Source organism: Limanda limanda, chromosome 20, assembly GCF_963576545.1.
Source record: "Limanda limanda chromosome 20, fLimLim1.1, whole genome shotgun sequence".
Classification (NCBI taxonomy): domain Eukaryota; kingdom Metazoa; phylum Chordata; class Actinopteri; order Pleuronectiformes; family Pleuronectidae; genus Limanda; species Limanda limanda.
In genome coordinates this window covers 11,574,553-11,718,731 of record NC_083655.1, presented here as the reverse complement: position 1 = coordinate 11,718,731, position 144,179 = coordinate 11,574,553, and the positions used below count along the sequence as shown (strand labels likewise).

Genomic DNA, 144,179 nt, shown 5'->3' with positions numbered 1-144,179 from the left:
CTGTCATCATCTCAGGCCTGGCATACCTTGGGTCATACACCTCAAACAGAGGCTCGGACACACTGGTACACAGTCATTTCATAAACATTAACTGTTAAAAGCTGTATGGTACGATCAGGATTCCTGCCCAGGCTCATCACTACTAAACTATTTATGCCGCCTTTCCTTTTTAAGGGTTGCACTCACTCTCACATTCAAACCTACGCTCAGTTAAGAGTCCCCAATTAACCTCGCACCAATCTGCATGTCTTTGGACTGTGGGAGGAAGACAGAGAACCCAGAGAAAACCGATATAACCACTAGGAGAGAGAAGTCAATGCAGAAAGGACATATATACAAATATATATACAGTAGCAGCTGGAATGAGCCGAGTGTATAAAAACATGGTCGGAGCAATTATTCCAAAAAAAGGTCACTGGCCAGGATTAGTTAAATCTTTAACTTGAGTTAATATGACTGCATATTGGATGTTCAGTGGTGCACCTAATAATGAGTGTACATGTTATGGTCCAGTGCTCATTGCTCCGAGGTTTTAATAACGCAAGTCTGGCTTGTTAAATTGCAGTTTTAAGCTTTGGTTGAGTAAATTAGCATTTTTTTTAAATATAGCTACAGCAAGGGAATGCATGGAAATTCAAAGTTGATTGTTTTGATACAGATTTTAATCAGCTGAACTAAGGTGAGCTAATCCAGAGAGGGTAAAAGGGGGCGACAGAGAAGCTGCATGACAGAAATGCTTAGGAAAGACATTTGTTGTTGGGTTTGCGGAGTCCTGGTTCAGTCACAGCACAACTGGGTCAGTTGCTCAGGGTCATTCCAGAGTTTCACATCAGCAATCCTCTGGTCACAAGCACATTTCTACAACCTTAAAACAACTGCTGGTCACATATATGTTGGAGTAAAGCTCATTATAAGCTCCATGCTCCAGTAATTCAGCTGTTTATGCTTTATACTCTGCTGCTGAGTCACTTGCAGTGTGACCCTGCATCTGCGGCTCTGAGGTGAATAAAAATCCTCAAATCAAATCCTCAAAGCCTGCCGGGGGAGTTATGATTGCTAAATTGGAATATTTAGAGTGACTAAGGAAAGCAAGAGATTTCTGCTCCTTCTATCCGCGTCACATGCTGGAGCTCCAGTGGTCTTGTGCTTCACATGTGTGTGTGTTACTGTGTGTGTTAGTGTTTGTGGATATTGAATCTGCTGTGACATTCAGTATTTGTGTGTGTTTGGAGAAAGATTACTACTCCTCAGCCTCCATGTTGGCATTTCAGGTTCCTCCTCTCAGCGGGCTTCACTGCACACTATATGATCCTGTCCTTCATACAAATGTCAGCTTTCAAAAAAACATTAAAATGGACAATGAATCCTAAGTGTACGTTAGCAGCCAGCGACAGTTTATTTATGGGTATATGAATAGTAAAAATTTGTACCTGTGAAGTTTATGGAAAGGGAAAAAAAATTACAATGTAACTATAACTTCCTACAGGCAGAAGAGAACAATCTGACAAGTGTGAACTCACTGGACAAAGAAATAGCAAACTACAGCCACCAGGGGGCCTCCAAAATATAACCTGCCATTTGTTGGTTCTTGTTGTGGATGGTGCTATACAGTAACAAGGAGGTTTGTGTCCAAAATGTGGTGTATTAAGAGGCACTATCGTATTTCTGCACATGGTAATATGTATTTCAACTAAAGTCAAAATTCTCAATTTATAAACACAGCATGTGAGAAGAATACAAATATATAGAGAAAAGCAGCAGCATGTTAAAACTGTTGCGTAAGTTGCAAGATATCACAATATGTGAATATGTGCTTTTTCTCTTTCTTCTTTCCGTTCAGTTTATTTGTATTTGAATAGAGACAAATGACAACATACATTATCTCAAGGCACTTAAGTAAGGTTGAGACCTTACTAAATTATATCACAATTATATTATCAAACGGAACTGTTTCAATTAAAAAAAGAAAACTGCCTTTAACAGAAGGAAACCGCAAACAGACCCAGACTCACTGTGGGGCGGCCATCTGCCTCGACTGGTTGGGGTGAGAGGAGGAAAATGTGGGAAAGAGGACAGGGAAGAAAGAGAGGAACAGATGTTTAACCGATATATTCAAGCACCGGTAGAGTAGTAATAATAATAATAATACAAAGTTCAGAGGTGTCAGATCTGGAACAAGCAGCTCTCGAGCCAGAGATACCTGTAGAATCAGGACACAGAGTTTGGGTGAGTGATGTGTGAGATGTTTTGCGAAATGATGAACTCACAGAAGAAAAAAGTGAGTTCTTTGGATTAATTGTAAGGATTGATCAGTTTAACAGCCGTTTATTTCTTTTTTTGATCCTGCCATGAGGGAGAAAATGTTTCAGTGCCTATTCATGCTATGGAGATAAAGTGAAACACCGTCTGTGATCAAGGAGGCAGCAGGTGCACTTAACACAAGAGAAACACTCAGTCACTCTCCTCAGTGATCCATGATCTTTATTGACCTACATACATGAGCCCGCCTCTCTGACCACAGCGGTAACAGTGGTAATATCTTCTCCTGTTGACTCCTGTTGGCTCTGATTTCAAGAGGAGGCAGCTGTTCAAGGCTGACTGAGCCTAATTCAAGTGCATGCACTGTATTTTCAGAAAACATTCAAGGGAAAAATGGATACATTTCCAATAGAGTTAGTCAGATGTTGAACCAGCTTAAATCATTCATTTGAATATAATTACTAAAATGCATGATTTGTCGTTATTTATTTATGTATCAAAGGATTAAGTACTACAGACCTGTGGGTCAGAGTATTGATTTTGGATTTAAATTCCTGCTTTTAATCCCACAATAATACGTGGTAAGCCCCCTGCTGTCTATTTCCTAAAGCTGAGATGAGCAACATGTGAGTCTCCCTCTGCGAATGTTGGCTTGTTCCGTCTGCTGTGGCTCAGCTTGTTCCATTTAAACATACATTGTCTTGTGTTTGTCATTGACGAGGTGGAGGTGAAGCCTCTGCCTACTCAGCATGACTAATTGCCCATAAGTGGCCATTGCAGTGTTGGAAACAAAGAATCACAAATATCGTAACAAACACAGTGAGTCACTCCCTGCATTGTGCTGTTAGGGGCGAGCAAGGATAAATGTCTATAAGTTTATAGAGACAGAAGGAAAAATGGAGCGTATTTCACATTTAATATTTTTTACATTCCATAAATATCTAGATGGATTTGTCGTTTTTACATTTGATTTTTTCAGAAATCCCCAGAGTGGATGAGAAGGTCCTGAAGCCATTTCCCCCGTTACTGCTCATAAACAAGTGCTAATTGTCCTGGGGTTGAGTCATTAGTTAAAGCAGCATCTGAAAAAAAAACCAATAACTTCAATCTCCTGGATTCACTATTCACAGCTGCAACAGCGGCTGTAAGTATGGGGGTGCAGTCAGGCAAAGATAGAAGGAAGCAGTTTGCTGATTTGCTGCAAATATACCCTCAGAGCAAATATCGATCCGGACTAATTTCATTAGAACATGAAGAAAATTGCACCACAACAACATTGCAGCGTTTGGAGAGTGGACATCTGGCCTTTAGCTTTAAAGCTCCACAGAGCATGAATGTTGTTCTATATTTTTGGGCCGGTTCTCATCCAGGGTTATTTTTTAACGTATTGCGCAGAGCGTTTTAGATTAACACTCATACTTTAAGATGTTCCTCTGAGCCTCTAGCAGCCCCTGACTAATTCTTCTCCCTTCCAGTGTTTAGAAACCACAGCATATTGACAGTCTGGTCAATCTCCTTGCAGACCATATTAGTCACACAGTGCACAGAGCCTGCTAACCCCCTCTGCTTTCAGAAATGTGGATGAGTGAGAGTAAATTTGCCAGCCACTCCACTTCCCGCTTTGCTTGCCAGCCGTTTTTTCTCCGGCCAAGTTTAGCCACAGCTGTTTACATCAGACGTGTTTTTGATGCAATACACTCTGCTCTGTTTATATATTTCAGGTCGGAGATGTAAGCATCACCTCTTGTTTTGGTCATACCTCCAGCGAGGACGCGCCCACAAATGTACCGAGTGAGGCTAAAACAACGTAAATAATTTAATTAAAACAGCTTGTTATATGTTTCGTCCTCCATCATTCTAGTTCAAAGATACACAACCACTTATTCCCACAAATCCATTTGCAAGTTCAAAACGTTGTCGTGTCAATTAAATGCAATCCATATTTTGTGAAATGGAAAAAAGGGTCAATCAGAATGACAAATCCACAGAGAATTATCACCTGACCAACCAAGCCTACTCTAAAGAGGATTTGAATATCTTCTAGCTTTTTTTGGTTTCATGGTGCACAACTCTCATTACTCTAATAAAGCCAGACAGCTGGTAAGCAAAATGAAATATTCAGCCAATACACAGCCACATATACTCAGGCGGTGGTGGTGGAGACCAAAAACACGTCTGTTCTGTTGTTAAATAGCTGGTAGTCCTGTGTTTTGTTAGTTTCAGAGCCAGAAATGTGAAGATGTCTTTATAATACCATGACATTTTGACACTGAGTTGTAAAATACGCACCAACCATTATGTATGCAATAATCTATCGTGGCAACATGGAAACAAGTATGCAGAAAAAAAATTTGCAATGTTTTCTCATATTAAAGGTCTATTGCTTCACTACTCTGGGGAGGCCGTTGGTTTGGTCCCCGGTTATCAAGACCAAGAGATTTATGGGACAAAAAGCCACCTCATCAGTTTTTATTTTTAAAAAGGGCTGATGTGGGCTGTCAAATAATAACATTTCAGCTTTAATTCATTCCACATGTTGACAAAGACAAAAGGGGAATTTCCTTCATCTCCCTCTGAACAACGTATAAATCCCTATTCGTATGATTACTGTGCTCTGAATGTGACATGTGGGGGATGATGCTTGTGTGGCTGCAGCCTGAGAAAACCGACCAACATTATCGCCGTGAGACCGAGCTTGTCCTCACCTTTTCTCTCCCGGCTGCAGATGTGGCCGGCTCTCCTCTATCGTTAAAGCCGTCAGCCCCTCTGTGGCATTGTTTGAATCCAACTCCTTGCTGCCATGGTAACCTGAGCAGAGCGAGGACGAGGATACAAGCGAGAGATAGCGAGAGGGCATGACCTGCACTACTTGTGACACTCTTTCATGATTTCGAGTTTAGTATTCTGGCTGAGTGGTGGTGTGGTGATAATGACTGGACAAATTTGATTTAATTTGCACTTTCCTACTTATCAAAGAAACTACACAATATCACTTAACTATTTGCAGTACGATGGGTATATTTTCAGACCTTATAAAAGACCCTATCATGTACATAGGAAATTGTAATACACATTGAATATGAAATCCATATTTCCACACTCTAACACAATAGATCAAGTAGGAATATGCTAACAACTCCACAACCACCTTTTCCTCTTCATGGTCTCATTTACATTATTCATCAAATTTTAAACCACTCCTGGTGCAGTGATACACTATGGAAGGCATTTGTGTATTTTTCACTCCCTTACTTCATTTTAACATTACATTTTCAATCATGTCAGCACTGAAGAAAAAAATCAATTCAAAAAGGACATTACTCATCCTGGCACAAATGTTACAGGTGCACAGCAGCAGTCAGAGAAAGAGATTGTCAGGCAGAGCAATCGAAAGAGTTGATGCTGTAAGAACTCAAAGAAATGCTGATCCGACCGCGCTCTGAGTGAGCTGAGCTGACACACTAAGTGAAATCTATTCAGCTTATGGGTTTTCATGACCTCACCTGCAAGAAAAATCTATTAAACCCAATGCAGTGGTGCCAAGTCAGACCGAGACACTCCTCTTCAGGCAAGAACACATTTAAAAGAATCAAAGAATTTAGTAAATTATATTATATGACTGAGAATACATTTTCACATCATGTAATATTTGCGTCATAGTGTGTATGGAGCTATGCCAATGAGTGAGTACCATTAGAACATAATTATGAAGGAGGAGTACCATGGTTTTGAGAAGCTATTATTAGTGCGTTTTGCAAATAGCTGCTGTTTACACTTATGAAATGTTTTTGGGTGGATCTCTCTGGCAACCATTACAAACCTTGCGACTATAAAAACAAACTTCACATCCCCAAAATGATATATGGCATCCATACTGAACATCCATGTGTATGTAACCATTTAAAAACCTTTTAAGAAACCATCTTTCATCGTAAAAATTTAGCTTAAATGCGACAAACCGTAATGTAAACAGGGACAGCAGAACAAAATGATTACAGCAATGTGCTAATTTCTTCATTTCATTTATTTTCTTGCTTTTATGTAGTTATATGGATTTTCCCACTATTTCATAAGCATGTTTGTGTGTGTGTGTGTTGATTCATTTGCGATGTCACTGAGCCCCCAGCTACACTGACTTATGATGTAATTGATTATCTACAGATTGGATGTTTTATCTTCCTGGGAGCTCTGATGTCTAAACTGATGGTAATTCGTTGACATAGAATAAAGCAGAATTTCCTCTGTATGGAATGGGAAGATGAGAGCCGTCATTGCTGAGTGCCGTTTTTTATACCGTGAAATACTGCGGCGGAATGAGGGGGTGGCAGAAGGGGTACAGATGTAAGATTAAAGACACGTTGCGCTGGTAAGTGGTGATGTATTTAAGTTTCACTTCAAGCCTAATGAGCAGTGTTCTGTGCGAGCATGCTAATGTTCAAACAGCCAAGGACACATAAACAGAAAGTGAAGCCAAGGAGGCCAGACAATAATCCCTCTTTGTTCAGTGACTAACACACAAATTGCAGCACAGCCAGGCTGTTTTCCCTCAGCCTTGTCCTCGGCGTCCTCCGTTGTTTCCACATGAGGGGACTGAGAGCCTCGCTGATTCTCTCCCCTTCGCACCTTTCACAAAGCTGTTGCCAGAGCAGCCGCATGGAGAAAGCTGAGGACAATATTGTCGAAGAATATCGATTTGCAATCAGACATAGGTGTGTCCAGTTGAACGGAGAGAGGCGAGGGGGGGTGTTTGAGTTCCAGTCTCTCTTTAGAGGTTATTATGTACATGACCTGACATTCCCTATACTCTGTGTGCAATAATAACACAAAGTCATGATTGAAAAACGTGGTATTTGAAGCGTGACTGAGTTTGGTTTGCCGAATGGAGGCCTGAGTGGATACAAGGATTACGAGTATAATTGACGGTTCTGGTCTTGATCTGGTTGCATTTTGGCCTCTGCGGGTGATGCAAATCTACACACATTAGCTGTTATTTAGTGCTACTTTATAGCGCTATAAAGTAGCTAATCTTTTTTAAATGTATATTTATTTATATTTAATTATTTATTGCCCTGTAAAGCACTACAGAGTTTGTTAGCAACAACATAAAAACAAACGTTACAATTATTTTGTGTTGTTGCCAACGTAAAGTCCCTCGGTAACTAAATTCCCCCCAACAGTACTGCTTCCAACGCTCACTGACATTAAGCTAGCTACCAACAATCATTTGATTTGTGTTGTTGCTAGCTAGCTTAGCTTATAGGTAACATAAAGTCTCTTGGATAAAGTTTTCCCCTAAAAGCACCTTAAACACTCTTTCACGTTAGCTGTTAGATAGCTAGCAACAATAATGTGCATTTTTGTGTTGTTATTATGGGTAACGTCCCCCTGTTACAAAATTAGCTTGAACAGCAACTCACTCACTAATTAAAATGTTATGTTTGTTCAGAGGTGTCAGTGGGCATATTTTAAGATGATTATTTTCATGGCTTCTAAACTCTATGCTAAGCTAACCACGCCTTACTGCACACAACCATAGAAGTGTATTTCACAGAACCATTCTTTAAACAGTCCAACAACTAATATTTTAGTGCAACCCTAGTTAATACACCAACAGCTTTCATAAGGAGAACTTACTATCAGAGAAATAGTTACAAAATGTCTGTGGGATTATAAATAGTAAGAGGCACATGCTTTTGGACAGACACTTTCCTGTAAGACTTTGTAAATGCATCACACCGCAAACCGAAATTCCATTTACCTCCACTGCATCAGGGTTTTTTTCAGGGAGGGATCATCTCAAAACCTGGGCAAGTTAAACCAAAACTATCTGCACGGTCCGATCCCACTGGAGTCAAGTCAAAAATCCTTGTTTTCCTGTATTTCGGGGGGAACCACCTCTAAAACAAATAGAGCATTAACAGAGCTGATGTTTCACTTGCATAATCCAAAACATCCATTACACTATGAGTCACGTCTCCCGATCCAGATGTTGTCTCCTAAAACACATTTCCTGTTTTCTCTCATGCTGTTTTACCCCTCGCTCGCACACACACTTATTCCCACAAGTATTTACGTGTTACAGATTACCTGTCTTCTCATTTGTGGTCAGAGCAGACGTGTTCAGTGGGGGGGGGGAAGTGAATATTTTCCCCCACTGGCTGGACGGCATCGTGCTCAGACACACTGACAGGAGCTCAAAAGCCGAGCGGCTGATTAACGACGCTCTCCACAGGGACGCAGGCGAGGGCGAGCACTGCACGCTGAGGGCTCTGCATAGCAATTTTGATACAGTGTACTCCGCGAGATGCCTTGCCAAAAGTTACTTTAAACTTGAAAGTGTGGAGTGAATAACAGGGATTTGAGTATGAAATAACTCTGCCCAGCTGAGATTACCGTCTCTTTACACAGCCACACTGTGGTTTGTGAGGTTAATGTTCGCTTGTAACCTTGGTAACGTGATTTCAACACGTCTGACAAGAAGCCGTGATGATGTTTTCCGAAACCGAAGCACAGACTCAGGAGGAATGACGCTGGAATGAATGGCCTGGTAAGTCTGGTGAACTGGCTGACATGTTTGTCCGCATGTACACTTGAGTCCATTTTGGATTGGCTGCCAATTGGAGCAGGGCTCGCTGTTTTAGGATCGTTTTTCACTCTTCCCTCCTCTTGTCTCCCGACTAAACTGCCCCTACATCAATTCACATCATCGGGCTGCGGCTGTCTACCCAGTGGTCTCGCCAAACCTCCGGGGACACGTTTGGAACAACAGCTCTTGATGTCAGAAAAAAAAAGAAAAAAGGGGGTGTTAGAATGAGGATGAAGATGCATAACCATGTTTCATTATCCCCACTCAAAATGTGACTCACAGGGAATTGACACAGACTTGCACTGATGTTTTTTTACAACCTTCTTCAGGTTTGTTGAGATAGACGCCACCATCGCTCACTGATATGCTGGAGGATAGGAAACTGGTATGTGGGCCGGAAATGAAACCCACTTATTTCCACAATTTTTCACAGCGGTGCATGTTTCCAGTCTTAGTGGTAGACGATTCCTCTGTGACCAGGAGCCTGCAGGCTTGACGATATTAGACTTGCTTCTCCTCCCTCCCTCTCACTCCCACTCATTTTTTCCATCCTGTAATACACCTTGAGACAGGGTGCCTATTCATGTACAACTTGCCGTATCAGGAGATGCATTCTTTATGGCGTACCACATTTTAAAGCCCATATAAACTCCCCACAGGGCACAGGGGTACACTAACCCCCCTCAACATGTGTCCCAGATAATGTAAAACATACGATACATTCCAAAAAATTAAGTGAATGAAAAAACAAACATTTAATCCCTGAAGGTTCATGGCTTGTCTCCCTAAACCACAATACTCTTGGGATTTTCATCCGCATCTGACAATTGTATTTTTATCTCCTTATCCAGAGTTGAATAAACAGTAGTCTTCTGTCTGAAAGATGAATTGACAGTCTTGATAGCTGCTGTATATTCCACTGAGGAGTAATTACGGTAAGTAACTGAAGTGTTTGGATCGCTGCAGAACTGTATAAACAATCACTCTACATAAACATTTTGAAAGCACAAGGAAATAGATTCATCAACACTGAGCCAGGAGACAAATTCACCGCATAATGCCGCATTTCTTCAAGTCATTACGAGAACCAAACCACCAATTTTTCATTTGTTATGTACGGAGGTTTGACAACACGTTTCCCCTTCTCTCCTCACTCCGTCCTAAACGCACACAACACACACTAACACACCGTTTGGCAGGAGATACAGTGCAGACATAAGTGGAAAATGGCTTGAATACTCCTCTTTGGGTTGGGGTAGTGGGCTCGGGTGGGAGGGGGGGGCTCAAGATGTCTGACATGTTTCTGCAGGACCGCAGGCCACTGGCTGGCGCGGAGCAGAGGGCTTGCGGTGGGCTGTTTGTCTGCGTGAAGCTGGCATGGCCTCCCTGTTCCCCTGCATCTGTTCCCCATTAGCAGAGCCGAGAGTATAAAGCAGGGAGCTGACAGGGGATGGGAACAGTCTCACTCTGGTCTGGATCATGGGGTTTACTATCTGGCTGTGCGTGCTCTGTCTGCAGGCGAGTCTGCTGTCACACGCTCTCGACTGCTCAGGGGCGACTCAGGGAGAGTCTTGTCTCGGCGGACAGACCGCAGACGCACAGGTAAGAGACCACACCTCTAATGGATGTGATAGTTAGAGAAGGACAAGGGTGTTCATTATGTATCAGTGGTCATCTGTCGTGACACTTGAGGGGTAAGTGCAGCCTGCCTGAGTCTATTTAAATGCTGTTTACTTGACCCAAACTATATTATAACTAGCACTTTAATGAAATGTGTGCCAAAAGAATCTGAATTTTTTAAGATTGTAATGCTAAGCAGAACCTTGTGGGATGTAATCAAGCTGTGAAATGTGCTTCATCTCTCATTCTAGATTAGTTGGATTTAAAGTTTTAAGGAAATCGTATGTTTCAATTTGTTTCAATTACCCTGAAAGAACAATATAGTTGAGAATTTTCTTCGGTCTCTTTCATAACTGCAATCTACATCTCCTCTGTCTCACACTTATCTTATTATTTTAATCCAAGAGTTCAATGTAGATTAAATCACAGAAATCCTGTGAGACTCTAAACTAAAAAAAAACGTTCAAAATCTTTCAACGTTTCTTTCAGTTGAAGTTTAACTTTCAGTTCACGTATTGATTTGGTCCGTTCTTTGCTCAGACACAGTGCGGTCAGTGTTTATAAACTAGCTCGGGTCAGAGGAAGCCAGTAACGCCACTGGAATTCAGTCTGACTTCTGTTGTGACGATAACAGTGGTCAAGTGTGCGCCAGGATGGCAGGAGACGTGTCCGGTCTAACCCTGACCTGGGGAGACAGACTGTATAATTTATTTGAAACAGAAACAAAGTCTTATTGTAATGGTTTCTACAGACATAATGCCTCAGCACCAAAAATACACCCTTCCGTGGAACAAAATCCTTCAACTGCCCTTTTTTTGGCTTTTCATGTGGCTACCAGCTGTTATACTTTAAACTTGTGGTTCGCGTCTTTCTGCGGACAGTCCTCATGTTCTGTCCAAAGTAATCACCCTCGGCCGGACAACTGATTCAACAGCTGCAGTGTGGGAGAGAGGAGGATTTTCACCCACAAACTAAAAGAGCTCGAGTTGGGACTTCTGTTCCATCTGAGGGAGTTTGTGCCACACATGCCTTTAGCAGTCCTTTACTGTGGCAGTTATTTCTAATCTAATTACAGCGCGCGCAATTATAAGTTTCGAATGTGGTGGTAACTAACTAATACCAGGAGGCAGCATCTCAAAGAGGGCTGGATTCTCTTGGGTTTGCCCGTTCTGCCAAGGTCACTTGTGTTTGTAATAGCACGGAACACATCAAATTAGAAAATTTATGGGGGTTGTCTTCAACCAAAACGAAAACCAAATGGACTGTGGTTGGTTTTGATGGATATCCCCACCACGCCCGCACACATACAAACCATACATCTTGATTTTTACGAGGTTGTCAAGACCCAGGGGATCGCACCTCTGTAACCCTTCCTCGGAAAACATGGAGTGCTTGTTGACCGGGGTCTTTGGCTGTTTGTGTGTGTGTGTGATATTTTGTTAAGCAGGTCAATATGTCTTGTTTGTCAGTGGAATGTTTTCACAACATAAAACTGAAAGAAGGAGGCAGTCAGATTTTTTTCTTTTCTCATAACCCAGCGTGAAAAGTACAAATTTACAAGCTACAGACTCTTTGACCCTCTTCTCTTTCTCTTTCTCTTCTCTTCTCAGTATGGTGATGAGAAGCAGCAGAGGGCAGTACCCTCATCTGAAGGACTGGTATGTTACCATCACTCCATTTAATCCATCACAAGGTTATTGCTCCAGTCTGAATCCTTAAACTCCTCTGCGAGAAGGAAACACTGGTGTTGGAAATTAAGTAACCTAGGATATTAAAGCCAGGGTTGGTAATCCTGGAAAAGAAAGCAAGAGCATGAGACCCAGTTTGAAAACGTGCGACCAGTACATCCCACCTCCTCCCATTAGCCCTCTCGACAAAGTTAGACCCCCAACAGCCTATAAAAGCACACTGCGTGACAACAGCTTGAAGAGTTGCTCGATAACCTCTGGCTACCATCTCTGCTGGAAGGCAGGTCAGTTAGTGACAGACAGGTAGGCAATCAATCATTTCATTCATGATTTTTTTTTTTTTTTTAAGTTTTCCCAATTACTTTGTTTATTGATGACTATCTGGACATGAAGAGTTTCCATAAACTAGTAATAGTAAAAAGTGCTTAAGAAACAATAAACCAACCCTTCCTTTAAGTGGTGTGGGTAGGGGGGGGAAACAAAATAGCTATGTAACTATGTTACCACTGGTGATGTGAGGAGATTGTGAAAAAGCTGGAAGAAACACAAGTCAACCCATTCTATTCAATGTATGAGGCCCGGCAGCAAACAGGACTTTCATATTGAGCTCCTAACACATTCAATCCCTCGGCACTGAAAACTACAACAATCACTGTAAGTACATCAGAAATGATTCAGAGGCAAATATGTTGTAGCTAATGTTGTTTACAACAGAATGGAAAAAGAACATGAGGAGGAAGTTATTATACTGGAAAATGATTTTTCAGAGTTTTGTTTCCACACTTTTGTAACATGGGGGGTTATTACATCACTGATGGAGTCAAGGGCCTGTATTGTTATAAATGTGCTGCAAAGTCCTAATTGGCGAACTGAAACCTGTTGTTTCTCAAAGTGACAGTCCATTTATGAGGGAAACGAGCGGATCAATAGCAGCGCTCCGTTTATGTGGGGATCAATGAGAAAAGCAGGTTGTGGGGGGGGGGGGGGGTGCTACGCTGGCTATACTAATATTTGCAGTTTCCTCCTCTCAATGCCGAAGTTTACCAATAAAACGAGGGAGAATGAGCGTGAGGAGGACGGGACAGAGGAAACCGAAAATGACGTGTTTGCTCGGTTCATCCACCACAGATTTCATGGCACAGAGCAGACGTGCAGTTGACGACTTGTTGTTTCCCTCTGTGGTTGTGACTGTGGTTGTGACTGTGGTTGTGACTGTGTCATCCCTGCAGGTTCTGTTCAGACGTAAGAGGCAGTTGGAACGCAGGGGTCCCACCCACCTGAGTCACTCCAGCCGGCCCGGGGCCATCTCTGTCAAAGGCTTCCCGAACACTCTCATCCAGGTAAACCACTGGTGTTAGTCACACAGGAGTCAGAGTGAGCAAGAGCCCAATGCTATGGGGGGGTCAGTCTAAAGCAGTGGCTGCTGTTCACCAAGATCCAGAGTTTAAATCATAGATTTAATCATGAAATCACAGAAGAATATGTATTATAAACATGCCACACTCCAGAGGCTGTGGGGGAAACGGTATACAGCTGTCGGAAGAGGTGTGTGTGTTTTCCAAATTGTGTGTTTAGTTTCTATTAATCCCTATTTCATGGTTTCTTAGGCTGACAGGTCCAGACGACACTTGATTCAAGCTTCAAATAAGAAAAAGAAGCGTATATCCCGCGTCGGCTCTTTGTCGCTCCTCAGCAATGACAAGAAATCCAACCCCTTACAGGTAAAGTCTCCATGGCAACCGTCGAGCAAAAGAAACAGCTGGCGCAAAGATGCTGGATGTGTTGGAGTTAAAAGGCCATCTCAGTCGGTTTTATTGGATCCGTTTGATGTACTCACCAATGTAATCTGTTTAAATGAATGTTTGGTAATAGGCAATGTATTTTTTGTCTTACCATGGAAGTGTAATGTGTCATAATGCTGAAATACACTGAGCTGATATCCACAATTTGGTAAAAATGTCCTTCACATTGCTGAGGATGGCTCTTTCCCTTCCAGGTGATCAGAGCGAGGAGACAGGTGATGCCCGACCCACCTAAGAAGGGGAAGACGGAACGTTCTGGGGCTTTCTCTGTCCTGGTGCGTCATTTTACAATATTTATTCTTCTATATGCAAATTTACCACATGCTCGATGCATTATTTATATTTACTTGTTGTGTTGTGTGTTCTCCAGGGAGACCCACTGACCGAAGAGAAGAACCAAGTCTAGAGAAGCATATAGGAGACGAGTGCTGGGAAATAAAAATGCTCCTGACAAAGACTGTGTCCACGTTTTAGCACAAAACACTTAAACTAAGATTTGTGTGAATGTGGATTAACAGCATTGATGTGTATTTAGATGTGTGTGTCCAGAATTACCATTTCTGTAGTTGACAATCATCAGCCAGATACTTTTTTATATGCTATTTTAAGTTTCTAATATATTCCTGCATGTTATCACAAAAAAGATCCAATATCAATATTCTCGTCCGGCACTTTGTTGTAACCTATTTAATCACAGATTCCTTAGAGATCGGGGGGTATATTTTTGCAGAAACATTTCTTGTGTTGTTGTATCAGTTTTCAGAAAAGAAACGTTTAGTAAAAACACATGCTGTAAAAGTCTTATGCACTTCTTTATGCTCCTTCTGGAGTCGTCCCTATAAAACGGGAGAACAGTTTTTACGCTCTGAGCTTCATTAAGAAATCAAATTGTATAACAGCTCAGTCTTTCCCTCGCTCATTTCCCAGAATAACAGGTTACATTTCCCACACAAGGGTCTGCAAAACTACCCATGACTAATTCATAAAAATGAAGTATGAAGAGATTGAAACACCGCTAAGTCCCTAATTACAGATGGCAAGTGCTACATGTACAGTGTCTGGTTGGCGAAGATGGCAGCAGAATAAACCACTTTTCTACAAGAGGGCCACTAATTCATTTACATTACAGCAGACAGGGGCAAATAGCCTGTGCGTGTGTGAGAGAGAGAAAAAAGCATCTAATTGTAGCCCAGAGCATCTGTTTCAGGAGTCAAACTTTGTCTATTTTAACATCTTGTGTCACTTCACTACATTTGGCCAGGAATGGAAAAGCAGTATGGTTTGAGTATTTCTGCAGGACGCTTAACATCAGCATACGCACAAAATCTGATCTCTGTGTGCTGCTCCTCATCTGGGTCTCTACCTATTTATTTACAACATGTCAGATTCAACAAATTACCTGGTTAGAACGCAGCACTTTGCTGTGATGATGACCTAAAATTGTGCTCAGGCCCACCCAAAGTGAAGCCACCAGAGAATCCCAACTCTGAGGCAATCTGACGAGGAAAATGAGCACGTGTAAAAGAGGAAAGGGAATCTAAGTGAATGGAATGACTCATCCTCATGCTCGTGTAGCGATCAAAGCCCTCCGCTCGTGACGTAGGTATACGCACAGCGCACCGTGTCATTTTTAGGGTTTTATAAACCCAAACATCAAGAGAACGTTATTTATAAACATGCCATTTTCCCTGAACCCCGTCACCGCTACTGAATATGCCTCGGTAGCTCGCTCGTGGGGGGAATATCAAGAAATGTGAGGTCCTGAGCTGCTCGCCCATCATCAGATAACCCTGATTAGCAGGTTATGAGCCGTCTCTGTGTCATCCGGTTGACAAACCCCAACAGGATGCCATTCGGATTTCTCCGAAAGAGGGACACACATCAAGACCAAGATCCTGTTGCTCCTATTTAGAAACAACAAGAAGGAGACAGCCCCAGCGTACTCCCCTGTCATCATCTCTCTCCCTTACACACACACACACCGCTCTGACGGCTGCCAGCAGGCTATCACTGACTGTACCCTTGGGCTGATGCATCCTGGGAAATTCCTGCTTAATGACCTGATGGAATAAGTGAATCCCGGTGTGTATCAGCTGTAGACCATGCACATGCAAACAAACACACACACACACACACGCGCACGCACACACACAGACACACACGTGCAAAGACACATCCCCCAAATGCAATATAACCACACACATAGATTATAAATAGAAATCAGCCATAAGACCCATTTATTCCAGTGACGTAAATGCTGAATCAAGATTGAGTCTGAGTGTGTGTGTCACCATATGTGTGGTCAACACAAAGGGAATCCTTATAGCTGCGTTACAGCCATTGCGGTTGTGTAATGGTGTGTGGTATTGTTTCCGCTCTGAGCTGGGTTCGTTCATCCTCAGGAGAACAAAGCCGGTGATAATCACTATACGAGTAAAATAACTTGGAAGCCTTCAATCTATAGGACTGTGGTAGGAAAAAGATGCAAGCCTAGTGATGTGTCAGACGCTCCCATAAAAAGCTCAGTCAGGTTAGTGAGCAGTTAGTGGCTTATCGTCAACATCCTTTTCAAGCAGAAGACAAACCACCACATAAGTATTAGTTTCTTGGTGAAAGGAGCATCTTTCCCCAAACAACATGCGATGTGGGAAAAGACAGTCACAAACAAGCTCTGCATTAGGAGCGGACAGAGGTTTGTTATTGAGGACACTATGTTCTACTCCGAGATAGGAACTTAACTTAATGTTTTTGTTTTAAAATATTAAGGATAAGTCGTGTTTATGCAGCGCAGGTCTTAGATTTCTGTGGTTTTTGCCGTTATCTGTTTTTACAATTATCTGTAATGATAAATTTGACTCATTAAGATAACAGCGTGTACAAGAACATTGTATAAACAGTAAGAAGAGGAAAAACGCTTTTCCCTTGTTAACAGTCTTTGTGAGGTAAGTTCCCTGAAACATTCCATTTATCACGGTGAAAAACATTACAGCATCTATCCAGATAAAAAGAGTTTGATGTTCAGGTCCAAACAGTTTTCTACTGTGTGATATTCAGAGACTGCATACAAAGATGGATGATGCGTCTTCACTTCCTCCCACTATCCACAAATGAAGCCCAAATATCCTGAAGATGAACACAATCACGTTTTTATAGCATCAGATAACACAATCAAAACACATTGGACAAAATACAGTTAGATACATCAATGTGATAACTATATAAAATGACAGAGAAATTAGTTTGACATGTATTTTGACTTGATAAATTTGGTCCATGTCCCATTACCTAACATTAAGGAGGCGGCGTTTCTGATCTATACTGCAGCCAGCCACCAGGGGGTTATCAAGATGCTTTTGGCCTCACTTTCTGGGAGCTGTCATATCATCCATCTTTATACACAGTTTATGGTGACACTAAAAAAAGTGTAATATGAATATTAATGACTCCTTTGTGATCACAATAAATTCAAGGTATTCCCTGCTCTAGTCCTGAAATGTATCTCCTCATCCCTTCTCTGTTTCCACTGACCTCAGCCTGTGACCATGCTTTCAGGCTGTCTTTGGCTCCTTCTCTTCATATCCTGCCACTTCCCATCAGTTCAGATACAGTTGGCTGTCTTCCTTCACCTCCTGTCACTTCTGTCTGGCCTGACATCACCTCGTCCAAACAGTCTTCCTAAGTCTGCCTGTCAAAAATTCTTCTAAGTGCTGTCACATCCCTCCGGCCCTAATGAAGAAAAGGCAGAAAGGGAAAGAAACAGAGATGCTTTCTGCATGTATGCAAGAAGCCATTGACTTTTCTAGGCCCTGTCCGCTTTTTATTATGAACAAAGCCTTCGTCTGCACATCCAACGGCAGTCTGCCACCTGTAATACCCTCATTTTGTCACTATAAACAAACGTCAACCAAATGTTTCACAGTCTCTGATGAGATCCAGGACACACGCCCTGTGTTTATGCCACAGTCATACAGTCTATGCTTTAGCTTGTAGGCTAATAATTAGTCTAAAAATGTATTACAGACCACATGATGGTAATTGTTAACACTGGAATACAAAATCTCATCATCATAAAATATCAGGAATTGAGAAACAGCTTAACATAGTTTATCTTGGCTTAAAATATGGGAACAAGTGGAAACTCTGCTCTTTCTCATTTGGCTACGACTGTTCGTGTGCAGGCAGAGTTCAATATGTACTTACTCCTGCAACTGGTGCATGAATTTCATTCGGGTTGTGTTGTCTGAAAACACGGCGGTTGTGCATTTAATGGAAAAGACAATTGCCACTGTTAGTTCACAGACTGCAAAATAAACATAGTAAACATATAATGGTGTCATTCCAACAACATCTGCGGTGCTCACCATGACAACCATTGCCAACAGTTGCAGCTCCTTTGGTAAATATGTTGGTTCTGTAGTCTTTAGGTATTCAGTGCCTTTCATGACGCCATAATTATCAGTGTGAAAGAAGACATGCCCCAGAAGTAAACAGTGTAGGTACAGAAGAACGTCAAATGAGATGATGCTAGAGTCTCAGCTGGCTACCTGGTGGTGACAAGACAAAAACTCACTGGTCCGGAAATACTTGACGAACTGACTTTAAAACCATAAATTTATGTTTTTACACTTTTTTACGGATTAAACAAATGAAACACAAGATAGTGTTTGTTTCAGAGATGCCTGTATTGTGTTGATTTACAGCGCTGACAATAATTGGAGAATAACCAATCATCTTAACATAATATCTGGCTTTGAAATTAACTACCATGTGTATTTTGAGTTCATACGATGTATCCGAATTTCCCATAAATGGGTTTTAGAAGGTGTCCAACATGCCGAAATTTGGCCCTGACAGCCCTGTAGCATCAGGGGCCCCCACCTCCCTACCCATTAGCAATTCACAGTTAATTTAAACCTCTCTGATTTAGCCACAGCAATTTTTAAAAATGACTTAAAGAGCTGATGAGCAAAGCTGAAAGAAGAAGGCAAGATTGAATCAGTTCTGTCTGCAATTCATCTGCGTGGCTCTCCCTGGAGAAGATGGATGCCTGCTGAGTCACAGCCATGGGCCAATCTCTGCCCCGCTCACAACATTAGAGCGGAAAATACTGCTGAGTTTGACCCGCTGCCCACTGTAGGTGCACAGAAAGCTGATTTATTAAGAAGGGAATACTTGCAGACAGGTTGAATCAATTTTACAGATATAGATTAGCAAGTCAGAGGGGGCTGACGATGAGCATTTCTAGAAAATATACTTTATCTCAAGGAAAAAGTCAAAGAAATTCTTTGCAACTTAGCTTAAGCAATCTCCATTCAATCAGAATTAAAGGCTTGGGATAATTATGTTGCATAAAAAGGGACAAAGGATTAAGAGAGAGAGAGAGAGATAGAGAGGGAAAAACGGTGAAATGGTGCAAGTCAAAGAGTCAAAGGAGTCCTCCCACTCCTTCTCCTTTCTCTTTGGTATGATAAAAACGTCGTTGCAAACTGTGAAGTGGACAGGCCTGTCAGTGGAGAGACGAGCTGCAGAGGCAGCACGGGAATCAGGCAGGCAAGAGAGGAATTCCAATCAGCCTGGGGCAAGATGGAGCTCCAAAGTTGAGAACTTCTTATAGAGGCCGTGACAAGCATGCGTCCCTGGACATGAGGCATCAGGAGGGAGGAAGGGAGGAGCAGGCTGGAGAAGGGTAATACAGGATCGGGTGGTGCAAGACTCTGGTTGGAAATAACACGCCACCTTCCAGCCACCACCTCATTGACTCTGTTACCATTCAGGAGAGTTACAAAGTCTCTGCACTGGTGTAAATATTGTCTGCAGATGAAAACAAGGGTAGAAGGAACAGCACATTCCTCTGTTACATTCCTCCGGGGCAGAAGAGTCACGGCATCTCTCAACCAGGAAATGTTATGAATTGGGCAAAAAGAGTAGTAAAGCACATCAGAGAAAAAAAGACAAAGTCTGGAAACATTTTCTGGCGTTTGCCTTTCACAAAACAACAACAGGAAAATGTCCATAGCATTCAGGCAAGGGTTGGCCTCTGGGAAAAGGAGGCTGGAGGCGGGACATGACGTATTAATCACAGTTTGTTTTGTTCACAGCACATGGATGTATTAGTCCTTTTCGTCAAAAGCTCTCGAATCTCATTGTGTTTCCAAGTGGACACCGTCATCAGCATCAACGTGTATTACGTGTGCTAGAAACACCATCAAAATGCCCACTCGCGCAATGTGAATCCTCATTGACATTTTCCGGCTGCGTTCTCACATGGATTCACTCAGACATTCTACCAGGGTGCTGGCAGGACAAGTTCCAGGAAATATCCTGAGCAAGTGATTTGGTCATTTGTGTTCTCAGTCTACAAACCACTTCAAGGCCTGTTGATGAAGAATAAGAAAAGAAGTACTTTTAACTTGTGGTCCAAAGAGACAACTGCTTCCAGTTTCCCAGCAAGACTCGCGTGTAGACTTCATTTTAAACAGCACAGAATTACTTCTGATTACTGGGAATGACTTTGTCTTGCAGGATAGAGCAAACTGCTGACAGAAATCCTTTATGCTTTTTCATTTCTACTTCATCACTCCGCCTCCATATCTGTATTCATCATCTCTCTGTTATCTGTTATTTCTAAAAGGGCTTTGCACAGTCAGTGCATCAAAATAAAATCGCCAGTCAGCGTCATAGATGTATGATGAAGAATAAAGTGCTCTGTGGGACAGATGTGAAAGAAAAAACAACTTTTTTGTGGCCCTTGTGCCCACAGCTTGTAAACTCCCTCAAAGTTCAACTCCAAGTGCATGAGGTCTCATGGGTGTCAGCCCGGGCAGAAGCGTTATTAATATTTCATTTTAAGGCTAAATCTCTCTTTGAACATTATAGAGGGAGGCGAGGTTGGTTGGCCCTGGAATTTGGCCTCACATTGAATTTTGAAGTCATAAATGGATGTTGCAAGACTGCAAAGCGGGTGGCACTTTAAAGGACCCGGGAGGACAATAAATCATTCGGTCACACGTCTGTGCCCGAGTGTCTCGGGATCAAAGCGCTCTCTCAGCATCTTTGAACCACTCAGCTGCTCAAGTGAGAAGTGTGAGGAGAGATAGAGAGAGAACTTCAGTGTGGGAATGTTTATCTACGTGCTGTATAATCCAGTTGTGATGCCTTTGAGGAATCTGAGAAAAAGGCTATGACAGTTCCGCCTCACTTAAATTGCAACAATTCATTCACCCTGGTAGAGTGAAAATACAAGAAACAGAAAAACAAAATATCTGTGCTAATATGTAGGAAAGCATTGTTGCATTCCTTTGCACTGTGCCAACATCTAGAGTTCTTGCTTCAAACCATCTATATGGGAATATTACAATATGTGCACAATAATATCTGCGTTTGCATGAGGCTCCTGTGATTTCAGTGCACGTAGCTCAAGTTAATAATGTTGATGCCAATATATTTATTGCATTAGTGATCTGCTGTCGATCTAGCTGTCAGTTAAAAAATAAATACACTCATGGTTTATCAATATGTGTATCTCCTCTTATCCCTCGTGTATTAACTGTTACTGATTATTTGTGGTAAATAAATCCAAAGCTTGCTAGAGATAGCCCTCTTGTGGTCATATTATATACTGCAACAAATCTGAACCTCAGCAGAGAAACGACAGATTGATTATGTCCACTTTTTCATCTTGATATGAGAAGAGATTGGAAATAAAGACATTTTATAAGACTTTAAAACTATCAACTGGATGCCAGCTCACATAACTGAGACTTATCTGACTATTGTCATGTTTACAAAGCCTGCTGTTCTCCTGTACGTTTGTTGTTGGTTGGTTTATTTGTTTATAAGAAAGATTACACAAAAACTACCGGAGGGATTACCAGTAAGCTTGGTGGAATAATGCAGTATGGGTCAGGAAAAGAATCCATTCAATTCTGGTGCAGATCCAGATTAGGGCCCGGATCCATTAATTTTGTTTCCACTTTCAAGTGGGTGTAATTTGGTTGAGATTGATTGAATTGAAAGGGACTATTGGCCCTTGGCGGAAGTATGCGCTCTACTGAGTGCCCTCCTGGTAACATCATATAGATGATTGGGGCATAAATTCTTTTTTTACTCACCTGAACTTGCCCAGGCAGATGGTCGGCCACATCGAGTCTGGTTCCACTTGAGGTTTCTTCCTGTTGAAAAAAGTCGTTTTCTCTCCACAGTCGCTAAGCACTGCTCATTATAGGATCTGTTGGGTTTCTCTATAGTTTAGCACCTTACTCTGTAAAGTGGCTTGAGATAATGTGTGTTATGATTTAGCACTATATCTCAAATCTCATTTAATATGCAAATATAGTTATGACATTAGTTGAATGGAGTGTTGAGCACAATATTTCGTTTTGTGGTAACAGTAAATCCATAAACTCTCAGGTTACTAAATACAATTACATTAAGAAAGTGTTAGTACTTAAAGGTTCAGTGTGTAGAATCTAGTGGTCAAGTTGCATTGTGCAGTTGAATACCCCTCACCTGACCGTCCCCTTCCAAACATGAAAGAGAACCTGTGATCGCCTTCAGTTGTTATAACAACTCAAAAGGTGTTTAGTTTGTCCAGTCTGAACAACTGTTAAAAAAACATGGCCGACCCACTCCGGATGTGAATATAATGTATTCAAATATAAAGGGGCATATTCATACAATTATGATGAAACACAATTATTTTATATTCAATTACTGCCAATAGATCCCTTTCAACTACATCTTACTCACTGGACCTGTGAGGGACCAGCATACATGAAAACAGTCACGAGATCTAACATGTATTTATTATTTATTAGAACATAGATGTGTTCAGTGGTTGGGCCTTAGTGGGACTTTTACAGGGGGGTGGTGGGAGGTGTGGGAGGCCAGGGCCGTGTGGTCACTGGGTGTGTGGTCACTTTGACCCCACGTGCTAAGCTGACTTCACCTTGTCCACTCTGTACAACTATTAAAAAAAACATGGCCAACCCACTCCAGATGTGAATATAATATATTTTAATATAAAGGGTCATATTCATACAATTAGGATGAAACACAATAGTGAAAAAATCACTAGGATTATTTTATATTCAATTACTGCCAATAGATCCCTTTCACCTACATCTTATCCACTGGACCTGTAAGGGACCAGCATACATGAAAACAGTCATGAGATCTAACATGTATTTATTATTTATTAGAACATAGATGTGTTCAGTTGTTGGGACTTATACAGGGGATGGTGAAGGTGTGGTCACTGGGTGTGGGGTCACTTTGACCCCATGTGCTAAGCTGACTTCACCTTGTCCCTCTGAAACCTCTTTAGAACCGCCTGGTATTTCTCTTTCATCTTCTGCAGCGCAGGCTCGTATCCTTCACACTGGACCTTGAGCCTCCTCGTGTCCGCTAGCAGCCGGTTCTTCTCCTGCAGGAGGCGGGTGAGCTGCAGCCGCTGGAGGTCCCTGGCTCTCTGGGCGGTCACCAGGGCCTGGGCCAGGGCCGTGGCCTCGCTCCGGTACTCGTCCCTCTCCCGCCGGGCGTGCTTCAGCTCCGAGTCCAGCCGCTGGTTGTCGGTGTAGACGTCGGGCACCGCGCCCACCCGCCCCACGTCCACCAGCCCCTTCATCTCCATCTCGTTCCACTCATTCTGGAAACACGCCAGGGTTTGGGTCATGCCCGCGTGAAGCAGGAAGTTGCGTAAGAAGTCATCCACGCCTTCCGGTCGCCGTGTGTTGCCAGTAGCAACGGGCCGAGCTTTCACCTCTGCCTTGGTTAGAATGGCTTTCAACGTCGCTTCTAGATCTTCTTCCCCCTCCGCCAGACTCCAGTCGTCTTCCAGAGACACTTCTTCATACTGGAAGTCCTCCTCGGTGTCGACGGGAGCTGCCCCGCCATCTTTCACAGTGTTTTTCTTAGCTGCGCTCATCGTTTCAGTGGGCAAGCTCCAATCGTGGCAGCTGGAGCTCGTGTAGGGACTTCCGGTGTCACCTGAAACTCCCACTGATGTGGCCAGACAGCTGCCTTTGTTGCCACAAGGTTTAAAGGCACTATTTGGCATATGCCTTTGTTGCCACATTGTTTCGAGGCAGCTGCCTTTTTTGCCACACTGTTTGGGGGCAGCTGTCACAGGTGGTAGCTGCCGCGGCAGGTGCCCTACGGCAGCCTGGAAGCAGAGTGATCTCAAGTTTCACTTAAAGACACAAAACATTGGCGAAGCATTAGCAGCATTTCAGCAGAATCGGTACAAATATGACAAATAAATCAGTTATAAACGAGCATTGAAGAGTTGTATTATCAAATGCACAACAATAACATTAAGCAGTCGCTGGCAATGAAATGCTTGAGTCACAGGCTCTCTTCTTCTAGCAATGCTCAAAGTAATTACAACAAAAAAAACAAAATAGTTTGAAATAGAATATAAAAAATTAAAAAAATAGAAAAAAAAAAAATATATATATATATATGTATATATATACAACTGAAGAAAAACAGTTGTGCAACTATTATTATTATATATACTGTTGCTGCTGCCATTATTACTATATACTGCTATTATATTGGTATAATTACTATCATATATAAATATATTATGTTATATTATATACTATATATACTGTACTATTTGTATATACTGTATAAAAATAACATTACCATCATATCATCAGTACTATTACCATCATCTTGCCACTGCACCTTATCTACCTATTTATCTTGTGTTTCTGTTTTTGTTCTTTCTACCACAATATTATTTTATTCTATTCTATTGTATTGTATTTTATTGTATCAAAATATACCGGCTGCTATGACGACTTAATTTCCCTTCGGGGATGAATAAAGTAATCTATCTATCTATCTATCTATCTATCTATCTATCTATCTATCTATCTATCTATCTATCTATCTATCTATCTATCTATCTATCTATCTATCTATCTATCTATCTATCTATCTATCTATCTATCTATCTATCTATCTATCTATCTATCTATCTATCTATCTATCTATCTATCTATCTATCTATCTATCTATCTATCTATCTATCTATTTATCTATCAATAGTGCAAATATACCACGGTGCTGGTTTAGTGGAGTTATTGCAGATCGGAGGAGTTTAAAAGTCTTGGCCTGGGAGAAATAAAGATCAGTTATTCCTGGTGCTTATAACAGTAACACGCTGATAAACATTCATAAACCACGAATACACCTCCCTGGAAAAGTCACAAACAGCGGTAGTTGCCCACAAACAGGGGGGGGGGGGGCAGCAGTGGCAACTGTAACAGCTGCCTTGACATATCAGTGGCAGTTTCTATTGCCACCGGAAGTGCCTCTCCATCCTTTCACGCGTTGACAACATCTAGAGAGTTTGGTGTTTCCATGGTGACGGTCCTCGCGAGATTTCACCACTTCCCGTTGCCTCTCGTTCGTCCTCAAACAAACATGGCGGACTACCGGGAGGCGCCCTTGGCCACTCGGCCCAGAACACTGGACCCCAACGAGTATTTCAACGTGTCCCCGGAGCAGAGACGGTCCGAGCAGCAGCGGGCGGTGCTGCGAGCCGACCTGAAGAGGCAGTACCAGACCCAGCTCAACAGCCCGCACCGGAAGGCCCTCATCGTGAGTAGCTAGCGGCGGTACCCTTGAGAAGAACACAGGCTAGTGGCTCCGAGGCTAACGCTAGCATGTCAGGGAAACAGTCGCTAAGAGCAAACACACACACGCTACAGTGGATGTGTTTGTTTCACTGCTTGAGTTTAATTCATGTGCGAGTGTTTGTGCAAACAATGACATCAGCAACCATCTTATTTAGACACAAACTGCGGACTGACGCTAGCTAACACTGATCAGACAGGACCACTGTGACACCTTTCATCAATGAAGATCTCAGGTCAACTTCTGAAAATAAGTCATATTATGTATAAAGTTATTGGCAGTTTAACTGTATTATACAGTGTATTATAAATGCCATTGACCTTTCCTTATCTGCATATTCTTCCGTACGTAGAACGTGCTGCAGTGTTACTAATACACGCTGGGAGAGTTAATGCACCATAAAGTACATTGCAGTATTTAAATGTAATGGAACATCACCGTCACCATTTGAAAGGCCACTGATATTTGTAAAGTTCTCACCTCCAGTCTCAGCAGGTTAATTTAACCTGTCCCCCCTCCCTGTCTGTTTTTCACCAGTATAATGCAAGTAATCAGCTGTTTGCAGTCTGACATGACATTCACATTGTGTAACTGTGCATCAAGCACTAACACAATTCCACTTTGCATGAAATATAGATCTTCTATTCGAGAACTACACACAGTGTAATTGTGCCTCTGAATGCTCTGACTATACTGTTGCATATCAGTAGTATAAGGTGGAGATTTTGACTTCTTTCAGTCATTTTCCGTAGTCAGCATAGAGAGATGTTTAAGTTTTCCTTTAAGTGTCAAATTCTTTTTATGTTGTATCTTGTCTGCAACTGTTTGACCTTTCTCTATTGCAAATAACTAGTTTATGCAGGTAAATCATTTCAATTTAAACTTCATTGCATTCCTTTGTCTCCACAGGAAGACCCCGCGCTGACCCGCTGGGTGTATGCACGCGCCAACCCCTACCTTCACTTCAAGCCCACGTACAAGACGTCTCTGATGGGTGCCATGTTCGGAGTTGTGCCTCTCTTCGTCCTCTACTTCGTCTTTAAGACCGACCGGGTATGAGACAAGATGCAGTGGTCTATCTTTGCTTGATTATCTGAGTTCATGTTTTCACAAACACACATTCACTAGCTCTGGGGATATAATTAAAATAGTGATAGTTAAGAGAATGATCTACTGAAAGTTTGGGTCCGGCTGGCTGTTTTTAGGCTGTGTAAAGAACAAGCGACAGAACAGAGCCAAATTTAGATGAAGACAAAAAAGAAGAAACATGTATTGTTCTCAGGGGCCACCATTGTGCTGCAAGCATCTTGGTTTGCAATCACTACTGGGTTCTTCATTTCATTGCATCTATCTGCTGTTAAATCGATATTACTCGGTAGCAAACTGGGTCATCAAAAATCTTACTTGATCTAATGCAGCGAACAACAGAGTTGGTACACGTTACAGCTGTTTCATGAGGGAGACTCAAACAATGATGTTACCATTTAGAAGAATATTTATCTCTAAGAGAATACCTCAAATGTGATACTTTGTCATGAATGGCATCATAGAGATGTGAAAAGCTTTTTTAGTTATGGATTGGGGACTCATTATTTCCTTGTAGGTGCACAGTTGATCTGCTTCTCTTTTTTTGTCACCGTTCCATTCGCAATAGAAATTAGTTTTTCATTTGAAATGGTGCCTGCTTTCGTTTTCCTCCCCATTGTCATGGAGATTCACCCGTCGCAATTCTCTCCAATAGAATCTCCAGCCAGAAAGTGGTGCAATTGTCACACTGCTGAGCGATCATGTTCATCTTCCCCTCTCCGCTGGGAAGAAGGGAAAAAAACTGCTTGAAAGTCATACAACGCTTGCTTATAAATGTGTGTTTGAGAAAATGTCAGGAAGGTGAAGAGGGTGATATAACTTTGTCACTATGGAAACTGAACTAACCCATCATCTGTTTGTCGTCTGGTTTACAGGATAAGAAGGAGAGGATGATTAAGGATGGGACCCTGGAGCGCAAGTTCAGTTTGTCATCGTGAGCTTCGATGTATAAAGACCTGTATGTTCTAGTGAGGATTTCAATGCTTGTAATTACTATTAACTAAATAAAACTATATTGTCAAAAATAAACATGGTGCTTTTTTTACTGAGGGGAAGAATTTGCTGCCGACATTCATGCGGTTCGTTTTTGCGGTTTTGGTGAAGTTTTTTATGATTAAGAGTTTTCTTCCAGTGGTCTTAAACAACTAAAACTGTGTTTCAGTTTGTGTTCAGTAGCCTCCTGATTCTTCTCCTTTCTCTCATCTATATAATGTCTAACAATCAATATCAAGTGGAGCTACCTGCAATATTATAATATATAATATAATATAATGTAATATAACATAACATAATTTAATGTAATTTAATTTTCTTTCTTGTTTTAAAATGTACATATTGATATTGTGCACTTAATAGGTGGTTGAAGTCCTGCCAATTTTAGGGGTTCAGTATCTTGCCAAGGACACTTCAGCATACAGAAGGGGAAGAGTGGGGACTGAACCGCCAACCTTATTGTTGGAGAACGACCATTCTACCACCTAGGCCATGGAGGTAAATGCTATAAATATTGTGGTTCAATATTAAAATGGATGGATGTGTGTTGATGTTTTTAAAAGGCACTGACTATAATTATTATCTGACCTCTTCTCAGTTAAATCATATGCTGATAATACTTGAGCCTGAGAGTGAAATGCTCCTTCCTAATACCCTCATGAAAGTGAGATTCAGAGCTGGTTATTATTATACTTGAATTCATTTGTTTTTATATTTACAAAATGTCATTAAGTTATACAGGAGTCATGATATTAGTATTGAATTGTAGTTTTTTAAAGATTTTAACATTTTTATTCGTAGGAAATCAGTTCGTATCAATAATTATCATGATAAATGTCACAGTATTATTTCTTTGTTGTTTAAAGGCTAATCAGCAGAGCAATAATCTGAGGCAGACTGATTATGTGTTATGTTATATGTTTGCATGAATTTATCTTTTTATTTTTAAGACGAATAATGTGTTCTGTCACAGCCTCTCTAATGTAAAATTCAGTTTTTCACTTTACAAAGGTTTTCATGATTTCTTTAAGCTCCAAACTGTTCAGGTAACTGAGAAACACAAAACACATTCATGCTCAGCATGGCTGACGCAGGCAGAAACAATTTAAACACCCCGCTTTTTCATCCAACATAACAAACAACAATTCGCACAGGTTTCATTTTTTATTGTGCAACCCCAATCATTGTTGTTTGTATAAAATAAATGTCTAAATTACATGGCATGGTTCTTCATTCCTCATGTATTTTCAATCAATACATCTGATCAAATAACACAAAGAAAGCCAAGGATTGCAGGTAGTTACATTACATTTTGCTTTAACAGCTGTTTTTGGTTACATTTCCCCCTGTCTACTTCTTGCTGGGCTTCCAGTTGGGGTCAAAGTGGCTGCAGAGATGTTCCCAGCATTGGTAGTAGCTCTTGTCGAGCCTCTGGCACGTCTGTAGACCCCACTTGGTCACAGCCATACTGAAGGATGACTCAAACATGAAAGCCTAAAGGAAGGAGAAGCCACATATTATCTCACAGCAGGGCCGGGTCTAGACAGGCATGTATGAGGGGGCAGCCACAAATCTTGAGGGGGCATTGTGCTTTATTATATTATTATTATAAATTGGGATTTAGTTTGAGGGGGCACAACATTTATTTGAGGGGGCCAGGCCCCCTCTTGCCCCTGCCTAGACCCGGCCCTGTCTCACAGGTTTTACAGACAAACAAAATTGAAACTTTATATATTTCTTTTTTACCATGGTGCCCTCAGCCACCCTCTCAGGCTTGAGTTCTGCAGTGCTGCTCTTCTCGAAGCACTCAGCGTCAGGGCCGTGTGGAGTCATGATGCTGTGCAGGCTCGCTCCACCTGGCTGGAAACCCTCCTCTTTGGCCTCATAGTGGCCTTCGATCAGACCCATGAATTCACTCATGCAGTTACCTGAAGTCACAAGAACACACGGCACTGAACTGGGAACAAGTGCTGACACATATCTCCACTAGGTGGCGTTATAGGTCTGTGGTGAAACCAGACCCACTGCACTGTGGTGGGGCCTCAGTTGGATAGAAGTCATGCAGCAGGAGTGCATCACCTAACATCTGGACACCGGTTGGGTAAATACAGATTTTAGCTTATGGTTCATTTAAAAATGAGCCACTATCGGTTAGAGTTTGAAAAACAATTCAAACCCTGTCACGTCCAAACAGCCCAGCTCTAAAAACGAATTGTTCTTCTCTCTGGAAAAATGGACACAAGCCAAGCCTGTTTAGAGTTGAAGCGATGCCTGTGTGTGTTTCTTACGGTGATAGTACGGTGGACGGAGGGTGTGGTCGGACACCCCCCACCGAGGGGGGAAGATGACAAAGTCAGCAATGGCCACACCCGGTCGTGTGGATTTGGCAGTCAGCACAGTAAAGATGGATGGATCCTGTAGGAAGATTGTAAAATACAAAATATGTGATGTTTTAAGAGAACACAGATTGTAGCGTCCATCATTAAAAGCAGGAAATGAAGCAACAAATCAACAGTATAGAATATGTTTGTACTAAAAAGCCCTGGTATGGTACTGGTGTCAGTGTCCTCACCGCGTGGTCGAACGCCACACAGTTGATCACCATGAAGTTCTTCAGGTCGTATTTGTAAGGCGTGTAGTTCCCGTGCCAGGCGACCACGTTGAAAGGAGAGAAATCCTACGTGAGGAGCGAAGAAACAAAACAAATAAGACGAGTCTGCCTGAGCGACAAACACAAAGGACTTCAAATTGAGCTTTTCACTGGGGAAAAAAAGGAACAATGAATAATTTCTTTGAAATCTTAAATTCCCAGAGAGTACTTCTTGACATAAAGAGAGAAAAGAAACGGTCATAATGAAAAGGGTTGATTGTGAAAAAGAGGGTGCGCTTATTTCATTCTTCGTTTTCTTTCATTCCCCCCGTTCCTTTGCGATACGCGGCTCCAGGTATTACGGGGTAATTGGCCTCACAATCAAACTTTCCCAAACTTTGAGCGTTTTGCTGTAACAGTGGGTGCAGAGATATTTCTTTATCTTGATTGTTAAAACCACAGCAATTTTATATAGTTTCTCTGTTCTGGTAATGTCACTGCGAAAGAAAAAGACATTCAACAGGAGCTCTAAAATCAATATAGTTCATTACAACTCAAGCTGCCTCGTGGCTGACCTCCGTGCTCCCTACACACACATGAGCAGCTGACACACACTGACAAAAAAAACACGTACACACATATTCATACATAGACTTAAGTAAATTCAAACATAACCAATAAACACACACACACAAACACACACACACGCGCACACACTCAATTTACAGCAGTTGCCATTACAGCAAAAAGGTCTTTGGGGGAACCCAGTGAAGGTAATTTCTTGGACATTCATCTGCGGTAACTCCACTACATTCGATTAAAATGACGGGGAAAATGGAGGCGAGCGAGCACTGGCACACACATGCACACAAAACACAAACATATTGGCCCAGTCAAGCAAATAATAAGTTAATTTGAGCAATTTCAGCGCGCTGCAGGGGAACAAAACAGCAGGAGCAGACGGGAGGAGCAGCAGCAGCAGCAGCATCTTCCCCCGAGATGAGGCTTGTGTCCTCCCTCCACCTTATTTTCACATCCCTGTGGCCCCACCATCCAGGCTCGGGGGCCGGTGGACTCCAGGAAGAGCGTGTGACCTCTGACCTCCAGCCCATAACGGGGTAGAAGCTCAACCAGAGATGAAAAGTGTTTGTTTTGCCACAGAAAAATCTGAATCTCACCCTTGTGTACTTCCAGCGATGAATAATAACAGTGTGGCTTGACACGGTTTCTACGGTTACAACCCCCCCCCCCAACCCTCCGCCCCTGACGAACCTCTCCTCCCACCTCCTCTTTGTTTCAAAAACCTCCTGGCAGACGTGTTGTGCCGTTCCAATTACGCGCCGAACATTTTCTGTTGAGGAAGAATCGCTCCCCGAAAGAAATATAGTGAAATTAAGGCTTAACTTGTAAAAGGTTTTTCCTACAAAGTGAAGCTTCACGGGGGGGACACTGTGTGTAACTCCAGAATGCCTTAACTAATTATCAGTGATTAAGTCTCATGCGGGAGTTGAGGCGGAAACCTGCCGAACAGATAACAGCCAACGCTCCCATATTAAATCATAAGGCACGGTAACATCGGCAGGAGCGGCTAATGGATTATATGCTTCACTTGGGCAGTTTCCTGTTAGTCCCTGTTGCGCCTCGATGGTGTTTGCTGAAGCAGATGCAAACTTAAATAGGGTAAATAGGGTAAATATGCCACATGTGTGGGCCACTGTCATACAGCCTCTGTGCGTATGTGTGAGTGCACTAACGCACAAAGTGAAATGTCAGTGAGAGGAAGCACCTGTTGGCAGGCAAAGAGCTTCCCCTGGTACTTGTTGATGACGGTGAAACCTGTGGCCACCGTGCGATCCTCATAGCAAGCGACTGGACACAGGAAGTCTCTGGGGTTGGCCAGACCATTGGCTCCTGCAAAACACACAAAGAGTTACACACAACGACATGCACACACAAAACTAAAACGTGTCTGAAATAACTCCTGCGCTACTATAGCATTTCATTTCAAAGGCCGAACACCAAATAGGAAATGAATGCATTACATGATGATGCCCTTCAAAATACCCAGAAAGCAGTTATGAGGCCACGTGCACTAACCCAAGAGCAACGTTTGACAGAAAAATGGATCCACTGCATAGCTGTCAGTGAATTTGCTGAATGATGATGATTATTAGTCTTTTTACTGCCGTCTATTGAGTACTATTATGGATGGTCTATTATATAGGGGGTAATGGATGAGCAAATGAGGAAGTGATTTCTGATACAGCCCTCATGCTAGCGGCTCTGTCAGGGTATAATTAGGCGTAGGAGCAAGCTAATATTATCACAGGTCTGTGGCTTACAGTGTTCACCAGTTCAATTTGCTTGCTAGCATATTAGCATGCTAACATTTGCTTATTAAGTACAGCTAAGACTGATGGTTCTGCAGGAGTTTGATCATAAATCTGAGATTTTGGCAAATAAATTAAACCTTTAACCTGATGATGGTGCTAAATAAAAAGTCTCAAGAATCACCAAGTTGAATATAATTCATTGTGAGTGCAACATGAATGTTTCACCAACATTTCAGAGCAGTTGGTCTGGTGGTTGCTGAAATATTTATAGTTTGCCCATATAAGTGACGGATCAACAGACCAGATAAGGGGAGGGACTAATCCAGACAATAGGATGTTGCAGGAGTGGTGGCGTACACTCACACACATCATACAAACACACACCTATAGGTCCCAGGTCAGGGAGTTCATAGTGGGCTCCATACACCTCCAGTATGTAACCTCTGGTTTCTCCAAACACGTCCACGCTGAAGCGCATCCCTTGCTAGAGAGGAAACATGAGAAGAGGAGGAGAGAGGACATTTAAATCTCTGTGCTGATGTCGCCAATCCTGAGGATCAGACTTTCTGCAGCTCAACACATATATAGAAAAAAAACAGATATAACATTCGCAGCACATGTAAATTATGTTTGTACATATAAAACAGAAACATATGATGAGAGAGTGGGAATATAAATAGAAATAAAAGCAGGGATACATACATTAACATTAAATATTGTATTGGATTTTAAGTAGAAAACAATGTCTTCCTAAATATTGTATATAATTTGGCGTGGGGGGAGACACAATGGTAGATTTCTATAAAAAACTGTATAAATGAAAAAAACATGGCGCTCACCTGAATGACACAGATCTCGTTCGGCTCCACCATCATCTTCCCAAACTCGGTAGTGATCAGGACCTCTCCCTGCTGCGGGACTGGAGACAAACAGACAAGGAGAGCGATGGAGAAAAGACAATCTGAGGCAGGAGAAGGACCGAGGATTGAGCTATCATTGTTCTTGTGATAAACAACAGTGAAAACATCAACAGCCCTTTTCCTCACCAATCAGAAAGTCTCCATCTGAGTTGTGGAAGCACCTGCAACAGGAGAAAAAAAATGATATTTGTGTTTTTGCCGATATGAAAAAATACATCTTTATCTCACACAATCGGCTTGTTTGTACACAAATACACACTCACCTGTCGACCATGGAAGCGTTGCAGGTGAACACGTGGATGCCAATGCCATTGCGAGATTTGGTATCTCCAGCACCACAGAGAGTGTGCAGACCCTGCAGGATACACACAGCCACAATCAACCAATCAACTGACAGTATTTAATGAGAGAATAATATTAGGAATAAAAAAAGATATGAACTTACAGCCACAAAGTCCACTTTCTTGTCTGTAGGTTTGGGAATGGTGAATGGAAGCCATCGCAGCTGGGAGAGAAACCTCGGAGTCAGAATCTACTTCTACAGTAAATACAGACATTTTAAACGAATACATCCTTTAAGCTAAAATATTAAAGGCCCTGGAAACACATTTCCCCAATTAGTTCAATTCAGTTTAGATTATTTAGGCCAACGAAGCATATTTTAAACAAAGGATATGTTACAAAAAAGCAAAGCAATACCTGGAATAAATCAATAAAGGAGATAAAGAATGTATTAGACTTATTAGACTCTTAACTGGATGTGTGAGTTCCCACATGAATACAGCGTTTGGGGGGAAATAAAAGCTATGGCATTTTGTAAAATGCACATATTCTCATCTTTCTTACTTAAAAGAGAGGATTGATACCATATTCCTATTTTTAGGGGACGATGTTATTAGCAGCAGGCAATTTGATTAGCATGTAGACATATAATAGGGGAATACAATCAGTATCTGTTAAAATAACAAAATCTGACTTTTAGTCATTAATTAACAATTTTTTTCGTTTTTTGTTTACTGCTCCGTAATTCTGAGCCAAGCCGTGTGTATCATGCTGTTTTCCTGTTTAAGAAGGACTCAGTGATCACGGCCTCCTCCTGTTCAGCCTTGATGTACCTGGTTAGGATCCGGCTCCACTTCATCCCAGTTCTCTGACAGATTCCCACAAGGCACTGCGGTAAAAGGCTTGTGTTTGACGGATGGGATGATGCGGTACAACCAGCTGGAGAAAGAAAACAGGACCAGTATTAAGTTATTTCACGTGCTCTGTCTATGTGCTTTTTTTCCTGTGGGAGACAGAGGGGTACCTCCTCTTATTGGCCGGCCGGGGGCAGGTGAAAGCAGAGCCAGAGAGCTGCTCAGCGTAGAGGCCGTAGGGACAAACCTGAGGATTGTTCTGTAGAGACACAACACACACACAACACACAGTGTATTCAGACACAATGTTAATGGTATAAACTGTGTGTTATGGATTGTGTAGTATTATCTGCAGTTCATGTGTGACGAAGGGAGGGTTTGCCCTTCTTTAATCTACTATACATCCACATAGGGTACATTTTTGACTTGCCTTATCATCTTCTACTGCAGTTCCATTGCAGTTATATAAGATAAATTATACTATATATCTTAGTATCACATTTTTATATTTTCCTGTGAAACGAGGAGGAATCACGAGGTTTCGGTTGGTGTCACCCCTCCTAACGCTTAAGGTGTTGCATAAAGTATTTGTGCAGTTCCCCTAAGCACAAAATCAATTAATAAACTATTGGATTAATAACTCAAATGAGCCCTGTGTGTTTGTGCGTGCATAAGCTATATACCTGTCCCTCGGGTAAGGATCCAGGACAGCGAGGGTCTTCAGATGAGAACTCGTTCCCGAAACCGCTCATGTACTGAAACAGACAGACAAACATTTAACACTCACGGCAAGTGACAATGAAAACTAAAAAAACTCACCATGCAGCCTCATTGTAATGCAGGATAAATGTGTTCATGCTGGTTATAATTAAATCTGAAGGCTTGTCATTAGGCCTTGTCTTTTTGTTAATTGTTGTCATATTGATTCACATTAGATCTTTGATAAAACAAACTGCAGTTACGCCAAATTTCTCCCCTTGTAGTCATCTATTACTTTTGTGCTATTGTGTTTCAGAAGCAGACTAATTATGCTAAAATCCTCCACAGCACAATTTGATCAATACTTCAATTATGACAAGATTATTATTCCGCTATTCTCCTCTGATGACACTGATCACCAGCCCCCTCAGTGGGTTCCCTGCCTCTGGGAAACATGAACTTGGCAAGAAGGTAAAGAAATCTTGCTGAGTCACTGTTAAACTGCAGATAGCTCTCACACATACACACACAGGCTACTTAATAGGTTCCATATGTGTGGGTTTTGAGTGTAGGGTGCCTGAAAACCTTTAGAAAGCTCCAGTGTTTAGAGAGTGGTGTGTAAAGGCGGATTTTGCTGAACTTGTGCTGTTAAATCGAATTCAGATCTCGTAAAAAGCTTTTTCCCACCTTATATACAGATATACAGTCATATTGTTTAATTAAGCTCCTTCTTCAAATCAACCTCATATTGACCCAATATTATAAATCTACGATATAAGCATGAATAACTTTAAGTACAACAGGTCACTCAGCTGCTTCAGAACTGGTTTCCAGTGTAAACAAAATTAAAAAAAACACACTGGAAACCAGTATTTAAATGACATGTATATACGTGGAAGCCAAAAGCAGAACCTAATGAGAATATAACGTTTTAAAGGGGTTTATATGTTTGTTCTACTGAAAAAGAAACCCACTAAAATAAGTTTGTGCTGCCTTTGAGGCATCCTGCACCACATCTGGGCAGCTGCTGAATGCAGCCCTCTGATTGGCCAGACTGAACACCTCCCTTCAGTCAGCCGGTATGTGTCTGTTTAGAAAGTATGTGTAAGTTATAACTGTTTAATTGTGCACGCCTGGTGCAAAGTATGCATCAGCAGTTTAAATACAACTTTTACTTTGTTTTCCAAACATTTAACCCCAGCATGTTTGCATGTTCATATAGTCAGATCCTTGGTTTGTGGGGTTTTAGGTCTAAACTCTGGAGAATGAACTTTTCTAAAGCTGCGAGTAGTTATCAACACACAAAATGCAGCCTTACCTTAAGTCCAGCCATTGTCGTGTCTGTTAAAGCTTCTTGGCAAGAGTAATTTAGCAATTTTGGTGTGACTCCGAATGCATCCCCCCTTGGACTAAAGTCCACTGCAGAAAGAGTGTATGCCGGTATGAAGAGAGCTCAAAAGGGGGCTGGGTTTATACTCTTTCCTCAGTCTGGTTGTAATTAAGGATTGACAGACTGGGTGACGCAGCAGCGGCGCAGGGAAGAGGACAGAGAGGATGGCCCAACTGTGAATAAACAAGTATCAGTGTCACTGCCAAAATAAACAATGATTTTTTTTTGTTTATTGAAAAAAGTTGTAGTTGCAATATAGGGTAACAAACATAGGACACAGGGAATAAATGAAGCAAAAATACTGAAGACATCTCATCGGTAATGGTGTCTGTCAATACAGGCAAACAGTCTGCTCTAGCTGCAGTGGTAGAAGAAGTATTCAGAAACTTTACTTTGGTAAAAATACTGCATTCAAGACCTTACTTAAGGAAAAGTGTGCAATATTATCAGCAAAATATACTTTTACTATGAAAAGTAAAATCCCAGTGCAGTGAAAGGTTTTACCAGTGGTATTTCTGTGTATGTTGCATTTTACTACAAGATTGAGCTCATTTGAGATACTTCATATACTGTGGAGTAATTTAATCCACAACAGTGCATCATATTTTGTATGATCATCATAAGTCTGTGAGAACAATGTATATCGAAAATATACAATGTATTCAGCCCTGTGACGATGCATTTTATAGTTAATCCAAGAGGTTTTTTAGGGAGTTGTACACATTTAGGACCAGTCCATCCTTCAGTTGATCCCAAACAGTCAACATCAACACATGTGGTTTACATTGTCATTTGAAAAGTAACTAAAGCTGTCAGACAAATGTAGTTGAGTAAAACGTATTTCCTTCTGAGATGTGGTGGAGTAGAAGTAGAAATAACACTCATGTAAATGTACCTAGTTAGAGTACTTGAGTATATGTTCTTTAGTTATTATTATTCACCACCAACAAAATAATAGATTATCATAAATAATGTATAGTATTTTCTCAGTGAAATATTAGTCGATAGTTCTATGAATGTTATAATGAGATAAAGAAAACCAGCAGATTATAAACTGGTAAAATGCCAGTCGACAGTATTTGTCTGCATTACAGTGACAGTCCCTCCGGTCAAACTGGGGTGGCCTCACATGCTCTGCTTGAGCAAACAACTGTGTCGTGCACGTCCTCACGTCCTTCAAAGAAAAAAACTCAGCAAAAGAGTAGCCATCAATTCCAAACTTTTGATAGCTTAAGTTTTATTCCATCATTTAATTTTTTTTATTATCCCAAATTGGCAGGGGCGGATCCAGATTTAGGGCCAGGGGGGCACTGACCCCAGCTGATAAACTACACTTTCCAACGATATATGAGAATTTCTTGATAATGCTATAGAGCAAAGAGGAATAACTGAAATATGCACCTTAGTCAATCAGAAATTGTGGATGGACATACAGTGTAATTGGCCCCAAATGGCCCCAGATTAAGAAAAATCGTTGATGCCACTGCAAATTTGTAATGGGAGTTTGAAGAATACGAGGTGTGCATGCCACCAACCGGCCGGCTGGGGACTTCATCTCTCTGGATTTAATGCACCACAGGTTGATCAGATTGTCCATAATCGCATCTCTTATGCTTCACATATGCTGCGTGACTGCTTTATTAGAAGCGAGTTATCATTCAGCTGCATTATTAATTGACTTCTATTTAAAAACCAGCACAATCCACAGACACAACCTCTGCATGCTGCAGTGAGCAATTCCCTCTTGGAATGAACAACAGCAAAGGCTTCCAAAGAGGCCCTATACATTACTTTAAGCACAATTTATTCAGCTCGTTTCTTGGAAATAGATGTCCAAAACGATGGGAACCTAATGTCCCCCATGCAGCATGTATCAAAAAGAATCAATTTCACCTTCTCTCAGTCTTGGCTCGCTTCCCCCTCTTGTCTATTTCTTTTCTTTTTGGGAGGTGTTGGGGAAGGGTAAATGATGGCAATTCTCATAGCGAGGCGCAAATAAACTCGCCGCAGCAGAAGTAACTGTTCTCCGGCGAGGCGTGCAGGCAGGCCCGGGCCCCCCGCTGACAGCCAGTCAAGGTGCTGTGCCAAAGACGAGAAAACCCAATGGCAGGGAAATATCACGTCCCGGTCTCCGGAAATTGATCTGCTCCTTGTATGGAGAAAGAAAATGAGCGATTTTAATTTCAATCCCCGAGTCTGATGATAGAATTCGAGAGTAGCCTATTTGGGTCCGATCTGGGCGGCGTCTGTGCGTTTTAGGAGAGGCAGGAATAGCTGGAGACGGTGGAGACAGTTATATATCTATGCATGCGTGAGTGGGCCGTAAATGCTTTGTTATTAGATGCCTGCTGAACTCAATGGCTTGATGGTAAATGGCACACTCACCTGGCAGAGTCTATCCCCCATATGCATAAACAGCAAATCTGTGTCTCCCTATGTGTCTCCCTCACACACACAGTAAACTGTTGTGGGATGACATCTTCAGCCTTTCATAGGAGATGGTGGACACAATTTCACATACACGAAACACACATAATGTTACAGTATGTGCTGTTTTTTGTGCCGTCTGACCTTTGCAGGTTTAGCATTGGGTGCGCCAGGCCTTCAACATTATCAACACTTTAGTAGTGAAGCTTCCAACAGGCACCATAGAATCTGCATTGCCATACAATACAGTGGTATGGAGGAACCTGCCAAAATTAAAATTAAAATAAAGAACGAAATATTCGAATGACAGAATAAAAGATAAATAAGCAAGTAAATGCAAAAAAAAAAAACACTTGAACAAATGTCCTCATGCACTGCCTGCAGAGTCCCAGGAAAGACGAAGCTGTAACCGATCCAGGTTTTAGAGTTGAGCCCAACTTCCTAATTAACATAAAGACACAGAAATACAGATCAAATAAAAAAATTAAATAAATACTAAAAACATAAATATACATATAAATATATTACTATTTAAATAAATTAATGAATAAATGTAGGAAAACACGTTTTACTTATTTATTTCAACATGTAATTATCGTTTTTTTTTTGTCATTTTTTTTATTTCTCTATTTATTTTGGTATATTCATTCCTCTATACAGCAGACTTTACAATAAAGAGAGAGTCACAGTGGCTAAACGACGCTTCAACTATAACCGGGCAGTGCATCGTATCTACACACACACACACACACAGTCACACACAAATACTGTATATCTCAAGTGTACTTCTGATTAAATTAATCAGGCAGTAGCAAGTAGCAACAACTAATTAGCGTGTTCTTACACACTCCTGCTTTTGTTTCTCCGCGGTTAATGAGATTCCGTTGGCTTCTCTTTACCCGTCGCTGAGCTGAGAGCAAAGCAGATATCAGACATTCTCTTATAGGCAGCAAACATCACATAATACAGTATAGATGGATGATGCACCGACACAAGACACGAGATTGAGCCTTTTGTTCGTCTACTCATATCAGATCAAATCAAACCACACATCGGCAATTCGAAAAAAATTGGCAGAAGTGCGATTTGTTCCCTTGAGCTGCACAATTTGATGAAGACAACAGACAACAACAAAAATATCCAAAACTTAACTTTGTGAAGGACATACAGCACATGACACCTGAATTGTAATCGCCTGCCCTCATCTTGTGTATCACTGGAGGCTAACTGCTGTATTTGGATGTCACATCTAACAGGAAATGGCTTGGATTCATGTATTTTGTAATTATAGCCCTGTTACCCACTGTCGCACTTTAATGTTAAATGACTCCTGACATGATCCATCCAGAGCCACACACACACAAACACACACACATACACACATACACACACACACACGTCTGACAGCTCCATTTACCGCTGATTAGATTTGCAAGGACATGTAGTATACCCTCACTATGTCTCCCTACTCTCTCCCTGTCTCCATCTGAGTAGGTTGGGTATCTCCTGAATCCCATGTCGCCGTAATGTTATGCAAATGGTTTAATATGAAGATAAAAGACTGCTGCAGCGTGTGGCGCTCTCCTGGTTCACAGCCTCGTGTTTCCAGGACGATAACTCTGGCGACGAGGGCACTATTTGGGAGTCATTAAATGATGGCCTTCCTGACATGCACCCGCTCACCACCGCCGCCACCCGCCCTGAGTTGGCCATTAAAGCAGCTCACACCCACACCAAGAACCACACACACACGCACACACTCAGACGCGCACACACACACAGTACAGACGCCTTTTAGCGCCAGCTCCCAGTTTCTTACACATCACAGTGTCACAGAATAGAAAATTACACTCTCCTCCCACAGAGAAAATTGCTTTGGAATTGCTTGGTTATAAAGATGTGCTTTAAAGAGAGGGGGTGCATGCAATAAAAAGAAAGGACACACACAAACACAATTACTTAAGCACTCTGAGGACAATTCTTACAAGTTAATCAGAGGATTTACCAATTATTGATGTCAAAAGGATTTTGCTGCATATCTCTTCTGTGGCCTATGTTTATGCATCTGTTTGTGATTTGCATTCAAGGTGTTTAGTATGCATTTGTCTCTGTTGTTGTGCTGAATAATGGCCGAGCAAAAACACATGGATGGCAATCTCAAAATTAGTTGTTTTCTGCACAGTCCCTGTACTGGTTAGCTTGGGTTGCAACTGTAGCTCTTTGGGAGTATGTCATGATGAGTTATTAAACAAAGCGAGACAAATCAGCACCATACATTAAGTCTGAGGAAGGTGAAATAATACCTCCATGCACCACAGGAGAGAGACAAGACGTATCAGCATCAAGAGACAAGAGAAGTGTGACTGAGAGGATAGTGATGAAATACAAAGTGGAAAATGGTAGAGAAGACAGAAAGAGGCAGAGCAAATATAGAAGATTAATATACATCAGGGAGGACAGTGGATGGATGAGGCACATTGAGTAGCTTCACGAAAGCAAAATGGCACCTATGGCAGAGACGTGGGAAGATGATGTTTGTACTGGAAAGCAGACAAAACCAAAACACGCTTTACTACACAGTTGGTTAAATTGTTGAACAAAACTTTAGCCTATTATGTCAAAGAAATGTCATTTTTTTCTATTTTCAGCTTTATTCAATTTGCAGTAAGTACAACACTAAGAAACATGTTGAAACAAGCCACTGCAGAACTGCAGTAACTTCATTCTTTATATTATTCTGTGGGCTCTGTAGCACTTATTGCACTCAGCTGAGGAGAGTTTGAGCTTATGGAGACAGTATTTAAAGATGGACGACATGACTGGCACCTAAAAGTGATGCCAAAGTGTTTGGATCGCCACCCGGTGGTTGGTTGCAGTACAGCTCATAAATCCTGCTTTTCTCCATGTTAGTGGGTTGGACACGGACTGAACTAAAAAGTCAAAGTACTCATCAAATAGGTTTTTCTCAAAGATGGCCTCTGTCTTTTTAGATTCATTCAAGCGTAAATGTTTCTGGTACGTGTGGTTTTGATTTGTTATTTGATGCTTTGAAAACAGGATGAAACGTCACGATTGACAGCTGAGACTGACTCGCGATTGGTCGAGCATGTGTGTCAGTGGGACCTTTAATCAGTACTGCAAAGATACAAATCTGCAAAATGGCAGCGTTTGTATCTGGGATATTTTGGCTTCATTTCTGTATAGTCATTTCTGGAGTCATTTAAAAACATTTGACATCAATGCTTAGTTCCTGCTCTGTCTTTGTAGGACAGTGTAGGTCATTCACGTTCCTTTCCAAATACAAAAACATAACAATGTATTTTGAAAGACTGGGCCTCTACTACGTGTAAGAAGTAAATTGCTGTAAAATTTTTGATAAAAAGTCGCTCATGCAGCTGCATTTATTGCACGTGGATTAAAGGGGAAGGTTTGAAAAGTAAAAGCAACAACATGGTTTCCACAAACTACGCGACTCCATCCGTTAGTTAATTAACAAATCACAGAGTTGTGAATATCTTTGTATTCATCCCTGCAGCCTGTTATTCTCTGGAGCTGGACGCTGTAGTGGCATGCGGTAGTTAACATAAAATGCCCGGTGAGCGGGTAATGAGTCATAGTGAGCCCCAATTCTCTGCTTATAGGATATTCTGTCCCACTGTCTCTGTCTGGACCCGGCCCAGCAACTCACCAGACACCTCATCACAAATAGAATTAGCCTCCCGGACAGAACCAAAATGAGATTGGCTGGATGTTTGGCTGGAAGCGTAATGGCATTGGGGTGCTGGTGGTGTTTTCCTCGCAGGGGACCCAAAGGGCAGGAGTGTGTATCGGTTCAGACACTTGGTATGGGGCCAGTTATACTATTCACCCCTCCCTATGAAGCATGTGGACAGGTGGTGAGGATGCCTCCTCTAAATCTGTAGTTTAGCTTGGTAGTTTTGAGGAGTAGTCTGAGATGTGAAGAGGGAAACTTGAGGTGAATGCTCTTTGGACGAGGAATGGGTGTGTTCAGCATCAGAGAGCCAGGAGGGTGGGTTTATATCTGTGTGGTTTTCTCATCCAAGTGTGTGTTTGCCTGGTGCAAGAGTGCGACTGATGCTATATCAATCTGGGCAATGATTGTGTGTGTATTTTGGCGTGTAGTTGCACATGTGTCGAGCTCCGTTGCTGTGTATGTGTGTGTCCGTCCCCAGCACCATCATTAGGTCGCAGGCAGTCCCAGTGTTGGGGGTGTAGCTCGGCTGCTCCTGCTCCTCTCAGGCCAATTTGGGGGGAGAAAAGCACTTCGATCCTGGCCTGCAAGTCTGAGGGTCCCCAGCGGGAGGCAGCGCAGCCCTGCAATCTATATTGGATTTATTCCTTTCCCATCTACAGGCCCCACACACCCCACCGAGAGGAAGTCTCAACTGCACTCTCTGTCCCCTAAGACAATATGTTATGGTACACACATGAGTACACATAATCGTGTAAACACACACATGCGGACTCACTTTGGGAGGCGCACACACCTGAGTCTATCTTCAGGGCACACTCCCCCCACAGCAAGGAAGTTACACAGGCACGCTTTCGGTCCCTGTGGTAGTTGCACTGGGGTCAAGATACTCTGAGGTCTGTGAGAGAGAGAGAGAGAGTGAGAGAGAGAGAGAGAGAGAGAGAGAGAGAGAGAGAGAGAGAGAGAGAGAGAGAGAGACAGAGAGAGAGAGAGACACACACACACACACACACACACAGACAGACAGACAGACAGACAGACAAACAGAAAGAAAAGGGGATCAACCGAGCTGTTGAGTTATTTGAAGCTGACCATTGTTCCTCTCTTCGAAAAATATTGTTGATTTCCAAAGGCCAAGGTACAAAATGCTTTTTTTTATCACATTAAAACAAGAAAAAAGAATTTACATAAAACTCAGACAAGGTCAGGGAGAAACAAGCTTCTTAATTTAGTCTAATCAACTGTCATTTGCATCGCGCCATTTGCGCAAGGTATTGCCACTAACTGAATAAATGGACTTCTTCAGACTCAAGGGGGGGCACTCCGGCTCTGATAAGCTGGCAACATAACTGATTTGCATATATTACTTTGATTATCTCATTACTGGGATGATTCTTGCGGAATTTTTGACACTCGCGCAATCGAATTAAAATGAAGCCACGCAATCAATAAAAGGGCAAACGCGGCTGAGACAACACACCGCGCCCCAGGTCTGCATGGTCAACTCGTGGTGATGATGATGAAGCTGGGGATGATGATGGTGAAGGCCATGATGATGATGATGATGATGATGATGATGATGATGACCTCTTCAGCTCACGAGCTCCCCGACGCCGCGGTGGGTTCACGAGAGCATCGGGCTCTCGATTCCTGCGATCAAAGCAGTAATCAGTGGAGACAATGGGGGCCGTGAAATTGCCGCCTTCGTTCGGGTGACCTCTGCACCTGCCATGAATCCAAGAGTGGCCTGCAGGCGGCTCATGACCCCCCCCCCCCCCCAACAATCGATAAAAGGGCTCCCATCTTTCGTCCGACTCAACCCATCTGAAAATGATGAAAGCATGCGTAAAAAGCGTGCACGCCTCTGATAATCTTGCAGTGCAGTCGCCACAATAACCTGATAGCACTGTTGGTGAGCGGGTGAGGGCATGAGGGCCATCACTCCCATCACTCCCATCACTCCCATCACTCCCATCACTCCGGCTGCAGCCCCAAGGTGTGATCAGGGTATCATGTGTCTCCAAAACCATCACCTGGAATCAAGAGTGACACTAAGTAGCCCATGAGATATATGTCATTTGGCGTAATACAGTTCTCTGTGTTCTACAATCTTCGAAGCCTCCAATGAATTATGACAAGAGGCTCGATTGTGGCCACACACAATTTGCTTGAGGGATTTCGGCTGCAGCTCCCAGGTGTGATCAGGTATCATCTGCCGCCCAAAACCTTCAAACCTGGACTCACGAGTGACACGAAATAGCCTTTAGGGAATGCATCCTTTGGTTTATTTGACTTCTTCCGAAATTATGCCTAATGTCCTTTGTGTTCTAATCTTCAAAACCCTCCAATACATTATGACAAGTGGCTCATTTGTTGCCACACACGATTTGCTCTCAGGGAAGAAGATTTGGAGGCTCGTAATAGACTCTAACCGGAGCCGAGGCACACGTCCACGTTTTTAAATCCGTGGTGCAAATAATTACAGGCCTTGGAAATTGATTTCCCTGCGACCTTCTCCGGCACACGAGGCCCCCCGAGTCCCCCTGGTAAGCTACTTCTGCTGAAGCATTAAGTCATTAATTATTTTCCCTTACATAAGGACAAATTATCGAGTCAGTTGAACGAAATTAGAACCCTTTGTTTCTGATCAGACCGCATTACCGCTGGAAATTACGGATGATGGCTGCGTGCGCGCTCGGCTTTGTTGTTTCGATCATCGCCTGTCGCTCTGAACCCGCGCTAACAAAGTCATTAAATTGACTCCCTCTCGCTCTCATTATGCGGGCTGTTAATAACCGCTAATTAACTTTGCTTACGTGCGCCTTAAAAGCCTCCCCCCACCCCCTCTCCCCAACACACACACACACTCTCCCCCCCCCCCCCTCTCTCTCCTTCCCGTCTTTCTCCTGCTCGGCCTCTCAAGCTGAGAGCAAGTGTCCAATTATGTCAGAGCGCCGCGACGGATGGAGGATGAGTCGTCGAGCCGGTTGATGCGTGAGAGGTGGCAGATATTTACACGTGTTGCGTTTGGGACCCAGTTGCATGAACACATTTATTATTCCTGCATGTACAAATGCACTAAATCTGGTATATACACGTGGATGGGGTGCGTTCGTTTCAAGGACTTCTCCAAAACGAACGTGCGTAAAAGAGCATCCGATTAAGCAAGAGGCCTTGGTTGGCGAAGGTGACCCCCTCGTCCTGTGATGCGTTCAGGTGCATGGTTCTATGCGTTTTAATCACTCGGCCTCACCTGTTGAAGCAGTGTGCTGTTTCCACCAGGAGATGGCGCCAATGGAATGACCTGCACGGTGAAAGGAACCTGCTGGTCATAAATCAAGTGGAACTCCGTGGCCTTGGACCTGAGAGCAGAGACACGGAGCCGGAAGTGAGAAGAGAGGAAGTTACACGACCTGTGGAAAACTAGAGATGTGATCACACTGGGACTTTTCAATGCACAAACACACACAAATGGCGAGCATGGCACAAAAAAAGGGACTTCGAGGGTATGGAAATGCACGGTGGCTCAGTGTAAGAATTGCGCATTAGAGGATATCAGGTCTGTGCAGTTAGGATGTTATGAAAACACAGGGGGGGGGGCGGCGGGGGGGTGAGTCATCTCCTCACCTGCGCGTCAAATAGACGGCAAATTGAAAATGTGAAAATTGCGCCGGAGGCTATTCCAGCCCCCACTAATGTATGCGCGTAATTAGTGCGTTTAAACAAAGCGCTCGCGGGTGTCCTGCTGGCTGAAATGGCTGCTGACATCTCCTCTTCCACAGGGTTAATAACAGTGTGCGGATAAATGAATCAAATCGTGCCCCCCCAAATTACAGAGCGTCTCTAAATACTCGTCTGTATTACGCACGTCTGTTTGCGAGCGCGCAGGGGGAGAAGAAGAAAGGCATAACATTTTGTATTGTTATTACACTCATTACGTTGATTTGCGCGCAAGTAAACAAGCTCGGAAGTTTGTGACACGACTGGAAAAAAAGTTGCAGATGCACTTATCCTACGAGTCCTGCTCATTATATATAAATACATAAGGAAAAACAATATTATTGGTGTATTGTCTTGCAACAACTCAGGCCTCATGATGGAGCCAATCTGCAAAATATTCATTCATAAACATGAGTATCGTATTTAATGTTATTTTATGATACGTCTAAAGTGTATTTTCTAACATTTTGAATGTTATTAAATAGAAAAAATAGAAATAATAATTAAAACAAGAGCTAAACTGTTGGATCTACCTCCACTGGATTACCAAGCGGCCTGTGCCTTTACTAAACCTTACAGATCTGCTGCACTCGTGTCCCAGAATAAAAGTTTCTGCGTCAGACAACCCAAAGAAAATAAAAGAATAACTTTCTGGACACATATATTTTATTGTTATTTTTCGTTTGCCGCATGTGGCCCGGGCGGATACATGGCGGAGGGGAGGAAGAGGGGAAAAAGGGAGTGCGGAGAGGAGACAGAAGGAGAGAGTAAATTGCAGCTTGCTGAAGTTTTTGGATTGAATTCTGAAAATGATCCTTTTAACAGTGATGGGCTCTGAGGCGAGGATAGGGGTCACGCCATTCACAGCGGGTTAAATAGACTTTCATTTAAAATTACATTCTCGATCCATCTCTCCATCTCTCTCCCTCTCTGTCTGTCTCTTTCTCTACAGCAAGGCGGAGTCCCCCTGCGTGCGTGCGTGCGTGCGTGCGTGTCATGCCCCCGGCTCCGCGCGTCTCATCACCGCAGCGCCAGCCTCACTTTTTAAGTCAATCCGAAACTCCAGCAGAGAGCAGGCGACTGATAGGAGAGGAGGGGAGACAGACACATACAAAATCCCACATTAACCGTATTAATGCTTTATTTTGTGTCTCTAATTGAAATGCTGCAGCTTGAAACTGTTAAAAAAAAAAAGTCCTCATCCTAATTTGGATATTTCTGTTTCTGTGTGACTCGGTGTGTGACAGGTGCTCTCTGGGGTTGAGCACAAACTCCGAGCCAGATTTCTTTTATTTTCCATCTCGCCACAAGGATTCAACACAGTGTTAATAACCTGACAGACATTATTTTAACCTGACAAGAATAGATGTTTTATCCTGGTAGGAAGAAAAACACCATAATTTATTATTATTATTATTATTATTATTATTGTTAAATAATCACTAAAAGCATTGGCCTGTTCTTTTTATTTGCCTGGGACGGATTGTTATTATTATTACTACAGGTAGTAGTAAAACTGATTTAAAACAAAGTAATACAAATAACATGATATAAAATAGTGGCAGCAGAAAGGGTGGAAAAAATGTGGAATTGATTAATTGTTTTTAAGCAATATAAGCAGTTATTAGCCTATTGTCAATGCTACTGTATTATGTTAGGCTATAATATTGTGTGACACTGACATGAAGGCCCATGGGCATGAATACATGTTTTCCTTTCCTCAAACTGACATAGAAATAGACACAAAATGGCTCTGTTTAGTCCCTGGAAGACATGGAAGGGACAACCAGAAACTGAAGCAGATAAATTTAATTTAACCATTATTTATTGTAATATATACAACACCATGTTAAAATGTTCTTTATATTATAAAATTGTATATTATTATTGTATACCTCCTTTAAAAAAAGGAATCTGTGCTGTTTATTTTATTTGTACTTTTGGGGCATATTTATCCATTTGCACCTGTACTGGTCTGACTGTGTTGCCACTTCTGCCAAAACCCTGTTTATATTATTTAATAATTTCACTCAAGTGGAGAAGATTTTCAATGGATCCTTTAAACATTTAAATGTTACAAATAACAAAAAATAAAATATGAATCAAACTAACAGACAGCGAGTTGCTTGGCTTGAACAACTTTATTTCCTGGAGTTCGTTCCAAGAGGCAAAGGGAGAGATAGTCCATGTCACGTTTTGTTGTCCTTCCCTCAAATTAACTTTAATGTAAAATATATATAAAGCCGCCTCTCGCTGCCTCTCTGCCCGCATACACACACACGAGCCAATCAGGAGCGCGCTGACAGCCTCCACGTTCACGCACACCGGAGTCAGCTGTCTGTCATCAGCTGGGAGAGAGAGGGGGAGAGAGAGAAGAGAGGAGAAGAAAAGAGAAGAGAGGAGAAGAGAGGACAGGAGGGAGGAGTAAAGGCTCCGGGTTCAAACTGACACACCGGCCTGACAGAGGAGAAGACCAGAAGGATAAGGGACTGCAGACGAGCGCAAGAAAGAGAGAGAGAGAGAGAGAGAGAGAGAAAGAGAGAGAAAGAGAGCGAGAGAGAGAAGGGGAGAGAAAGTGACAGGCGTTACCGAAAGCAGACGAACCAAAGCGTCGACATGAACGGACAGTTCGAGGAAGACATCTACGACCGGGGAGAGAGGAAGAGCAGCAAGTCCCCGACGCTGCTGTCGTCTTACTGCATCGAGAGCATTCTGGGCCGCCGCAGCCCCTGTAAGGTCCGGCTGGTCGGAGCGCAGAGTTTGACGGGTCTGCCCGGCAGAGGAGAGCTGGACAAGACGGCGGACGGTAAGTTTCCCTCTGCCCTGGTTCATTGGAAACTCTGTGGAAGGGGAACGTGTAGCCGGAACCAGGAGCTTCCGTGCGTAAATCCATGCGTAAAAGTGTGTGGTTAGCCTTCTGTTTCCAGAGGAGTTTGTTTTGCATTGCCAGAAAGTCAAGAGAATAATCTCATTAGTTTCATGAACGTTGCCTCACAGGCCTGAGTGGTGTCTTATGGTATTTGTTAAGTGTGAAGAAAATATTTAAAAGCATATGGAAGTTGCGAGTTTAAAGGATTTGCTCTGCTCTTCTCAGCCATGTTGTTGTTCGGTGTTTTTATATCCCTGCCATGCTTCTCTCTCTCAGGGCCAACTAAAGACCCCCCCCTGTCTCTCAGCGCGGACATCCACCTGCCACCGAAGCTCCGCCGGCTCTACGGGCCCGGGGGCAAGTACCTGCACGACCAGGCGGCCAAGCTGGACCGGGAGCGGCTGCTGCTGGAGCAGGCCAGCGACAGCCTCAAGATCAGCCAGGCGCCCCAGGTGAGCATCAGCCGCAGCAAGTCCTACCGGGAGAACGCGTCCCTGAGCCGGGGAGAGGGCGAGCACAGCCCCGCGGAGGGCTCGGAGGACGGCAGCCTGGTGGAGCTCGGCCCGCTGAAGTTCGAGGAGGACGCGGCGGGGAAGGAGGAGGAGAGCTGCGCGGACGCGGCCAGGCTGTCCCCGAAGGACGAGGAGAGGGAGAGCTTGAACGCCGGGGATGGGGACGTGAGGGACGGGGAGGACAGCGTGTGTCTGTCGGCGGGCAGCGACTCGGAGGAGGGGATGCTGAAACGGAAGCAGAGAAGATACAGGACTACGTTCACCAGTTACCAGCTGGAGGAGCTGGAGAGAGCTTTCCAGAAGACACACTACCCCGACGTGTTCACCAGGTAAGAGCAACTAAGATAGTAAAATATAGTCACATTGTTATTATCATTATTATTATTTTAATGTTTATTATATTGTTATAATTATTGTATGTATTAATGTTGTTATTAGTATGGCTATACAGTTGAATGTGCATATAAAACACAGGAAGGCTTTACATTTTTCAAAATAAAATAGTCTACAATATTAATTTTCCATGCCATCCCATTTATTATTATTATTATTATTATTAGAATTACAACAAGGTTTGGCTTTAAAGAAAAACTCCCCAAAATGCTAAAAGAAAAACATGCTATTTATCCTCTGATATTTTCCGTAATGTAAGGTGATAATTAATTGCATTTATTTTTAAATTAACACCTCCCAGGCCAATAACTCCCCCCCCCCCCCCCCCCCAGTAATTCCACAAGTGTGTAACAGGACACTGCGCCGATCCCACCTCATAAAATGCCCCAACAGAAAAAACCCGTGTCTAGCACAAGTGAGCACAATGGGCCTGGAAGTGCTCACACAATGGAAGATCTTTTTTTTTTTATGCTACACCTGAATGATGCATGACAGCGGTATTATTCTCAGGGAGGATAATTAACCGGTGCAGCTCAGGTTAGCTGATTCCGGACATGATACTGAATACAAGCTGGGGGAAAAAAATGTCAGGGCCCAACTTCAAACCCAAGGGCAGGTGTCAACACACACACACACACACCTACACGAACACACACACAGTGAACTACAAGGCTCCCTTTAATATATTTCAGAAAATTATTATTATCACTATTAATAGAATTTGTATATTTATAGAACATAAAAACAAAATAAATAAAATCCACTTGTAAATTAATAACGTGTAGATTTGTGGCTCCTCTTTACGCACAAATAATAATAAAAAAAGGCTTCTCTAAATCTACAGGACACAAGTACCTACATTTTCTTTTTCTTTCTCTTTTTTTAACCTTTGGGATTATTCATATTTTCCAATTGATTTACTTTAAGACGACTCGCGGCTGTAATTTTGCACCGCAAGCCCATCTCTGCAGCTGAAGGCAGCGCCAATTGCTTTGTGGCAGGCTAGTTTGGATGTCATTATTTCAAACCATTATGTTGTTACAGTGACAGGCCCGGGCTAAGGGAGGAAAAAAAAAAAATCCAACAATCACTAAGGCCTATTTCTACCCATCCGTGACAGGGGAAAATAGAATATGGCCATGGCGTCTTCCTGCAGTTCATGCCAGGGAGGAGAGGGAGGGAAAGAAAATCAAGCCTATTTTGGTCGTCTGTTGACAGTGAACAATAGGAGAGGACAAAACAGCAATTCTTCCAAACGTTGGCCTGTAACCTTGAATCTTTTCTTCCCATGCCTTTTCTTTTCTTCTCCTCTTTAAATGTGTTTTTTTGTTTTTTTGACAATTCTTTTCAGAGAGGAGCTCGCAATGCGCCTGGATCTCACCGAGGCCCGCGTCCAAGTAAGTGTCTTGTTTATCTTGTACCCGAACAGAGATGCCTTGTAAATCAAACAGAAGGGAGGAGGATGGAGGAAGGATAAATAAAAAATTATAAAAAAAATGCAGCATCCTTTAAGTGTTTTATACGCGGAGGAAAATGTCCCTGGCGCACTTTGGCGCTGCGTAATAGCCGGTGATATGCGTCACTGATTGGGGATCAGCGATTACGGGCCAATTCGAGGCGGTAATTTATTACCGTAAAAACGTGTTAAATGGCTCCAGCCGCCGCGTACAGGGGAGGATCCTTTCCTGTTATTGGATGTTATTACGCGCGGCCGAGGGAACGTTTTAGTGGCAATTAAGCGGATTCATAAAAAGCTCACTTAGCGCACGGAGCAAACACTGTCCATGTTCCCTGGGACGTTTGGATTCCCATCAGAGGGGACAGAGTGTGTGTCTGTGTGTGTGTGTGTGTGTGTGAGAGGGTGAGACAGAGTAAAAGGATGTGTGAGAGCGGGAGAGGGGAGGGATAATGCTATTTGATTTCCCATTATGTGATTGCAATAGACCTGCATTGATCCGATGCTTTGCACTTGGGAGCGAATGAGAGACCATTAAAGGTGTTTGCTCCCCTCCCTCCCTCGCCACCCTCCCTCCATCCCTCCCTCCCTCCCTCGCCTCCCTGGCACTGAAAGCGTGGCCCTGCATGTCGAAAGCCCGGGCTCATAACCAGAGAGACAAGTCAAACACGGCGAGGGAAAAGGCTCCGGGGAGGTTATGGCCGACGGTAAAACAACAGATGTCTCTTTAAGGGGCCGTAGGTGAACAAATCACTTAACGGGCGCCATCAGGAGGTGATAAAAACTCATAAATTCCCGAGGGGCTGTGTAATGCTAAACAGCCCTCTGGGAATAATGTGTGTGGAGTGTGTGTCTGTGTGTGTGTGTGTGTGTGTGTGTGTGCGCGGTCCCTGTCGCTCAAGCTGGCTCCGTTCAATCACTTCCCCTGGTGTTGACACTTTGCTCATTGTGCGCGCCCCCGAGCTTCAGCAGAGCAAACTGTCCCGCGGCGGATGCGTGGGAAAGTTAAATAGTCCCTCTGGTTTCAAGTCGCTCGTTCTGCCGGCGTCTCCAAGAAGAATTTTTTTCATTTAAAGCGCATTAATTGTTATTGGAGCCAAATGTTCTGCGGATCTTTTGTTAACACAGCTCTTAATTATCTCCCCCCCCCTCCACACACACCCACCCACCCAGAGGACAACCCACCACCACCACCACCCCATCCTTTAATTAGACAGATTTAAAGGACTTACCTTCACAAGTCATTACCGTTGACTTTCCGCCTGTTGGCCACCACCTGAACTACACGGTTATTAACAAGTGCAGTGACACAGCATCCAAAGTCTGATCAGTCTGCTCCTGTGAATTTCAATGAAACACTGCTGGAGAATAATGGCAAAAAATTTTTCAAGATTAAAAATAAAACATAGATTATTATCACATTAAATGATCGGCCATTTATTTCGATGATGATAAATATCGTGACTTTATCAATTTTTTAGGTTTTTCATCACCCCACATAGTAGAGGTTTAATGACTAAGGATGTCACACCATGTAGGGCTGTGAAATACAATTTGATTGAAATGTCACATGATTATTTCCCTAAAATGTTTTGCTCTGTAGTGAAGTTTTTTTTTTTAAACTCTTCTTTATGAGCAGAGAATGATACACACTTGATAAACAGCAAAACATTTGACAAATCTATAGAACGATTGTGTGTTCTCTGTTTTTGCACGATGCATCAGAAATAAATCAATATATATTGAACCTTTCTTATATTGCTTTTTATAATTATTGATATTGTTTTATTGCCCAGTCCAATAGTGAGCAGGACAGGGGGTTACAGCTTAGTTTTTTTCTACCCGTCCTTTCTTTTTTATCTTCTTCACATTATTGGGGAAAAGTAATAATTTGCCCGTATTTTTTTCCCTCCACTTTGTATTTATTTGGCAAAGTTGAACATACATTTTTTATTTGGATATTGCTTCCATGTCCCTTTCCTCCACTTTACAACCCCCCTCTATGCACCTGCATGGTCAAACTCTACAACACACTGCTCATATTAACCTTCACTATCATCTCTGTGTGTTCCTCAAGGTGTGGTTCCAGAACCGCAGGGCCAAGTGGAGGAAACGTGAGAAGGCCGGGGTGCAGGCCCACCCGTCGGGCCTGCCCTTCCCAGGCTCCCTGACTGGGGGTCACCCTCTCAGCCACTACCTGGACGGAGGCCCCTTTCCCCCCCATCCCCACCCGGCCCTGGAGTCCGCCTGGACGGCTGCTGCAGCAGCGGCCGCGGCTTTCCCGGGCCTGGCCCCCCCGCCACACAATGGCGCCGCCCCACCCCTGGCCACCCAGCTCGGCCTGGGCACTTTCCTGGGCACGGCTGCAATGTTTCGCCACCCTGCCTTCATCGGACCCACTTTTGGCAGGTGAGCTGCACCACAGGACCTCATATCTGATGTATATATTTACATCCCGACTGCACCGATCTGGACTTGCCAGACACATTTATCCCTGTGTTTTCAGTTAAATCACTACAATTTTGTAGTCAAGCACATGTGCAGAACAATGCACGGCAGTAACCGAGCTCCAAATATACTCCCAACACATCTATACACTACAATGACTGATGGTAATCTTCATTCCCACTGAATTAGACTCCTGTTTCTCTCAGTGTCTGATTATAAATATGCTATAGTGTTAAGCGTTCCCAGTGGTGTGTAATCACTCTGTCAGACGCCTTAGTAAATTAACAAAACGTCTGATCCTGCCAGACAAGCTGTGAGGAAGGGTGGCACCGCACACTGCATGTGCCACAATTAGCTTCTCATTTGCTTCCCTCTGTTATGCAGCATTATTAACCTTGTCGTCTCTGCGTTATCTTTTATATTGAGTAGTCGACATGTAATTGATTCCTTCAATCTAGTTCGGGAGAATTTAAAAAGAAGCAGATGAACTTAAGAGCAAATAAAACGCATCAAGGGACAGTGGAAATCATACCCATCAGTTAATTGGTTTCTCCTCCGACTGCAGATAGTATTTTTGCTCACTAACGAGTCTGTGTTATCTTTGGCCTGAATTATTTAACCCTGAATGTTAGGAAATACGTGTGTTATATTCCAGGCTCTTCTCCAGTATGGGTCCCCTGACCAGTGCTTCCACCGCTGCAGCCCTCCTCCGCCAGCCCGCCCCTCCCGTGGAGAACCCCTCCCACGCCGGGCCCGTCCTCCCCGACCCTTCCACTTCCTCCTCTTCATCCTCCTCCTCTTCCTCAGCGGACCGCCGGGCCTCCAGTATCGCTGCGCTGCGCCTCAAGGCCAAGGAACACTCGGCTCAGCTCACCCAGCTTAACATCCTGCCCGCCGGAGCCTCGGGGAAGGAGGTGTGCTGAGAACTCCCAATGCCAGCCCTAGGCCCCCCCCCCCGGCCCCCCTCCAAACCCCCCCCGTCCCGGGCTTGCGTCCCATTCCGTGACACCCCTGCTACGTCCCCCTTGTCAAAGAACCCCTTCATACCTCTGGAGGAAGCTGTGTCCATGTCCCCTGTGTTCAACCGTCCCTGTTACCTCATGTGTCCCCAACAAAATAGCATGACCAAATTCAAAAGAGCACCGGCTGAGAAAAGTGTCTGTGTGTGTGTGTGTGTGTGTGTGTGTAGTTCAAGGTTGGTTAACACATAGCACGAGAATACGAATATTTTAAGCATTACAAAAATATTTCTATTAATTATTCTTTCACACAAACTGAAATTAGCTCCTCTGTCATTTCACTTGAGCGAGTACACCGTCGTTAAGTTTGAATTTAAAGTACTTTTTTGATCTTTATCTTTCACAATAGTTCAGTGGAAAATGATTGAAATTCCACTACATTATTTTACAAATTATTAACTTTAAATTGATATTTACAAACAAAATATATATCTGATGAGCTTATGAAAGGTCGGGCCTTGTTATAGCTAGAATGAACAGTTCACGCTATTCCTAAATGAATGCCTCAGTAATTACAATAACTCAGTATTGTATTGCTGTAAAATTGAAACTATTTAATAGTTAATACTAAATAATAACAAGTGAATTTTGCCCATGACATGTGTGTACATCCACTTTAAGGAACATTCTAAAATCAGGAACTTTTGGTATTTTACTGTGTAATCTGACTACTTTTACTTCAGGATCTGTCATCACACACAAAAACACACACACAAACACACAAACAAACACACCCGGAGCTGAAGATCCACCAGGGAAAGCCGAGACTTTATATATAAAAAAGGATTCTTCTCGTGCCACTTCACACGTGCACATTAAACATTGCTCTGCCTACTCGGTATGCATGGACGTGGGCTGAGCCGGTCTGCGTCTGTAATAAAGGTGAGTTGGAGGAAGTGTCCCCCCCCCCACCACCCCCCCGAGCCAAAGGAAACCTGTCCATAGACCTTCCATAGCCTTCTCTCGACGAGCCTGACTCCTCGACGCTCTGCACGCCAGTCCCACAGTGACACTCGACAATACATATACACACACACACACACACACACATATATATATATATAAGATGTGTGCAGCTCTTTGACTGCAGCAGCGGTGATGTTTCCTGCTGAGTCAGGACGTGTGAGCAGAACTGAGGCCGACGCGTCTCTACTGACGTGACTGTACATATTGTGTAAAGAAGAAGAAAAAAACAGAGGGAGGAAAAGTACACGGAGGAAAAAAAAAATGGATGATTTTCAAAACAAGGTCGTGTATATTTGAGGGAGGCCGCGTTTTGATAATTTGCACTCGGTGTAGTGTTTTAATGAATGTTGCCCTGTGTAGAATTTCACCTGTGTTTATGAATTATTATTATTATTATTATTAGGTTTTTAGAGAATTATTTATGTCAACTCCCCCCCCGCCCCAACTTGAGGAACTGAGTGAAGGACAGTTTTTCCTGTTTTCTTTCTAAGTGATTGTAAGTTTCCTGGTTTATTAATGCTAATTTGAAAATAAATAACATTGGTAAAATGAGTTATCTTTTAATTATTTCAAATTCCTTTAGGACTGACATGTAGGCCCTGAACCAGGAAAAAAATAAACAATGTGAAATACAATATTATAGAACTATTAATAAAAGGTGTTATGAAGAAAATGTGCTTTTTTTTGGCTTTATGTTTTTCCAAATACAAAAGAGCTTAATTCAAGGGACTTCCTATGAATGAAATATAAATAATCTCTAACTACAGGAATGTGAAGTATCTATATGTTCTTCCAGCTTCAGTAACAGGTTGTGTTGCTGCGGACTCCTGCAGAGCAGCTTACATGCATCATTTTGTCACCGGCCCCCCCTGAACAAGAGAGAACATGCAGAACAGCTGCATGAGCCGGTGCACTGCATGCGTCTATATCCTCCTCAGCGGAGTTGACAAAATACTGACCATATATTCATGAGCTTAATCCCCCCCAACATGAGAAACGTACGACAAAGGGAGAGGGGTTTTCAATTAGATCGCCCACTTTATCTGTGGGTGAGGGCTGGTGGGGGGGGGTTGAAGCAGGGGGGGGCGTCACAAAAGTTTCCCTTAAGACCCTTTAAAGGCGCTAAATTGGTCTTAACATCTGTAATGCAGTGTCGGTGGAAGCGAATCCCCCCCTTTGTTATTAATGAAGTAACAAACCACTTCATCAGACGGCACACACACTCTCTCTCTCTCCCTCTCTCTCACACTCACAGAGTTAATTCCCTCATCATCCCCTCCCGCCCCCCTCTCCCCATCCTCCTCCTTTCTCTCTCTCCATTGGGTCTCACCACTGATGCAGCACCATTACAGCAATCAATGGTTATTCTCCTGCGTTTGACCCGTCCATGGTGCCCGGGCAAATCGCGTGAAATTACCCCTTCGGATTAAACTAGTCCCCTCCCTTTTTATATTGTCTGCATCTGTGAAAACGGCCTTCTCCTCTTCCTCTTAATTCCCTCAGATCCCTCTTTTTTGTCTTACATGTGTGAATCCACAGGTCTCATACCTGCTAATCATTTCATTTACTGCAGAAATGACGAGGGGACAGATGGAGAGATACATGAAATTAATCCTGACGCACACACGGAAAACACACTCGCTCTCAGGAAGCCACAGAGCTGCTCTTCGGAGCATAATGCGAAGATAAAATGAGGAGGAAAAAAAAGGGAAAAAGATAAAAACCAATTTTCTCCTGTGTGCACAGACCACCATCCACCATGTTTAAAAAAACCCTATTCTTTAGCTCAAGCTCAGTGGAGCGTGCACGTATGTTTTTCTGTGTATAGGGTTTTTTCTCCTCCTGTATGGGGTTTTGATGAGATTGTCTGGGCCCGGGGAGTTTTAATCTTATTGTGAATATAACTAATGAATGGCAAACCAATTTGTCCCTAATATCTGGGGAATGCCTGGAGGCGGATGACCTGCTGGGAGCGAGGCTTAAACTTTCTTTTGCGGCGCAAAAAGGCGAGAAGATTGAAATGCGGTGGCAGGAGGGGTGGAGGTGGAGGGGGGGGGGGCTGGCTCCCGGGATTTGCAGCCACACTTGATGATGGTGCATGCTCTTTCATTCAGGACAGGGCCTGCACTTTGCGTATCCAGGCTCCATGAATGACCATCATAATGAGTGTTGATATTAGGGTCAACGCCGTCCAATCACTTCCCTGCAGATTGGTTCCAAAAAGAAGAAGAACAAGAAATCCACATGATTTGTTGAACAGTGTCAACACGCTAGTTTCTCACGACTTAATCCAGGTGTCCAGGATAAAATAAAATAAAAAAGTCCTCTTACTGACTTGTGGCCGTTTTCATTCCCCACATTTACATCCCTGCTCCTTCCCCCCCCCCCGCTGCTGGGTGTGATTTGGCCCCTGATTTGCTACCTGGCCTCCTTTCTCTCTCTCTCCACCACGTCCCTGCCAGGGAGAGAATAGGCCCAATCACTCCACAGCCTCGGTCGGGATCAGTTCTCACTCAGTCCCCGGGAGAGGAGCTCTAAAAAAGCCGCTTTGATGAACACCTCCCCTCCCCTCCCTTGTCCCCCCCCCACCTCACCAGGCACTGAATAGCGGGGGCCGTGGCACTCCGCTCCCCCCTCTCTCGGATCGCCCCTTAATTCCCCGTCTCTCTTGCTCTCATCCAATTAGCTCAGTGTATTAAGCGGTTTATCGTCTCATAACCGCCTATTCAGCTCCAACAAGGGAGACACTTTGCAATGGGCCCGGCTTTCCTTTGGACGCCCCTCTCCGGTGCCTGTATGTTCCGCCGCGCCATGAATAACAGGGACAGAATAGGGGCCTAATTCCCTCATCAAAGCCTACCTTGTCCATCGCTGGTCAAAACGACAAGCAATAAAGCTTAACGCCACAATACAAAGAGACTTGTTCGACCTTATTAGCTTAGCAGGGTCGAATTAATGCAAGGGACTCAATTTGACTGGGTCTGCTCCAAGCTGAGAGGACAAAATAGGGACCCTCACTTTCAAAAAAACACAGCCTGGGTGCAGTGGGAATAGCAGGCCTCCGTGTGCACTTCCTCCGTGGTTTCCGAGGTTGATTATGTCTCGAGGAAAACAGAGCAAAAAAAATAAATAAAAAAGGAAACTAAGCAACTGTGGGGAGAAGTAGTGGAGCTGATATGATTTAATAAATATGTAAAGTTATAAGCAATTGGCTGTAAATGCGCCGAGACGCTTCCTCCCTCACACAGCCCTGTTCTATCTATTGCATAGTGAATCATGGTTTAAGTGTTCAGCCCACTTAAGGTTGCCTTCACAAGTCACAGCGGTTTGAAGTGATTTGTGAGGCGTGCAGTGTTTATGGAAATGCTCACCGCAGGACGGAGTTAAAAAAAAAAAAAAAAAAAAACTGGCTTTTTGCTGTATTAACACAAAGGAGAATTCTAGGAGAAAGATGGCGAAACACGTCAGGAGGCAGGAAGGAAACTTTACCTGCGTACAGTATTTAGAAAGTATGGAGGAATATGACATTTCTACGTGACATAAACTGAGATTATTTGGCGATATCGACATTTTAATATCTGTGTCGGGAAATATGAGTGAGCCCTGCTGGTTATTGGATATCTATATAATCTGAAGCATCTTGATTTGAAAGTAAATTTCTAATTATATTTCCCACAGAATGAACTATAGCATGTGTGACTTAAAATGACCTACACTATAACACAGGACTGTTTCTAAACCATTCACTCCTATTGACAAATAACTAAAATCTCTCATTAGAAACATCAAGTAGAAACAAAGCAAAAGCCACAAAGTTCACACCAGTGTTTTTAAGGGACAAAACGTGATGGACGGTGTTTTTATATCCAGCAAAGCAGCAACTGAGACCAAAGGTCCGTGAGCAACAGTCACTACTACAAAAGTCGTAAATCTTTAAAAACAAATATACCTCAGTCTTTAAATCTTAAAAAAAATGCTCTCATCTCTCAGGGAACTGCAGTTGTGCTGCATTAGCCAGAAATTACATCAGCAGGTCACCTTAATAAACTTGAGTATTTATGTTAATGGTAAATAAAAGAACAGGTCATGTTTCATAGGTTATGGACAATGAAATTATCTGTAACACATAAGAATGAGCTGTATCAGGCTTTACACATGTGATTGGAATCAATTCACTGAAACTTTTGCTTTGTTGACGATAAGAAATGTTCTTCTTTTTAAAAATATGGTTATAAATAAAGCTCAAGGATTCCTGATGTACCGACCGAGATGCACCAATTCTAAATAATCAGTTATTTGTTTGATTTTCCTAATAGATTTCACTTTTATGGCACGTTAAGTGTATTACAGTGAGAAGTCGTAACACAGGAAACACGAATACATCCCATCTGTCAGCGTTGCAAAAAAAAACCAAGATTAACACTTTATCCATTTAGCTTTTTTATTGAAGTTTCAGTATCAAAAAGATTTTCATCAATATCAAAAACACCCAACATGGAATATTCTAGTTATTACAGAAAAAAAAAAAAATCATTACACAAACCCTACTGAGCAATAGGAACTGGACACACGGAAAATTACACACATTAAAACACAATCTGCACAGAGAGGAGGGGGCCGGGGGGGGGGGGGGGTCGAAGTGAGGAGTGAAATGGATGAAATGACATCGGTTAAACAGAGGCAGCGGAGGATAAGGAGATGAGCTGTTCGATACGGAGACAAAAGAGCGAGGGAGCAGCGCGTGTGGCCTCCTTCACCTCCTCGCTCCCTGCATCCTCCGCGCTTCTTCCTTTCATCTTCTGATCCGACACACGGGAAACGTGCACGCCCGCTCGCACGTGCACGCTCGGGGATGAATGGTGGTAATCAGACCGAGTGTCCGATCGCCGCAGGCATCCAGTGGTCTTGCTGGCCAGAGTCACTATCATTGGCTAATTAGCTGCTTTTGGAGGACGCTGGCTGCTCCGAGAATAAGGCATTTTTTTACGCGCACTCGCATTCACACACACATCTGGACACAGCCAGCCTCCACACACACACACACACAATAGACTGTCATTTAAGTATGATTGCTGCTCCCCGTTTAGCGGCAGAGCGATGGGGTCAAGTCACAAGAGCGTGTGTGTGTGTGTGTGCGTGTACCGAGTGCCTATGTGTGGTGGAAGAGAAAGGTGTGATTTGATTTTAACCCATACAACAAGCCCATTAGGTCCAGGGAGGGCGATATGAAGGTCAGAGCTCAAAATCGTTCATACCTGCTATCATCAACCCCCCCCAAAAACCCCGTAGAGAACACACGTGGCTGAAGGTGTGAATGTCCAGCTCCGAGTCAGACGTCAAGGCCTCCTGGTGGTGGTGGTCTTTGGCAGATGTGTGTGTGTACTGTTTTACTTGAGGGTGGAGAAGGCCTGGAAGAGTTTGGCCAGGTTAATCTCCGAGTAGCCGCTGGTGGCCAAGGCTTTGTCCGACACTTCCTTCAGCCTGAGATACACTTCCTTCTCCCTTTTCCACCGGGTAACGAGAGCTGCAGGAGAAGAGAGGAAAGAAGAGTTACCACTGGCGGAGCTCAACAGAAGATCAACAAGCTCCTCAGACGTGGCGACATCCATAGGACTTCGTTTTCATTTTGAAAAATGCATCAACCCTGCTCCGGAATTTAAGAGAAGTTTGAAAATGCTGCCGGCTCCGTTTGAGTTTGGAGCAATCGGGCGTGTTGATGTTGTTTCTAACAAATGAAGGAGTGAAGCTACTTTATCCTTCTCTCTGCTTTCCTGTACATCACTTTTTGCTTTTGTTGAATTCGTTGATATCGACCTCTCGCCTCTTGAAATGTTCCTGTTGATGGGAACGTGTCTGACCTGGAAAATGAATTTCATCGGACATCTTCCTGAGTTCATGTCTGAAAATAGTACATAATTGTGTCCAGCGTTAAGTGGAGCATCATGCCCACCATCTTTGTCTCCTCATTAACAAGCACTGAGCGTTTCTCACTGAACTGGAGAGCTAACAGATCTTATGCTATCTGCCAGTATTCCTATCACTCTGAGCGCCTGGAGATGTCGCACAGAATTGGACTGATGGGTCGATGACGGCATGTGCGCACACACGCGAGCGCGGGATCATGAGATCGATAGAAAAGCCCAACGAGCGCATGGAGTCAATATCTCGTCCCTGTTATCCCTTCAGGTGGGCCGTAATAAAGCCAGAGAGAAGACTGAGAGCTGACTGTCGTGGGCTGGGTGGCCGCCGAAATCAAATCTTTTCAACATTATACTGAGCGTCAAGTGTAGATGAAGTATTATGAAACCAAGTAATAACACACTATCAAACCAAAAGCATGCGGCAAAGCAGCCACAACTGGAATGATAGTGAGCTGACGGGAGGTGAAGAATAACAGGAAAGTGGAAATAAGAAAGAGAAAGTTTGGTTTGGAAGTGATTTGATTTCGCAGCTAATTCGTTCTCATGTATATTTATCATGAACAGGATTTTCTCTTTTACTTTTTTACTTAAAATTAATTCAAAAAAGAGGGTTTGTCAGTAAAACTAAATAGTTTCATACAAGATGGAACCAGTGAATGACTAAATAATCAAGTGATCAGTTCATTGTTTCGGAAGTGAAAGCAACAGTCGTCCTTAAAAGACAAAATTCTTATATTTCTAGATTAACTGATTCTATTTGGATGCATGTCTTTGATTTATTGAGATGACACACTGTATATAAACACATGAGAGCGCACGCAATCATACACACACGCACGCGCACACACACACACACTCGGACACACACAGTCCATATGGCCAGTTGTCATGTCCTCGCCATCTCCGCAGCCCTATCTCCTGTCTTCCTGTCCATTACATTAGTGGCTGCTGGATAAATACCAACCCACCGACTGTCCAAGGGAACAAAGGTTAGATACACAAAGATCAACAGTGTCTCTCTCTCTCTCTCTCTCTCTCACACACGCACGCACGCACACACACGCACGCACGCACACACACGCACGCACACACACGCACGCACACACACGCACACACACACGCGCATGCTCACGCACACACACAGTCAACTGATGGCAGTTAAACACTTATAAAAGCACACTAAACCAAAGTCATGGCGACTAAAAAACAGCCACGTGACAAACCAATCACACACGCATGCACTTGTACTCACTCACACACACACACAGGAGATGGTGTGGTTGACTTAAACGTCAGCAGCAACTATTACCCGATAATCCCCATGTTAGCGAGCACGGGGATGGAGGGAGAGAAGGTGGGAGAGGAGAGGCAGCAGAAGACAAACTAGTCTATTTATCTGGGGAATAGAAGGGAGTGATGATGCATGATCAAGCGAAAGCAATCATGTCATCATTTCTGAAAGGTAGGAGAAAATAATTCTCCCCCTCCTCTCCTCTTCCTCACTCCTTTCTCTTTTTCCACCTCAATCACTGTGTGGCGAACAGATAAAAGAATGATTTAAGAGTCATAGAGAGGAAAAGAAAGCGGGAGAGACCTCGCGGCGAGTCGGAGCACAGTGGGGAGTGCAGTTCAAATAAATAGCCTCCCTTAAAAAAGCGAGTAAGAGGCAGGAGGAGAGAAGAGAGGGGAGACAGCGAGCGTTGTTGGGGAAAAGGCCGAGACGCGGAAGAAACGGGAGGAGCGGAAACGGCGAGAAAGAGATGCTGATGAAAATGAAAAGATGGAAAACGCCCGTGCTGATAGAAAGCATACTGTGGAGGAAAATGCAGCTTTAATGGGGAAAAACTTTGCGTGATTAGCAGCACGGGACAGAAAACCGGTGGTGCGGATTCCACGTTCCTCACCGTCTCACACGCACATCTCACAAAGACTCACAACGCACATGTGCACAGCGAGTGCATCGGGGGTTATCTCTCCTCTAACTAGGTGTTGCCACACACTCGTGCACACTGGCGACGCTGGGCACGAGTAGATCGGGGCTCTGCACGCTCTAACTAGGTGTAAATACAATAACAAGCCTGTAATTAAGTGAGCATGATGAAGTTAATGGAGATCGGCCATTCCGTTGGCCGCCTCCATGAATATTCTATTAGGCTGGTGGCGACGGGCAGCTGGAATAGCAGTTAATTTAATCACCACTCGGAGCACGGGGGAAACTTCTTTGTGTGAGTGTAATTGCACAGAATGAATAATTGATTTGACAATCGCACCCGCAGATTTTGCCACCCCGCTTTGTATCGCTCGGAGAAAAGGGAGGGTGGAAGATGAGGAGAGAGAGAGAGAGAAGAAAATGGAGAGTACAGCGAGGGAAAGGAGGAGAAGAGAGAGAAGAGAGAGAGAGAGGAGTGGGAGGGTAGTAGACAAGGACCAAAAGCGGAACGCTGAGAGGTGGCAGGGAAGCTGTCGGTAAATGGATCATTAGAAAAAGCGCGGCTCAAGGACAATTTATATTTTATCAATGCGGCGAAATTACGTTATTGCTCACACATGCAATCATACTGCCCACACTCAAGACGGAGACCTGGAGGGGAGGAGTGACGGAGGGAAGAGAAAAGGCAACAGATAGAGCGAGGAAAGGAGAGGGGGGGGGGGGGAGATGAAAAGGGAGAGCAGGGGGGAGACGGAGAGAAGAAAGGTGGCATGAAATGATTTGAAAGTCATTGATACGGGATGCTCCCAGCAAAGGGACGGACAGCATCTTTATTTCATAGCGTGTGTGTGTGTGTGTGTGTGTGTGTGTGTGTGTGTGTGTGTGTGTGTGTGTGTGTGTGTGTGTGTGTGTGTGTGTGTGTATAATCTATTAGAGATCTCCTGGAGCGGGTGAAATTACCTCCATGTTTTACTCAGTCGCAGCAATCAGGCACAAAAATGCAATGTACATGTAGATAAGACAGACACACAAACACGCTGTCGCACTGCATACACACGCACACACACACACACACGCACACACACACACACACACACGCACACACTCAAGCTGATCAAATCACATTCAGCTTTGCCTGACAGCTATTCTGTGTAAAGCTATTTCACTTTAATGTGCTTTATTGTGTATGTTCTGAAAACATGTAAACACACACATGCTCCGAGTGGCTCTGAGATACATAAATAACCAGATATGATCGAGACTAAATGACGGCACGAGTGTTCCGGTATAGCATGGAGCTCCTTTACCTGAGGCTTTGGTAAACAACAGTAACTGTGAACATTAAAGGATGAGGCTGGCTTGTTTCTTTGTTAATAAATCCTCTCAAAGAACGAACACGTTTAGTTTGTATCTCAATTCTCTTCAATCTTCTTCTCCTCCGAGTCATTCTCAGCTTTAGGCCTATGAGGATGCATGTTTAGATAAAGTAACATCAGAGCAAATCCAATTTTTATAGCGACTAAAACACACGTACAGTCAACAGGTCCTGTTTTGTAGTTTTCATTGTCCACATGAAATATATAAAATATGCAATGTACTCTGGACACTGATTGTTTAGGTATTTTCATGGGGTTTGTTGGCAGAGGGAAAAACTGTTTAATTTAGATACCGTTCTTTTTTTATTCCAGAATTCAAAAACTCATAAACCAAGACCTCTGATTGCATGCATCCACTTCTAATGATCTCAAATGCTTCCAATTTAAACTTATATCCACTCGCACCTCGTCCACCAGTCTCCTCTCGTGGACACGGCTGCAGCTTGGTCTTTCACTTCACAACATTATCACCACGTACAGTAAGTCAAATCCGATTGCAAATCACAATAGGCCCCAAAGAGCTACTGGTCTGTGCACCGACACACAACAGAGTCAAGTCAGGTGTATAGGATTGTATGTCTCCTCCCTGTAATCGGAGCCGTGTGGCCCCTGGGTGTGTAATGCAGTAATATGGGGTATTACTGCCCCAGGACTGAGGGATAACACCGTAAACCTATATTTTATAGCAGCATGAGAATGTGTATACATGCATTCTCCTCTGCCCGATGAATCCATCCGTGTGTGTGTGTGTTGGATAAACCATTTGCTGTAGACAGTGTTGCAGCACTGGGCTTACAGATATCAATGTGAAGCATTATGAGTGACACAGTGACCTACACCTGCCCTATAAGCTCACATGCTTTGTTCAGGGCTGGAAACATGCCTCTAGTCCTCCATGAACTGACAAACTACTTTGGGACTCAAATATCTCACTCTCAGTTTTGCAAATTGCGCAATCAAACCAGCGAATCTCTGTATCAGCCATATTTATGTAAATAAAACAATCAAAACGAGAGTTATGAATGTTTAAGTTGACTCTGATGAGCTACAATTGCATGTTTCCATTTACAGTAATTATAAAACCAAATTGTAACATTTCAATTATGTCCATATGATAGATGAGCTCATGAATCTTAAAGGTTTCAGTCAAAGGGTTGTTGTTGTTGTTGATGATACGGACCTGTTGCTCTGGGAAGCAACAGCAACCTTTTCTCTATTTTCTTTGTGTGAAATAATAAGTTTCACCCTTTAAAGGCCAATGTAGGTTGTTCTGAATGAAACAATAAATAGAAGCAGGTAAAGTCTGCTGGGATTTGCACTTTTAAATTGGTCAATCAACCAATCAGAGTTCAGAGTATCTTGTCAGCTGCACTGCACCAAACTAAGAGATATGCAAACTGTAACATACCAATCTAACAATTCCAAAATCTACATCTTTGTGTGTGTGTAGAATGAGTCCTTCAGCCGATCTTTACATGTTCTGGCTCAACCATTGCAGATCACTTCTACAGTTTCAGAAAGAAAAGCTGCAACAAGCGTCACCACAGGCCAGATAAACAGCCCATTCCAAACAGGCAGGTTTAAAATGTCCACTGCACTTGTCTCTCATTTATTTTGAGAGCTCTCTAACCCAAAAAGTTGGCGAACCTACATGTGAGGTGTGTTTTGTTTCAGCCTGTCGTCAGTGGACCAGTGATTTGCCTGCTGCCACAAACCTAAACTTCTCCACAACCGTCAACCATGTGTGTCCGCTGTGCATTCTACATGTCCAGTAAACTGTGAACACACACGTCCGGGGCTGCAAGACCAAGTGGAGATTGCATTGTGTATTGTACTGTATCGTTTTGAAGGCAACAGATGAGCCAGACACTCAAGAAGAGAAAGTGCAGACTGGATCACAAACACTGCAAAAGCAAAGGAACATAAAGAAAGGAGAGTGGAGAATTGATTGGGGATGATTTCTCAAATCTTGGAAAAGGCAGAAATAAAAGAAGGCAAAAATGGAGGCTATAATCATGTTAGTACCCCTTCCCTTCCCTCCTCCACAACCGGCCAATCCCTCTATTTCAGCTCCCTCCATCTTCTGAGTGGTCATCTGTTGATTACACAATGTATTTACCTCTGCTGTCTTACTCTTTCGCTGCCTCGTTCAGGTCCAGCCCAGCGCGCACACTTTGCAGCATTCAGGCATACATACATAAATAACATACATACATAAATATTTAATCAAATAAATAAATCACTCGGCCTAGCGGCCCTTTCTAATCAAGTGACATCAATCAGCGAGAACTATGGGTAAAGAGGCCTTGTAGCTGACGCCTACCGAGCGCGCCCAGAGCGCTGGAGTAGCGTCTATTTGAGTCCAAGGGGGGAAATATACGCTCCATGTCCCATTATAGGAGAAGGGCTATCCTTTCGTCAGCGCGCCCATTACTCCCCCTATCATTTCCCCAAATCTAAAACCTGTTTTCAATCAACACAGCCAAACGAGTGCCTGTCCAAGAGAGGGAGAGAGAGAGAAATGAGAGCGGGAGCAAAGGAGCGAAAGCGGCAGAGATGGACAGTGAGGGTCGGGGTAGAGGGAGAGCAATGGAGGGCTCTCTCCTTCTTTCTTCCAGTGATTGGAGCGTTTTGCATTCTGTATGTGTGTGTGATTGAATCCGTCTCCTAAATTAGGGCTGTCGACTCGAGGAGCTGAATGTCCTTAACCCCCTCCCCGTACCCAACGGCCATACTCTGTTACTTGTGTGCTGAGCATGTCACATCATCGGCGAATATTGTAAGTGCAGCCTGGGTAAAAGGTTTACGTTGAGCCATTGATTGCTAATGCTATGTTGTATGCCTATTTGCGAGGAAGCATTGTTAAGGCATCAAAATTCGAACTTCCGACAGTCACCCTGGTAACTTGATATTAATTCCAAAGGAGGAATCATAAGGAAATGGCAGGAAAAGAATAACCTATAATCTAATTTTAAAATATAGGCCTGGTTCTACAGCGACTACAGTGAAAAATGGCAAAAAAAGAAATCCTGCTAAGAAAGTAAAATACTGAAAGTTTGAGACAGAACACAACAGTACAGTGGCATGTATGATGTGTGTGTGTGTGTGTGTGTGTGTGTGTGTGTGTGTGTGTGTGTGTGTGTGTGTGTGTGTGTGTGTGTGTGTGTGTGTGTGTGGTCTTACCTTTCTCATCACCCTGCAGGACTTTGGTAACGGCATAGTCCCAGTCGAAGATGAATCTGTAGAAGCAGAGCTGGTTGTAAAGGGCCTTCTCGGAGTACTGTAGAGAAAACACACACAAAAACAGTGTTATTTCAATGACAAGACGGAACCAAGGAGCCACATGAGCTGATGAATACAAAGGTAAAACATTCTCCATGTTCTAATCATCCATCTTGACATTATCTCCATTCTTTCCATAATTGCGTTGAGTTAATTTACCAGTGACCAAGCTCAAAACAATTGTTGGACCGGGGTTAGTAACATGTAGTGAAAATCTGACGTTTACTCCGTATCGTGAAGACCAGAAATTCAAGCATCTAAAAGATGGGAAATGAATGTTGGTGTGAACCTTGTATCTCCAAGTCAAAGCTGATATATTCATGACATCTTTACCACATTGCATGAAATCCATCTGAATGATCTCGATGGGAGGTAATGCAAGGCCTGATCTGACGGAGTGCAATTCACTGAGAGCAGATAAACTTATTTTTATAACATTATTTTAACTGTGGATTGGTCACATGGCCAGAGCCCAAGCTCTGTGGGGAATGGGAGGTATCATCCTAATGGAATAAGTCATGTAGAGCTACATTTATCTGTCAGTTAATTAAATGAATCTTAATTTAGAACTGCAAATGTTGTGTTCTGGACAATTGATTGAAACATGAAACACCTGCAGATGTCATCTTAGGCCTTTCTCACATACTATAGAAAAAATTAATATATTTACTCATTAATTGAATAATGAAAACTTGGAATCATAATGAAAAAGCAGTTTTTGTTCCCGATTCTGGCGACAATGTAAATACAGCATCTGTATCGCGTCTACTCTCTGATCATGTTCAACAGAAACACAGGATGTGAGAACTGTTTCCAACAAGTGGTGACACACCAACACTTCTACCATCCCTTTATTTCCTGTTTGTATAAGAAGGTTATTAGTTTCTATTATGATCATTTGTGAGCGGAGTCAGGATCGTGAGGGGGGTGTAAAAGCATCCAAAACAGATGAATAAACCCGGTTTACCACTTGAAGGAACATGCTGATTGAGCGTGACTCCGTGAACGTGCACCCTGCTCGTAGGACTCTACCTCCCTGAAAACATTTCCTTTCCTCTGTGTGACACGCTGAAGCAAGAAAACAAATTTGCTTGCTTTGTTAATCTCCACTGCAATTAACTGGAGCCACACGACAGCCTGCCAGAGGGAGAGAGAGAGAGAGAGAGAGAGAGAGAGAGAGAGAGAGAGAGAGAGAGAGAGAGAGAGAGAGAGAGAGAGAGAGAGAGAGAGAGAGAGAGAGAGAGAGAGAGAGAGAGAGAGAGAGAGAGAGAGAGAGAGAGAGAGAGAGAGAGAGAGAGAGAGAGAGAGAGAGAGATGAGGAGGAGGAGGATGAGCGAGACAGAGAGGTGGGAGGGAGAAAAAACGAGAAGAATAAAAAGAGAGAAAATGGTAAAGCTACAGAAAGAAGGGAGAGATGAAGAGAGTCAGACAGTGAGAAGGAGAGAGAGAGCGAAAAGAGGGGATCGGGCCTGAAATACCCTCCCTCATAATAGTTTGTTGTGATAAGCCATTGTGAGAGAGGTATGCGAACAGCCGAGGCTGTCAATTTGATTAGCCATTATACTGCATGTTTAATTGCAGTTATTGGCTCGTCATTTCCCCGCTATGCTGGAGAGGGCACGCTAAGCCCCGACCCCACACTGCCATCAGGTGTGCGCCGAGTGCTTTATTATTACCACCAGGAAGAATCCCCCCCAACTCGTGTGTGTGTGTGTGCGACAGTGTGTGTGTGAGTGAAGTGAATTTGTGTTCGCCCATTATACCTGCCAATCGGCAATGTGGGTAATTGTAATTTCAGTTTTTACCACTGCGGCATAATCAAGTGGCTAGAGCATCTAATGCAACTAAATGGAAACTATGTGATGTGCGAACACGAGTGAGTGAGTTAATGTGTGTGTGTGTGTTAAATGGCGCACTATGGCTGCCCACATGGCACACACAGCTGTTGACCATTGATGCACTGCCTAGTCAACAAACCAAACCATGCGCATCCCATAATGGAGCCTCGGTTACGGTTGCCAAGGTTGAACAAGCCCAGTCGGCACAGACACCGCAACAGTGCTTCTTCCTCTTGGAAATAACAACACACGGAGAGAGCACACATGCAAGTGCACACGCTCGCACTCGGCGCACGGGCACATTCAAACAATATAAAGCTGATTGTGGGCGGGCCCGTCGCTGCCAACTGATTGACAGGTGTCAGAAAGGCGTGGCTAAAATTTTGCAGGGTTGTTATTGAATTTAGAGCCCCTCAACCCCACCTCTCTCCCTCACACACGCACACTCGCACGCACACTCTCTCTCTCCCTCCCTCACACACACACACAACGTACACATACACACGCCTACCTCGTCATTCAGCTCGGTGCTTTGTTCCTGCACTGACACCATTTCAATTTGCTCCACAAATCTGCAGCATTTTCAGCCTGACTGCCTAAGGAGCAAACCAGCTGTGAAATTGCCTCTCTCTCGGGAGCGTAGGAGCCCCACCCCCCCCTTTGCACCCCCACCTTGTGCCCCCTTGCTCCTTTGCCTCCCTGCTCCCCGACTGACTCCCCCCTACGGGCACGGGCACGCACGCACACACACACACACACAATCCTGTTGCATGAACACAGTTAAGCTAAAAGGAAGAGGGAGATTTGTGCACGTGTGTGAGAGGAGAAAGACGCCGTGGAGAGAGGATGTATAGAATAAAAGGGAAAGTAAAGCATAAGAAAAGGCGGCTAAATCATACAAATTGATCCAAATCACAGAGCAACAGAGTCTAAAACGGCTCGCACAATAACACGAGCACTCAAGTCTTCCTCCCGAGTCTTAAAAACACCTGCCTCGATCTTTTAGGAAGACGCACACAAAGACACACATCCAGCCGCCTGCGAAGTTTGCCGCACTATACTGTCACTCGGGGTATATCACTGCAGCAGTTAAAGAAAAGCCAGACACACAATATGTCTGCGAGAACGCAAGAAAAGTGCAGGAGGCCAAACAGAGTTTATGGAGGATGGAAAGTGTGACGCTGCTGACAGCCTGCAACCATTCAATCCCTTGACATAGATACGACTTAGAGGAAAATATCAGCGCGGGTGACACAAACAAGGCCTCCGCGTTGCGCACTTTCCCCTAAATACTGTTCTCCAGCGAGGATGCAAACACGCGCCGTAAATACCGAAAGCCACAATATCCCGAGCCCTCGCACAACTGCAGCTGCAGACGGAGAGAGGGTGTGAGAAAGGAGAGGGAGCCGGAGAAACAAACATACATTTTGCCTCAGCTGTGAGGCCACGAGGCTTTGAAACTCTTGAGCTTTTTAGATGCGATGAGCATTATTGCCGGTTGTGGTAGTCACGCCGATCAGCTTCACAAGACACCATAATGAGTCAATATATGTAAATCTTTACTAGGCAAACACGGCAGGAAACAAAGGCATTTAACTGGTGCTCTCGCCCGCAAGCCTCCAACGATTCAGCACCGGTAATTTCTCCCCATTGAAAGGCATAATTGCCTGCTATTTGAAGATATTCATGCTCAATTTTTGAAATTAATTTCAATTGGGGGGAAATGTAGAAATGTCAGCTCCAGTGAAAGGGATTTGATTTCAATTATCCTCACTCAAAGGACTGTGATTTCCAAATACACTTAAGCAAAATTATGACAAGAATTTTTGTTCGGCAAAATTCAGTGTTTAAAGAGCGATTAGGCGATAATGGGGCAGCTTTGAGCTGGCAGTGAATGCAGCCGTCTCCCTCTGAAAGGCACTCAATTATCTCTGATTGCTCCCGCTATAATGTATCAAATAGAGATACCTGCTATTGCCGTAATTTGTGTGAAAATTAACATGCTGCAATTTCCACTAGAGGGAAAAAGGGAGCTCTAATGGGCGCCTGAGCGTACATCAATAAAACGAGAAGAGAAAAAGAGAGAGACACAGAAAGGGAGGGTGAGAGGAGGAGAGAGAGAGCGAGCGAGCGAGCCAGGAGAAGAGAGAATGAGTGGAAGAGCTAAGGAGGAGGGGAGGGTGGGGAAAGAGAATGAAAAGAAAGGAGCAGGGGAAGAAAGCATTGAATAAAAAGGGGGAAAGAAAAGGAAAGTTGGGACAAAGATTTGAGACAGGGTGAGAAAAAATATATATGTCGTCCATTTGAGCCAAGCGCTGTGGAGGGAGGGAGAGACGGAGAGCGAGAGAGAGAAAGAAATTTAATTTACTGAAAATATTACAAATTGCACCTGTGCATAACTCCCCAAAATTACCAACCAATCAAGGCAGAGTGCCTATTACTCTCCCCATTACATGGAGATCAGATCACGCTCGGAATCTGTGTCCAGAGAGAAAGGGAAGGAGGGAGGGAGGGAGCGAGCGAGCGAGGGAGGAAAAAGAGAGAGGCAGAGAGGGAGAGACGGATGGAAGAGGAGAGAGGCAGCACCCACAGAGATGGTAAATGTAGCATGATGCGCGAGAGGGAAAAGGAAAGCGTAGTTAAACAAGAAGAAGTGCCTTCACAGAGGCTCTGGCACAAACAAGCAAATTTAAAAGACCAAACCCTGAATGCCTCTCTGGCTACGGCTGATATTAACTCCATAATCTGCAAAGAAAGGGAAAGCTGCCAAAACCGAGCCTGTGGCTGGATGCACAGAAACCTCATGGAAGTTCTAACAAACCCAAAAAAACTATAATAAATGTATCTATAAAAAGAAAGACAACCTCTCAGCAGGGGCGTGTGGAAGCATCATCATCGTCTCGACTTGTTTGAGTCACAGTCGATCTACCACCAGCTCCAAAACCCATGAATGGCCTCTTGAGTACTTTGCATAATTGGCAGCAATTTAACATGTAAGCTGCAGGGCTATTAATCTCCATTCAATAGCTTGATTCAGACAACAGTGTTACCTAACACTAAAAAAATGAAAGTTATGTTAATACTGATTTCATTAAAATACTCAAAGGCATTTACATTTAACTTTTTCTTCATATTTATCCTATCCCACATTTCATTAATTGACTGCTACTTTTGAAATTGTATATTATATTCAATATTTAAGCAAATCTTTTTCTTTAACAATAAACATTTACATTTTAACACCAGGTCTGTGGCTGCACAGTTTGACACCAGCAGATATTAGGTGTTGTTTCTGTCAACACTGATGGACAACTTTGGAAAATCTGGAAACCCCAGAAGAAACATTATTCTGCATTCCTGCCCCAAATCATCACTTTCAAATCTCGCTCTGTGGTTAAATGTCCCATGAGTGGAATTTCTGAAACAAGCATCACAGAAAGAAATTCAGTGGATGAACACGATGCTGTTTTTGCTAACTTCTCATACCATCTGTAAAAGTCAGTATATTGTCATGTACTGAGATGCCAGATGGTACGACCGCCCCACAAGAAGAGACACAAGAAAGAAGGGGCTGAGCCGGACCACTGCACACGTACTGGTACCGTTGATTGTCTTGGATACTTAAGCTGTTTTCAGACATATACTTCGGAAAATAATGGGGAAAATGGGTCCAGAGATTCTCTGGAATTTTTCCTTTCAGGAATGAGGAACGCAGCAGGAGATCGTATGAGTCGTTCCCATCCACAGGAAAATGTCCGGAACATGCCCATTCCCTTGCTGTGAATGTTTTTAAAGGTTCCGGACATTTTCTGGACATTTTGCTCAGGGTCTGGCAGGAAATGTTCCAGAAAATCGACTCAAACTTTCATGTTCTCACATACAAGCAGCTTATTTGACACCAACCCCACCCTTTTGAGGGAGATACTTGTATTTGTGTGTTTAATTACTTCGTAAAACCATTTATATTGAATTTAGATGATTAAATTTGTCCTATTTTCTAGCTTTATGCAAAATACCTAGTGGCCTTTGTTTGGTAAGTCTTGTGTCATAATCGTTACCTAAGTTCAATAGATGTATATAAAAGACTGTATAATGATAGAGCAGGGAGTCGAGCAGGGTGGCAGAGACCAGGTAAAATAAGGACAGGCTACAGGTTTTTAGAGTAGAGAAAGGGTGCATGAGTGAGCACAGAGAGTTAAATGTTTTATACAGCCCGCAGGTTGAAAGTGCCACGGCCCTCAGACACAGCAATGGCTGCGTAAGTGGCTGCAGAGACAGCAGAAATTGGCCTTCTGGTTTACAACATGTCGCCACAGAGCCCGACACAGCAAAGCAGCCAGTGGGGACAGACGGGAGCAGAGCACGCAGGGTAAAAAAAACCCTGACAAGAGTGAGTTAAGGCCGGGATTTAGACAGAACAGTACGAGAGAACCAAAAAAAGAGAAAAGAAACGTCATTCTCAAATTGAAAGGGAGAGTGTTTCTCTTAAATCCAGTGGTCAAGCTAACAAAGTGTTCATAAGGCAGAGGCTGGACAGACAGATGCTTTTAATGGTTCGACTACCATTCAGCTCTTAGTGCCTTCGCACATGTGAGGGGAACGTGTGTGTGCACGGACGCACAATCACACACACACATACACACGGAAGACAAAGAGAAGATCAATGTTATTGGTGCGTATACGTTCTGTAATCTGATCCTAATGAGCAGAGATGTACAGAGACCATATGACAGAGACTTCAGCTCTATAGCACCATCACCTGGTCAAATCATACAGAATGCAGTGTTTGTCGGTCTTAAACAAGAGTTTTGTGGGGTGAGTTTCTTAAGTCCAATAAGAAGATGCATAGCTATGCAAGTGTGTGTCTGTGTGATTACCTCAGGTCTGAGTGTCGCCCGGGTGCAGGCGGGGCAGATGGGTCCGTGGCGGGAGAAGGCGATGGGTAAACGTCTGGTCCTGTTCTGACAGGTCAGGTCCTCACACACCAACCAGCCCTGTCAGAGACATATGATGACATATGATTCTATTAACTGGGACACATCTAACATTAAACAATAGAAACATAAATGGCAACTGATTTCATGGATATATTTCCAATGAAAACTGTAAACATTCTCTGTGTTACAGGGTTTTCTCACATTCTACAAACCATTAACAAGGACAGATAAGTTACTGCATGTGTCCACCAAGGCTGAATGGCCATTACATCATCACATTGCCTCAACTTTTTGAGATCAGATACATATATCATGAACAAACAAGTTTTCTGCAAACTACATTAACTTCAGGCAATTCATATACTTGTGAGAGACAAACCAAAAGATTAGAACCTTAATATCAATAGGAAGCACTTGAAAATTGAAATCTAAAGAGACATAGTGGAAAAGTTTCCTCAATGTAGAGTAACAGAATAAAGATCACGCCCTAAAAATATTTTTTTTGATTCACAAAATCGGGATCATTAACCAGATTTGCACCAACTTACGCCTGTTAACAGGAATTTCAACACATTTAATGAAAAATTCGCAAAATGTTCACTCGTTTTTTAAAGAAAGGGAAATTATTTTACTGGATCCACTCCCTTTATCGAATATGCTCCATATCGAACATTAATGACGTTTATCTTGGCACAGAACCCACCATTCCACCAAGTTTCAAGAAAATCTGTTTAGTAATTTTGCGTAATCCTGGTAAAGGTCAGACAAACAGACCTTTAACACATCCTTGACCTAAAAGGCTCCATTCTCACTTATTAAGTCCCGAGCATTCTGGTCTCTATTGAGGTTTCGGCTGCTCTGAAGAAAATATATAACACAGACAATATCTTTAAGTTTTTAAAATACTCTCTGACCCACTCGTCAAGTTCCAGTCTACGATTCTCGCAGCACTTTGAAATAACTTTGAATTCCAGCTGTTTCCTTTCCAAAGGGACCTCTGATGTAAATATCTCACAACACGCGTCAGAAGAAGACGTTCACAGCAGCTTTTACTCCCCTGCATGATTGCTTAGTTATAACACGTGTTCATGTGGGTGTTTATATTGTCAATAAGGTGCTCTTAAAAATTGACAAAATGAAAAACAACTTTTGATGCCTCGGAGACACTTTAAAAACTGTTTCTGGTAATGAAAAAATGTGACTGAAAATTGTTGCTTCCATTTAGCTGCTATAATTCTGCACAACACAGTGACAGGAAAAGTACTCGGCAGAAAGAAAAACAGGAGCCGTAAAACAAAAACAAGTGCGAGCGGCGGGCAAAGAGAGAGGGATAAGAACAGAGGTTAACATCGGACTTCACATCGCAGCGGCCTCACTCAATCACTCTTTACGTTTCAATGTAACTTCAGCTGCCGAGCGTCGCCCGCCCTGCTCTGGGAGCGCTTGTCAGACGGGCAGAGCAGCGGACAGCCAAAACGGCAGTAGTTAGGACCCCCTGGGGTGAGGTAGTGACCCTGGGCAGGTGCTGTGGTATAACCCTCTCAATCTCCCTGTATTCTCCCAGAGCCCTCCTCCCTCCTGCTTCTTATGCCCTGTCATTACTAAGGGGGGTTTAAAGGGGAGGGGGGTTAATGCCCAACTAATGACAGAGGATAAGACCCAGCGCTATCAAAGCTTTTGAGTCCATCCTCTATCCATCTTTCCTTCCTTCCTTCCATTCACTGCACCTGTCCCTCCATCCACGTCCCCCTCACACGCAACGTTTCTCCGATTGATTTTTACGTTTTGCCTTTGTCTCGTCTCGGGATTAGTTTTGAGCAGCAGCTAAAAAAATAAAAAAAATAAACGATGAAGATCATTTCTTTCTTTTCAACGCACTCTACAGTGTGTAAATTGTTTTCCGCCGTGAAAGAACCTGCAAAGAACCTTTGATAGTAAGAACCACCTTGGACAAAGTGTAGCTGGTTACATGAGGAATCTGTTTACACTGTATGAGGCTTTTTCAAAATCAGTAGGTTTTTAAAACGCAGGTAAAGCCGCTGCTAGTAGAGTCGTTTCCAATGATGAAACCAACAGGAAACCAACATGTTGGAAACTGGAAACACAACAAACAAAACACCAGACACCAGTGACAATGCTACAGTGGTTACATCTTTCAAATCAGGCACATTGATGAATCTTGCTGCTCTCACTCATGGGGACAGTGAGTGAGCAGCAATTTTTAAATCCCGCCACTGAATCTAAAATGGAATGAGGTCTGTTGTCTCTCAATAATAAAACAATAATTGTATTAAATTGATGTAAATAGTCGCTTCGGACTTTACGTTGGGGCTTTTTGTTTTCATGCATAATATATTTATTCTACTTTCATACCTATAAGAGCAGCTTTGCTCCATTTATCTGGATCTTTCGGGATTTGTTCAACACATCTTCCACAGTCCCAAGAGTTTTAATGATCTTTAATGATCCAATATGTCTAGTCTATTAAGCGTAAAGTGTTTTATTATGTATAAAACACAATTTAAAGACAACCCTCATGTCTTATAATGACATTTTGTGTTTTTACCAAACTAAAACAAGAGGTGTAGGAGTAGGCAGGAAGAGGAGTGCTTCATTTATTTTACAGGTTCACACACACACACACACACAAATGCACGCTGCCAATCCCTTCCAAATGAAAACCAAACACACATGTATGTCCCAAATCAATTAGAAAGTCCCAGAGTTCACAGTAATACCCACAAATCTGAGCTCGGGGACTAATTATCTAAACACCTACACCGAGCTTGTGCAAAGAGCTGAGCTTCATGGGAAATGAGACCGCTCCACTGTCTCTGATAAAGACACGTCCGGGACAATGGCTCGTAGTGGTGACAGATAAGGAGTCCGAGAGATGCTGTTTGATCTCCATCTTTTTTTATGCGTGTATTTCTTGTGACACAAGCCTTGGTACACGCGGCTGTTCCCATGACACACCGCAAGCACACACACCATTCACTGTGGACACAAAAATATTAATCGCTTCCTATTCTTGTGCATTAAGATGAATTAATGACACAAATCAAAGACTCAACTGGAAAATACACACACAACTGAGAAGGCTTAAAGCAGGAAAATCTACCCACAATGCCACCCTGCTCTGCGACTGTTACCCAAAACCCACCCACACACACAAAAAATAAAAAAATAAGTTAGGCTTAAGTGCAGCAGATGTGTGTGAACCGCAGAGAAAGGATTAAAAGCAAGTAGCACACATGAGGAGCGAGTCAGAAAGAACAACAAAAAAAAGAGAAACCTAATTGAGGCATTTCGCTGGAGCAAGGGTGGGGGTGTACAGTTGGACGCGAGAGAATAAAGGCTCATAATTACATAATTATAGCAGTGGATATCTGACACATTGAATGTAGACGTCAAATGAGTTCCACATAATTTAACCAAACAGAGGCAAGACGAGGCCACGACAGAGCCCACCGGGAAATAAACCTTCTTTCCCTGCATGGTCTGTTCTTTTTTATTAACCCTCGTCTTTTCCAAAGTCTTCCTGCTGTTGTATTCAAACAGTTTCGGCTCTTAAACCTTAAACTATAAACCTCTTATTTCTGTAGTTCTATCAGGAAACTACAGAGGTGTATTTTCAAATGTTGATTCCTTGGACTTGGTGCTGTGGTTTTTAGACACCTGAACTCCTTTTTCTGTACCATTGGGTCATACTTATTTAATGAATCATGGCAAGGTATTGTTTATAAGGGGTGCAACCATAATAAAGATGATCATAAAGGTGAACATTTCTCCACTTACCAACTACTCTGTAATGAAGCCAAATATTCTAGTTGAACATTTGGAGCAGAGTCGAAGGAGCCACGGTATTGAGGTCCCGCAGATACACACGCATTTGACCAATAGACTTTTTACTTTAAAGAATGACAAAATAACTGATTCATGAAGTCATTATTTCAGCACCATTTTTAAAACAATGGAGAAGCCTCTCTGACGCGAGTCCTGTTCCAGAGGAATCCACCTGCACCACACACACACACTACAACTGGTTTCATCAGTCAACACTTCCAGCTCTAAAGTGAATGGACCTAAAATCGGTCTACTTCACAAACACTCTCTAACACTCTCTCACACGCACACACGCACACACACACACACACACACACACACACACACACACACACACACACACTCACGGAGTGAATAAAGCTCAAACGGTTCCACTTTGTACCTCCTCCGCTTAATCAAAGCTTCTCTATTCAACAATTTGACCTTTTGTTCAAAACAGGATTATCACCTTCTCTGGTCTTCATTCACCCTTTCTCTCTCTCCCTCCCCCTTTCTTCTCTTGCCCCTCAGACCGTTTCCAGGGGCGACCCACATGACGAGGGTAATTGCAATAATTTGTTAAATGCCATGGCAACGGTGGTTAGACGGGAGGAGTTTAAAAAAGAAAAAAGAAGAATTGGGTGGTTCACGAAACAAGCAAATCTCTCATTTTGCCCAAGACAGTGGGATGAGAGGATGAAAGGATGACAACAGTGTGTTTATGATAAAGAGAGAGAGACACACACACGCAGGGGGGGGCGAGAGAGCTAGAGAGAGAGTAAGTGAACAAGTGTTTGCCCATTCTCAGGGTGCTGGTTTATTGATAATGGTGGGGATGGGGAGGACATTACTAATGATTAATGTCTCTGTGGTCCAAGCTTAGGACGCCAACACACATGCACATATATTCTTGTACACACACACACACACACAGAGAGAGAGAGAGAGGTGCAGAGCTTTCACTCTATCTGGCCAGACAAACAGCTCTATTTGAACTCTCCCTCGGCCTGAAAGGAATCCTTAATTACACAATATTACCCCTCTTCATTGCCCTGCTGTGTGTGCGCTGTGTCCACTGCTGTTCAGCCTCCAGCGGTGTGTGTGTGAGTGTGTGTGTTGCTGTGTGAGGTGTAAGTATTCAGCGGTAGCAGCTGTTTCACACATCGTGACAAAGGGGTTGAGGGGGACTCGCTCCCCACACATTCACCGCACTAATTGATTTCTGTTCAGCACTGTGGGAGAGTAACCCTGACACACACACACACACACACACACACTTTTACAGACAGTGCATTCCACTCACAAGACCAAGGTGTTAGAAGCTACCAGGAGGGAGAGAGTGCTCGACAGACAACACAGGAATCCAGTTGAATTCACTCTCGAGCTGCTCGTCAGGAGCAGTGACAACACGTCCTCTACTTCTGCATCACATCCTCTCTTTCTACTTTCAACAACATACAGATAGTTCTGTCAGTGGATATCAAACACTGTACCTACATAAATCAAAGTAGCTACACATGGCGACTCCTAAAGGAAATGAAGATGGAAAACTAGAAGCAGGAAGCTTATATCAATCAAATAACTTCATTTATAGTCTTATGAATACGGACTAAGAATGTTAACAGTCAATCGGCCATATGCTAACAACAGCTTCCTGAAACTCAAACTCCTCTTGAGGAGCATGAAGGAGGTATGCACTTTCTGGGCGCCCTTTCAGTTTCAGAGTGTGACGATAGCTTGGGACCAAGTATTTCATCACAAGATGGGATGCATCAGAAAAAAACATAGAGAAAAACACACACACACAGCCGGTCTCCGCAATAACCTGCTGAACTCGCATCCATGTTCCTGGATCAACATTGAGGACATGCGGCAAGGTAAGACAGCACGGTACAAAGACACCAGACATGCACTGTGTTCCTGCCCAGAAGCAGAAGCTCTGTGGTTGTGTATGGTTAAATCTTCAAGCCAAGATCAACTCACACACTATTGACACACAATTCTACTTGATCTTTTAAGTCAACTATGCTAAATTTGCTGTATTTTTAGCTTTCGCTGATTCTCTACTAACCCAGTTTCCCAGGACGTGATTTAATCATTTAATTTTATACCATCTACTGAAAGAGCACACGTGAAGCTTGGTATTCAAAGAAAAAAACAAAACATTTAAGTGTTTTCCTGGATCATGCTGCTACAAATCTGTCAGTTTTTTTCCTTAATGTTTTAAAAGCATAATGTGCTCTTTGGTGGAAATGTCAGTGCAGTTTCCTGCTGAGATTTCCTTCATTTTCCGTCCCAAATCTTTTTCATAGCTTCTCTTAGCGTCACTGCATCCGTTGCATCCCCCATTGTGTTAAATACAGTCCAACACTTTCATAAACACTTAGCGAAAGGTCAATTTTCACAAGTGCTAAATATTTCATTACATACGGCTCAGTTTGTCTGAACACTTGAATTAATCTATTTAATAATGTGTTGATAGACACCGATATGCAAACAACCTCAACGTTTGATCGAGCACAAATAAAGCACTTTTTGGAAGGACTCATATGTACCTTGAGAAAGGAGAAAGAAACGAAGAGACTCTGGCCAGCTGCACTATTCTTGTATATCAAGTTGCAGTATTAGATACCAGATGAAAACTAAACAAAGTGGCCCTGCAGGTGGTGAGAGCTCATACATGCAACCTGCCACAAGAACAGAGGAATACTCACAGAATAATATTTTTTGATGTAGCGACGGATGTCTAGCAGCAGTTTGTTGCTAATGTTGACGGGGAAGTCGATGGGGCAGCTCCCACAGGGGTTGTGACAACATCGCATTAAGCCGGGCTCCAAATTTGAACCCTGCAAAAGAGAAAAGTGCACATGTCACATCTGAGAAAAGCAACAGAACGATCCACATGTACTTAACATGTCAGCATCTTTAGTCAAATTCAAAATACAGATCCAGAATAGAATACATATTCCTGCAGCGGTAAACAGTACACTTAGACAGCCTATCCAAATTATTCTTTTATTTACTTGTTTATATTTCTTCACTTTGTCATGTTACAGTCTTATATGTTCAAATCATCAATAAGTAATTTTTTCCATTATCTTAGCTCCATATCCCCAAATAAAAAAGTGAAAACAGAACATTTTTGAATTCCTTGCAAATCTACGAAAAATTTGAAGTACATTGACACAAGTATTCAGACACTTTGCTACGAGACTTGAAGTGAATCTCAGGTGCCGCCCTTTTCTACTGATCATCCGTATGTTCCACACTCTGATGTCAGCAGGTGGTAAATTCAGTTGACTGGACATATTTTGGACAGGCAAACGTGACCGGAGCAGCATCAAGCTGTGAGGATGTTTTTCAGCCGCAGTGACAGGGAGACCGGTCAGGTTTAGACAGAGCAGAGCGCAGAGATATTCTTGTCCAGAGCGCTGAGGACCCCCGACTGGGCCAAAGGTTCAACTTCCAACAGGTTAATGACCCTAGGAGCAGCTAAGGACCCTGACATGTATCCAATTGAATGTCTCTGGGAAGACGTGGAAATGTCTGTCCAGTGTCCCCCAGTGGTTTCCTCAGAGTTTGAGAGGATCTGCAGACAGAAATTGCAGAAAATCCCCAAATCTAGTTGTACAAAGTCCATGGCTTCACACCCATGAAGAGGTGAGGACTTGTGTTTTTGCTTGGTCATTATTGGGTAGCGAGAGTAGATAAGGTTAGGGTGAAATAAAAGATGAAGGGGTAAACTCTTTACTCTGAATGCGCTGTATGAAAAAGCCTGCACACGATGGAGTCTGTGTAGCAGGAGGCATTTACTACAGTCTCAGTACAGTAATTAAAATCTGTCTCCCATCAGTGCTGCATCCTGTGCATAAACATTACTGTATCTGCATAGGGATTCATCACAGCTGCATTTTTAACTCTATGATGAGAAAAAGCAGTTATGCAACATAAGAAACGTCACCATTCATTTTAAACCTGCACAAAAAGCGTGTCAAGCGGAAGGTGTAAAGGCTTAAAACACCTCTGGGTGCAGTAATATTGCAGCCTGAAGCCAACGGGTCAACGTGAACTCACTCCTCCTGAATTGTCCACTTGACAGCCAGACTTACAGTTCATGCAATCAGGGGGAAAAAGTAACCAGAGTACAAAACAATTACACTAAATACAACTGCTTTAAACACTTGCTCCCTTCAACCTGAGCTCCATTTAACTGTCGCATTGATAGAAGCAAAAAAAGAAAAACTAAAGACTAAAGACTAAAAAGACTAGTTTGACTCCTTGAGTAAATTCACACATTAAACACCATTACAGGCTACATCCTAAAAACAGTCTTGTGTGTCTACATCATCGTTTCCAAACATCTCAGTTTCTGCCCGTCCAGACTAAGCCGCAGCCGCAGGGTTTTCAAACTAAAACGGGGGCCAGCAGCATTTCCAAACTTCTCTAAACCTCCAGAGAAGAGTGGATGTCAGAGGCATCCACAGCACAGTGCATGTGTTTTCAAAATGAAACCTTAGTGTGTGCATGAAGCCTCTGTCTCTTCTCCACTTCTTCATGTTTTATTTTCTTTCCGGTCTGGAACAGCCTCCCTTCTTCCCTCTCCATGGTATCCTCCCTTTCCACTCCTTTATCTCGCTCGTTTCATTCCAAACTTGAATTTGACAAATGCACTCCCCCTCCTAAGCAAGTTGCAACCGTCACTTACTCAGCCAGTTGTTTTGCTATTTAAGTTATTTTAATTAAATGCAACATTTAATAAAGACACCCTACGTGGTTTCTTCCTGTCAGGAGAGACGAGCTCAAAACAATCCAGGGAAGTATCTTTTGAAATGCTTCACTTCTCTACCAATCCAGCTGTCATCTTAACACACCCCTCTGTAAAACAATTTGAAAAGGTTGACAGTGTCAGCTGTCCACCTGAACTGTTCCCATCCCCGTCTTTGCTCTGATAATGTGTAGCTTTCATGTGGGACACCCAACGCTCTGTTAAAACTGAACCTAGGGAAATCCCTGGAGTTCCAGACAAATTTCTTACTCTCCCTCCTCCTTAGTTAATCTTTTCATACCCCCATCAAACAACTTTCCTCCTCTGTCTGTCCTCCATCATCCATCACCACCTCCTCTAACCATCTCTGGCTTTGTGTCAGTGCTGGAGTCAAGGCCCATCTGTCCTCCCCTCTCATTGAGCTGTTAGACCATGTTCACAACCCTAATTAACTTACTGTCTTATCAGTTGCTGTGTGTGTTTGTGCGTGTGCATCTTTGCGTGCATACCAGCCTCGGACGCACAGTGGAGAATTAACACCAGTAATCAGTCAAATCCCGGTAAGTTTAGTCTCAAAATTTAAAAAAATGTAAACAACACTAACCTATCTGACGGATAACAAGTCATTTGTTTCCTTGCTGACAAGAATTTGATTATTAACTGAATCAAATAAGAAACATTTCTGTATGGTTCTTGCACAAGTTTCTGCTGAAGTATATCATGATATCATCCTTTTATGGAAAGTGTGTGTGTAAAACTCCTTTTTCTAATTTAATGCAAGTTCTCCGGGCCAGCAGAGGACAGAGGGTTGTCAGTTTTATTAGTGTCTTCCAGACGAGAAAAAGCTGCATGCCTTGCTCCTCATTAGAAGCTGATAACACACACACACGACCTTGGCCTGACAAATGGTCGGAGATCAGTGTGTGTGTGTGTGTGTGTGTGTGTGAGAGAGAGTCCATAGAACAGCAGGGGTTAAAGGAAAGGCTTTTCAAGTTGTGGAGTCCAAACAATGCCAATGAAAACAGAGTCGGTATTGGAGCCAGGCAGCTGTCTAAAAATACAGACACAGACACAATATGGAGGATGACTACGGCATGAATCCTTCACCGGAAGTTTGAGTGAAATGCCTTCGGAAACACTGTTCTTCCACTCTCATACTTTCTATCTGTGTCTCTAGTGACTAATCCATTGCAATGCATTAGTGATAGAAGCAATATTTTCTTTTTTCATTTTGGTCTTACTCTGCATCTGTGAGATTCTTTTGCTTCTGCACATCTCTGACTTTAATGAGATTCTCAGATCTACAGAAGATTCTAATGGTGTAAATCATCTGGAACTTATTTTCCCCTATTTGGTTGTTAGGTCATGACGTGTTGGGTCCGTTTCCGTGTCCAAGCTCTGGTATTTGCAAACTGCCGCCGTGCTGTATCACTGGCTGTAATTCAGGGTCTCAGGTGGTAGAAAAGAGTTGGTTGAGACGGAAATGAGGTAGATTAAATCACCTAAGGTGTTCTCTTTCTCATCTGGAAATTTTTTAAAAGTGAATTCATGCCTCAATTATGCCTCACTTCAAATGTTCAAATGTTATGGCAAATTAATCCACAGGTTCTAACATTGTTTTTAGCTAGGTTTGGACCCAGATGTGGATATCAAATTAAGCGCAACATCAAACTTAAAAATGAGATGGGATGATATAAAATCGTACCTCAGTACTTCTTTCCTAGTCTGGGCTTTTGGTGTTTGAGATAAAGCAAAAAGATGACGTTGGATGCAACTTTTCAAAACTTTCGGAAGGTACAAAAGAGAGTTTTGAAATTCATAGTTTAGGAATCACGGAATAAAATGGGACAGGTTGAACTGTTGGGGGACTTGCGTAATGTCTGTTTACTTACAGCTCCTTCAAAGACGTTGTCGTAGATGTTGTCAGTGCCACACTGTGGGCAGGTGAAAGTGAACCTCTCACAGTCTTTGTAGCGCTCCTCATCAGTCAGCTGGACCGGAGCTCCCAGCATGCCGTCAGCCTCCTCCTCTCTCTGGTGCTGCTGCTGAGCCCGGAACTGGCTGGGGTCAAGACCTGACGGGGACAACGCCATTTATAAATCTACAGTAATTTGAACAAATGTTTATGGACAGACTGGGCTGATGAGACACAAGGAAAATAGTACCGACATCTGAGCCAAACCACTTTTATGACCATTAAACAACAATGAGACATCTATTTTGTACTTTTATTGGACCATTGCGAAATCGGGCATGACATCGTTCCTATGTTTGGATGTCTCAGCTGTCAATGGACCATTAAAAATCGGAATTAGAATTCTAATGCGAACGTATAAAGAGAGATTAGTAGACACACACTGAAGTATCTGTACCGCACAAATACGTCAAGGACAGAGTGTATTTATAAAAGAGCAAGAGAAATGAATTGTGTTTAAACTATAAATGTAAATTCAGTTATGTCAATTATACCGTTGCTTTTTGCAAGTTGAGGTCAAGACTTCTCACTCAAAACTTTCGCCCCCGTGTTCTTATAGACATAAAGAAAACTTTGAATCATGATCTAGCACCTGAGTGATGACGGGCCGCCCACTCTCAATACAATTAAAGCCTTTTACAGTTTCTCATAACCTGTAATTAACCTACCCAGCCACGTGGCTATGAGCACGCTGTCAATGCCCTCAATGGGGTCACAGATGCGAGACACCACGGGGTGGATCTGCTGGGCCAGGTAGTACTGAGTGTCCAGACTGAGACCCTCCTGCTTCTGGAGTTGCTCCAAAGCGTAGGCTCTCTGACTGGCTGCGAGTGTGGAGCCATCCTGGGGGATAAAAACAAGATATGCAGTGGTTTCAGTGGTAGATTGTAAATCACACTGTAGGTTCGTACACACAGAAGTATCCGTGGAACCTCAAACATAGGTGTTCATGATCAGGCAAGTGATAAAACCCCTATAACGAATTCTGTAATCCAGACAGTCACGTCTTTTGTATGCACACACCTTACAGATGATGTAAGAGACTGTGTCTCCAGCTTTGACCCGTCCGCCCTGAGAGTTCATCCATAGAGCCACATGGACGTGAGGGAGGCTCTTCTTGTCTGGATAGTCCTGAGGATCTTTAGTCAGTGCCTGAAAGAGGAGGAGAAAAGACAAAAATGACCATCAAGAGGAGAAAATACAGTAAGGATGGCTCCCTATAGGCAGAGCCTCACTTGAGTTGTGTTGATTTGAGTTGTGTTTTTAGTATACATTTTTTTAGAAAGTCCTCACCTTGTTTATCTCATACTGGTTCAGAGGTATGGTTCCATCTGCTACCTTCTCTCCCGTCTCCACCAGGTGTTTCTGGATGTTCTCCACGATGACGTCACGACTCAGGTCCGACAAGATCTGACCAATCACATAGCTGGGATAGGAGAAAGGAGGATTTTACCATGCGGGAGTATTTCTGCTGTAATGTTTATTAAATAGATCATCCAATGGCAACTGGGATTGGCTCCAGCTCCCGCCCCGACCCTCAAAGGATAAGTGATATAGACAATGGATGTATTGATGTCTATTAAAGGCCAATAGAAACCTTTAACATCCCGTGTACTGCCCTGTCAACATGCGTACAGGACACAAGCTTTATGTGCCGAAACAAGCATTGGGGAAAGAAAATCCAAAGTTCAGTTTGGTATATCCAACGTACTTGCCACATTCCTTGGCCAGGTCACACCAATCTCTGCGGACAATATCCAGCCCTTTGAGCTCCTGCTTGACGGTGTACTGTCCGTCGCCGTGATTCTCCACAACCAAGGCTGCGTATTTCTTCTTCTTCAGCAGTAAGAGGGACTTAAAGACGCCGTCAATGTCAATCTCAAGCAGCTTGTAGAGCTTGTTCACTTCAGCTTTTACCTGGAAGTAATGAACATAAGAGATATAAGAGGTAAATATGTGGCGAAAACATTGAGTCACAGTCAAAGACGTTCACAAACGGACCTTATTGCCGAGTTTGAAGACCTCCTCCAAGGACCGGCTGTTGGTGTTGATCATAATTGAGTCCGTGTCTCCGTAGATGACTTCCAGATTCATCTAGGTCACAAGCGATTAAAGGTTTTAGGTCATATCGTTTCAAAACCCTTTTTCAGTGAACAACAACTGAAGGCTTGTTGATATCTCACCTTCTGAACCAGGTCTTTTGTGTTCATCAGAATCTGAAGAGAGAAAAAAGGCAAGCACGACAGCATGAATGGATTTAAATGTCAACTACGAAACGCATTGCAGCACAAACACTGTAAACAAACAAACAAAGATTATGTTTCTATCTTATTTTGTCGGGTGATTGTGTGTGTGTGAGTGGTGTGTATGCATGAATTTGTGTGGACATGAGAGCAGAGCAGGTGACTTGCTTTTAAATGGGGGATAATTGGCCAAGAGGGCAATTATGAGAGTGTGCTGTGACAGGAGTCTTTTCAACCCCCCCCCCACACACACACACACACACACACACTTCTTAATGACTCGTAATGGCCTCTATCACCCGCAGAGAGAGTGACAGACAAATAAGAGAATTCTGTTAACGCAGGTTGTCCACCGCTTGTGTGTGTGTGTGTGTGTGTGTGTGTGTGTGTGTGTGTGTGTGTGTGTGTGTGTGTGTGTGAAAGAGGGAGAGATCTGAGCAGCAGAGGGATCCTAACAGGTGGGGGCCCAGAGGAGTGGAGAGTTGGGTGGGGGCTCTGGGTCGCTAATCTGGGGGGTCGGAGGGACGGAACGCAGTGTGACCTGTCAGCAGCAATCTGCTCCTCAATCAACCGCAGCCGGATATACACACACCCCCGACTCGCACTGTGCTCAGCGCCGGGACAAGGACGCGGCTATTTCAGAGTGTCAGGAGGGGGCGGGGCTAGGCAGCAATGGAATTGTGGAGGGGGGGACGGACGGTGTTCCACTCCCTGAAACCAGAGTGGGACTTCAGCATGCTTTATGAGCTTCTCGATACTGTTGTACGGCAGGGGGGGTTGACTCATTCACAGAACAGCCATCTCCATTAGGGACTGCAGTCAAGGTCAAGGTCTCACCACAAACACACACACACACAGATTTTGGCCTGAGCACATACACCCTGAAATGTGCTGCTAAGCTTTTATGCAGACGAATCGACCAAACTGAATCACACTGGTTTAGAAGAGGAAGACGAGGAGGGAAAGAAGGATATGAAATCATTCTCAGGACTTAGTAAGATTGAGGGTACGTGTCCATAAATCTCAAATCCAGAAGCGATTCTAACGCTGTAATTTGTGGCGTCTAATATGATGGTTTTACCGACATTTTCAGTGAAAAGATTACTACATTTTAGTGGATAAAAGCTTTCAAATCATGAATGAAAATGCTTTTTCCTTTCAGGTTAAAATGTAGATCATGGCCACATCTAGTATTTTATTCAACATTTAGAAATAAGAAGAAGAGGTAGATAAATAGAAGGGACTGAGCAAAAATGCAGAATCCTTCACTTTTCCATACTTTGTTATGCTGCATCCTTTTTTTCTCCTTAACTTTATAATAAAATGTCTTTTCATTAAACTACACTGAATATCAGATGACAAGGGTAAAACAGAATTTAAGAATTGTTTGCTAACTTATTGACAAGGACTAGTATTCAGACACTTTGATAGGAGACTTGAAATTAAGCTTAGGTGCCTTTCGTTTCTCAAGATTCACTTTAACTCTCTTTAACCTGCAGTAAACATCTGTGTCAGGTGCATGATCAAAAGTGGACGACTCTAAATAGAGGTGTGAGGGTACCAGAGATGTTTTGTAGTCTGTGGCTACATTCTGAGCTGAATGCAAATGCTTTGTGGACCACCTACCTATCTGACATCCTCCGACCCTAATTGATTTTCGACCGGTTGCCAAACTAAGGCCAGGGGGTTGAAAGAGCTAATTTGAGCAAGAGGGGGAGAAAGGTCTTTGTAGCAGAGGTGACCAAGAACCAGATGGCCGCTCTGACTGAGCCCCTGTGTGGAGATGGTAGAAACATCCAGCCTGTAGCAGACTCATTCAACAATATATTGAATTTGAAAATCTATGTTCAAATTTATTAGGAGTAATCTCTCTTCAGTATTTCTTTTCACGTTGATGCAGCAAGAGAGAAGTGGTTTAAGGAGAGCGAGACAGAAGAGGAGGATCAAAAGAAAAACAAAAGACGGAGAAACAAAAGCAAAGTGCCGAGAAGTGATGGATAGAGAGATGTAGAGAAGACAGAGTGCGAGCAAAGTGCGGTGCGAGGGGAAGATGAGTGAGGTGAGAAGGTGTTGATGTAATTGATGTGTGGACTCATTTAGACAGGTTTTCCATATGCTGTCACTTCCAGCAGGACAAACTGCATCAAGGAATGAACCATGTGAAAGACAAGTCATTTGACCATGACGCTGGAATGTGTGCAACTGCTGGGGTGTGCGCTCATTTCTATACACATACCAACACACAGATATTACATGGACCAATGCAAACACATATCCCCAGGGGGTAGACAGAGTGTGTGTGTGTGTGTTTTCCCTCTGATGACTGCACCAGTCACCACAGTGAATTCCTCTCATACCGAAAAAAAACCCTCTTAAGGCCTGAGAGAGGACTTGTATTGTCCTCTCTCTAATAGTGTGATTGTCTTCTGTAAAAGAGCAACTTGTTTCATATTCGCGTTAGTCAATTAACCAATTAGTTGCCTGATAGTAAATGAAACTGCGAGGGGTGGCCAATTTATATTTCAGACTTATCAGTGCTTCTGTTTGCCAACATGCACAAATATGAAAACCTCATGTTCAGTGTTTATTCCTTAAATGTAAGATATGAAGTTAATCACTTTTAATGTTAACTTGTTTTTGTCCATGTCAAGGTAACATTTAACTACATTTCTTTTTCAAACATGTTTGCTCTGTATCTGAGGTATCTTACAGAAATGTATGTTTTTGAAGAACTGAAACTGAACAATAAAGAAATGTAAGACAAGGAGGGAGAACAGGAAGGTGTCTTTTCTCTAGCATACACCATTCTACTAATGAAAAACAAGCCTGTCGTTATATTTATTTAGGTTTGTTTCGATAACTACTTCATTAAAACTAATTGCGTCAAGAAAACGATAAACAATTAGGGAGCTGCTGTACCTGTAGTTTGGTTAATTTGGTGTGGACAGAAGAGAAGAATTATCCTGGTTTGACATCCTCCCTCGTAATATCAACATGGAACCATGTGGGTTTGTTAAAATCATTGCTTCCTTGACAATCAAATATCAATTTGGTAGTAGTTGAGGGTTTGAATTTTCTGTATTATCACACATTCACCATGATTAAATATTGTGGTCCGTTTTGCTTTCACACCACAAAGAGCAATACAAGAGAATGCTTGGAAGAATAAACCTTTTTCTGGTCTGCAACAGCCTGCCTCACGCCAACCAGGAGGAAAGAATCCTTACATGCACTTTGTCCCTTCAGATTATATATTATATTAACGCTAGTTTTGGGCCTAACACACAAGTGTGGTGGATTTAAACCGATTTGCATTGTCTTACGGTTGACATTAATAATCCCCATTTAGAAAAAACAGTATGCACCCAACAATCCACCCTCTTTTCTTGGGGAAACCAAATTTAGGGCACCTGCTCCTGACAATGTTGGAAAAATATGTAGTTGGGCACAGGTCAATGATATAAAACAGATCTCTTCCAGTCTTTGCATAAACCCAAATCTAGATTTTCAGGAGAGATTAGCGAAACGGATTCGATTTGATATTTTCCAGAGCCATTAAGCAGCTTGCAAATTTGTGCTTTTAACCATGTCTCATGTCTTTGCATGTGCACCTGTGTGCCCATTAGCCGAGAGTTATTGCGCCCTGTCATTCTAATTGATAAGTGGTTCAGCCTCGTTGTGATATCCGCCTTTTCACAGCTGTTGTTCAGCGATTCGTTGGCCTTACCTATTAGGCATCTACGTGTTTTGTTGTCATGTCGCTCTCGTATATTCGTTTATTTCAATCCACTTCCAACGCCTCTGCAACAAAATCTCTTTTCTTTTGCCAAGTTGACATTTCAAATAATATTAGTCGTAATTGACCTGTTTGGTTGAGTGACAAATTGTTTAAATAGGGAGAGGAAGCAATAAAGATGATAGACAAAATGATAAGAGGAGAAAAGGGCATCCACGTCCACCCTCGATCTCCCATTCTGACCTGCTACACACACACACACACACACACACACTGCTCTGCTGATCAGCAGATCAGAGGCGGCATGTTAAACCTCAGTGTGGCAGAGGGCCCTTGTAAAAAGAGCCTGGGGGCACCAGTGACGATTGTTTTGAAAAGCACTCAGCTGAAAAGCATTTTGGGATGACAGTCGGCCGACTGAAATAGCACCTGTGGAGGAACACACCACTGTCAGAGCTCGGGAGCCGTTGTACGCACAACACGTACACGACGCGCACGAGCAAATCACTCTCTCGCTAACACAAAATTTAAAAAAAAGATGCACAATATTTAAAGCTTCTTCTGTGTAAGTGTGAGCTCTCGTGTGCGCAGACCCAGAGAACAAATGTAAAAATGCACGATTGCAAACACGCACACACACACCTGTCCTGGCAGATGCCATGGCCGTGTCCTCATGGCTGCTGCAGGGAGGGTCAATCTGATTTAAAGCTGTGTCTGATTTAATACAACCGGTGCAGATTCAAAACGCTGGCATTCATCAAAAATGACTAGACAGTGACAACAATCCAATTAAAAATATGATACTTTAATATTTTCAGTTTTAAATGTCCTAGAATGCTGGTATTTTTGCCATTGACAAATTACGGAAATTAATTTGTCATTTGTCAGTACCATAATTGGAAGCGTTCTGGACACTTTTCATAATCAATTTACATCGATGGACACGTTTAGCTTCCACAGATCGAAGTTCTTCTCCAGTTTGGAATAATCAAGTTCTGAGTCGTGGACTCTCTCATCCGTGTTTTTGCCTCTTTGCCGTGTGGAAGAAAGGCTCAAAGTGCCATTAATGACGAAAGCTTTACCCAGCACAACAAAATAGAATATTCTTTGAAACGATAGATGTTATAAAATACATAATCATATCACGTAGACTTATGAATAGACCTTAAAGGGCTAAATCGGTCAAAAGAGGCATTTTTCTTAACGTTTATAATCAGTTTTGAAATTACATTTAAATATGCATCAGTGGCTTTAAAATATAGTAATTAAGGCTTTAACGTCGAGCCGAATAAAAAAATGATTGCGAAACTTGCAGCTCAACGCTGTGACTTTTATATGATGCGTTTACCATCCATGCAATGCAGTGAAGATCAGAGCATCAAGTCTCTCAGGTCATAAATCAGGAAACTCAAAGGTTTCAATAGAACTGTACATGTGCACCACTTCTGTGCCAAGTCAGGCTAAACCATTTACTAATTATCCGCTTATGCAGCCCTATCAGTAGCCCTGATAAAGACAGCAGATGTCAGATCAATCCATTATCAATTATAATCCCTGTCATTAGCCCGGTCTCACATGGCCTCATTAGTAGGTGTTACCAACGTCGCAGTTTGGATTCTGAAACCCTGTCCTGTCCAGTGTCAGCCCTCACAGACAAGCTAATGCAGCCAAAATAGCAGCGACGCTCCCATGTGACTATTTGTTAAGTCCCCGCCTATCAAGAGCAAAGCCAGCTCTTTAAGCCGACTGCAGGACCATGGAAACATGCAGCCCTCATTTCCCCAGACACGAGCGCGTACACATGCATGTGCAGACACACCATTGTAAGGGAGGGGGGTTATGTATTCTTACGTCTAATTTAGGAAAACGTAAATGTGACCCCAGTGATTCTGTGACAGCAGCGGCGATTGGAACCCTGCATTAAAGAAACAAGGGCAACAATATTTCCGTGCACAACCATCGCAGCCTGTAGTCGAGATATTCCTGTGTCCGAGACGGGCGAAATGATTTGTGATTCTTGGGACAAGGAGAATGAAACGCTCCCTAAACAGGGGGGACAACAATATTTACTCAGACTTCATTACACCCGCATACACACGTACAAATAGAGGTTTAACCTAAACCAAACTTTGACCTCTCCGCACCCTCTGCTCTGTCACCCAAGCCCACTTCTATTCTTCACTCTGCATGCCGTCCAATAATGTCAACTACGAGCTCCTGTCAGGCTGTTTTTAAACACAAGGACAGAGACTCAATTACAGGAGAATGGCCGTCGGGAGGCATCCTCCATCCACACACACCTGCTAATGGTTGTCAGGTTTGCTGGCAAAAGGGTCAAAAGTCAAACCAATCTGCGTTCCGCAACAATCAGCGGCTTCCACCAGCCTGTTGTTAACATCACTCGTTTAGAGGACATAAACACCAACACACACACACATTTTGTTTGTGGTGACAAGGGAAGGTTCCTGATTTTTTAAAACAAAATCATGGTGGTGTGGCAGCTGTTGTGGTGCCCTTGACTGGTAACAGACACCCCGGTTTGCTGTGACAAGTAATATTAGGCACCAGGCATGAAATGAACACAGATAACCTGCCAATAACCACAAATAACCAGGCAATAACCAGCTAAATGCAGTAGAGTTTTTCCTGCATGATTCCTTATCAAGCAGCAATTTAACTTATCTCTATAAAAAGATTCTACAACTGAATACGAAGAATCTGGAGACAGGGAGTCTTGTGGTTTCTGATTAGACCAATTATGTTTAAGAAGATTTTGGCTGAGCGTAGGTAAACAGTCCATGTGGAGAGCAAAAGAGGTGGAACACATCCAGTGAACATTGGTTATTATAATTTATGCAGCTAGAGATTAGCCCCAAAATATTGTCTGGATTTAAACAAATCTGCAAAAAGTGTTGTGTTTTGTGTAGAGAAAGTTTGACTTGTGTGATAAAACAAACTACTCAATGTATGGAGCCCTAACCCGGATATCCGACCTCTACCCCAGAAGCCCCAAAATAATAACCGATTCGTAATCGGACAATAGACGATAGGCTCCATTATTAGACACTTACAGAAAACCCTCTCTATCCTGTGTCATGTGAAACCGTGGGATAATGTCAGGGATTCAGCAGCCACTCTTCACTGGACAGTGAGTCTTACTGGTGTGACAAATGCATCTTTCAGCTTATTTAACATACACATGTGTGCGAGTTGACTGAGTCATAGATCTGTTCCTCTGCACCCGACCGCTCTCTGGCCAACATACAAAAGAACCCAAAATAACGCAGAGGGGTTGAGGGGGACATCAATCTGTGGTGAACCCTCGCCTGTGTAATCCTAAACCTTCACCTTCCTCTTAATACCCATCATCCCCCCCCTTAATACCCACACATACCAGGACAGAGGAGGGCCACAACAAATGGTCTCCCCGACAAAGGGCAGAGTTCGGCCAGTAGCACTTGTGCACATTCACAGATTGGCATTAACACACAGTCAAAGACACACACACACACATCCACACCCACACACACACACAGATGAAAGACATACTCAAGGAACTTGTATATGAGTCGTGGGGAAGGGGGTAAGTGGGGGTTTTCCGCTCTTAACTTGGCAAATCTGACCAGAAGAGCCACAGCCAAGGGTCTGTCATCCCCCTTCTGAGCCTTCTCGTCTAAAACCCGCCGCGGGCGGACAAACCGCTGTGGTCCCTGGCCTGACCCGTTGTGCCACAGGGGGTTAAGGCCTCAATTTAAAATGAGAGTGAGAGAAAGGTGAGAGCTAAGCCAAGAACACACGCGCATTCAGCCGAACACTCGTCCGCACAGATGAAGGGAACGCGGCATGGGGCGGGGAGGGTGGATTTATGTTCCGCTACCGAGTAGTGGTTAGTGCGCGTGTTACAATTATAAATATAAAAGGCCTCTTAAATCATGATATGAAAGTTGAGTGCAAATGTGACGATTAAAATGGGGGCGGGGGTGCAAATGGCAATACCCACAAATACACTAGAAACCCGGCTATAAATGCCAGCTGGCCTCTCTGGCTCGCCGCAGTCGGAAACTACCAAGAACCACTTGGCTGGCGGTCATTAAACTTCAGCGCCCGATGCAGAGTCAATAAAAACAGCTCGGTTTGGTTCAAAGTGTTGAACCAAACCAGCGCCAGTGTACGTGTGCTAAGTGATGACTCCTGTACTGTGGGCACTTCACGTTTTAAATCTACATTCTAAAAAGATATATTTAGTTTTGTCCGTCCAGATCAGAAAAACAATGACGTCAAAGCCTCATGAAACTATAAACCATTGAACATTGAATCATGTAAATGTAATTCAATGTTAAAACATTAATAGATGTCTTTAATTTGAACAGTTGAATCACAGATATCTACAAATTTAACTTAATTTCTAGGTTTTTATTTATTAATTGTCTTAAACATCAACAACACATACTATTTAGAGACTCCTGTACTGGGGGCACTTCACGTTTTAAATCTACATTCTAAAAAGATATATTTAGTTTTGTCCGTCCAGATCAGAAAAACAATGACGTCAAAGCCTCATGAAACTATAAACCATTGAACATTGAATCATGTAAATGTAATTCAATGTTAAAACATTAATAGATGTCTTTAATTTGAACAGTTGAATCACAGATATCTACAAATTTAACTTAATTTCTAGGTTTTTATTTATTAATTGTCTTAAACATCAACAACACATACTATTTAGAGAGGCTATGATCTTCATACAGCCAGAGGTAAAAATAGATGCATCATAGATACAAAGTAAACAAAACTCTAACATTGTGCAAAGTGGAATCTCCTGCTAGCTCAGCAAGTCTGAGCTGTGAACCGTGTGCACACCGTGAGCACACCGTGACTTCAGATGTGACTGATAACCTTACGATGCACGTGTCTCCAATCATGTCAATTCACTCGCCACCGTGTGCAACTAACCAGGGAAGTGAAGTCCTAAGGGAATACAGTTAGTGTACAGAGGCCTCAGCACACTGGGAAAGTTATTTCTAATAAAAACTCAAAAGACTGGTGGAGTTTAATATCACACAATTACCTCCTTAAGAACTCAGAGCGGAAATATTCCACAAAAAGTTCCCGTTTCAGTTAAATTTCTTCAAATTTTCTTCAGTTATTCATCTTTTTTAATTTAAGAAGTGAAACAGCAAGGGTCGTGGACTGAGTTAGTTGTTGTTGTTCTCGTTGGATTTGTTGAAAAAAATAAAAATCCAGAAAGTTGCCAACTTTATCTTTTAACAAATAACTTTCCTGGTGAAAGTCTTTACACGTTTCATTATTTGATGCCAAACGTTTACCACTTACAAACCTTTACTTTATTTTAAAAGCCAATTATTATTTTGCTTGAAGTTTTACAAAAGATTATTTCAGCAATTTATATCTTGAGTATTGGGAAAAATCACTACATATTTGTTGAGTCCTTAATCTTAAGGGAGTTTTTTAACTGACATGATAATTAAATTACATTTTCTTTTGCGCCATTTACAAACAAGGAATTCACATTTAAATTATGTTTCCAAATTATTTGGTTTAACACAACTGCACAAAAAATGTGCAAAAAACCCACCATTTCAGATGATGAGAGCGAACCTGACTTCCTGTTTATGCTTTTTGGAGCAAATTAAGCAAGAAGGAGGTGAAGTGTAATTAACACATGCACCTCTGGCAGTCTGGGGTGAGAGAAACTCCCACCTGTACCAGCATATAAAAAACACACCTTTTACAATGTAGCTCTGTCAGCCTAACAAGCATGACTGCAGGCACAAACCGACTGACAAAACAACACACACACACACACACACACACAGTTACTGCCCTGCCCTCCATTAGGGAACACAATGAGTGTGTAAGGGGATCTTAATGAAGGAGTCCCCTGAGGCAAAGCCTGACGCCTCTGCTGAGGATGTGTACTGTTAGAGCTCATTAAAAGAACATGAGTACAACCACTGACGAGGTGGGAGAGAGAGTGTGAGCGTGGTGCTCGGTTACAATACCAGGTTTAGCCGTTTATGTCATGCAGCACACACGCCGCTTCGCACCAGTTTATTGAGCGCGCACGCCCACGTTGTTCCATTCGTGCGTGTTGACCGGAGTCATTACACAAACAGACTTTACATGGGGAGAGTGAGTGTTCAGAGTGTGTGTGTATGTGTGTGTGGGGGGGATTTTGTTACTGGAAAACACTCACCCAGGACTATTGATATCACAGACACGAGAGCAGGCCTCTTATTCTGACAAAATGAACTTGAAGGATTAATCATATTTAGAGGGAAGGGCGAGCGAGGAAGACATTATTTAGTGGAGAGAGAGAGAGTGCGCCTGACAAATGTGAGACAGGAGAAAAAGAAAAAAGAAACAGGAGATGAGGAAGAAAAAGTCTGGAGCAAAATGGAACAGAGGAGGGAGCGTGGATTCTGATGTAGCAGTGCCACCTTGTGGATAAGAATTGAACTGTTTCGACTCTCCTGTTGATTAACTGTGAAGACCAGAGATTTACACTCACAGTCTGAGTGTATGTGCTTTTGTATGATCTACTCTGTGTTTAACCATAAGCTTATGTACTTATACAACAGACATATTGCACTTTTATAGAATTAGTATATATGTTATTGTATATCCTTCTGTTTATCGTATGTATTTTGGATTCTGTTTCTATTCCTATTTTATTTCTTAGCATGTTTACCCTTAAACTACTACTTTTTGTGCTGCTGTTTCAAATTGAATTTCTCCTACAGGGATCGATACCTAAATGTCTTATCTTCTTTTAGTTCAGCTTGTTTGGATGTGTATCAGCTTTCAGAGGCATGACAATTAAAGATTTTGGCATCTGTAATGGCCACAGTCATTGATCAAAGTGCATGTGTGTGTGTGTCTGTGTTGGACTCACCTCTCGACCCTTGTGTGTGACCAGGGCAGCGAGTGGCTTGGCGTAGAAACGGCTGAAGCTGAATCCCAGGCAGCCGTACATGCTGTTAGCCGTCAGCTTCAGAGCCTTCTGACGGATGTCGTACTGTGGAACCATTAACCAGAGTTAAGTTCGGTAAAATACAGTCGGCTTATATCTGGCTTGGCCAAAGTCATAATCAAGAATTCTTAGTAATGACTGTTTTACAGGGCTTAATTCTATTCATCCAAGAGAATGACGCCATCGAACATTTATCAACTAACGGACAAACCTTGTTCTATACCTCCCATACTCATTTGTTCTGCTTTAGCAAGATAATCACACATGCTCTGTCTAGAAAACAGAGAGAGTGACACCGTCATGTGTACCTGCAGGTAAAGGTCTGGGTGGATGTCTTGCTGCTTCATCAGCTGTTTCACTTGTTTTCTCCGCTCAACCAGCTTCCTGATTTCCTTTGGCAGGATTCCCATTTCCAGGGCGGAATCAGGAACCTCCGGAATCTCCTCTGGCTCGTTCACCTATAATCACGACAACAGGAATTAAAAACAGAGAATGGAAAGTGATGCTGGTGACCTGGATTTTGAGCCACCCTAGTGTTTGCATGAATAAATCACGTGTAGTAAACATGTGAAGAAGCAACTGACAGACCTCATTCTTCTTCAGAGTGTTTTGAGCTTCCCTCTGCACAGTGGTGAAGCAGATGTTGAACTCCTGGATGATTGAGGGATACAGGCTGTTGAAGTCGAGCAGCAGCACAAACTTATCATAGAAACCTAAAGAAAAGAGATGGAGGGCGGTTACAGAAAACACACAGATACATAAGACCAACACAAATTGCAACGATTTCCAGCGTGTTCTTACCAACTTTAGGATCCAGCACTAGACCTCCAGCATAAGCTGCCTTCTTCTTCCGCTTGTTTTTCCCTGCATCCACGTCATCCTCTCCATCGAGCTGTGACACATGAACACAAAGGGGGAAAAGACAAGAAACACTGGTCACATGATTGTACATCGAAAAAGAGAAATCTGTGCGTTTGTGCGTCTCTACCAATGCCAGCTGGGCCTTTTTGAAGGAGGGTTTGTCTGGGACGATGTAATTTTTCTCATGGAAGGCATGAAGCAGCAGGAACTCATTCCTCTCGGCGCGACCGCCCATCAAAGTACGAGACTGCAGAGAAGAATCAAGTGATTGGAAAAGGAAAAGAAAAGACCAAAAAAAGCCAGAAGTAAACTTCAGAGGTGATGCATCTTTTTTTCCTTCCAAAAATCTCTCCGTAAATTGCATGGGTTGATCACAACAAACAGACACTAAGTTTTAGAAAAGGCTTTCAAAGTCTAAAATCGTTTCTAATCATTCACAAGAACAAAGTATTTATTATGTCACAAACTCTTCTGCTTCTGACTGCACATAAAAAAAAAAGAAAAGCTGATGACTAAACTTCTTAAACCTCTGCGACTGTCTATCCTTCTGTCTTTTGTCACGAACATCAGAAATAATAATGTTGATGGTACAGACGTTTTCACTTTGTGGGGTCAAATATTCTCTCAAGCTCACCCCTTAATAATTTAAGGTAGAGGTATTTTAAGTGTCTGCTTTTTGGATATTAACATCAAGACTGTGAATTGCAATGTTACTTGTTGACTGATTGAGTTTCTATTCGTTTCTAACCCTAACCCTTACCCTAACCCTGGTGTGATGAAATCAGAAATATGAAACAGTGTTGCTGAATGTTACCATGACATTGCCGGCGATGTTGGTGATCTGCAGGGCCAGCGGCAGCACGTTGAGCTCACACATGATCTGGAGGATCAGCTTGGCGTCCGTCCAGGTCAACTCCAACAGGTAGAGCAGGTGAGGAGAGTCACTGACAAACACAAAAGTCACAGTTTAGGATGCACAAACAAAAATAATGTTTGGAAAAAGACGACATTTACATTAAACGTCCCTTTAAAACGTATTCACCTGTAGAGGTTTTTGATATCTTCCTGCGGAACGGTGACTCTCTCCGTTTTCAGCACCTGTGCAGTCAGCTCAGTCAGGTGATAACTTTTACAGCGAATCAGCTCCTTGGCTGAGATCTCCACATCGCACACCAGTCGGCCACATGTTGCGCTCTTCTCTGCAAAGGAACCACGACCCTGCAAGAATACCGGCCACAAAAAAAAACACATAAACACAAGCACATACAACATATGAAATGATTAGTGATGTGAAGAACGGTAAAGAAATACAACAACAGCCTCCATTACTTGTGATTTTTGTTTTTCTTACACCTAATTTGGGCATAGTGGCCCTCCGAAGGCGTCCAATCTTAGACCAGTGCGGAACCTTGCACAAGGTGATCCTCTGCAGAAGCACTTCCAGGTCAAAACCAAAGATATCGTGGCCCTGCAGGAAAGAAAAGGTCACCACGCTGATGAAGCATTTCACCCGTTTCCTGTGCATCTTATATTCTTATATCCCGGTGTCTTCGACTCACCACCAGCACATCGGGGTCAATCTTGTGCATCTTGGCCAAGAAGAAGCCGAGCAGAGTTCGCTCTGTGGCAGCTATCTCCACCTTTCCATTCTAACAGAGGGAGGGAGACACTCAATGTTCAGCATTCACACAGACCACGGAGAGGAGCCAGAGTGTATACAATATTATCTACATCAAGTCAAAAGAAACTTGTAAACATTGGCCACTCACCTTCTTCCTGATCGCCTCTTTGAAGTCGTACGGGAAGATGCAGTCTGCTGGTTTACTGACCACTGAAAAAACAAGAATAATGATTCCTAAACGTTCATCATTTTTAAACTTACTTGTCGACTGAGCTTCTGATTAGTATTCAACATGTTTAACCGTAGGACCTACTGGCTGCAGAATAAAATGTAAATCTGATGTTTATTACATATTTATGAGACTGAATATGATTAAATTCCCATACATTTCCATTTCATACACAATTCCATGCAATTGTAAAAAAAAACAGCAAATTTGAATAGCTCACCACAGAAGTGGGTCTGGTAGGGAGGTCGAGGTGCAGCTTTATCCATATGGAACTCATAGTGAACGAGTGCAGCCAGAGACACAATCTGCAGGAGAACAATTATATCATCACGTCCTTGATCACTTTATATTTCAATCTGTAAACAGCCACAGAAATAAATAACACTGTTAAATAATAACAATATATACTATAATAATGAATCCATCATACAGTTCCTGCTTAAAGTGGAAATTGACGATGCTCTGACCTCATTGTGGTGCGTCTTGGTGTTCTGGATCGTCTTGAGGCTGATGGACATGACAGTGATGGGCGGAGGAGTCAGGTCTTTAACCACAGAGACCAGGTCACTTCTCAGGGCCAGAGCTTCCACCTTACACCAGCTCACCGGCTGGCTCATCAGCTCTAAAACACACACACACACAGAGGAGATGTTACATTGACAGTTTTCATAGGAGATTCCAAATTTATTGTAAAATCCAGAGAAAACATTTCCTACTCTGATGACATGGAGCATATTTACTTGTTACGTGCATAATCCTTTTTAAACAATTAATATTTAACTGAAAGCAGGTTATGATCAATCTTTGAAACATGGGCCACATATCTAGAAATCCTTCTTACGTGGAGTCTTGATGTCGAGCCAGCAAGGCCCTCTGATCTTCCTGCTGAGGAGGAAGTGCTCAAGACTGGAGGTGTTGGTACCGAAAACGTGGGAAAAGGTTGCCCCCTTCAGGTCAGTAGGCAGAGCAGGAAACTCGGCCTACAAAAAAACAAATTCCCCACATAGATAAATGTGTTACTAGGAGAAAACCATGGCCAATCTGGGGAAGGTGGATACGTGTGCATTTGTCTACTCACAGAATATCGGACTTCCAGGTATTCAGACTGACTGGGCACATCAGGAATTTCAAAGGAGTAGTTTCTGTCCACTTTCTGCAGAGACAAACACAGATACCACAAACAAGTCAGACAAGCCACCCACCAGAAAAATATTATTATGCTATAACTGAGGTTGGAACCAACCTTGGACTTGAACTTCATAATCCTGAACTTCTCAGAGAGCTCGTTTAACTCCTGGTAAACGTCCATCATTCCGACAGGAGTATCCGACACCTCCCCAGTTTTAGGATTTACTTTCTGTTGATTAAAGTTAGAAGAAAAAACAAGTTAGTAAAAAAGTGTTAAAGTGATCACACACACCTTTCACAAGTAGAAAGTCATCTATGTACTTTGCATGGAAAATGGTATATACTTATTTTAGATTCCAAAACTATAAAACTTTATAGTGTAATTAAAGTTCTGTAATTAGACTAAAAGGCAACTGACTGAGAATATAAACAAGTGGTCTTACTCATTACAGTCAGTAATAAGAGATAACTTTGTAGATGAAGTGTACATACAGACAGAAAAATAATTATTAAAAGGTCGTGATTCACTATAACATCTGTTTAAGTTGTCGAACAATCCACTAAGTATTAGCAGCAGAACCTGGTCGTTCTGTTCCTGAAAACCTAACTCTCGTTAACATTTGTTCCATTCAATTTCCCCCGGTCTGAAAACAGCAACTCTAACCATCCTATGAGAGTGAGATTAGCGGTCATGTGACAGAACAGGAGACCTACGTATTCCCGAGGCAGCAGGTACATGGTCCGCTCGATGTTCTTGACGGAAACGCAGCAGCTGACGTGAGACTTTGCAGATTCGATCCACACTTTTCCAAACAGGTACACCACACCTAGTGAAATGTAAATATCAGCAGGTGCCTCACAGCGATAGTGTCCTCTCTATACGTTTTCCCTTCAAGTGTAAGTTTGACTCACCTGGCTTACTGTACGGCTCTTCGAATGCATCCAACCAATAGAAGCGGAAAACCTGCTCCCCGTCTGGGCCCTCCACTAGGGGGAGTTTGCTGGAGTCGACCAGTACCTCAGCTTGAGCCTCAGTGACTCCACCCTCCTCCTCTTGTCCCCAGGAGCCTCCGATCCTGCCCGACCTGGAAATGGACCATGGAAACAAGATGTGAAAACTCAAGCTCATTTGTGAATCACTCCCATGTTAGCAAAAGCACATAATTCACTTTATGCATTTATTATACATGAAGGATTCTGTGTAACTCTTCTGAGGAAAACGGAAAAAACTGAGGCAGAAAAATCTCATCCAGGTCTCGAACAGAAATATAAAAAGGCAGATTAAAACTTACACGAGGACGGGATCCGGACACTCTTCTTTGGGCTCCACTTTCACTGCAGCCACCGCCACGACTTTAGATCCAAGCTCAGCATCCTCAGTAACTACAGGCTTCTCCTCCTCCAGTCCAACCTCCATCGGCTCGTCGAAGTCCACACCATCAAACGCCAGAGAGTCATCTACTAAGAGACAAGTCGCCATAAAAGATTAGAGTGAGCTCTTTTTGTATAAGGAGACAAACAGAGTAAAAGTTTGTATTTTTGCACAACTGTCTCTGTCTTCCTCACCTTCCTCTTCATCCAGCTCCTTCACTTTCACCCGCTGCTTCTCTGAAGGAAGAGCAGGTTTGGAGGGAGGAGGACAAGCTGATGTCCTCGGGCTCGGGTGAGAAGGCGGCGGGCGGATCACTTTGGACTTTAACCCTGTAGCCGAGGGTGACTCCTGGTGACAAAACATTATATGTTTAAAATAATTTCAAAACTATGACAGAAAATGTTAACAGATTGAAGAATACCTTTGGCATTTGAGGTTTGATGGAAAACGGATTCAAGGGTGATCCAAGAGACTTCTTCTTCTTCAGAGCCACCACAGGCGGAGCTGCAAAAGGATTTGGTTTCTAGGAAGACAGATTAAAAACTGATTTTAAAAGCAAACATGGCAATATATCAGATAAGACATGGACAAAAAGAGGAGTAAAGGTCGGCTATGAAAAAAATTCACCATCACTACGTAAGAAAAAGGCAAAACCATATTAACCGACATGAGAAATCCTGTTTATATGACTTCTTCACCACAAAAGGTTGAGATCCTTCTGTGTTTTACTGAAACCTGACAGAGGGGCATGAAAGACTCCCCATAATTTAATTATGCCCGAATTAAGTGTTTGGATCCATGGGATTTAGTCATGTTTTTATATATATTTATATCACTTTTTATCTTTTGTGTATTTCTACTTTCTGGTGTCCCTTGTCATTTACGCATGGCCTGCTCGCGGATCATTAATCTTAAAATCTATATTTTTAGCAACCTCTTGACAAATTATGGGAGACATCAAACTCAATGCTGCTGTCAAAGTATCTCTATAAAGGAAGCAAAAATAATTAGATGGTGATGGTGTGTTACTAACCTCAGAGTGCAGGTCCTGTAGGATGTCTCCTAATAAGTCGTCTTTGGAAAGGTCCACGTCTTTCTGCAACACACAAAATTACAATCCTGATCAATGCATGAACAATTAAAGGAGCAATAATTGGTGTCAGTGATTTCTCTTGTTCCATTTTTGTGTTTTCACTTCGACCTAAATGTAAAACTAGAATTGATGCCATGCAGTTGTATGAATGCCTCTACCAGGCAAAGGTGCTGCAGGAAATATGATCACAATCTCCCTCTCTATTCCTGAGTTATGGTTAAATAATGGCCAGAAAACAGAACATTATAACGTGACTGGGAAGTGAAACATTGGCTGTGTTGACATTGATTCTAATAAATATGTCATAATTTACATATTAATTCTTGGGTTGTGGTCAAAAATTGGCTTTTGTGAGGCCAGAGTGACCTTTAACAAACAAAATCTATTGTGTTCATCTTCAAATCTAAATGAATGTATCTGATAAATTTAAAGACATTATCTTGAGTGGTTCCTGAGAAAGGGATGGTTCCGAAAATCAAAATGCAGACTGGAGGAAAGTTGTAATAGAAGCAGTTAATAAAGTCAGAAACACACCTCAGCCGGCCGCTTGACATTACTGTTCATGAAGAGGCTCTTAATGGTGTTGGGCTTAGAGACGGCAGCTTTCTTAGCATTCTTCTTGGAGTCTGCTCCTTTAGCACCTGCTTTTCCTGCAAACACAAACAATGGATTTACACACTTAAACTGTCCATGGTCCAACTCCCATTCTCAGAGAAATACATAAAACTAGTGTCTGATGCAGTCTTAGTTTCACCTTTTTTGTTTTCCACTACGTCCTCATCCAAATCGTCATCGAAGATTTCTCGTCCGTCCTCCACATATCCTGTTCCATCTAGGTGAAGAGGAGTGTTATAAGACCTCTTCATCACATACATATGTTGCTGCAGTGGATAAAGAGACTGAGACTCACCATCGTCAATAATCCAGTCGTCCTCTTGTCGATCTCGAACCATCTTTGAGTACTGATCCTCGTCCACCTCCTCGTAAACACTGGTGAGCTCCTCCACCTGGAAAACACGATCATTGGTTTCACATCTATTAAACAAGCAAACCTGAGTAAATATCAAATCCTGGAGCACTTAATTCTGCTGAAAGGTTTAAAAACAAGATTATGAATATTAAATGGCTTGTTCATCCTATAGAATGTGCTGAACAGGGCTGTGTAGTGCGACCTATATGTTTGTTTACTTGCTTGTGTGTGAGGTGAATTGATGATGGGTTGCTCACTAATGCTCCAAAACTACCTCTGTAGCACCAGTGTTATGTGCACAAAAGGTTGATGCACAGCCCTGCTAAACACATCAAGGTCTGCAGATTTGTAGTTGACTGTGTCACCAACAGTCAAAAACCTTGTAGGTCTCATAAACTATGACAGGATCAAAACTTGTGAAAGAGCTCCAGCACAAAGTCTAACTCGCAATCACAGATTTTTTATTATGTGACGTTCGGTACTAAACCTTCATCTGGTTCCAAACCGTTGCGTAATAAATCTCTGATGGCAAGTTAGACATCATGCTGGAGCTCTTTCACAAGTTTTGATCTACTCGTTCCTCTCTGATGCAGCTGTTCCACGAAATGGAGGTGTGAAGAATTTTTAATAATATAAGAAGCAAACGAGCCAAGATGTTGGAATTTTTCCCCTTAAAATTGGTGATCATAAAGGAGCAAGGAGGAATGGGTCTATCTAATTTTAAGGATTATTACTACGCCGCTCAAATTAAACCCCTGATTAACATATGTACCCCAATTTTTTGTTCCAGATGGAAAGACATTGAACTCTCCATCATGAGAGATCCCCCAATTCATGCAGTACTGGCACATACAAATTTAGGCAAACTCATAGACAATGTGGAAAATCCATGGATCAAATTCCAATTCAAAATCTGGAATACAATTAAAGGAGAATATATGCTAGTTCATAAACTGCAAATACTTCAGTGGTGCGCGTATGACCCTGGGTTCAAACCAAATGAAATTGACAATAGATTTAAATTTTGGATTCGAAAGGATATAACAACATTTTATTCCCCTACAGAAAAGGGACAATTAAAGGACTTTGACGCCTGAGGAAAAATACTGTCTTGAAAAATCTGATTTTTATAGGTACCTCCAGATACGCAGTTATTTTGAACATAATATTAGAAACAGAACAGACCTTGCTGACCCAATATTGAGAATATTTCTCGGTGCCTACCAAAATGATTCAAATAAAGAAGTTATCTCTAGATTCTACAAAGGCCTCATGACAAAAAAAAACACACTGCTGAATATGTTAACAATATTAAAAAATATATATTTGGTGATCATTCTTTTGTTAATTGACAACACAGCACTTTCCTTCTGATAAAGAAACAGACATGGTAAACATGTGGAAATGACATGTTGGTGTAAAACCAGCTGATCGGTTGACACAAGTCAGAGAAGATGTGTTCATGGATCCCAGTGGGGAAAGTAACGAAGTAGAAATACTTTGTTACTGTACTTAAGTAGATTTTTCACATATCTGTACTTTACTTGAGTATTTATTTTCCTGACAACTTTTTACTTTTACTCGTTACATTTGAGAACAAAGAACTACTTCTTACATTCTGAAAACTGTTTATAGTTGATTCTGTGTTGTCTCTAGGAGTTCAGATGCGCTGGTCCACTACTATTTGAACCTCAGCATCTAGGTTTCAAAATTGGTAAAATGATACATTATATACATTGTATTCATATTGTTGTTATAATTTTTCAGTCAGTTGAGATAAATCTTGACGAGAAACATTTTGGGTTGTTTTGTGTCTGTATAGGATTACTATAAAAAGCACTTTGCATTTTTAATTTTGGTACTTGTACTTTTGATGCTTAAGTACATTTCAACAGTAGATACTTTTGATACTTAAGTACTTTTAATATGAGCGACTTTAAGACTTTTACTCAAGTCATTTTCTGACAGGTGACTTTTACTGAAGTCACTTTCAAAGGTAAGATATCTGTACTTTTACTCAAGTATCGCTTTCAAGTACTTTGTACACCACTGATGGATCCTAACAAGTCAAAAGGATGCAGTGATGTTTCACCCCCTGCTCACTTCACTCCACACACAGTCACACACACAAGCTGTTTGCCACACGGGGTCCTTACTTCATATTTGACCTTCTCCCCCTTCTTGGCCTTCTTCAGCTGCTCCAGCGCAGCCTTCCGGCCCACCTTCTCCTTCTTCTCCCGCCGGGAGCGAGACTTGGCCAGACCGCAGGAGTCCCCCCCATCCTCTGAGGACAGGAGCACGTCACCATGACGACACGGCAGGTGTCCAACATGACACTTTGATTCAGCCTCACGAACACTGACTGCCCTGCACGACCTGGTTTGTCTTTACACTCATATTACCTGAACAATAAACACATCTGAATGGATAGTAAGCGATATTTAAACAATGGCTGCTTGATCAATTAAAGGTAAATTGATGAGGAAGCAGTCAAACCAGAAGATGCTAGCAGACCTAGCTTACATTGTATTTAAAGCCTAAACTTCTAATGCTAGCTGTTAGCATGTTTGCGACGTTATAGACACAAGCCGTGCTAATGGTCAAAGCCTGGTCCCTCTGCTGGAGTGACGGGGAAAGCTAGCAAGTGTGTTAGCTAACGTGTCCTCCAGAGTTAGCTCACAAACGAAGCTCCAGGGCCACTCACCGGCTTCCTGAGCCTCCGTGTCTTTGTCCGGGTTGGACACCGGAGCCATGGCTGTAGGTTCTGGGTGTCTGACAGCAGCTGGTGAGCACCGGAGAGTCGGTCGGTGGGAAAGCGGTCAGTCAACACAACAACAGGACGATCACCCGCCAAATTGCCTTCCCGGGGAAAGTCATATGCAGGAAATGACATCACGCCGCTGCCAGCCAATGGGGTTAAATGATGTCTGGCCCATCGGGGGCAGTGTTGTACAGTGAAAGAGTCTTGTTTGTATCACTCGATCAAAAGACATGTTTACTAGAGAGAACAGTGTGTTACACTATAATGATACCATAGAAAACATAATATAATGTACAGTACCATACATACATATTGTAACTTTAATGTGGTAAATACATAATAATATATAATATTCACAATAGCAGTATATGTGTGCATCATGGTAAATACATCTCAGCGACTATCCTCAAATTAGATTTTTCAAATTAGGACCAGGCCACGTGGTTCTCCATCTTTTCAGTGTCTGTGCCCGTGTATCCCTCTAAAGTTCGTTTCCATGGCGACCAGGCGGGACTATGGAGGGCACAATGGCTTCCTGTCCCAGATTGGGGCCACACAGTAACTACAGTGAACAATGAAAACACAAAGGCTGGTTTGTCCTTCGTCCCCAAAGCATGTTTTTGCCTCTTGGTGCCATTACATCACAATAATAATCCATATATAACCCTAATAGCCTCATAACTCATAACATAGAGTGGGGTAATGGTCACATCACCATTATGATCCTTTTTGTGGCTTTAGAAGCAAATCGTTATGAGAGCATGTTATGCAGCTTAAGCACTATTTTTTGTGTGTTCTCTCAAATGCATTATTGTTCTTATATATATTTTATTTTTTTTACTGTGCAGAAGACGTGATCACTTCTCAGGACGAGGCTACAGGGTGCAAGTTGCATGAGTTGTGTCCTCCACTGGGTGCAGCCCAGTAGACAGAGGGTCTGCTGTGTCCACAGTGGTCGCAGCTGACCAGTAGCTAGTGAGCAGCTGACCTGACCGGACTGGGACAGACGCTCCGCTGCACTTTGGAATTGAACCCCAGACTCGGGCTCCAGCCGCGGACTCTCAAGCGAAAACCAGACGGGAAAAAGCGAAGAGGACAACCCAGTTCGGCACTGGTGGTTTCTACTGGTGTTGGAACAGGATGGTGAAGCAGCGACGCGTCAGGGCGCATTCCGGCTGCGCAGCTGTTGCGCCTCTTTGTTGCAGAAGGGGACCACCGAAGGTAAACACGCATCCTCCGCACGAAAACGAGTGGAAACCCTATTTCATTGTGTGTTTTAATAATGCTACAGTAGAAAGTTTGCCGAGAAACATTTGAGAAAATTTGTTTGAGTAGTTTCAAGCATTGGAAACATCCCATTCTAATATCTGTGCCACTTTGCACATATAGTAAGAGGATGGATCTGTATATTAAACTGTGTGTGAACTCAAACAACAACTTTAACTCGATGCAACAACTGATGACCATGTTTCCTAGACCTTAATTTTTTTTTTTTGTAACTTGAAAAACACCTTGAAACTCGGTTTTGAAAGATGCAATGTGATTGATGATGAATATATTATTATTTGTATTATTGCAAGTGAGTTTACAAGTGAAGGAACAGGCTAGGATATCCAAGGCCTTCATACACATATGTCCTCTGCAGAATACACCCTGTCAGAAATCAATACTAATCAACAATAATCACTAGTTCACTGTTAGAACATGTTACATCTACAACAATCGGACCATGTCCCTGGTCAGTGGACACTGGGTGATAGCCTCTCACTGATGGGGCCATGGACCACTCCCCCAATCCCCGCCGCCGCCTGGGCTGCTGGGCCGCTGGAGCTCTTCTCTGATTGGTCCTCTCCCGCAGCTCTCTCCTCTTTCCGTCGCCATGGAGAGAGCTCTGCGAGCGAGCAGAGATCGTCTATCGACACAGCGACTCACTGCACTGTGCAATCCGACCCGTACGTAACGAGCAGCACATCCCAGTGCTTTGTTTTCTCTCAGTTGGTTAGTGCTGCTGATGTGACTGATCACTCCAGATCAACTTAAGGGCGTTATTGCACTTCAACAACATGAAACAAATACACAAACCCCAAATCAAACCCCACTGGCATGACAATTTGTTGTGCTAAAACAGAAAACCAGTCAGAGTGAGACCTCTTTGTGGCCTCCTCCTCTCTGCAGCAGGGGCATCAGAGAGAAGGAGGAGGAGAAGAAGGGAGGAGGTAGAGGACAGACAGAGAGTCAGAGCAGAGAGTGGGCGGGGGGAGCGGATGAAGGAGAAAGAGGCAGAGCGAGTGGAGAGTGGAGAGGCCTCATCGCTGCACTGATGCTGAGTCACATCGCTGAGGGAAATAATGGAGGAGCTCGAGCACACCTGCCCCCATCCTCGGACGGTAGGGTGGTCTGTGTGGAGTGTGTGTCTGTCCCTGCGTATGGACGTGTTGTGGTGTGTACAGAGTGTGAGGGAGGCGGACAAAGAAAGGCCCCTCATCCCCCCCCTGTTATGAAACAGATCTCCAACAGCAAGTGGCCGAGGGAGATGCTCAGACTGCTGAATGGACATTGTGTGTGTGTGTGTGTGTGTGTGTGTGTGTGTGTGTGTGTGTGTGTGTGTGTGTGTGTGTGTGTGTGTGTGTGTGTGTGTGTGTGTCTGTGTGTGTGTGTGTGTGTGAGAGAGTGTGTGTGTGTGTGTGTGAGTGTGTGGGTGTGTGTGTGTGAGGGCATGGACATCCTGCTGAAAGGACTTTGCGGCAGACAGGACAGAAAACCTCCTTCTCTCTCCTCCTCTGTTGTTCGGTCCTCTCCATCTTCTGTCCTCCCTCCATCCTCTCATGTGCCACCCCCATGCAGTCTCATCTGCTTCTCTCATCCATTTTTAAGGGAGGGAGGGGGGGCTTTAATCTTTCCCATGCCAGATGTTCTTTGCCCGTCCAAGAGTCGCTTTTACTGAGCGGCCTCTGTCCAGCCCTTCCTAACAGGCCCGTGTGCCCGCTGGTTGTTAGTGTTTAAGCTGCACCATCTGCTCTGTGCTAAATGTTTGTAAGCTCCCCCCCCCCCGCCCGAGGAATCATGGAGGTGACGAGGACGCTCCCTCAGCATATTGCTGTTGTGGTTGCAGCTCTTATGGCTCCAACTCTTGTGCAAACGGAGGGGCCAGTGTAGAGAAGATGAAGACATGCTAGCAAAATGTCCTGGCAATTTAAAAGGTCAGGGAGAGAGTGTGCAGGTAAAATTGGAGGCAGACACCACAAGGGGAGTCATACATATGTGGCAAATATTAAAAATCAATGTCTCCCGTCTGTTCCTCTTGCTGCTCTAACTCTTCACCTGCCTTATTTCGTATGTGCTGCTTCTTTTGACCGACATTTACATGCATATCCATTAAAATCAACTCGTCTCCAGACCTCTTCATTTCAGCAATTCATATAATAAAGCGAAAAGAAAACAATTATTATTATAAACAACTATCTCATTCTACAAATACGTTTTAATGATGTGGTTGTTTCATTCTTGTGGCGCGTTGCAGTTATGCCTTGTGTTTAGTTGACATTGGCTTTAGCACAGACCTCACTGCCAAATGTGTAACAGTAACAATACCTAGTACACAAATCTACCAACATTTTGTTTGCCATTAAATATATGTTCTATGTCTTCCAACCTTATCAAAAGATGATGAAAATGACACAATATGGAACTATCAAGCTTTGTTTTTATAGCAAATGAAGATACTTCACTCAGCAGAGCGTCCCCTCAAATTCAATCAAGCTGCACCAGATTGCTCACACTCATAGAGATCAGTCCCCTTAAATGTGCCTGATGTTTTGCATCAAGATCCCTTAATTATCATCTGGTGAAAATGTATCAATGGACAGGGTGAACACACGACCTCACAGTGCTGTATGTTATCCTATAGTTCAGGTTTCTTTCACCATTAAAAGATTTTAGGACAAATAAATATCATGGAAAACTCAGAATAATGTCCAACCCTCATTGTCGTAACATTGTCCTGACAAAATAGTCATGAAAAACGTCCAGGAACTGTTGCTGTTGGACTTTCGCATGTCATTTTTCAAAACAGTGATAGTTCACCTCTATTCCAAAGGTGTGGTCCAAACAACCTCTGGAAATAAAATCGAAACCCTCCCCGTACAGCTGAACGCTACCTTAGCTTATGTAGAGTAAGAAATGTTTGTCTGCCCTTCAGCGTTTAGAGCTGACCACTGATTTGATATTTACCGAAGAAGAACACCTCCCTGCGTTTCTGTCTCCATTACCCCGGCCTGTTTCCGACCGTGCTCATGAGACTGTCTCCGGTTTTGTTGTTGCTCCGAGACGATATTTCTGACGTCATTTGCCCCCGAGACTGGATCTCTTTCCATTTTTTCATCCTCCTCTTACACCCCCACGTCTTTCTGCTCCTTACCGACTCTTAACCGTGTTTTATTGGTGTGAATGAGATTCATCTTAGTATTCCCTGCAGTCAACAGATGGCACACGGAAACACATTTCCTGTCAGGCTCACACACTGCAGCACTTTAACCTTGAGCTGGTGCTAACGGTGGTCGTCCTTCTTATCTCAAATGTCCTTTCTGGCTCTGTCATGTCTTTTTCTTTGTGTCCTGCTGTCTTTCATCATTCCTCCATCTGCTTCGTCCAAGATTTAATTATCTGGAAATTATAATTGTTTACCCTCTGATCAATTCACCGCGAGGTCACCTACATACTGGCCACATGATTCGTATTCTTCTCTTTGTATTTGAGTTATGCCTCTGAGGCCTTTGACAACAGATCCATAACTCTGTCCTTACTGTCTGTCACCCAATACAGACACACACACGCGCACACGCATGCACACACACACACACACACACACACACACACACACACACACACACACACACACACACACACACACACACACACACACACACACACCATGATCAATAACACTGAGTGCAGCTCTGAATTAATTCGGCCCAACATGGAGCCGGCTTCAGCTGTGGTCAGTAACTTAATGGAGGTTACTGTATCTGAGATGAGGCTGGAAACAGAGGCGTGCCGCTCACTGGGATGGACAGCCATGTTTCTTTTGAACAAACAATGAAACATTTTTTATTAATGTATATGTAATTTAATGCAATATTTGTAATTTAGATGTTGTAAAAGCCTTGGTGAAAACATCATCGCCGTCATTTTCCGAAATTTGGTCTGTACTTGTATCTAAATCTCCGGGTTTGTCTGTTCTCCTTTGTCCCAGACGCTGACCGAGCCGGCCATCTTTGCCAGGGAGGCCAGTTGTGACTGCCGCGCCCCTCATGAGAAACTCACCATTACTCAGGCCCGCAGAGGGACCCCAGGTTGACCTCTTCTCTTTCATGCTCATATTCAATACAATACTCACATGAATTTCTTCTTTCCTTGAATTAAATCTGTCTCAAAAACCACTGCTGCTATACTGCATATGCAGAGTTATACAGCTCCTTCCTCTATTTTTTCTACTTCTTTATCAAAGAAGGAATATTAATACTTGCAAATTGTATAAATCTAGCAAATTATAAGTTCATAATAAAACCTATGCAGATACTGGGAGAACATGTAAACTCCACACAGAAAGATCTGCGTGCTGTGAATACTAATATCAGTATAATTAAAAAAGCCCTAATGGTCCATTGTGATGCACAAACCCTATAATCACCTGTAATCTCCTGGATAGAGAGTTGATACATTTCAATTAATACCATTAACCTGGTTTATAATATTGTCATTACACAATAAATGTGCCAAAAGTTGGATGAGCATTTTTTGGACGCAATATTATGCATATGTCAAAGAAATCTGTATAAAAGGAATAAGTTTTGCTGTCTTGTGTTTTCAGTGGACCGACCGGTCAGAGTCTACGCAGACGGCATCTTCGACCTGTTCCACTCTGGACATGCTCGTGCTCTCATGCAGGCCAAGAACCTCTTCCCCAACACATACCTTATAGTCGGAGGTAAGACAGATACAATGAAGAACAAATGCAAACACACACACACACACCCACACACAAGATGAAATGCCACAATAAAAAAGAACCCACTTGTCTAACTCGTGTGATTTCGATGTGTTTTGTGGCGTTTCCTTTCTCGTGTTGTTTTGGAACAGTGTGCAGTGATGAGCTGACCCATAAGTACAAGGGCTTCACCGTCATGACGGAGCACGAACGCTACGAAGCGCTGAGACACTGTCGCTACGTCGACGAGGTTTTGAGAGACGCACCCTGGACTCTCACCCCCGAGTTCCTGGAGAAACACAAGGTGCATATGATAAAACACATCGTGTGTGTGTGTTTAACACCGAATCCTTTATCATGTATGTTCACTGACATGTATGAGACCTACTGTGTGTGTTCACCTGGGTTTTAGTTTAACCTCATGTCAGATTTCTGCCATATACCAAGTCTCCTGTGATTGTTTCTCAGATCGATTTTGTGGCTCATGATGATATCCCATACTCCTCAGCAGGAAGCGAGGATGTTTATAAACACATCAAGGAGGCAGGTCAGTGCTCCAGAAAGTTGAGGGCTGTGACAACTCTGCAGATTTCTCTTTTCAGTTTTCAAACTGAGTGTGTTCTTGTGTGTGTGTGTGTCTTTGTGTTGTAAACCAGGGATGTTCGTGCCGACACAGAGGACAGAGGGAATCTCAACGTCTGACATAATCACCAGGATTGTCCGAGACTATGACGTCTACGCCCGACGAAACCTCCAACGTGGCTACACGGCCAAGGAGCTCAACGTCAGCTACATCAATGTAAGGTCACCGATCAATCCTACACGCAGCCATGATGTTGTAATGCTGAACAGCACAATTAAACATTCAGTTAAATTAATGATATTACTGTATTTCTATAGCATTTTTCCATTCTTGATCACCACTCAAAGAGCTTTACAGTTCAGTTTTGCAATTCATCCATTGACAGTGCAGCACTTCCTCTGTCGCACATCTCTCACACACTGCCGACAGCAATTTGAGGTTTAGTGTCTTGCCAAAGGACACTTCGGCACTTTGAAAGGAGGATTGAACTATTGACCTTCCGGGTAGAAGACTACTCGCTCTACTCCCTGAGCCACAGTCACCAACATAATGTACTTTCTTCTAATCGAATTTGAAGAAATATTTCTGTCTAACTTTTATAATTGTCTTTGGACAAATACACCGACGAACAACCATTTCATTGATTTTTTTTAGGAGCTGTAGACAAACATGCGCTTGTCTTTATAGACGATTAAATATATATTTTTAGTTTATATCATAGCATTTTAGAATATAGCACGATCTAGTGTTATATTCTAAATTATGTGATTAAAATAAATAAATAAGAGAAATCATATCAAGCTTATGAGTTTTTCAAGATCATGAATCATTTTCAGGCGTCATTATTCTGATTTGCAACTCAAAGGAAACATGTTTCTTTTCCATAACATTATAGAAATATGCAGTGGAACACCAACCAGTCCCCTACGAGTTTAACTGAGTCAGGATGCAATGAATACATTTCTTCCAGAGATTCAACTTTATATGTTTCCTCTCCATTTGATCCACTCAGGAGAAGAAGTACCGACTGCAGAACCAGGTGGATCGCATGAAGGAGAAGGTTCGCACCGTGGAGGAGAAGAGTAAACACTTTGTGTACCGTGTGGAGGAGAAGAGCAACGACCTCATCCAGAAGTGGGAGGAGAAGTCCAGGGAATTCATCGGTAACTTCTTAGAACTTTTTGGACCAGATGGAACTTGGGTAAATAACTCTACCAAGTTCGCACTCATCATCATCATCATATAGACCAGGGGTTTTCAACTGGTTTTGTCCCAGGGACCCCCATTCTGACTAGAAAGTAATCCGCGGCCCACTGATGTACCTACGCGCGTGCGTGCCTACGTGTGTGTGTGTGTGTGCGTGCATGTGGATAGAAGGAAGTTTTAACAATTGTTTTTCCATGTTTATAAAAACCTCAAACAAATCTAGAAAAATCTGTGAAAAACCAACAAAAACGGTTGATTTTCAGTGCTTAAGAATTGAAAACAATATTAAAATGCATTTTGTAGTTGTACTGAATCTCAGAACCATATGTACATCAATATATAACGTTCTTGACTTAAATGTACAGACATGTAGCTGACATGTTGAGAGAACGTTAAAGTAACTGATCAATAACAATCAACATAAACTGGGGCTACAACTGAAGAGGGAAGATGACAAAGTAATGCAGAATATGTCACAAACGATAATCATACAATATCACACAAACAATTGAGGCCTACTTAAGTTTAGCCTCATGATCACCAGCACCTTCATATTATTTTAGACATAGTTTTCCTATTTAAGATATTTTTCACGATATTCAAACATGTTGAAAAATCAAAGAGAATTTCGCGGACCCCCTGCAATGCCGTCGTGGATCGCCAGGGGGCCGCGGACCCCCGGTTGAAAACCCCTGATATAGACTGTTACCACTGTGAATATATTTACTGAATCCCACCCTCAACCCAAGTAGTAACAGTACTTTTTCCCTCGCTAGAAACAGGTGTTCCAGGAACGCAGTGGCCGAATGCTGTCCTACGCTCTGTCTCCCCGGGAGTCGCCCTGCAGCAGCCCCACCCGCGAACTCTCCCCCCTGCGCTCCCCCTCGCCCCCGTCCCCCCCCTTACGCTGGCACAGCGCTCGGCCCTCGCCCCCGACCTCCCCGAAAGGAGCGTCGGCGTCCGTGAGCAGCATGAGTGAAGGGGATGAGGATGAGAAGTAGATGGACTGCTGAACACACTCCCATGCACACGCACACAAACACTTCACTCTTGAGAACTGCTCACACACACACAGACACACACACAGTAAACCCACTAACACAAACACGTCTATACTCTACACTAGAAACACTGGCTGCACAGGGTGGTCATGGGAGATGTGGTTCTGAACTGCAGAGCTAAGAAGCCATCACTATCTCTGTTGTCTGGGCAACCAAGGAGACCGAAGGAAGACGAAGAAGGAAGGATCCGAGGATATATGTACTCACATATCAAGGCCCAGAATCCTTTGCAGCATCTTTTGAAGAGGATATGCTTTGGATTGGCCAGCACTGATAGAGACAAACAATGGCCTGCTCATAATATCCCTTCACTGCTTTTGTCATGTTCTGTTTAGTTTAGTGTTTGCGTAGGAAGATGCAGAGACAGACGTCTTTTGTAACTGCTGTGATCACCGGATGTGAAAAGGCACAAAGTTACACAATCTCTGTGTCTGACGGGAACTGGATTCATTCATCACTGTGTAACTTTGTGCTCGTTGAACTCGGAGATTAGGGATTATTGAAAAAGTTGACGCAGCCGCTACAATAGCAGAGAGGCGGAGAAGCTGTTGACACACAGACACATAGTTAGCGCTTGTTTGCAGCATTTCACGCGGTGGCTGAGAGGTCTCACTCGAGCACATTAAGGGGAAACACGAATGCAAAAACCACAACACAAATATGAAAGCCACACAAAGGAAGTGAGTGACAACAGATGTTGACAATGAAACAAGCGGAGTTACTTTGCGCGGTCAAGTCGTCGCTTAAAATGAGATCTGAGGAGTTAAGGTTCAGGTGCTTGACTTTTTTCAAAGTTGTGTTTTCTGCTCATGTGATTGTGTGATACGTCTCAGCCACCGTAACTTCATCATAAATGCCGGGTAAAAGAACTGGTGGATTTTATGTAATGTAACAAAAGTGATTCACAATATTAAATTCCCTTGATTTATTTATTCCCACGCCGCAATATGGATCAGTGAACTGCACCTAATCTGTGTGTTAGTCAGTCTCACTGGGTCGTGATCAGGCAGAATAAACAGTAGCTTCTTGAATGTAAACAGTCATTGAGACCACACCCCCAAAGAGTAAATAGAATCTCATTTGTACCCACACGCTTCCTCGACACCACAGCCACTCACACTCATCATGAATTGCAGTGACTTCATACAGACATACTCTTTCTCCATATTATCTTTTGGACAATTTTCCATCTTCTAGCAGTCAATGTTTAGCAGGCATTTCGTCGCTCTTTGGAATATGATGTCAGCTGTGAAATAAAAACTGGCGAACCTGGAGAAGCAGCCTTTTCTCCAGAACTCTGACAATACTTGAAATATTCAATATTTGAAGCCCTCCAGGTGAACTGAAGCTGGAGCCTCACCCCGAGTGTTTTCTTTTGCTGTATGAACGACCCCCTATACTCTGGTCTGTATCAGAGCAGACTTCTCCTCCTCCTTAACAATACAAAACAATACAATACCCTCATGCAATGTAGAGAACTTACTGTCCTGTACGCACTACATGTTAATCTGCACTATATGTACAAACTTTGAGAATGTGTCTTTTTTTATCTTTTAAATTTTAATGTTCAAACAGCTTGATATGTAAATAAAACAAAAGCGTACAACTGCACGACAGTATTGCAGTATTTGCTCTTTTTTAAGATGACACAAGGTAAACTAGAAGTACTGCAGTCGCATTCCTCTGTCAATCAGTGCAGTTTCAGTCCACACACACACATGGTACATGTTCTTTAGTCTTAATGACTCTTTACAGTACAGATTTGCCATTAAAACATTCACACTTCGAGGGGAAATTAGGGTTTCAAGGAATTTGGAACTCAGAATCGAGGAAACTGGGATCGAACTGCTGATCTTCTGGTTAGTGGGCGACCCCCACCTACTTTACCGTGACCTATGATCTCTGAAATCGAATCGGTTCATCTTAGGGTCCAAGTGACGTCTTGTCATCAACTGAAGAAATCCCCAAAAGGCATATAATGATCAAGAGGCCAAACACACTGTGACCTAAACCTTTGACCACCAAATTCATCAGTTCAACCGTGAGTCTTCGTGAACATTTCTGTCAAATTTGAAAGGACTTACGCTTTCAACAAGACCTAAGGGTTTTCCGAGGTCACAATAACCTGGACTTTTGACCAGATGTTCCTGATATATCACGTTCATGAGAACATGAGATCACCTTGACCTTTGACAAACAAACTTCCACCAGTTCATCTTGAGATCCAAATGAATGTTGGCATAAAATTTGCAGAAACTCCCTCCAGGTGTTCTTGAGATATCGTGTTCACAATGGGACGCCTCTGACCGTCGCAGAAACATAAAAAACCTCAAAGATTACACACAACAGCCATTTTCTTTATTGTCGGGTTTGACAGTAGGTATTGTAAGTTGGTATCATGCTGAAACACATTGTTAGTCTGCTCTTACACCTTGTTCGTCGTTTGTGTTGCAATATTTGCACGATTGCCTCCGCACTGAGGAGCTCATGCAAAAACACTAACAATATTTTGAGCTGGGAGGTACAGTAGGATTGAAAACAGCGATCACTCCACACTGGCTGCGTAAACAGTCTTGACATTATTCTTAGTTATATATATGTATATAAAGAATATTTTCTAGTACACTATTGGTACAGACAGTCTTTCTTAAGGTTGTCAACGACTGAAGCTGGAAGATCGTCCTGATAATGACGACCACACATTACAGGCGGCGATCTGAGGCCTTTGAATGAACGAGGGCGGCCGTCTCTAACCTATCGGGCAACATTTCCTCTACAGCGGGTTGGACACCGAGCGTCCCTCAGTGAGACTGGCAGGTTTACAAAGGCATTGGCAGTGATGGAATTATAGTGTGGCAGAACAGCGAAGGAGCTACAGAGTGAGGAAACAGTCCTTAGCGAAGAGTCGCTCAAAAGTCTTCCTCTAAAATCCTGTCTTTTTACATCAGATTCATGGAGCTGAAGGAGATGAGAAAAGAGTCACTTAAAATAACATTGGATTTTAACAAATGCTTTCAGGTTTGGTTCAAGCTGAATTTAAGGTATGTATTTTTATTTAGCTTTTAAAGATGAGAGTTCAAACCTGGGATCTGATCTATTCCTAATAAAAATCTTGATATACATCTGAATTTATAGTATTTAAAAGACAACATATTTCTTATCGAAGTGCACTCATACAGTTCCTGAACATGATTCCCGTGACTTGTGATTGGATGTTATGTTTCAGTACCCACAGATGCTTCGGCGGCCGAGAGCTCAGCTCCTCGAACCGCATTCTCTTCAGTTCTGCTTAACTTCCTATGGCGTAGAAATAAACAAAAAAAGCAATCAATAAAAACTGATAAGTTATCATAAAAAAAGTTATCCTGTTCCAATATCAAAGATTGAAGGTCCCAAAAAAACTTGCACGAATAAATAAAAACCTGTCACTGATGAATTTCTTCTGCATTTTAGCTGAATTCCTCTAGATCATTTTCACTCTTGATTAAAACACAAAAGTACATTTAAAAAAAAAAAAATCTGTTTAAACTCATTCATAGAAACCATTAGGGTTAGTAATACTACATGTGAAACACAAGGCAGACTGCAAGAAGCGTTGGTAAGTCCAAGCTGAGGTTGAGTATCCAGGTTTGGAATGTTTGCAGGAGGAAATGCAATGATGATGAATGTAATGCATCATCCCACTTTTATCGTTTCTCATGAGATGCATCAGGTCCGTTCCTCTCTTCTCTGAGGAGTCATTCAATTCATCATGCTGGTGTGGCTGAAGCTACTTGACAGTCAAAGCTGGCGTGGCGGCGTTTCAGGAGCATCCCGGCAGATGCACTGTTCATCGTTAGCAGGAGTTAAATCGAGGTGCAGCTCTGTCCTGTGCAAGCAGGGTCAGTATTGATGATTAACATTATTGGTGGTTGGTTGAATCACATCTTGGAGTTGAGTAGTAACAAGATAAAAATACTGTCACTCCTACTATTCTCTTTAAAAAGTAATTTATATTGTATGTAGCTAGAAGTAAGGCTTTCAGTCACATTAAATAAAAATCTAGATCTTTAAAAATAAGGTGGACGCCTGTTCCAATGCTTCCTAAATGTAAATTAAATAGAGTGCAACCAAAAGAAGACAATGCAAATGACACACTGGCCTGAGTGTGCATAGAGTCAAAAGCATAAATAAACCTCCCTTCTTTTCCTGTGTGAACTGAAACTCGAACCCCCTGACTCCACTTGTGTTTGAGAGGGAGAAGCAGAAAGACACTCAGCAGTGCTCGGCCCATTCAGCCACGCCAAGCAGCGGCCTGGTCAGCAAAGCCGACTATGTGGGAGAGAGAGGGAGCGATAACAGTGATGCAGGGAATTTAGGTCGAAGAAATGGTCACAGTCTAACCCCATTTAGAAATGAAACACATATACGTTCTTTATAAATGGGATTAAGCAGCGTGGATCTATAATTTGGAAGAAGTTGATTTTAAACTCCGACTCTGGTGAAGCTCATTGCCTTTGGGCACAGATTTAAGTCGAGGTCTTCCATCTTTTACAAAGATTCAACCAGTGGAATGTAAAAGCCAGTCTGATCCGAGACCAAACTTTTACCCAAGGGCAACATTTCGTCGCACATGCTGGAGGCGGAGAGCAGATGGCGGGGCTAGCGGGCGGGGCGGAGTTATCTATTGGCTTTGTATTTGGACTTGCTGGCATCGCGGGGCTCCTTGCTGGGGTTGCTCCAGTCGTCGGCCTCGGGGCTGGTCTTGTAGTGGCGCCACGCTGACTTGTTGAAGACGGGCAGCCGCTCGAAGGACTCACTGGACAGCGCCTTGAAATGGAGGAACACAACAGCCAATGAGAAGTATTTTAATGAATAAGCATATCTCCCAAAATATTGAACTACTTCTTTAAACTCTGAGTATCACGTTGTTGCGAATTGAGAAAAGTCATTCAAACCTTTGCCCTTTGTAACTTTCTCATTTTACCTTCAGATAGATGACAGCGTCCGTGCCAACGCCCTCCATGGAGTAGAGCTTCAGATCCCCCTGGAAATATCGGGCATAGAGCCTTGATATGGGCAGACCGTAGCCGAAGCCAGCCTGGACAGGGGAGAGAGAGTAGAGGCAGACTTAAATTTCCCCAGTTGTCATCCCACATAAATGGACGAGCTGAAATGGTCACCGGGTTCAATATTGGTTTGATTTTATGCGAGTGTGTACCAGGGGAACGATTCCTGGCTCCAGGCTGGGCGTCGGGGCCGTGGAGTACATGTAGTTAAACAGACGGTCTATCTTCCTGAGAGGAACTCCTCCTCCACTGTCGCTGATCTGAGGAACGGAGAAACCAGGCAAGCACACCGTTTAAACATCTCAACATGCTTTGCACGAGGAGGTCCTGCATTCATTAGCATCTGATTTACCTTTACGGACAGATCCTCTTTACCCAGAGTGACTTTTGCCTTTACAGGTGGTAATCCCTCTGTGCTGTTCTCATGGAGCTCCACGGTGGCTCTCATCGAGTTCTGCAAACGCCGACACATTTAATTAACCCAGCTCAGCACCAGTCCTCATAGAATTATAGTCACATTACAGTTTAATTACAGTTAAAGAGCGCTGAACTGGTTAACGGCACTCAATGCTGCCCGGCTCACCTTGAACAGCTCGAACAGCATGTGGAACAGATGAGAGGGAACGTACACGGCCTGGATGGGCTTTGTAGGGGCCTTCACTGGAGGAAAATAATATAAGGGGTGTGAGAGGACAAAACACCCACACACACACACACATATACAAGAAAACACTAGTCTTTTGAAGTTTATGAGACGGTACACGTTGTAATCATTACAGGAGTAAACATGGAGCTCCACCCACAAGCTCTAAACAGCCTCTGTAACGTGGTGTTATAGCTGTGTGACAGATTACAGAGAGATATGGTTAAAGTCTGAGGATTTTAGCATGAAAGTTAACGTTTGTTTCTTACTGTTGAACTCCTCGATCTTGAGCTCAGGAGCAGCCAGGTAGTACTTCTCACACAGCATCTTGGCTGTGTCGTAGGCATCTGATAGAAGAGAGCGAAACAACAGGAGTCAGGGAAGAACAAGCTGAGAAATGTACATCTAGATTCCTCTTTCAGCTTCCGTTCTTTCCCGGGTCATTGAGAGAGCAGCTACTGAAAAACACTATCACTGTGTAAGCCTTGCGTTCAGCAGAGAGTTGTTCATGGGTTTATGTTTGATTTATGACACTGTTGAGAATAATAAAGATAACAAACATAGCTAACTATGTTTCCCATAAGACCTTTGCCATTATCTTAACTCAAATAACTAACTATCCCCACAGATGAAATGTACACATATTGGCTACAGCTCAAACTGATTTGATTGTTTCAGCGTTGTTTGCAACTATAACATTTTTATATTATTCCATTTTTTGAATTGTACGGAACTTAACCCTAACCCTAACCCAAAATACGGCCAAAATATAATCATTTCAGGACTAATGCTAATAAGATCAGGGAATAAAATACGACAGAAATTAAATATTAAAATACTTAATAAGAACAATTCAAGATAAAATAATGAAACAAACAATGCATGCAGGTAACAGAATGGTGTGGTAGTTTTAATAAAAGGATAAAAGGCCTTTTTTAAAGTAAAGTAAGCCGATAACATATAGTCCAAGAATAACAAGAAAAATATAAAGACTGTAATAAAATATGCATTTACAAATAAATATACACTAATAAAATAAGAGTACTTATAGACCCGATAAGAGCAAGTAAATATATAATAATACATAAATAAATATATATATATATGACAGTCAAAGGCTTAATACATTTGTTACAGTGGACAAACATATTTGTAGATAGAAAGAGACAGAGACAGATAACTTCGACCCTCTCTGACTCACCCCGGACGACTTCAGCCACGCTGCAGTTGGGGTCGATACTGCCGATGTGTTTTGGGTGAGCGGGGTTGGTGTCGTTCCCAAACAGCAGAGCTGAACATAAACACATGGAAATAAAAGGTCAGCTGCTGAGACGGGTCATGAAGAGAAAAGTCAAGCGGCTAGTGGGATGTTCTTCAGGACTCACTGTGCTGGTTGATGAGCATGCGGAACGAGATGCGATTGGTGTAAAAGCGGTCGAGGAAATACTGGATGTTGCTGCTGACGAAGGGGTCGAAGCCAAACTTCTCCTTGTACTCGATGACTCCCTGAGCCATAGTGGGAACCACGTCGTTGTGACGGTTACGGATCTCGATCAAGAGCTCCAGGAAGCTAAAGATAGGAGATCAAAATACATCAATATGTTAACAGAACAATCAATGGTTGATATTCTTAAACTGCTCTACGACTTGCACTGGATTATGGACCTTTTGCTGAAACTACCCAGATATGTGATAACGCGTTTGTCTGAATTAGTTGCTACAGACATTTTTGGGAACTTTTCCTTACAGCCTGGTTAAATGCCTCCGGCTGCTCTACCCAGAGGTCTCTTTCCTGATCTCTCCTGCCAAGTTCTTTAAAATGTGGAAGACAAACTCAAGTAAATGTACGGACCCAATTTTCCAAACATTTTCCAGGGTTTGTGTGTGAAAACAGCTTAAGATCGACTGTGAGGGAATTCACAAATAATAATGAAAGAAAAAATCACCAGGACCAACATTACAGCATTTTTCTATCAAGGGATCAATTCCTTTCTGAAAATGAGGAAGAAGATAAATACGACTCATAATGAACCTTTATTTTTAACTATTCATTGAACTGTTGCTGCTCTTTCCTGTGTAGAGTTTTCCATTTCAAAATAACTGAATTGTCTTTTTAATTCCTTGTTTGGACGAGTATTAAGCTTAAGATCACTGTTTTTTAAACTGACTTATTCAAAATCCTGCCTGTGTTCCTCAGCCATGTGTGGCTGTTCATCACATGGCGTGGTTATAGTATAAGTACACAGCTTTACCTGTGCAGTCAGCAGAGATCTTAGTGTACTAAGGGGATTAGCTGCAGTGGAGGAGGGACATGTTGACATTAAGCCAGTGTACAACAGCTGGTTGTACCTACATGATATACAGCGTTTTCTTTAACAAATCATTAATCACTCACTCGTTCAGAGCATGAGGATCCTCTGCTTTTCGATTCTCGTAATCCAGCAACTCCACAAAACTCTGCATGTACCTGATAAAGAAGATAAAAAGGTCAAAGGGCGACGTTAACAAAAGCTTCTTATCACACACTCCGTTATAAACTTTGTTATCTGGGAGCCTTTCAAAGAACATAACTGAAAGAGGTGTCTCACCACTTCTGCACCAGCCTGACGGAGGGCTGGCCCACCAGCTTGTCAGGCAGCAGGTTGACTTCTCTCATGGTGTTGGCCAGGCGCACGGGCAGCTCCTTGCGCAGGAACATGTAGGAGGTTTTCTCACATGCATTGTTCCGGCCTGAGAGAGAGGGAGAAGGTTCACGTAAATACAATATTTTTAAGAAGTTTCCGGTAGATTTCTGGTAGATCTACATTTCCTGCAAAGAAATATGCTCAGGATTTGGGCACCGCAGGTTTATTTAGAAAGCTCATTTCATAAACAGCGGTTCATTCAAAGTGCTAGACAGGGAAATTGAAAACAACACAGAGACTAGATATGCAAATTCTCAAAACTGAAACTAAAAAAACTTAAATGTTAAGGGAACTGAAATCCATGAGTGTGTGCAATGGGATGCAGCTTGATTGAATTGGACTGCCGGGCCTTGGCGGAGGTGTGAGCTCTACTGAGTGCCACTCTAGTTTGTCATATGAAAACCACCATTCATGCCAGGCGGCTGGAGGCTGTGGTGGGTGTCGATATCCAACCTTTAACATGACACCTTAAACTTTGCTATCTGCAAGTCAAAAATGACTCTGCACCAACATCAGCCAGAAGGGGAGTCGTGGAAAGGTTAGCAGGATTCGTGTTTCTACATGGAAAAACTAAACAGGAAAAACTAAATTAAACTGATAAAATCTTAAATGGTTTTCTTGAAACTAACTAATTGAATGCCAGTGCAACTTGCAGAAGCACGTGAAGCCTATTAACCCTCAGCAGAGAACCACTGAGCACTGTGGAAGTCTGTGGGGAGAAGCATCTTAGGTTCTTATATCCAAAAACTGACACAATGGTAAAGTCTCAGGCTGCACACAGGAACAATCGCGTTTTCAGGGTAGTGGAAACCCTTTGTGCTGATGTTTGTGATCCACCTCAAGACTCCCACACAGACGAGACAGTGAGATATGTCACCCTGTGTTATTGTATCATAGGGGTGAAAGAACTGGATGATCAGGCAGAACGACAGGAAGCCTCCTTTCACCTCAGCTCAAAGGAAAAACTTTCACCTGATTCAGCAAATGTAGAGGGAGGACTTGTAAATGATAAAACCGGGAAGTGAAAACAGCAAACACTGACTCAGCCCTGGAATCACACACTCCCTGGATGACGGCCCATTTGTTCCCCTTTCCAAACACACCAGTTTCTTTTTCATTTAGAGAAAAGTGTACATCATGTACATATTCTGTCTATTTTATTTTCTTTTGATTTCATTGCCCATTTGTAATTCCATTGTATACTTTCACATGTATATCTTGTCAAAGGTTAATGATAACAGCATCAAAAAAATGCAAAGCGAAGAAGAACTGATCTCCGCTGGTAAACGTTTAACAGCTATTCCAAGGAAGTAATTGTTGTGTTTTTCCTAAATGATTCACTTCATGATAGGATGAGACATGTCAGAGAAGAACCCACAATGTCGCAATTTCTTTTAGCAACAGAATAATTCTTGGATCTTGAAAAAAAAAAGGGTGACTAATGTTTACATGTGTGAAATTTGGTTCCAGTGAATTTAAATGTGGTTTGACACACAAATAGGGTCATCAGGCCTTTGGTGGAGGAAGGTAGTTCTGGTTTTAAAGGCCCTGGTTTCAGACTGGTTCCGAAACGCAATTCCAGATATTGAAATCGTTATCTGGAAGTGAAACAAATGTTATCGAGGCATCTCAAGTGCAGCCATCACTTCCTGTGTTTCCTCTCACGTCTAATCCCCAGCTGGGAGAGCAAATTGCGTAAGAGAGACGGACGACTCTGTTAATCAGAAGATGGATTAGGGAGAAAGGCCTCGAGTGCAGTCGCTGAATTAATAACTGTGGTGTTGCACTGTCAGGTCTCTTGTCCGCCTGCCACAGCTGGTGACTCAACAAATGTGTGCAAGCCCAGAAACATGAGCCTTCGGGTCACTTCTGAGAACCACAGCTGGAGAGGCACATGGATTCCTGTTGTTGACGATGAAGAAAAGGGGAAGGTCGAGCTGGGTTCACACATGCAGGACCTGGCTGCATCTCTCACACACACACACACACACACAGACACACACACACACACACAGACACACACACACACACACACACACACACACACACACAGGGGCTGTCATCCGGCCCGGCCCGCACCACCAGGCTCAGAGACAGTTTCATCCCCCAGGCCATAAGACTTTTAAACTCCTCTGAACTGCAATAACTCCACCAAACCAGCACCCTGGAATATTTGCATATTTGCACCAGCACCATAACAAGCCTATTTGAATATTTGCACTACTGCACAAATTGAACATTCATCTGTAAAGATATATATTTAGATGTATATATTTTATTTTCTATTTAAAATTTTTGTTATTCTATTTTATTCTTTTTTATTCTATTTTATACTATTTCTATTTTATTTTTTTGGGTTGAAATTACTCAGCATTGCTTAAAGAGAGTGTGTGACCCAAGCATTTCATTGACAGTGACTACTTCATGTTATCTCTGTTCATTTGACAATAAAAAATCTTGAATCTTGAATCATCCATCCACAGTGTGTGTATGTGTGTGTGTGTGTGTGTGTGTGTGTGTGTGTGTGTGTGTGTGTGTGTGTGTGTTTCATGGCACAAGACGTGCAACTCTATTAATAAACCCAGTGACACATCAGATCCAGAGCAGAGACCCTCAGAGGAACCACAGGGTAAACAACAACAACACTTGTTTACCTCGGGAGGACACTCACCGAAATCCAGGAACTGCTTGATGGACAGCGGGGACGGGGAGAACCGGGAGTAGTACTCGATTTTGGGGTGGGCGTTTTTCAGCAGGGACGTGAAGACCCTCATTCTGGAACGTGTGCAGGTCACGTGTGCGGGATTAAATGCGAGAAAGACCCTCGGGAGGAGGAAGAGAAGAGAACACGCGACGCGGCCGCTTCCTCCCCGGTGTTGATGGCTGACAGGGCTGCTCTCCCAGGGGCGGACACATGTGTCCCCAACCCGCGGGGCTCCGGCTGGACACCACACCACGACGGACAAACGTCCATAGGGTTACATGACACGGTGAAGACACTGGGGACTCAGCCGAGAGTCCGTCCTCATCCCGGGACTTTCAGTTCTGCTCAGCACCCGAGGAGCCTGCGGGGACAAAACACACACACTTCCGGTTGATGGGTTTCAAAGTAAGACGCCACCAATCAAATGTAGCCAAGCTGATGTGTTAGCACTTTCTAATAATCAGACTTTAGATAGATAGATTATAGATAGATAGAGTACTTTATTCATCCCCGAAGGGAAATTAAGTTGTCATAGCAGCCGGTATATTTGAATACAATACAATACAATAAAATAAAAAAAATTGAGGTAGAAAGAATAAAAAATAGAAACACAAGATAAATAGGTAGATAAGGTGCAGTGGCAAGATGATGGTAATAGTACTGATGATATGATGGTAATGTTATTGTTAGACAGTATAGAAAAATAGTACAGTATATATAGTATATAATATAACATAATATATATTTATATATGATAGTAATTATACCAATATAATAGCAGTATATTGTAATAATGGCAGCAACAGTATATATAATAATAATAATAGTAGTAATAATATAATAATAATATTATTTATTTACAGTGTTTTCAAGCTGTTTGGTCAAACGTGTAGATTTAAATAGATAACTTATTTTGCATTGATCGATTGAAAGCCATTATGCAAAATGCAACAGACAGACATAACAACTATAAAGAAGCATAACGTTACAACAAAGAGATACAACCACAAAGTGACAAAAAAGGCTATGAGTTTATCACCCATGATAGAAGAGGAGGAGAGCTTCATTTGTGCAAAATTTTGTTACACATAAGTTGTATCTTTTTTGTCAGAAGATTTACACAAAATGTTATACAACTCTTTGAAATAGAGGAAGATGAGACAACAGATGCCAATCAACAGCAACATCAGTCCAAAACAATTGTATACAATCCTTTTACATGAGTAGATGTCTTCTGTAGTTTTAATAACACATTTTTTTAAACAACTTAACATTTAGAACTGTGTCCTTCACATACATTCTTATTTTTTATTTCTGGATCGTTAATATTTATACTTTTAGATTAATTATTGAGAAAACTTATTAAACAAAAAACAGCAAATGTTGCTCAGAGAGTTCCGTTGCAGTCAAAACAATAACACGTTTTATTTTTGAAAGATCTCCTCCAGGTTTCCGGTGTGTCTCGTCTAACTTGACGTCATTGGACAACACGAAGGATGAAAAGTCTCCACTCAACCGCACTTGGCACAGGCCTGTTGATGCTCTGCGGGGATTGGTCCAAAACACGGAAGTGAGCCACAGCAGCCACCCGATTGGTCGATAGGCCTGTCAATCATCGTGGTTTAGCTCGGCTTGTTTACATGCAGCTGCTCACTGACACACTGGGTTATATAAATGTAACAAGTACAAATACACACATAGAATACTGCATGTTGCAATTGGTAGTAAAACATACTTTTATACTTTCTTTTAGTATTTGATGTGAATGTTTTCACTCTGTATTAAAACACTGTGTCAGGCATCTACTGCAGTTAATTACAATTAGGCTCCACTCACATTTTAGTTTTTACCGCCACCTAGCGGCAGAAAGTTGAGAATCTGCATTTTCAGATGGACAACCGTGATCTTCATAGTCCAGATGTTTTAACAAAGACAAGCAGATGTGCGATAGAAATGAATTTAAAAAAAATGTAGTTTAATATAATAAATGCATTTTTATTTCACAGAGAAGTAGGCAGAAAGGGCTAAGTAATTAAATAATGATTCAACTTTAATTCATGTCCAATTGGATAAGTTACTCTATTTCATGACCATTGCATCTGGAGTATTCCACTTGGACCACAGCTCATATATACGCTAAACATGCCTGAATGTAAAATGTCAACATTCATTCATACAGTATATGATTTTTTTGGGTATTTAAAAAAAAATTTCACCTTGAAATCTACTACTTCCAAACTCTAAATAACCCAACACATAATTAATGGCTAATAAAAAACGTTTGTACTGTAGCTAATGTAGCAATTCATTATGTAGTATTTTGTTATTAGCAGTATTTTGTTATTTTATTCGGTATTTAGTTAATTTGATTTAGTTTTGTTGGGGCTGAACAGCTTTATAGACACAGCAGGTTTATACAGGCCTATACTGTATGTATGCAGAGGTAGATGTAAAACCAGCAAAAGAGGTTTTATATTTTGAAACTCATATTGAAGAACTAACTGCAAAGACTAAAACAAAATTAAATTTCGTTTCTAAGCAATCAGCATTTCTGCATGACTGCATGTTGTATAGATTTAAATACATCAGACCATACACTACCCTCTTTGATTTCTATGCCAAAGACACCAGCATCTTCCGTGTTCGGCCTAACAACCTTGATGAAATTTACACTTAACTTATATCGGTGCTTTTGATTCCAAATAATGCAGTATTTCTTTGTGTAATTTCTGTCATTGACGCTGCGGCGTCCGTGCAGATGCTGCTGCAGGATTTCCAGCTCATGCCGTTTTCACAGAAGAGGGTGCTGACAACATCCAAAATGTCCTCTCCTGTTGTTTTCCCCTCCAAAGTTTTGCAGAATAATATGTGCTAATAAATGTTGTCAGTATCGATGTATCTCACGAAAGCAACAAGTTGTGCATTTCCACTGACATCTGTGGATTCATCCAGCTGGAGTGAAAAAGGATCGCTAAGTTTCCCACAATTTGCTTGACAATGTCTGTTCCCATTTTATCTACTCTGCAGCACACAGAGTCATTTGACAAAGGGTCAAACCATCCTGGTATGGGGGAGACTCTGGGTATATAGGATACTGAAATTGAATAGCCTACTGAATATAAAATTCAGTTCATGACCTTACACTTATATTTGATTGAATATTTATTAAATAACATTTTTTAAAGGATTTTTGAATGGATGCTTATTTTAAATATATATTTTTTAAATCTCACGCATCCACTGGAGTGCCTTCACGTACCCCCCAGGGGTACACATACTCCCATTTGAGAACCACTGCCATAGACAATGTAGAACTATGTTAAGTGATGTTTTATACATTTATATTTTTATTAAAAAGGCTAAAATGATAAATGCTACTTTGCTTATATATCTGCTATACATAAATTGTTGTACTTCTTTGTGTTCTTTTTACTGTAATGCAATTCATTCAACGAACAACCACAACATTAGTTTATATATAATTCATATTTATTCATATTTTCTTATATATTCTCTTAAGCAAATAAATGCAGGAAAATAAAAATCTCTCTCTCACTCTATCACTCACTCATTCACTAACTCACACACTCACTCTCTCACTCTCACTCTCACACACTCACACACTCACACACTCAGTTCTCATGCAGACTCCAGTACTGCGACCATCTTAGTGTTTTCACAGTTTTCATCTTTTTCTTCAGGTAGAGGATCGTACGGTCGTCGGTACAGCAGCCGCGTTACCAAGGTGATGATGAACATCTCCAGGATCAACAGCTGCTGACTCATCACTGTGGAGCAGGAAGCACAGGAAGTCAAGGTGGTGACGAGGGGGAATACAATCAAAAAGCGGACTTTAAGGATGGCTGGACTCATTTTTGATCAAACAGATGAACAAATGGATGGAGGGACTGATTGGGTGGATGGATGTTGACTCACTGTATCCTCTGGCTGTCGAAGAGAAAGGTGGTGCACAGGCGATGGTTTCATTCATGGCCAAGATGTTGATGATGGCTGACTGCAACTGGCTCAGGACCAGCACCAGCTATACACACACACACACACACGCAGTTAACCCTGACAAACAAAAGGCTGCTGGAAAATCTTGTAAAAAACTAATGAAAGCCCTATAGCCTGACATGTTATTAGAAAGAGTGTTTACCTACTGCCAGGCATATATATATATTGAGGAGTTAACGCAGATACTGTCCATCATGAAGTGTGCAAACAGCTGTTTGTGTGCATACATGCTTCTCCTGGGCCTTACCTGGTACATGGCGTACTTGGGGATGATCTTGAGCGTCCGCAGGGTAGTTCTCAGGTGCATGAACAGGATCGCTACAGGCCACAGGGCTGTGATCGTCAAGATGCCCACGAATGGGTTTATCCAAATGGCGGCTCCGGTGATCTCCAACTGAGAATGGAGTCAGGCACACACACAGTCACACAGTTATCCGACTGTCTCAATGACTTCAGAGAACATTGCACTGACTTGCATTGGTTTCCTAGAGAATTATTCTAACCTTAACCATACTTACTACTAGTCTAACTCAAACCTTAACCTCAACCCATAACCTGACCCAAAAAACATGTCTTCACCTCTAAGTTTTATGAATTATGTTATGGGGACTTGACTTTTGTCCCCTTTAGAAAGTACCCATACTTAGACTGTGGAAGTAAATTTAGGTCCCGACAACATGAGTAATACCTGGACCAAACACACTCCATGAAATCCATAGATTTGTCCATATACTGTATATTCTCATACACATATGATATAAGATGACATTTTATGTTTGTATTTGCACATAATACAACTGTACAGCAGGCAAATCATGACTATAATTTTTCTACACAAAAATGTTCACCCGGAGTCTTATATAGTAGATTCAGATTTTTATAGACACCAAATATGAAAAGCAAACAAGTTAAACAATGTGTGTTTGTGAGTCCTCACTTACCTGCAAAATAATAGGAAAATAAATACTAGAAAAAAAAACTCACATTAGTCAGGTCAAAGGACCCGTTGGTCCAGAGGACAATGGAGAGGATGGTGAAGACGGTCTTCAGGACGGCAAACTGTAAGGAGCCAAGTTTGAGCAGGAAGAGCGTGCGTCTGGAGGGGGAACAGAGGAAACTATTTCATGGAAGCTGCTGATGACAGAACTTTGGTTTAGTCTCTAAATGTATTTTTAAAACCGAATCAAAGTTTCAAATCATGGAAGGCTGCTTCGCCCTGAACCTGTCCTGGATTGTTACTGCAGGATGTTTTGAACACCACAGACTTGGGCCGATCTCTATTGACTCATAAATGGTTTTTGAAATGGAAAACAATAATGTCCCACTGAGGTTCATCATCAACTGAACCGACTGCATTAGCTCCTCAAAGATTTACACAACAACTAGAATCACTGCCCTGAGATTGTTTGCCTGTGTCAACGAGTAGAGTTTAAGTTTGAAAGGATTCCCTCATTCTTAAAGGGATAGTTCACTGAAAAATGTAAATTCCCTCATTCACCCGACGTTTGAACTGGAACAGGTGGATCAGTAAACTGTGACACAAAGTGAGTGCATTTAGTTTTTAATCGGCTCAAGAAACATAATGAAACTAGTATGATATATGCCCACCCCCTCCCCCTTCCAACAGGGCTGGGTGACCAGGAGTGTGTTCAACTTGCTTTCAAAGAACAGAAGCGTACATCTAATCTGAGGCCAACACTCGGTGGAGCACTGCGTTTACACAATCTCCAAAACAGGCAAACAATGACATAAGAGAGCGCTGCCCGAGCCCCGGCTCCTCAAACAACAGGTGATAAGGAGCAGCAGGAGATCTGGGCTTAATGAGCAGAGCAACGTGTTTCAGCGAGCACCTTTTCAGGGATTTCTCAACAATATGAGCAAGAAATGTGCAAAACGTGCAACAGCGAGAAACATTGTCTCCTCTCATATCTCTGTTTCTGCTCTAACAAACAGTTAAAGGAATAGTCGGGACATAGTGTTTGTTTTCTTGACAACAGTTAAGACAAGAGGTTGATTCAAACTGTGCACGTCAAACAGGTTTTTCTTAAAGATGGTCTCTGTCATCTATGGTAGTTCTTATCACATGTATGTCCATGTATTAGTTATTTGATAACATAAAAATGTCATGATTGACCTCACAAGCACGTTTCTTTCTGGTTTGAAACCGGGATATTTTAGCTTTGTGTCTGGAAAGGGGGAGGAAGTGGAAACATGTTGATTGTTATTTACAGTCCAAGTTTGATGCGTTTTTGGACCAGAACTCTTTAAGGCTTTGTTCTCGCTGTGACCCTGACAAAACAGAGCTTTTCTTCCATCTGATAAATAAAAATGCATATTTCCTGCTACACATGCATCATGTTTGGAGCTGCCATCCATCGACAGGCAGGATACTGCTGCCAGCTGATATGCACACCCAGGGTGTTTTAAGAAAGGATTCATTTCTCATTTTACTTGTTACGGCAACACAAAGATAGTGATCATGAAAACCACCGTCTGTACATGTTTACCGTGTGATGTCGACGTGCGGCAGGCACAGGCAGCAGCAGCAGCACGGCCCAGTGCTGATCTTCAGCTTGTGTTTCCCCGCCCGCCTCAGGAAAGCCTCATCACCGCCAACCTCCTCCACCATCATGATCAGGAACTTGAACACCACAATGGCAAAGTAACTGAGAAGTAATAAAGAATGAGGGACGAGAGGTGAGGGGGTGAGGAAATGGAAAAGACGCACACGAAGGAGGAAGATCAGTGGAGGAACATTACACAAAACAGTATCACTGACATGCAAGTTTCCCAGGTGATATTTCACCGTGGGGATCTGCCAGTGAAATAACACACAGCACAGCGAGAGGTGGAAGGTGAGAAAGAGAGGGAGGCAAAGGAAAGCAGACCCACCAGGCTGAGGTCATATCAGTAAACATGGTGGCTCTGGGGATCCACATCCCCACACAGGACATGGTGCCGATAACCTGAGAGAGAGAGAGAGAGAGAGAAGAAGGGGGTGAAAACCACGTGAAGATACAACATGATCGGACCAGCACATACCCAAACTGTTTTCTCTGCTCCTCTGAGTGGATTCATCTTACCGGTGCAGCCCCATTCACCCAGATGATTACACTCTTCTTATTGGACGGCACTTTCTTATAGATGTAGACACATTCCTCTAGGAAGAGCAGCATCGACAACGCCGCCATGAAGGTGAGGATGCCGTAGAGGACCATGCCAAAGATGTCCAAATCTGGAGGGAGGGGAGAGAAATTCACACAAATAAGCTAATCTTTCAAAGGTCTCATTTCAGCTCAAGATCATCCTGCAAAAATCCAAACCGGACATATGAACTTTGAATATGCTTCTATAGAGAAAATGGGTATTTAGGTTGTTGGGACCTTTATTAAGGACTTAACATGTTTATTTACATACCGAGGATGCAAAGGTCATTCTCCAGAAATTGAAGCTTGACATGACATGGGAATGTGCGATTAAGAGGGTGAATGCAGTAATTGTTAGAGCCTTAATCAAAACCTATAAAAATGGTTTGGCAGGTTGAATGAATTATTGCCTGATAAAAATTGGTGGCTTTAAATTTAAATATATTGTTTATTTACAATCACAAGAAAAAGTGGAATGGCTCTCAGTGAAGCTAATTTATCCACCGAGGCCAAACAATCCTACGAAGGATTGTTTTTTTCCTACAGTGGAAATATAAAAGAAAAAATGAAGTGGTCTAATAAACAAAAATGATTTATTTGACATAAAACATAGTTAAAGAAAGTGAAAACATTCATATGATGGTCTTCCCAGGCTCAGACCCCTTCCCTCCACAATGTTGAAGGAAAATCGGTTTTGTAGTTTTTACTTAATTCTACTCACAAATAAACAACACAAAACCTCCGTGGCCGGGGGAACTAGAATAGCAATAACAGGAAAATGTGGTTAAATTCAAAAACATGAGTAGAAGTCACTCTTTAAAAATGTTTGACAATGACAACTAGAAAAACTTTCTTTGGGCCATTGGACCTCACTGGAAATAGGAGTAGCAACATTGTAATGGTGAGTAGTGGTTATATTGACCCATCACTTTGTTGATGCCTTGAGTTGAGTTTCCTAGATGACATGAGTCTGCAACAATTTTAGGTTGTTTTGAAGTGAATGTACAGTTCAAGTGAAAACAACAGACTGTTGCCACTGGCATGTACAGAACATGTTGATCCTCTGACACGTGTCTTGTCCTCAGGTCATGTGATAATCGAGAGCTTTGCGGTAGTAAAATATAGATTTCTTTTTATTTCAGCCTGGAGGAGAGAACAGAAGGGAAAGTCACTGATGGAATAAAAAAAAAGCCGTCGGTTGTGAAACAGCATGAGTTGCGTTTCTGAAACTTTCTGAATGATGAGTTATTCCTGCATGTGGGTGGGATTTTGTCAGAAGAACACTTGTGGCAACAGGGAACACGTAAATGGGAACAAACAAATTGTACAAACAGATGTCTCAGACAAAGGAATATACCCCATGACAAAGCTGCCCGTCTGCTCTACATGAGACAGGAAAGGTTGAGTCAATGGTTCCAGCCTGTTGCCCGTTATCCCCTGGTTTCTAGGTCATTTATTCTCTGGAATCCAGAAAGTCATTATCGGTAATCAGTTTATAGAAACACAAACAGTTTCACTCTTTCTTCTTAGTGGGTCTGGGCCTTTTATGCTTTCCTGTTGGTTTGACGAGAGCTGGATATTTTACTGTGAGTGAGTGAGTGTGTGTTGTTGAGCGTGTGTGTTAGTTAGCGAGTGAGTGAGAGAGCAAGATGCAAGAGAGTGAGAGAATGAGTGTTTGAATAAATGAGAGAGAGACTTTTACCTCTTTCAATCCTTTTATCTCTTTCATCGTGCTGGGAAATGTTAAACTTGTGTCTCTGCTCAGCACGTTGAATCCACCTGTGTGTATGAAACTTGCCTTATAAATAAAACTGACTTGACTTTCAAAATAAATTGGCAAAGTTTCTATTAAAAGGACAACATTTTGAAATAAAAGCACCTATAGCAACAAATGTATAGACAAACTTGTTCACACCCAGAGGCCCATGTCTCTCTGCATCCCCTTGGCTCATTGAGAAGCCATCTATAACTCAGGTGGAGGCTGCTCTACGGTGGCCCTGAAGGTCAAAACCCGATAAGATTTCACAATCTTTAATGCTCAGAGCATGGCGCACAAGAGAAAGGTTGGTTTGTAAAATGGTGCCAAATGTTACTCTGCGTCACTTCCACCATATGATGATGATTATTGTGATGATGATGATGATCTTAGCACAGAGCTGAAGTGACCTCACTCTGCCAAGGTTCCCCCAACCTCTAAGTCTTTACTTTTATGGTTAATCAAACATGATCAAAAGGGAGGATTGTGAGGGAAATGTAACATTTTGATCATGCACAATATAATCCTGCTAATTTCCTCTTTGATTGATCATGATTGAATCTTACACAGTGTAACAGTGATCCTGCTGTATCATGTACATCTGAATGAATATTGGCCTGATTACCATTGAGCACGACATCAGATGAATGTCTTTTGTTGAAATATCCCCAAATGATTCCAAGCTTCTCTTCCATTATTCAAAGGAACAGAAAAAGGAAATGACATTGAGCTGTCATCAGGGAGTTTGGTTATGTGCAGTCACAAAGAGTGGTTCCACCCTTCCAGTAATAAGAAATGTTAGAGTGTTCCGTGAAATGTCTCGTCTTCGCGCTTTGACCATGAGGGCCACCGTACAGTGGACATACGCTGGAGGAACTCAGTGTTGAAACAGTTGAGCAGAAAATTGTACTTGACTCTAACCTGCCATCTCCCACCAACAAAGTCCATGTTTGATTAATGCAACGTGCAAACAGAAAAAGGGTGAAACCAGGTGACCCCAGGGCTGGACGACACAGTCAAGGTTAATATCAGGACAAACATTTTTAAGGTGATAACATGACATCCTGGTAAATGTCATATTATTATTTCTTTAAACTTTGAGGACTGCTGAATGGAGGTTGTGGTTTTAAACTCTTCTTCATGAGAAGAAAGTGACGAACACTCGATTAACAGCAAAGTATTTTACAAGTCAAATATATGATTTACCTCCTGCACAAGGATTAAAATTACATCTATTGAACGTTATTAATGAAAACTATATAGTGAAAAGTATTGATTTTTTTTATTGGCCAGCCTTATATACATATATATATATATTTCTAGTGTCAGCTAGGGCTGTCTATAATTATTAAGATGCAGGCTACTACAGTGAAATAATCAGCAATCTATTTCACCACAATTGAGAAATTAATTATTTGAATGAAAAAAATTAAGGTGCTTTGTGGATTTCACATAATTCAATTATGAAGCAGTTAAAGAAAAGGGCAGATTTAACCGTTATTTAAATGGTACTCAATTGCTAAAAAACAATCTGCCAGGGAATCATCAATATTAACAATGGTCTTTTTTAATCTTTTATACTATTTTACTTCAATAGAAAAATTATGATGTTTAGTGACATTAGGAGTCAAGGCATGACAATATTACTTAGCTCAATTTCTCCTAAGTGGATTTTCTCTATAAGCTCCCGTAAATGTCAGACTCACAAGTGAAAAAGCTAAATAAAATGAATTAATCCAACATTAGTAACACCAGCACCCAAGTGACGTGGATTAGTGGATTAGTTGAATTAAAAAAAAAGTCATTGGAACTGAGCTGTGTCTGAACATGTGGCTGTAATTTGACAGTTTATGGTGCTGGTCTTGAAATATAATGTTCCGCACATGTCAGGGCTTTGAACTGGGGCCAGGGGGATGAAACAGAGAATAGAGCCAACGTTTTCTCTCCTTCATTATTTACTGTAGTGTTTGCTTGGCTGCTTCTGAAAACCCGCTTTGTATAATCACATTATAGTGGCCTCCCAAAATAAATCAGGATGGACCAAAGGGGGAAAACACAGACTCCCCAGAGGTTCCCAAAGCTAAGTCCAGGTCCTTCAAGGAGGACAAAATAAACTTTCCATGAATCAGTTTAGTTTTTCCTCTTCTCCCAGAGGAACCAGAAAGGAGAAGGCAAGCCCACATGGGAATCTAACAGGATTCCTGCTGCTCTCATTCTGCCGAAGCGGAATCACAGCTACTCACTGATGATGATGTCGATGGCGAGAGGAGGCTTCTTCTCCCAGCAGCTCGGGTCAATGGTTCGGTTCGTTGCATTATTCATCGCTGGAGGATGTCGACGGATTTCTCTCCACAAACAACAAGCGCAACTGGTGCCGCTGGTCTCTCTCGTATCCACGGACGCAGCGTGAGTAAAGTTTGCGGTTTGGACTCTCCTCTTCGCTCCAAGTGTCCAAATGGAGCGTCCTGAAACTTTCCATGGAGGGACATTATGTGTACCCCGCAAAAAAAACACTTGTTGCAGCCTCTAGACCCGCCCCCCCACTCCATGTCGTCACCGGCTCCTGAATAAGTGACGTAAATAAGGACGGGGGGTTTGCGTTTGAACTTGTTTCACTTTGATTTTTATTGGTTTTCACTGAAATGTCAATCTGTAAAGAACAACGGATTTATGGAAGAAATCAGGAAATGTTTTTAAAATGTTACATCTTGCATAAATAAAAATCCTAATAGAAAAAAGGACAGACAGAAATGTTTATTCGATTCACTTTCCTTTTGTTAGTTGTTATTTTTCATTATTGTTTTTCATTTGATCTATTTATAAATTATCATATTTTATCAAATTTCATTAAATTGTTTCCCATGTATATGTGTTTATGTAAGTGTGTATTGCCTTTATTTCCTCATCTGAATTATCTCAATCCAATTTACTGAGTAGGAAAAACAAATGTTTGCTCCTGAACTTTTGTGAAGCCTACACAGTGTTTGATCCTAATTACATAAACTTTTATATAAAGTAAATGCAAATTTACTGAATCTTGTCACTCATATAAGATTGGTTATTCTTGCCATGCGTTTGTTTTTCTTGTATACGGTTTTGTAGTGTGTTGCACACTGCTTTAATTTAATGCTCATGGTCTGTGTTTCTTTGGAAAAAGCGTGGTCGTTCATGGTATTTATTAGTCCCAGTTAACTGAGCTATAAACTGAGGCCTGTTGTGAGTGCACATGTCTGTGTTATTCTTCTATTGTATTTGAGGATATATTGCAATCAAGGGGATTCTGAAGGAGCACAGCCAAGGCGAGAGAATGATTTTGACCATAGAACAAATGGGGATTCATTTATTAATGTTTTTTACAGGAGATTCTCTGGATAGTAGAGTTCAGGACAGAGGACAGTCAGTTGCATGGCTTTAGGTTTCTGTGTCTGAGGGTATTTCTCAGGACTGTAGCTCATTGACAAAGCCGGCACTCACATCACATGCTCCCGTCTCCCATAGCAACATGTGCAGGGTCCTCGTCATGTGAGGCATTTGCTGCTGTGGGTCTGTCTGAATAAAACAGGCCTTGACTGTGATCTAGACCATCAGTTAGATAAAAGTTGTAGAAAGTTTCTCTCTCTCTCTCTCTCTCTCTCTCTCTCTCTGAAAAACTGCTAAGACTTTCTCGGATGTCCGTAATTTCAATTTTGCATATAAACATCTGCCTCACATCCAGGCTTTTCCAGAGAAGCCTTTAGAAGTTTATATTGCCTAAAGACATTAGCTTTTCTTTGACTCTGAGATTAAATCTCTTTATCCCCGGGCTGCCTGTTCAGACACATTGAAGGTATGATTAATGGAAGTTGCAAAGAAAGCCCCGGACGCACACACGTCTGGTCACACAACCCGACACACAGCCCAATGTTGGCATGACGAAATGATGAGACGGCATGATATTTATGTGTCATGCAAAGTCACACTCTGTTGTATGTGTTCACCAGATACAAAATGCACAGTATGATCCAACTGCGTCTAACCTTACATGACCACTGACTCATTTTAATCAAGTCTGAGCAATCTGTCAGCAGATGATTCTGGCTACTTCAAGCCACTCCTTAATGATTCTGTTTCAGAGGCTGCACACTCGTGTTCCGACGGGCCTGAGTTTGTTAAACTGACGGGAATGTTCCATCCTCAACAAAAAACAACAGCGCAAGATGTCTACAGGAAAACTCCTCCCAAAGTGAAAGTTCCAGCTAATGACTCTGCAGACTGTGAAAGCAGCTGTGTAACAGACATTCAGTTTAAGTTCATCCAGATGCTGCCGCTGTCTATTGATCAACTCCCGATCACATCATCCTCTGACGTTTAGATACATTACTTCCTGCCCAGGTTCAATATTGACAGTGTTGGTTAATCCTGATGTCGCTGTCCCAAATGTCTTTTTAATAGTTAGTGTTGCCTTCAATGAATAAACCATCCAAAGGCTCGCTGAAGGTTGCTGCAGCCTTGGGTAGGAAAGTCACTGTTTACTCTCCTTCAGAAACTGACACTGAGGTCATTAACATGGGAGTTTGTAGCTTAGATGTACATGGACACACACACACACACACACACACACACACACACACACACACACACACACACACACACACACACACACAAACACACACACACACACACACACACACACACACACACACACACACACACAGGTTTTGGAAGCTAGTCACTATGCATTGACATCCATTCATTGTGGACGGCCTAACCAAAACCTTGTCCTTTATTTTAACCATGACCAATTTATGCTCAACCCAAACCTCAACCTAACCACACTTCACATCTTACCACCGAGCTTTACTAGGAGCTCAGAAATTCGTTTTTTCCTCCTTAGTACCAGCCTTCGGTCCCCATGAAGTCTACTGGTCCTGAAAAGATCAGTATTTGTGCATGGAAAAGGTCTCGTAGAGGCAACAAAAACAAGTTGACACACACACATGTGTGGAATAGTAAAAATAATTTTGCCTGGATTTAAAAAACACCACAATACAAGAGTTGATTTGCATTTTTTTAATATATTTTATGCTTGTGTTAGAGCATATATTTTATGCTCGTATTTTACGTTTTTAATTGTAAAAAAACGATAGAATATTTATTAGAAAATACGTTTTCCTTCATGTGGTGTATACTTAAAGTATATGTGACATTAAGCTGCTCTCATCTTGGCAAGTGTGCTGCACAGATCTGCAGAACAGATGTGTTATAACCAGGGGCCTTAACTTGGGATTTACAACTTGACACGTCGGGAAATTTTTCAAAGAAAATTGAAGTGAAGCTTGAACAGAGGAGTCAACAACAGAAGTCAAAGGCCCGGGTGTCACACAGATAACCAGGGAGGTCCACGTGGACTCCTCAATCGGTAAGTCAGCAAAGGTTGTTGACTCTTCTAAAATACTGTGGTCATGATGCAATAAGCCTGTTTTACTTTTGTTCTGTGCTTATCAAAAAGCACTTTTTATACCCTGCATAGCAACCACAGCAGTGTTTACTGTTCCTATCACCTACTCACTCTTCTTCTGTCAGCACAAGGCTAAACACAGTTATTCATTTTGTCAGCCTGCTTTAATTGCATCTCTGTGTTCAACTCTAATCAAGTTATGTTTCACTCCTGGAATTTAAACAGTGCAGATGCTCATAATGAATAGCCTCAACTCAAACTGACTCTGGAGATGAAACCAACTGTCGTCTTATTCCACTAAAATACACAATGTGTTGTCTGTGATATTGAGCCAGTTTTGGGAATTCAAGACATAAGCTATATAGACAAAAACACATCAACACAGCTCATCAACACAAATCCCAATTTGTTCCAGGAAAAAGAGATTACTACAAATGCCCTCTGGCAGTAAATTAGTGCTGAAGACTTCGGGGATTAGGCAAGAAGTCTTAATGCTTGATACTCTTGAAACGATCGATGATAAATCAATGGGACTAGAAGAAATTGTAAGTCTTTGACTATTGTAAATATTCAATAGTATTTCTTCTGGACCTCAGTGCAACTTTTTAGGCAGATGATCATTTTACTATTTCAGCAATACCCTCATATTGTTGATCTTCTTTCTTTACTGCCCCAATCACTTATGGAGTACCCCAAGGATGGGCCCCTCTAGTTGGTTTGTGTATGGTCTCTTTGGCCTCCATCTTCCAAAAGCACAATGTCTCCTTTCAGTGCT

At 42.5% G+C, this 144,179-nt stretch overlaps 7 protein-coding genes across 8 annotated transcripts; 3 read left to right on the top strand and 4 right to left on the bottom strand.

Annotated features, from left to right (window-relative positions):
* The first annotated feature begins 25,374 nt into the window (after window positions 1-25,374).
* On the top strand, window positions 25,375-27,719 carry ndufb4 (NADH:ubiquinone oxidoreductase subunit B4). The gene is made up of 3 exons (XM_061093877.1): window positions 25,375-25,568; window positions 26,514-26,657; window positions 27,566-27,719. Exons 1-3 carry the CDS (start codon window positions 25,392-25,394, stop codon window positions 27,626-27,628), a joined length of 384 nt encoding a protein of 127 aa, XP_060949860.1. The 5' UTR covers window positions 25,375-25,391; the 3' UTR covers window positions 27,629-27,719.
* A 1,115-nt stretch (window positions 27,720-28,834) lies between these two features.
* Window positions 28,835-36,838, bottom strand: hgd (homogentisate 1,2-dioxygenase). Its single transcript, XM_061093535.1, has 14 exons — window positions 36,680-36,838; window positions 35,346-35,417; window positions 34,833-34,921; window positions 34,642-34,747; window positions 33,972-34,031; window positions 33,790-33,881; window positions 33,653-33,687; window positions 33,446-33,525; window positions 32,991-33,090; window positions 32,060-32,184; window positions 30,256-30,360; window positions 29,972-30,098; window positions 29,430-29,611; window positions 28,835-29,177 (listed from the first exon to the last, which is right to left on the bottom strand). The coding sequence occupies exons 1-14, from the start codon at window positions 36,692-36,694 to the stop codon at window positions 29,034-29,036; spliced, it is 1,332 nt and encodes a 443-aa protein (XP_060949518.1). The 5' UTR covers window positions 36,695-36,838; the 3' UTR covers window positions 28,835-29,033.
* Window positions 36,839-49,226: 12,388 nt separating this feature from the next.
* On the top strand, window positions 49,227-55,211 carry arxa (aristaless related homeobox a). The gene is made up of 5 exons (XM_061094201.1): window positions 49,227-49,416; window positions 49,756-50,320; window positions 51,736-51,781; window positions 53,918-54,249; window positions 54,944-55,211. Exons 1-5 carry the CDS (start codon window positions 49,227-49,229, stop codon window positions 55,209-55,211), a joined length of 1,401 nt encoding a protein of 466 aa, XP_060950184.1.
* A 5,688-nt stretch (window positions 55,212-60,899) lies between these two features.
* pola1 (polymerase (DNA directed), alpha 1) lies at window positions 60,900-109,140 on the bottom strand. The gene is made up of 37 exons (XM_061093854.1): window positions 109,077-109,140; window positions 108,529-108,656; window positions 106,313-106,409; window positions 106,157-106,234; window positions 105,937-106,052; window positions 105,343-105,405; window positions 104,731-104,832; window positions 104,504-104,657; window positions 104,230-104,398; window positions 103,850-104,022; window positions 103,652-103,764; window positions 103,053-103,166; window positions 102,888-102,962; window positions 102,651-102,789; window positions 102,277-102,431; window positions 102,030-102,114; window positions 101,729-101,790; window positions 101,519-101,608; window positions 101,311-101,427; window positions 101,002-101,177; window positions 100,774-100,903; window positions 100,087-100,206; window positions 99,900-99,990; window positions 99,687-99,811; window positions 99,407-99,556; window positions 99,021-99,143; window positions 88,306-88,338; window positions 88,124-88,216; window positions 87,834-88,039; window positions 87,416-87,548; window positions 87,146-87,274; window positions 86,791-86,965; window positions 86,040-86,221; window positions 82,097-82,228; window positions 75,498-75,614; window positions 68,684-68,780; window positions 60,900-61,797 (listed from the first exon to the last, which is right to left on the bottom strand). Exons 1-37 carry the CDS (start codon window positions 109,123-109,125, stop codon window positions 61,661-61,663), a joined length of 4,428 nt encoding a protein of 1,475 aa, XP_060949837.1. The 5' UTR covers window positions 109,126-109,140; the 3' UTR covers window positions 60,900-61,660.
* Window positions 109,141-110,273: 1,133 nt separating this feature from the next.
* On the top strand, window positions 110,274-117,909 carry pcyt1ba (phosphate cytidylyltransferase 1B, choline a). Of its 2 annotated transcripts, none has more exons than XM_061094134.1 (8): window positions 110,274-110,354; window positions 114,385-114,484; window positions 115,003-115,119; window positions 115,272-115,423; window positions 115,588-115,666; window positions 115,776-115,918; window positions 116,715-116,903; window positions 117,685-117,909. In XM_061094134.1, exons 1-8 carry the CDS (start codon window positions 110,274-110,276, stop codon window positions 117,907-117,909), a joined length of 1,086 nt encoding a protein of 361 aa, XP_060950117.1. The 2 variants fall into 2 exon arrangements, with proteins under 2 accessions (XP_060950117.1, XP_060950118.1); XM_061094135.1 differs by lacking the exon at window positions 110,274-110,354 and adding an exon at window positions 111,430-111,520.
* Window positions 117,910-120,305: 2,396 nt separating this feature from the next.
* On the bottom strand, window positions 120,306-129,397 carry pdk3a (pyruvate dehydrogenase kinase, isozyme 3a). Its single transcript, XM_061093839.1, has 11 exons — window positions 129,016-129,397; window positions 126,249-126,390; window positions 126,056-126,127; window positions 125,046-125,230; window positions 124,862-124,951; window positions 123,930-124,007; window positions 123,601-123,677; window positions 123,370-123,471; window positions 123,170-123,277; window positions 122,936-123,049; window positions 120,306-122,778 (listed from the first exon to the last, which is right to left on the bottom strand). Exons 1-11 carry the CDS (start codon window positions 129,116-129,118, stop codon window positions 122,629-122,631), a joined length of 1,221 nt encoding a protein of 406 aa, XP_060949822.1. The 5' UTR covers window positions 129,119-129,397; the 3' UTR covers window positions 120,306-122,628.
* Window positions 129,398-132,519: 3,122 nt separating this feature from the next.
* Window positions 132,520-140,465, bottom strand: slc51a (solute carrier family 51 member A). Its single transcript, XM_061093619.1, has 8 exons — window positions 140,211-140,465; window positions 136,149-136,300; window positions 135,958-136,031; window positions 135,573-135,731; window positions 134,050-134,161; window positions 133,313-133,459; window positions 132,985-133,090; window positions 132,520-132,836 (listed from the first exon to the last, which is right to left on the bottom strand). The coding sequence occupies exons 1-8, from the start codon at window positions 140,287-140,289 to the stop codon at window positions 132,688-132,690; spliced, it is 978 nt and encodes a 325-aa protein (XP_060949602.1). The 5' UTR covers window positions 140,290-140,465; the 3' UTR covers window positions 132,520-132,687.
* Window positions 140,466-144,179: the final 3,714 nt, after the last annotated feature.

Coding starts and splice junctions, on each gene's coding strand:
- hgd (XM_061093535.1), bottom strand. Junction 34,032..34,641: donor TGGAGCCGGATCCTAACCAG/GTACATCAAGGC, acceptor TTTCTCTCCCAG/CTGCGATGGCTTCCATTCAC. Junction 30,099..30,255: donor GTGTGGCGTTCGACCACGCG/GTGAGGACACTG, acceptor ATCTTCCTACAG/GATCCATCCATCTTTACTGT.
- pcyt1ba (XM_061094134.1), top strand. CDS start 110,274: ATGGTGAAGCAGCGACGCGTCAGGGCGCATTCCGGCTGCGCAGCTGTT. Junction 110,355..114,384: donor GCAGAAGGGGACCACCGAAG/GTAAACACGCAT, acceptor CCTTTGTCCCAG/ACGCTGACCGAGCCGGCCAT. Junction 115,424..115,587: donor AGTTCCTGGAGAAACACAAG/GTGCATATGATA, acceptor ATTGTTTCTCAG/ATCGATTTTGTGGCTCATGA.
- pola1 (XM_061093854.1), bottom strand. CDS start 109,125: ATGGCTCCGGTGTCCAACCCGGACAAAGACACGGAGGCTCAGGAAGCC. Junction 104,023..104,229: donor TGTCCGGATCCCGTCCTCGT/GTAAGTTTTAAT, acceptor GTCCATTTCCAG/GTCGGGCAGGATCGGAGGCT. Junction 87,275..87,415: donor ACCAGTATGAGATAAACAAG/GTGAGGACTTTC, acceptor CTCCTCTTTCAG/GCACTGACTAAAGATCCTCA.
- slc51a (XM_061093619.1), bottom strand. CDS start 140,289: ATGAATAATGCAACGAACCGAACCATTGACCCGAGCTGCTGGGAGAAG. Junction 136,301..140,210: donor CGCCATCGACATCATCATCA/GTGAGTAGCTGT, acceptor CCCTCCCTCCAG/ATTTGGACATCTTTGGCATG. Junction 134,162..135,572: donor CCGCACGTCGACATCACACG/GTAAACATGTAC, acceptor TTCCCCCTCCAG/ACGCACGCTCTTCCTGCTCA.
- ndufb4 (XM_061093877.1), top strand. CDS start 25,392: ATGGCGGACTACCGGGAGGCGCCCTTGGCCACTCGGCCCAGAACACTG. Junction 25,569..26,513: donor CGCACCGGAAGGCCCTCATC/GTGAGTAGCTAG, acceptor TTGTCTCCACAG/GAAGACCCCGCGCTGACCCG. Junction 26,658..27,565: donor TCGTCTTTAAGACCGACCGG/GTATGAGACAAG, acceptor TCTGGTTTACAG/GATAAGAAGGAGAGGATGAT.
- arxa (XM_061094201.1), top strand. CDS start 49,227: ATGAACGGACAGTTCGAGGAAGACATCTACGACCGGGGAGAGAGGAAG. Junction 51,782..53,917: donor TCACCGAGGCCCGCGTCCAA/GTAAGTGTCTTG, acceptor GTGTTCCTCAAG/GTGTGGTTCCAGAACCGCAG. Junction 54,250..54,943: donor ATCGGACCCACTTTTGGCAG/GTGAGCTGCACC, acceptor GTTATATTCCAG/GCTCTTCTCCAGTATGGGTC.
- pdk3a (XM_061093839.1), bottom strand. CDS start 129,118: ATGAGGGTCTTCACGTCCCTGCTGAAAAACGCCCACCCCAAAATCGAG. Junction 123,678..123,929: donor CAAGATCGAGGAGTTCAACA/GTAAGAAACAAA, acceptor ATTTTCCTCCAG/TGAAGGCCCCTACAAAGCCC. Junction 123,050..123,169: donor AGCCAGGAATCGTTCCCCTG/GTACACACTCGC, acceptor TCCCCTGTCCAG/GCTGGCTTCGGCTACGGTCT.